Genomic DNA, 121896 nt, shown 5'->3' on the forward strand with positions numbered 1-121896 from the left:
AAAAAAGGATACAAGAAAATGTTAAGCTTCTTTTTTTTTTTAATTAAAATGTTAGATCAAAGTTCGGAATAACTTACTTTATAGCTGATTAGCCAGCTTACTTAACTATATAACATTGACAATAAAGTTGATAGGTATAACCTACCTCACATCATTTTGATTATCGAAAAATCAAAAATTTAACTGTACTTCGTAAGATTTACAGAAACACTTCATTTTCTATGCATGTAATACACAAGAATCTGAATATTATAACAGATTACAATGTTTTTATGGAAAAAAACTTTTGTACAGAAAATTCAAAGTGTTCTATTTATATTATCAGGAAGTTATGATGCATTAATTGAAATCTATATCAATAATTCGACTTAAAAAATATTTGTGAATTTCCAAATCTTCATTGAATAAAATTCAAAATGAATAGAAAAGTCTATCGCATATGTAAAAGTTGACAGTTGCTTATTTAACTTCATTAAAAGCCATCAAAGTCAACTAAGAGCTGCTCAATATTCTGGCTTAATGGATCATTTAGCAAGGAATGAAGATGGTTATTCTGGTGTACCAGTTATTCTACCATCTACATTTACAGGAAGTCCTAGGAATCTACAACAGCTTTATCAAGATGCAATGGCAGTTTTCTGTGACCTATTCATTACTCACACATGTAATCCAAAATGTCCTGAAATATTAAATAACTTGGGGTCATGAGAACTTGCACAAAATCGATGTCAGCAATGTCACACAGTTTTTTAAATTCACAATCTGACTTCCAAGAACCTGCTGACTGACCACTATTCTCACTCCAAGCAGCTGATCGACGTCCCTGTCACCGCCTCAATCATCACCAGTACTTCCTGACAATATCAACAGCATCAGTTACGATCGCATTGACCTTCAATAAAAGTTTAAACTAAAGTTCTTTGTTTGTTCTACTTGCTTCCATACGTTCATTTTTATAAGGAATTCTTACTGATGTGTTTTAAAAGATTTTAACTACCGTGGAATTTCCACGGGTCCTGCTAGTTATTATTATTATTATCATTATTATTATTATTATTATTATTATTATTTACTCACTAGGAGTAGTCACACATGTCATTATCAAAGATTTCTTTTGGTGAACAACCTCTTGTGTTCCCTGAAGTCTGAGTGACAACAAATTTCCCCAGATTTCCAGTACTCACCACCTCTTTTGATAACTTTTGCAAATTAGTTTGTATTATTGCAACATCCATTTACCATTGATATGTTATTGATATGCGACCATTGGTCTTCACTGGAATTTGGGTGGTAATAAACCTCCCCATGGTCGCAGTCCTCTTCGCACTCATCCAGTGGAGGTCTGGTTAGTGCTTTCTCTCCTCTGTGTTTCCATCCTCCTTGACCCTTCTCGATTATTTGATGTGGTGTGACATAAGTGTTGTGGTGGCAACCACTTATTTGTATATGCGAATAACATAACACTATAAATGGCAAGCCTAGGTTGGCCTTGGCGTGTCTTACTCAAATGCCACCGGAAGTGACGCTGAAGAGCGTACATGTCCTCCCACCAAGACTCTCTGACTCGACACCTTCATTTGTACATATTGTAAATATACCTTTTCTTTAATACACTTATTATTGCGTTATCTTGTTGTTTGCGTCTTCATTGTATTTCCTTACTAATTATTGTTCAACCTTGCAACCACAACAGTTGGCGACGAGATATGAAGTGTCAAATATAACAGTTTGACGAAGAACTATTTAAAAAAAAAAAAAAAAAAGTACAACGTAAAGTTTGACCATTTTTTTTAAGGAATGCAAAGTGTTGACGAGCAAACGGATTTTACGCTAAAGAGAAGTTTCAACTCAAGTGAAAAAAAAAACAAAAAAACTCTAACGTGGCAAAAGCGACAATTTACGCCGTTTTCTGGGAATCCGACTTGCAAACGAATGTAAAAGTGAATTTTTGTTTTGTCGCTACACGACAAATCTTACTAAAGGACCAACTTGCAAACGAAAAGCGAACTTTGTTCTGTCGCAAAAACGACAGGTCAGACCCGTATTACGAAAAGCAAGGAAGTAACCTACGAAAAAAGTTCACCAGTGGATTCTAATTACTGTTCTCCGTAAACAAAACAACAACTAAAGGACTTTTTAATTAATGTTTTGGTTGACGTCGGTACTAAAAGGAAATACCACAGCTAAAACTAAAATTCAAGGAAAGGATTTTTTTTTCTTGAAGTTGTCACTGAATAACGGATAATACAGTAAAACGTCACGGAAAAAAAAAGGTAATCTCAATTTAAGAGGTATTTTAATTACTAAAATACTAGAGAAAAAAAAACCCAAACTTTTATTTTGTGGAAAGAGTTACTTATTAGTAAGTGCCTAAAAACGGAAAGGCAATTCCATTTCGTGATTCCAGATAAACCTGTTTTATTTTTTTTGTTAGCGTGACTCGCAAAAAGAATATATTATCGCAAGCAGCGATATTATTATTGAAAACAGGAGCTTACAGCAATTTGTTTTTTTGTTGTAACCCAAACCGGTGTATATTGTACATGGTACAATATTTTTTTTTAACTACACACTAAAAAAAAAAAAAAAAAAAAAAACATGGAAGACTTATCAAAAATGTTCATGCAATTTTTACAAGCACAGGCTGAGCGGGATGAACGCAGACAAGCTACACAAAACGAGTTTTTGCAAACACAAATACAGGCACAGGCTGACCGCGAGGAAAAGAGAGAGGACAGATTATTGAAATGGCAGCAGGAACAAGAAGAAAAGCAGAAAATGGCACAATTAAAGCAGAAAAAACTGCAATTGGAACAGGAAGAAAGGCATAAGAAACTACTATTGGAATATGAAGAAAGATAAGATGAATGTTTTGCTAAAACACTGGAACTACTAAAGAGTAATCGAGAAAATGTCGATAGTGTTAATTTCTCCCATACAACTATTTTTAATAGCATGGACACATTTCATTATGTGCCTGAGGAAGAGAAGAATTTTGAAGCATACTACACAAGATACGAGGATGTTTTTCAACTGGACTGTAAAAATTGGCCAAATAGTCAGAAAGTGAGCCTCTTACTCAGAAAATTGGGTACATCAGAACACAGCAAATTCGTAGATTACATATTACCTAAAAAAAACTGCGGAATTAGAGTTCATGGAAGCTGTAAAATTACTAAAAGAATTATTTAATCCAAATATATCTCTTTTTCATAAAAGATGGCTGTGCATGAATCTAAGAAAGATGGACAACCAAGATTATTTGACATACGCATCAGTTGTCAATAAAAACTACGATAATTTTAAGCTTGCAGAACTAACGGTAGAAGATTTTAAATGTCTAATCTTCGCTCAAGGGTTAGTTTCCACGAAAAATGCAGAAATACGCAGACGAGTGTTGTCTAAGCTGGAATCTGAGCAAGATTTAACCCTCCAGAAACTAGCAGAGGACTGTGAAAGGGCCATTACACTAAAAAAGGATTAAAAAAATATAGAAGAATCCGGAGTGGCATATGTAAGAAAAGTTAGAAAACCATATGCACCAACCAAGAACTTTACAAAGAAAAGCAATGGAACGGGATAAAGTTGGGAAAACCGGCCATGATGAAAACTATTAAAGCAGCCCGGACGGTAACTGGTGATGGTATAAAATTTGAAGGAGAAGTTGTCCTCCCGATAAAATTGAAAGGGATTTCGAAGAAATTAAAAATATTCGTACTAAAAAATAGTGAAAATCTGTTTGGAATAGATTTAATTGAGAAATTCGGACTATGGGATAAGCCAATCAATACATTCTGTAAAAAATTAGAATGTTCTTCTCCAACAACAGTAAATATAAAAGACGATTTAAAAGAATTATTTCCTGAGGCATTCACGACTAACTTAGGTCGCTGCAATAAATTCAAGGCCTCGTTTGAACTTAAAGAAAACACCAGCCCAATTCTTAGAAAAAAGCGAAATGTTCCGTTCGCTGGGTTGGAAAAGATTGATAAAGAATTAAATAGATTGGAACAGACAGGAATACTATCAAAAATAGAACACAACGAGTGGGCAGCCCCCACCTTATACATAAAGAAAAAGAATGACAAAGTTAGAGTGTGCGCAGACTTTTCGACCGGGCTCAACTCCCTATTAAAAGATCACCATTACCCCCTACCAAGCCCAGAGGAAATATTCACAAAGTTGAATGGGGGTAATATCTTCTCCAAGATAGACTTGAGCGACGCATATTTGCAAATACCGGTCGAGGAGAATTGCTCAAAAATACTATGCATCAATACGCATAAGGGATTATACAAATACAACCGATTGCCTTTTGGCATCAAAGTAGCGCCTACCATCTTTCAGCAAGCGATGGACACCATGCTAAGTGGTATTGAGTGCGCATGTGCATACCTGGACGACATTGTTGTCAGGAGCAAATCCCTAGAAGAACATAAGGAACATTTGAAACAAGTATTTACTCGAATACAAGAATTCGGCTTTAAAGTAAAAGAAAGTAAATGTGACTTTTGTATGAGCGAGATTAAGTATCTTGGACACATAATAAACAAACATGGACGACGTCCAGACCCAGACAGATCTGTGGCAATAAAAAATATGCCAGCACCCGATAATGTAACAACCTTGCAGAGTTTCTTAGGACTCGCAAGTTATTACCAATCTTTTATTGAAGGAATGCATAACTTGCGAGCCCCCTTAAATAATCTGCTTAAAAAGGATACACTGTGGAACTGGACGCAAGAATGTCAAACCGCTTTTGACAAAATAAAGAGCGCACTAACATCCGAATTATTCTTAACGCACTTTGACACAAACTTAAAAATAGTCGTCGCTAGTGACGCTAGCTCCTACGGCTTAGGAGCATGCATTCAACATATTATGCCGGATGGGTCTAGAAAACCAATAGCGCACGCTTCGAGAACGCTGATACCAGCCGAAAGGGCATATTCACAAATCAAAAAAGAAGCGTTGAGCATAATCTTTGCCGTGACTAAATTTCACCGATATTTATATGGTAGACAATTCATACTTGAAACCGACCATAAACCGTTAATCACAATCTATGGATCAAAAAAAGGATTGCCGGTATACACCGCAAATAGATTGCTGCGCTGGGGTACAATACTACTTAATTACGATTTCCAGCTACAACATCTAGCATCAAAAAAGATTTGCCATGCGGATGGACTGTCAAGACTGATATCACAGAAACACAATCTGGAAGAATCAGTCATTGCAGCAATTCGGACAAATGTTGAAGTAAAAAATATGGTAACAAACATCATTAAGGAACTACCCATAACTTTGTCAGACATTAAAAGGGAAGCCGAGAAAGACGAATATATAAAGGACATAAAAGAGAAAATTATAACGGACACAAAGGTGCAGGAAGTTTTCTCCATATGTGACGATGTGTTACTGTACAGCGAGAGAGTGGTAATACCCAAAATATTGCAGAATAGGATGTTAAGAGATTTCCACACAGGACATCCAGGGAAAAATCGAATGAAGTCGTTAATGAGAAGCTACGTGTACTGGCGTAACATGGACACTGACATAGCGACAACAATTGATAAATGTAAAGGATGCCAGTTAGCGGCAAAATTTCCACCTATAGTACACAAACCTTGGCCGAAAACCGACCAACCATGGTCGAGAATCCACATGGACTTCGCTGGTCTAGTAGGTGAAAACTATTATTTAATTGTAGTGGATAGTTTCACAAAATGGCCGGAGGTAATGCGTTGCAGGAATCCAACAACAAACAACTCAATAGGGTTCCTACACGAATTGTTTGCAAGATTCGGTGTACCAGACACACTGGTCACTGACAACGGAACGCAGTTCACATCCGCAGAGTTTAAGGAATTTTGCAACACGTTCCGAGTGAAGCACATCACGACTCCGCCATATCATTCAAGGTCGAACGGCCTCGCGGAAAGGTTCGTGGACATGCTAAAACGAGCATTAAAGAAATCCATTGGAACACCAACAGAAAAAGCTTTGCAACAATTCTTGTAAGTATATAGGATTACATCACATCCTAGTACACCATCAAACATATCACCATGATCTAATGTTTGCCAGAAAGGTAAAATCAGCGTTTGACAAACTATTGCCAAGGCAGGCAATTATCCGAAACACTACACACACGAGAAGAAAGAAATATAACTCGGGAGATTGAGTATATTTTAAGTGCTACAGAAATAACACATCTTACTGGGAATGTGGAGTAGTGGATAAACGCATTGGTGATTGTACATACATGATTAAAGGTCCACAGAATATACATAAAAGGCGCCTAAATCAGATAAAAAAACGTCATATACAAGATGATGATGTTACGACAACAGTCGAAGAGGATGACACCATAGATATCATATACGAATCTTTTAATTTGGAACCGCCTCAAAATGCACCTGAACCCCGAAGATCAGGTAGGAAAAGAAAAGTGAATGAACCATTAATGGTAAACCCAAAAAGAAAAAGATATTGAAATCTGTGTGACTTCAAATCTTGGGAGGGGGGTGTTGTGGTGGCAACCACTTATTTGCATATGCGAATAACATAACACTATAAATGGCAAGCCTAGGTTGGCCTTGGCGTGTCTTACTCAAATGCCACCGGAAGTGACGCTGAAGAGCGTACATGTCCTCCCACCAAGACTCTCTGACTCGACACCTTCATTTGTACATATTGTAAATATACCTTTTCTTTAATACACTTATTATTGCGTTATCTTGTTGTTTGCGTCTTCATTGTATTTCCTTACTAATTATTGTTCAACCTTGCAACCACAACAATAAGTCACTACAATTTTATGGGGGGAGGCAACTTACTATTATACACTTTCAGTTTTCATAATTTCATGTGTCGTTTCTTTGTGTTTTACATCTGTAGCAATTCCTATATGTCTGTTATGGACAGATTTCCAATACTTTCTACCTTTTTTGATAACATTCATAAATGATTTTGCATTATTGCAACAGCTACTTACAATTTATTTCTAGCTGGCAACGAGCATTGGTCTTCACATCATCATCATCATCATCATCATCATCATCATCATCATCATCAAACAGATACCCAATTTCCATTAGTAACAGAACTAATAGTATAGTTACAATTTCAAATATAGAAGTATAGTTTGGACTTTAGACAGACAGATATCAAATCTCCATTTGTAATACTACTAATAATATTGTCCTTCCACTCGCATATTTTTGCTCATATATATAAGTGTTGAGTTTCCTACTGAACAGCCGATTGTGACAATTTCTTACTGACGTACTCTACCCTCTACTACAAGAAGAAAATACTTGGGAAGATGGTCTTATGTCAACAAAATAGATTCTACGCTACCATCAACTCCCAAGAAATAAGTAAGTAATGCCTGGCCGTATGGTATTATGACAACAGAACATATACTACTGCCTCTCTGAATTGAGCAGTAAAAGCTAGTACAATAGTTAAATTAAGAAATAATTGTACAATTCGGTTTCAAACAGAGAGATACTTGAAATTGCTTCATTGTTTGATCGATTATTATAGCGTCTCAAATTATCTCTTGCACAAAAAATTATTATTTTTGCTTAGTTGATGCTAGTTATCTCCCTTACATAATCGTCTCGAATTCTGTAAACGGCACGAAATCTCCATTATTAGTATAATAGGTATTGGCAATTATACAGAATATATACCGAATAAAAGCAAGGGAGATAACTGTGAATTTTTCCACAACTATAATCGCAATATAAAAGAACATAAAATGTACATGCAGATCAGTTGCCCATGCATGAAAATTAGTTCCAATTATAAAAATCCTCAATCCTAAATATGTTTTTTTTTTCTTCTTCTTTTTGGTGTAAAATGTCTGCCCGACATGCAAAACAGCTAGCATGTTTTTAAGCTGGTCAGGAATTCTCATTATCTCTGTTGGCAATTATATACCTGCATTTCACTACCCTGTATGAAAGAACACACACACACACATTATCTATATACTAGAAGATATACCTGGCGTTGCCTGGTATTAAACGTAACGTTAAATTCCTTTAAAAAAATGAAGTAAAAAAAAAAAAATGGAAAGAAACTGAGACGATGTGCGTGCTAGTATTATGTTTTTTTTCCTCTAAACATTTCATTTCTTGTAAGTAAAAAGAAAAATACTGGAGTTAAGATCGAAGCCAAAATGTAAAGACAGTGAGTCAAGTATGATAACCATTAGACCAGCTTACGACAATCTTTAAAAAATGTTTTCAAACCTTGTGAAACAGTTGACAAGCAGATAAAAATCCGATGACCCCATGTACCAATTTTTCAATTTCTTACCCTTTAGCAGCTTCTTTTTCCAGATGAAAACCGATTAAAATGTTTTTTACATCTCTGAATACTCTGTCACGGTTTACACCAAAAGAAACCGCTTACCAAAAAAAGAATCCCAATTCAAAACATAAAAACCACAGCCGACGGCCCTTCCGACAAGTACTTTGATGTGAATGATTATTCTGTGGAACTCTGAATAGCACAATTCTCGCTAGAATAATATTCACAACTTTCCCAGCTTCAATTTGGTATGACACACGAATATAAACCTCTACCAGATGATTCCCAACAGCACTTTGAAGACACAAAAACAAACACAAATCAAGAACAAAAAATGACGACCAGTGCTGCAAAGCCATGGTGTATACAACTATGTCCACCAGACGAGTATAAATACAGCATTTTTTTCAACAAGCAGTCAGTCATGGCTAGATTGCTGCATGGCGAGGCTGGGTCCGTCAGCAGACCAACCTAATTCAGCAGCAGCAGTCATGTCCACACATAGACAACCTTCCCGACAACAGCGGAACCCAGTAGTAGCAGCAGCCTCTTGCTGTCCACCCACTTGATAGCTGAACCCAGCAGCAGCAGCAGCGACCACTCTCCGTCGATGCGCTTGATTCCCAGCAGTACAACTTCTCAAGCCAGCATGTGTTTCCCATAGTCACTAGCGACAACCTCGTAGCTGTGCCAGTTCAAACATCAAGCTGGATTCCAACCCTGAACTTGAGACCTCCTACCACCATTTAGTTTCTTTATGAAAAATAAACCTGGATGGATTCATATTCGTTCATGACGGAACCCACTGCGTTTGTCATCTCTTCTTTGCTATTGTCGTTTTTAATCTTCTTCTTGTTGTCTTTTAGTTGTAGGGTTGATTGTCATTGACATTCGGCCCTGCAACAACTCTATATACAAGATTTCAAGTCTGTAGATCAAATATTCGTTGAGTGTCTAGATTGAGAAGTATCCTCACAAACACATATTTTCACTTTTATCGATATATAGATAATATAATATATGCTCTGAAAAACTGCAAGCACTTGTGACCCCTCGATATAAATACCCCCGACAAACCCGATAAGCAGATAAATCCCACCCCTTTGCAGTAGAGATCCCTAGATGTAAGAAAGCCTTCTACTCCAGTAGTTTCTTCCCCAAAACAGCTAGACTTTGGAATTCCCTTCCGGGTCCCTGCTTCCCCAACTGTACTGACATGCAGAAGTTCAAGTGCAACGTGAACCGACATCTTGCTGCCCAACTCCCTACACAGTACCCCTGATGCCTATGTCCCTGATAGTAGCCCCCTACAACAAAGTGGCAATGTGCCTTGTTTGGGGTGAAAATGTAATATATATATATATATATATATATATATATATATATATATATATATATATATATATATATAAATTGGAAGAGGAAATTGAACTTGATGCAATTTTACACATTTATTAAAAATGCTATGTTCAAATGTAACACAATCTAGAAGAACATAAAATATGCATTATTGTTACTCACGATTTATGGAGGAACTCTACCAGGCATGATCGGTCACAAATCTCTGCTTCTTCATATAAAGAACCATATAGAATTACATCCAGCCGTGATGAACTCGACTTAAATGTAATTATGTTTAGAAAAATTCTACTTCCTTTTCTGTTGTATGCAAGTAATGTCCTTTTAACGAAATAATTTAATATTTCAACAAACTATATTTTAAAGAACACTAACAGTTCAGCCCGGCTTTGCCCGGGACCTATGTACTGTTCATAAATTTATGTGCATATTTATATATTAAGTGTTAAATCTTGCTCAGATTCCAGTTTAGACAACACTCATTTGCGTATTTCTGCATTTTTCATGGAGACTAACCCTTGTGCGAAGATTAGGCATTTGAAATCTTCTATTGTTAGTTCTGCTAGCTTAAAATTATCACAGTTTTTATTGACGACTGATGCGTATGTCAAATAATCTTGGTTGTCCATCTTCCTTAGATTCATACACAACCATCTCTTATGAAAAAGAGATATATTCGGATTAAATAATTCTTTTAGTAATTTTACAGCTTCCATGAAATCTAATTCCGTAGTTTTTTTAGGTAGTATATAATCTACGAACTTGCTGTGTTCTCTTACACCCAACTTCCTGAGTAAAAGGCTCAGTTTCTGGCTATTTGGCCAACTTTTGCAGTCCAGTTAAAAGACATCCTCGTATCTTGTATAGTATGCTTCAAAAGTCTTTTCTTCCTCCGGCACATAATTAAATGTGTCCATGCTATTAAATATAGTTGTATGCGAGAAATTAGTATGGTCGACATTTTCTCGATTAGTCTTTAATAGTTTCAGTGTTTTAGCAAAACATTCATTTTGCCTTTCTTCATATTCAAATTGTAATTTCTTCTGCCTTTTTTCTTGTTCAAGTTGTAATTTCTTCTGCCTTTCTTCTTGTTCTATTTGCCATTTCAATAATTTCTTCTCTCTACGTGCATCTAGCTCGGATTGCGCCTTTTGTTGTGTCTGCAAAAATTGCATTAACATTCTAGATAGATCGTCCATTTTTTTTTCTGTATCCTTCAGTAGCAGTAATGCAGTTACAAAGAAAAATTGTACAATTTCACATGCAACACAATATCTATACCATATAAAATGGCTTGTGTTACAAAAAAAATTGTTCATAGTTCCTGTTTTCAATAGTAATATCCCTGCTCGAATAATATTTTCTCACTTCGCTAGCGAGTCAAGCTCATCCAACCACAACATAAAACTGAGGCTTTTGCTGAAACCACAAAATACGTTTTACTTTTCCGTTTTAGGCATTTCTTAATAAATAACAGCCGAACTTAAGTACAACTCTTTCCATAGAAAAAAAAAGAAGTTTTTCAACTCGAGTCACAATTGAAAAAAATAAAATGTATGGACTACATTTAAATTTTTTTTTTTTTTTTTTGCGTGACGTTTTACTGTCTTATATTCGTTATCCAGTGACAACTTTAGTTTAAAAAAAATCTTTCCTTGATTTTAGTTTAACTGGTATTGTTTTTTTAAATATTGAAGAGAAAAATTTGGTTTACCAAAAAGTATTTAGTTGGTATTTACAGCAATTTAGGAAATCCATTGGGAACATTTTTTTTCCTCGTATGTTACTTCCTTGCAATTTAGTAATACGAATCTGTTCTTCGTAATTTAGTAATACGAATCTGTTTGTCGTTTTACAAAAATTCACTTTTACAGTTTGTTATTTTTTTTTTTACGATGGATTCCACGGGAAACGGCGTAAATCGTCATTTTTTTTTTTTTTGTTTTTTCTTTTGACACGTTTGAGTTTTGTTTTTTTCTTTGAGACTGCAATTAAAGGTTTTGCTTTATCTCTTTTTTTTTCGACTAGTATTTTAGTAAATAAAATACTATTAATCGAGGTTACTTTTTTTTTTAACCTGAATGTAGTTTTTATTCTTGGAATTTGGGAAACAACCGTTTCTTTCTTTTAGTGTTGTACTTCGCGAGGAAAATATTTTACAGTTTTCCAATATTCGCTAAATTAATCATTTTTTGCACTTGAGTCGAACTTCTCTTTAGCGTAAAATCCGTTTTTACGACTATTTCGTTCGTCAAAACTTGTATTCCTTAGAAAGGTCAACCGTTGCGTTATTCTTTTTTTTTTTTAGTGAGTTCTTTCCATTTCTTTGTCAAACTGTTATATTTGACGTTTATCCTCATCGTCACTGTTAAGTTTGCAGGTTGAAACAAGTAATGTAGAAAGCAATACAAATGACGACTCAACAAACAAGTATAGATCAAATAAGAAGTGTATTAGGAAAAGGTATATTTACAGGATATTTACATAATGGTGTCAAATAAGAGAGTCTTTGCTGGAGAAACATATCTGCTCTCGGCGGCCTTCGGTGGCTTCTGGTGAACACACACTCAGACTAACTGAGTCTTCCTATTTATGTGTAATTACTATCCACATATGCAAATGAATGTGTGCCACCACAACAATATGTATATATTAAAAAGTGTGAATATGTACGGTAATGCCTTTCTATATAATAGGCTTCCTTAACTACTATAGAGAAAAGTTGGTAGAGACCGCAGACATCAATTTTTTTTAAATTTTGACCCCAATTTTGATCCCTTATAATTTAGTTTTTTGAGGCTCAAATCAAATTAAAATGTTTGACCCATGTCCAAGTAACCTATATCTAAAATTTCAAGTCTTTAGACCCAAAATTGGCAGAGGAGTTTGGTAGAGTCTGCAAAGATCAACTCTTTCAACTTTGACCTCTTCGCAGTCAAATTTTCGCCCAAAAACTGATTAAAAATCTGGCTGCATGTCTGAATACTCTTTGTGTAAAATTTCAAATGTTTAGACCCAAAACTGGCTTAATACTTTGCTAGAGACCGCAAAGGTCAAAGCTTTTGAACTTTGACCCCTTGGAAGCTAAATTTTCAGCAAAAATATGATTAAAAAGCTTTCCCTACATCTGAATACACTTTACGTAAAATTTCAAATGTTTAGACTAAAAATTAGCTCAGTAATTTGGTAGAGACCGCAGAGATCAAATTTTTTTAAATTTTGACCCCAATTATAACCTCTTAGCATTCATTATTTTGGGCACAAATGAAATTATAAAATTTGATCCATGTCCAAGTAACCTATATCTAAAATTTCAAGTGTTTAGACCCCAAATTAGTGGAGGAGTTTGTTAGAATTTTCAAAGGTCAAATCGTTGAACTTTGATCCCTTAACAACCAAAATTCTGGCCGAAAATCGATTAAAAAGATTTTCCCAAATCTCAATACCTTTTATGTCAAATCTCGAGTCTGTAAACTGAAAATTGACAGAGTTATTAAGTAGGGAAATGTACACACACAGACAGACAGACACACACACACACAGACATTTTCACTTTTTATAGATATATAGATTCCTTATGCATGTGTACTACGATATCTGCTAACAAGAAAATAAAAATGCAAGGTAATAAATGAATGAGATGTATAATGAAACATAAAATAAAAGACAAATAAACTCGTGTGTGCAACAAAATGGCGGTATTTATTTCTTTGAAATAAATACCGCCATTTTTAGGAACGGTTCATGATTGAGTGAATCGACAGAAAAGGATAAGTCTTTATTGTAGGGTGATGCCGAAATGTACTCTGGTCTTTCACTTAGAGATGTTAATTTTTATTTTATATGCTGCTGCGGTTGTTTCTGTTGCCACTGCGATGATTATGGCTGTTATAAGACAGCTGTAGGCGATGATGATGAAATGCAAGTAGACAGGAAACCTTTATCATCTCCTTCGTTGTTTTTATTATTGTAGACAAGAGCGTTAGCAGTCTGGTTAATTGTCATGGTGAATGACACAAAAAGATCCAACAGGGATGGCAAGGGCTGCTTGCAGAGATACGACCTTATAAACAGATGTGGCTAGGGACAGAGCCCCAAATGCGCCTTTTTTTTTTTTTTTTTTTTTTTGAAAGAGTAAAGTGAAAGGAGTAGTGGAAACCACAAAACAGCAATTTAAAAAAAGAACAAGATTTAAACCCCCACCCACCCAAAAAAAGATGCTAAAGAGAAGCGCCCTAAAATCGAAATCGAGGCTTATCCACGCTTTCAGAGAGAAGACACCAGCCATCTTGCTTGGAAAATTTTAAATACTCGTAAAACCAATTAATGCCTGAGATGAAATAAGCATTTAAAACGACTGCAATTATTAGCAGGAAACAATTAAAAGTGGAAGAGAGAAATGAAATAAATTTGAAAATTTTTTTTTTTATAAGACTCTATTTTTAAGAGTTGCCTGTGTGAAAATTTATGTTTTCTTTTTAATCGGTGGGCACAAATGGACCATAATACTTGACAGTTGTCTTTAAACTTGAAATCAAACCAGAAATTAGTTTTGTACAAGTGACATAGTTATGATCTAATTTCTTTTGCACTTGCATATTCTCACTCGCGGAGTGTTTGGTGCGTGATTCATAAGAGCACACTAGAAAGTTCTGAGATATTTATAGGTTGAGCAAGAAGAACACTGTCCATGTGGAAGGCAATCTCCACTTTTGCCTAAGCCTGTATAGGTTTTTGGCCTTCGGGACAAGATCACAGTGTAGTATCTGTTCCGGCAGATACTTCACTTAAGATAATTTGTACCAGTCAATGGAGGGGAAACCCTCTATACTGGGACAATTATTTTTGGTAACCAGAGTGACCCCTTTTAGGGGAGCTGGTTTTTACCTCACATTAAAAACGGCCTTGTGCCTAATTTGCTCAGTGGGGGAGCAAATAAATACCATCTGTTCCGGCAGATACTGCAAGCTATGACTAGCTAGGACTAGCTATGACTAGCAAGGACCAGATGTGGGGGCAACCCCACATGCCTGACCTTTAACCAGCTCCCATTTCCCACCTCTCGGGAGCTGGTCCCCTTTTTCCCTTCCCCCTCCCTTCACTCCTCACATTAAAAATCGGCCTTGTGCCTAATTTGCTCGGTGGGGGAGCAAATAAATACCATCTGTTCTTCAGATGCTGCACTTAAGATAATTTGTACCAGTCAATGGAGGGGAAACCCTCTATACTGGGACAATTATTATTTTTGGTAACCAGAGTGCCCCCTTTTTGCCTACTTTTAGGGGAGCTGGTTTTTACCTCACATTAAAAACGGCCTTGTGCCTAATTTGCTCAGTGGGGGAGCAAATAAATACCATCTGTTCTTCAGATGCTGCACTTCAATTTCTTGTTCTCTATCAGTGGAGGAGAAATCTTTCACGACTGAGACAATTTTTATTTTTGTTTCTTTTCTCCATATTAAAAAACGACCCTGGTGTCTAACTTTTTCCCGTGGGGAGACATTGTAATTAGGAACCGTTCCTGGCCCTCCGTGGGCCAGGTGACAATATCACAGTGTAGTATCTGTTCCAGCAGATGCTGCAAGCAAAGACCATTGCCCTTGTGGTCCATGTAGAGGCAACCCTACATGGGTCAGCTGGCAAATCACTATCCAGCTCCCATTTCCCACCTCTCGGGAGCTGGTCCCCTTTTCCCTTCCCCCTCCCCCTCTCTCTCCACATTAAAAACGGCCTTGTGCCTAATTTGCTCAGTGGGGAAGCAAATAAATATACCCCCCCCCCGTGGCTCAGGTAACAAGATCACAGTGTAGTATCTGACCAGCAGATACTGCAAGCAAAGACCATATGTGGGGGCAACCCCACATATAAGACCTTGGTCAATGTAGGGGCAACCCTTCATACCAATTGTCACTATCCAGCTCCCCTACTCCCTGGGGAGTTGGTCCCCATTTCCCCTTCACTACTCACATTGAAAAATCGGCCTTGTGCCTAATTTGCTCGGTGGGGGAGCAAATAAGCACACACCCTCCATGGCCCGGGTGACAAGATCCCAGTGTAGTATCTGTTCCGGCAGATGCTGCAAGCAACGACCATTGCCCTTGTGGCAATCTTCTGGTCCATGTAGGGGCAACCCTACATGGGTCAGCTGGTAAATCACTATCCAGCTCCCATTTCCCACCTCTCGGGAGGTGGTCTCCTTTTCCCTTCCCCCTCCCCCTCTCTCCACATTAAAAAACGGCCTTGTGCCTAATTTGCTCAGTGGGGGAGCAAATAAATACCCTGTTCTGGCAGATACTGCAAGCAAAGACCATTTGTGGGGGCAACCGCATATATAAGACCTTAGTCAATTAGGGGAAACCCTTCATACCAATTGTCACTATCCAGCTCCCCCACACCCCAGGGAGTTGGTCCCCATTTCCCCTTCACTCATCACATTAAAAATCGGCCTTGTACCTAATTTGGTCGGTGGGGGAGCAAATAAATACACACTTTTCTCGGCAATCGCGCCGGGAACGTCCAGAAGCAATCAGCTTTAATGTGAGGAAAATTCCTTATATCAGACGATTGCTATTCAGTTTGGACAATCCCCTTTTTATGGGGAGCTGGTTTCTCTCCAACATCTTGGGGAAACAAATTCAGCCAAAGTTGAGTATAAAAACCAAAAAGTTGAGTAAACAACCCCCCCCTCAAAAAAAAAAAAACCTGCCCTGCAGTAAATGCTAACTTCGTTACTTTTATTTGACCTCATTAATGAGGTCAAATCGAAAGTTAACTTTATTGTGGGCACCTGTCAATTCAAACATCTTTCTGCTACTATTTCTTGGTCGGTGAGCGGTTAACGTTGCACTTTTTTTTTTTTTTTCACACTTTATTATTTTCCAACTGCGCCTCAAGGTTTCGACTTCGATTCTTCCTACTTACCTATCAAAACTTTTTTTTTTAAACAAACACCTGGCCAACTCTTTCGTTTTGATTTACCCAAAACCACACACACCTCCAAACACTCGGAAAACGCCAGTTAATTATAAGGGCCAAATAGTTTACTACTGCCAACTAGGGCCAAATAGTTTACTACTGCCAACAATTATAAGGGCCAAATAGTTTACTACTGCCAACTACTATTAACGCTAGTTAATTATAAGGGCCAAATAGTTTACTACTGCCAACCAGGTCCATTTTGACATTGGGGGCTACTATGATAATCCTATGTCAACCTGTATGGTACACTTATAACATGTTTTATATTTCCCAGCGGCATAATCACATGGACACACAGGCTCTTGTCATATCACCGAAGTTAAGCAACGTTCAGCCTGATTAGTACCAGATGGGTACAGAATTCTAGGCTCTGTTTGTGTTCTCCGTTTATCTCGGCATTTGTTTCCAGTCGTCCTGTACATACACTTCACTAGCCACTGGTATTTAACAATGTCGACTCAGGAGAGGTGTGGTTGGAGATTGCGCACCTTCTGCCACAAAAATTTCACATGCAGGCACCCCTACAATGAATATCCATAGTATGTCAAAAAACCGAAGGAGCCTATAACAATTTCCCACCAGTGCTAAGCTAGTGGAAGAAATCCTTCGATATGTGGTTACCAGTATAATTAAGGACTATATTTCGCCAATGAGGAAAACATCACAAAAACGTGGACCAAAATTAACTTCAAGAACATCCATTTCATTGTGTAATCTTGCTGATTCACGTTTACTTATTTCTGATGTGAGAAAAGACAAAATTTACAATCATACATTGATAGTGAAACATTGAATATGTAATATTGTTGTCATATTTGGGCTCGTGAATCTCTGTCTCATTTAAGGGTTCACGAGAAGGTGCAGAAACGTATCAGCAATTTGATTGCCCCCTCCATCTTTCTATGCAACCTCTCTCTCACAGATGTGATGTTAATAGTCTCAGTCTTTTTTTATAAATACAACTGTCTTATTTATTCCCTGTTTTCTTTGTTCCAACTCGTTTGACTCGTTGGTCTAGTTGTCTCCATCAATTCTCTGTTTTACCTCATTGTAATACAACTTATTCCGGTAGCTTTTTTCCAAGAATTGCAAGATTGTGGAATTGACTTCCTGCTGACTGTTTTCCTCCTACTTTGGTCTTTTCAAGACTAATTTCAATAGGCATCGCTAGTCTTTCCAATAATCATCTTTTTTTTTTTTTTTTAATTCAATTTTCACCCCAAACAAGGCACAGTGCCACTTTGAAGCAGGAGGCTACTATCAAGGACTTAATTAGCGGGGTCATTATGAAGGGAGATGAGTAGAAAGATGTTTGTTAACATTACACTTGAACTTCTGCATATCAGTGCAGTTGGGAAAGCAGAATCCCGGAAGGGAGTTCCAAAGACCCGCAGTTCTGGGGAAGAAACTATTGGAGTAAAAGGCTTTCTTGCACCTAGGGATCTCTACTGTAAAGGGATGAGACTTAGTAGCTTGTCGGGTTTGTCGGGGGTAGTTACGTCGGGGAGGTACAAGTGTTTGCAGTTCGTCAGAGCATTCACCATTAAAGTATTTGTAGAATAGGCAGAGGGATGCAATATCTCGTCGATGGGACAGAGGCTGAAGCCTAGATGACAGTTCAGGACCTATCAGGTTGGCAACTCTCTTTTGAACCCTGTCCAGGAGCGAGAGACAAGCAGCAGATGCACCAGCCCAGATGTGACAACAGTACTCCATACATGGGCGAATGGTGGCCTCATAGAGGTATAGGATACTGTCAGGCATAAGTAGTTTTCTAGCACAGTAGAAGGAGCCAACCTTCCTTGCAGCAGCCTTAGCAATGCTCTCAATGTATCTATTCCAGTTTTTGTTCTTGTTAGCTTCTTACATCAAGTGATTTCATGCTTTGTCTGGAGCGATTTCCATAAAATTAAAAAAAAAAGAAATGTGAATTGTTACAAAGTGGATGTAGATAATGAGTAACGAGGCGAACGTCATAATGGCAGACGCAGAAATGGCACTGCACATGCACAACTGGATGGAAAGTGAGACCTGTACTCATTTGCATATGTGTGAGCCTTGTGGGGGCATAAAAGATGGTGAATTTCTGATTGTGGGTAGTCTTGGTTTCTGAGTCAGGCATATCCCTGCATGTCATTCGTTTCAGGATCAACTGCCTTTGTAGAAGAAGTAGAGGAAGAGAAGTAGAAGACGACGAACCAGAAAAAGCCATCACGATGGATTATAATGATATTTCATGACGGTGCAGCTTTCATAATTAAAGATGCACTTCTATTTGTAAGTAGTATTTAACAAAAACCTTTATCTATAAGAAAAAACAAAAGGATTTATTCAATTATGTACATCGTTTAATATTGGCGGAAAAAAGTGGGAGAATGCCCAAGTGAAGAAAGGAAAACTAGAAAGTTCTTTGGGTCCCAGAAAATCTATCATCAGTTATTTTCAGCCGAAGTTAGTGGATGCTTGAACATCCAGTCGATAGATACAGAAGACGTCTTTCCTCGTTGCCTCCAGGGTTCTCTCTGTGAATCCAAAAGGGGCAGAAGTAGTTCTTCTGGTGAAAGAAGCAATCAATGCACCCAGCAAGTTAATTAGTCAGTGTGTAACCAAATCGTCTAGCAGGGACATTTTTCTGCAAGAAAAAATAAGTCTTTACAGTTGGGTTTCTCTGAAAGTACATTATGAACTGCATTATCATAATTGCTATTTGACATTTTTTTTAATGAATCATCCTAGTAGTTCTTTGACATTTAAAAAATGTATAATAAATTATTTTCTCTGCTTTTTTCGAGATGATCAAACCCTAAATGCTAATCTTTCAGCAATCCCCCCCCCCCGTAACGAAAGTGACATAGTAGAAATTCACGCTCCAGAACTATTCTAATATCCTGCTTAACAGTGTAAGTTAATGTGACTGTTTAAAATCTGAATATGATTTTGAAATCTTTAAGCTGAGAACTTAGTTTCTGGACTGAATTAAAGTTCAAAGGTTAAAAAAAAAGTCCACTGTTAAGGTTCATCTGTTTGTTTGCTCCAAAGGAAAGTACATATTTTGGTGCCTGTGTTGATTGGTGTCGTTTTGAACAAACGTATTTCAGGTGAAAACACTATTATGTACTTACATGTCATGTCGAAATTAATATAAGTTCCAAAAATTACGAACAATCATCTAATAAAACACGTGCTAGATATATATTTAACAAAAATATCATCAACAATTCTGTCTAAGATTGTGTTTAAAAATGGCGAACCCTTAATTCTTTTTTTTTTAATTACATTTGCACCCCGAACAAGGCACATTGCTACTTTGGTGTAAGGGGCTACTATCAGGGATATAAGCTACTGTGATACTATGTAGGGAGTTGGGCAGCAACATGTCGGTTCACGTTACACTTGAACTTCTGCATGTCAGTACAGTTGGGGAAGCAGGGACCCAGGATGGAATTCCAAAGTCTCTGGGGAAGAAACTACTGGAGTAGAAAGCTCTCTTATATCTGGGGATCTTTACTGTGTAGGGGTGGGATTTAGCTGCTTGTCGGGTTTGTCAAGGGTATTTACATTATGGGGGCACAAGTTCTTGTAGTTCATCAGAGCATTCACCATTAAAATACTTGTAGAACAGGCGATGCAACATTTCGTCGGTGGGACAGAAGCTGAAGCTTAGATGACAGTTCAGGACCTGTCAAGTTGGAGACTCTCTTTTGGACCTTGTCTAGGACCGAGAGACTAGTAGCAGATGCACCAGCCCAAATATGACAATAATACTCCATAAATGGACGAATAGTGGCCTTATAGAGATACATGATACTTTCAAGCATTAGTAGCTTTCTAGCACGGTAGAGAGAGCCTACCTTCCTTACAGCGGTCCTGGCAATGATCTCAATGTAATTGTTCCAACTCATGTTTCCTGTGAACGTTAGGCCGAGGAATTTAAAAGAAGTACTTTCAGATAATGAATCTTTGCTATTGGTGGTAGAGTGGTTTCTTGTAATTATTGAAGGAAACAAGTTTAGTCCTGGTAACATTGAATGTAACCATCCATTTTTGTTCCCATTCCACTACAGATTGAGGTTATCCTCTAGTGTTTCTGCCATTTCTTTAGATATGTGTGCATTTGTTTTCTTGTCGTGCCTGTTAGAGAGTAATTTAAGTAAGAGAGGTATCTAATCTCAGTTTGTTATACTGAATTTGTCTCAAACCCTTCCATATTAAAAACATTTGATAAAACTTGCTATTTCGATAAATTCTGTTTTTACTTGTAATCATTTTTCTACGGATCATTTTTCATAATTTTTAAAATTTATACTAATTTCGATATAACACGTAAGTGCGTGATAATGTTTTCACCTAAAATCCATTGGTTTAAAACAGAGGTCTCCAAAGTTTACAAACTGGGGGTGGGGCAATATTGCTAACTTTTTAGAGCTACGCTGACCCCCCCCCCCCACCACCACACACAAAAAAAATGCTCTAGACGTGATTTATAGTTTTGCTAATTAGATTTGCTTTTTAATGAAACTGGTTCCCTAAAAACCCATTCTTTTAATAATTTTCTGAACAAAAAGAAAAACTGCCACACTATTTTCACACATTTCCATATATATATATATATATATATATATATATATATATATATATATATATATATATATATATATAAATTAAAAAAAAAAAATTAATTAAAAAGAAAAAATCCTGAATGTTTCCCAGAGCTTCGACGGCAGGGGGAGGGCTGATTAAATACTTTGGTGGGCCGGATTTGGCCCACAGGCCGTAGTTTGGATACTTTTACTTTAAAAGATCACCAATGTAAACAAGCACCGAGTTTTGCATGCGATCTAGTTGTATGCAAAAAAAAAAAACTGCTATTATTTGAAATTAACTTTTTGTTTCTGATAAAATAGTTAAAAATCACTAAAAAAAAAAAAATTTAAAGAATCAAGGGAAGTAACTCTTGAAGGAATTAGAGTTATCTACCTTGGATTTGTAAAAATAAAAACTCTTCGAGAGAAAAAACAAAGACCAAGTAAAGAGTAAGTTTATGTCCTTTTATTTCTATTTGTTTTGTTTTTGTGAATTGAAATTAAAAAAAAAAAAACATTATTTAACCTCACTTACATCTATAGATTTTAACACAACTTTGATTAAAAGGGAACTATTTTCAAAATTATTGTCTTTTGGTAGTTTTTCGTCTGAAAATAAAATCCTATTATATAACTAATTTTGAACTTTTATTCTTGAAGAACTTCAATGTTTTGAAGGTGGCAACGAACTTTTTAATCAATCACAAGGATTAAATCATGTTTTAAATTCATAAAATAAATGAATTTTATTGTTTTACCAAAATTCTTTATTTAGATAAGACAATAGTTAACATATATAAAACTAAATTCTAAATATAAAATAACTACTCGCGTGTTGGTGTGTGTGTTTTTCGCCTCTACTTTTTCTTTTAATTTTATTTTGGTGCTTCTACGGAATTTGAAGCGGACCAAATTTGATTTTTGCCGAATTGAACCGAAAACTTTGGATTTGTAAAAAAGTAAACAATAAAATAAAATAAATAAATAAAAAATTTAATGAAAAGTTCAGTTTGAATTCTGTAGAAGTACCATAATTTTAATCTAATATTTGTTAAAATAAAATGAAATCTTAGAAATCCTATTTAAAAAAGTAATCAAAATACGAAATTAAATCCTCCAGAATGCATTCCATTGTTTTCTTTTTGTTTATTTGTTGGTTTTTTTTTTCGTAAACAAGTCAGACATTTTGTATTAACAAAAAATTTTGAAAAAAATACTTTATAACCTTTGAAAATTTTAAAGGAATTTGGCAGTATTTAAACTGTTGAGTTGAAAATTATTAAAAATTGCTGAGCAAATTCACATGTATTAAAAAATTGCACGTTTTCGGAGTTTAGTTTTTGCTTTTATAATATTTTTTCTTATCAGCTTTCTTGTGCTAAATTTTTTTTTTAATTATATAATTTCCATATTCATCACGGACGTTTTCGATTCTTCATCGAATCATCATCAGGTAAAAAAGCAAAGTTTAAATGCCCTTTGAGATAACGTACCTCCCATAATAATATTAAAGTTAATAGCTACACTGATTTTACAGCAACTACCCTATTCTGCTGCTTCACCATGCATTTTGTAAATTCTAGCTCAAGTTACCAACATCTGCAGAAACATAACTCTTCCCCGTTCCGATTTAAGACAAATCCTAATTAATAACATTAAACTAATACATTCTGAAACTAAATTTTAAAAATTAAAAATATCTGAAGCTATCTACATCAAAACTCAACAACCTATGATGAATAATAGTGCCTATGAAACCAGTAATAACATTTTAAAATGCTTAATGTAATACAATTTTATCTTGGCATCACGAAATTTAAATTGTTAACGTCTCTCCTGGAACAGTGTGAAAACATTCTCCTGGCATCTGACTTCACGAACCCGTTTAACAGCTACGTTTTGAAATTTTCTTTTTTCCAGCGCTTTTGTTCATTTGCTTTTTCGTTTATTGATGATTCGAAGAAGTTTAGAAAGCATTTGAACTTTAGTATTTTTTTTATTTCAACACCAAAAAAAGTTTTTAAAAAAAAAGGGGTGCTAGTGCAGAGAGTGATCTGCGCTATTTTTTAAATCGTATTTCAAAGTTTAATTAAAGTTTTATGATATATTTTTTTATTCAATTGTAAGGTTGAAGTATAGAATGGGTACGAAACACACTCCCCTCCCCATGTTAAGAATGGCTTTTTAAATAATAACGTTATTATTTACGTCCTGATCACTCTCTGCACTTGTACCAAAAAAAGATATACTTAAGCAGAAGTTCTCTGTTGTTTTTAACAATGTTTGCTTAAATTTATTCTCACATAAAGAATGTGTCAAAGACAAATGTAAAAAAAGAAAATGAAAAATACGTGATAATTAATATATGATATACAAACGAGAACCGTAGACATTAGTACAAAAGACAGAGTGCATTATAGTCCCAATATGATTGATAAAGAAACCTGTATTCAAGTCATATTATTTGGATTCATCGGACTACTGTTCTCATCTTGAGTGTCATTTTCACAATGTTTCGGTTAATGTAACTGTAATGAAAACAGGACGATAAGTTTCTGTCTAGTAATCTTTGTTATTCAATAAAGAATTCGTCGATTGTCATTATTTGTTTCCCCATGAAACAAAATGTGACACAAAGTCGTTTTTAATGTGGGAGAAAACCAGCTCCCCTCAAAAGGGTCATTCTGGTAGTTTGCAAAAATAAAATTGCTTTAGTATAAAAGGGTTTCCCCTCCATTGACTAAGGACAATTAATTTGAGTGCGGCATCTGAGCAGACACCACACTTCAGCCACCAGTCCAGTACGAGTACCGAATGTCAACCGACAAGAATTCGACTACTTGTCTACTTGACAAGCGGAAATACATAGCTTATATAGTCTTGGATTTTCAAGGGAGATAATCCATATTCACAACATTCTCCCCCCCCCACCAAATTTCTCTCTCATAAGGGAGAAAGTACCTTAAATGTCCAGGCTCCCTAGGAGCTCGCAGTGACCGCCTTGGCAATCCATGATTCAAGGTCGAAGTACTCAAACAGTTAGGCTCCTCAGTGTGAGCCTGTCTGTGGGCCCTAAAATATCTTACTCCGAAATGTTTCCTTCTCAGAGGAGCAGACCATGCCGCATCAGAGTCAGTACCTGGGTGAACATGTTTTTCCCGTACTAGTCTTTCATCTATCAGGGATCCAGGTGTTGGCCCATCCAAAGTATCTGATGGAGCCCCAACGGAGACAGTGCCATTAGATGCTGTGTCTGGAGCATTCGTGGCGGTACACAATAGGGTTCGTATGGTGTATAATGCAACAGGAAGGAGATTTTCCCAATTATCAATCGAACATCTGTTATTAGATGTGGCCAATTGAACTGTCTTCCGAATAATGCCGTTATTGGGCAGAAGCTGCAATCTTTGCCCGGTGTCCGAACGCTCTTAAGGAAATGGTCCAGTGTTTCACCTGCTTCTTGTCGGCAAGTTGCAAGTAGGTGTCTAGAAACTATCTCATTTTTGGATTTTATCTATGTCCAGTACATCGATTGCTTCTTCATAAGTAACGCAATCTGAGATAATGTCATTGACTGTGTGAGGTTAGGAATGCATGCTTATTGATGGGAAGTACCGGTCTTTCTGAATGTAGAACCTCGATAAAATTTGTAAACGTCTCCCACGAATGTTTCAAGCACTTGTCGGTTGAATTGCTTTCTGAATCTGTTGTAAATCGCTCTGGTGCCATAAAATATTCCATTCTTTAATTTAATAAATTGTAATGAGAACAGGACGATAAGTTTATTATTTAATTAAGAACTCGACTACTTGTCTACTCGACAAGTGGAAATATATAGCTTATATAGTCTTGGATTATCAAGGGAGATAATCCACATTCATAACAGTAACCTCCAACCTTCTCCAAGTGTATCTTGTCAAACTCTGAAATGTTTCTGTCGAACCCGGGAATTTGGACGGAATTTTGAGCAGAACCTTTCATTTACTTCGTGGGAGTAGTGCACACCGTGGCACACTGGTTAGAGTACTTGGAAAAATCAATTGTAAAAAGTAATATTCTCCTAAAGGTTGATGGTTCAATCCTCAGTGTGAGCGACCGAAAAAAATACAGTTGTGAATTACTTAGGACCTCTATCCAGTCAAAGCTGACGGAACAAGAACACACAACTCCTATGAAATAAATAAAGTGTTCCGCTCGAAATTCCGTCCAAATTCTTGAGTTCGACAAGATACACCTGAAGAAGGTCGGAGGTTACATCGACCAAAACGTTGTGAAAATCACACTCAAGATGAGAACAGTAGTCCAATAAATCCAAATAATATGAATAACCAATCCTCATCTCAAAAATCCAGAAACAATATGTTGTCTAGGTCTGAAGATAATAAGTAAATAAAACTGCCATTTCTGTTAGGTTGTGAAGTTCTGAGAGTCCAGATGACTGCTACCAGAAAAGGCATCCGATGGATACAGCATCAAGGTTTGTTACAGTTACAGAAATGGTATGTCAATCGAACCATGTTTTGGAAGGCTGGCCAGAAAAAATGATAGAACCTGGTTTTGAATTTCTATACGTGCATGGAATAAGTTTTCTGAATTTCTGGGCAGGAGAGTGCATTCCACTAATGTTTGTCAGAATAAATCAAGGGAGATAACTCTAATATAATCCAAAAGAGATAACTATGATAATTCTGAGTCACCAGAAGCAACTGCGATAATTGAGACTGCTAAATAGTGGTCGCACCAGTTACACTGCTGACCATGCCACAATTATTAATGACAGTTAGTCCACGGCCTTCAAAAGATAAAATAAATTAAATATAATGGTTGAAGATGGGAGTTTGTCTGCTTTAGTTAATCAATTGGATACTGGTGCAGCAACAAAAATATAACCATTTGATCTGTGGCTTCCATAGGGATCTTTTTTTTCTTTTTTTTTTTATGGAGTCTGAAGGATATTCATAAAGTCCCATGCTGTTCATTGTGTCATCAAAATACTTAATTTTATTTTAATTAAAAGCCTGATTTCATTTGAATTGAGATTAGCTAATCTTGTTGGACATGTTCTGAAGTCAACCTTGCTTTTATGTACTATTTTTTTTTTTTTTTAATCCTTTGAGATGAGGCTTCACAATTTTTGTATTCAGTCTTTTGCGGACTGTTAACCTCATCTTCATAGTTCTTGTTGTTTAGGCCGACTCATCCCATCATTGAGTCGCTACAGTTTCAGCATTGTCTGAAGATAGCAGTTTCAATCCTAGCCAAGCAGGCCAGAGGATTAATTGGCCAAAACGTAGTGAGACAACAACAACTATGGAAGGCAGTAATTACTGAGTATACAGTTACAGAACTTCGCATTTTTATCCCGTCCCAGTTAATCACCTGAAGAAGGCCAGAGGATGAGTCGGCTAAAACATGATGGAATAACAATTATGAAGAGGAGGATAACAGTCCGCAAAAAATGAATAAGCCCTTACTTTTGTTGTGGTCATTCGTAACTTTTTTTTTTAAAAAGGAATCACCATTTATCAAGGCCCAGAGGCCACTCGAGGATAAGGGTTAAAGAGTATACAGTGGTCAAAAGGACAATATCATAGTAATCATTAGAAGTGTAAATTTGATAAATCATATTAAGGGGAACGGCTCATCAAGAACTTGTTTACATTGGACTTGAAGACGGCCATATTGTAGTCAGCTGGAAAGCAGATAAACGGAAGAGAGTTCCACAGGTGTGCAGTTCTTAGGAAGAAGCTTTGTTCATGGAATCTATGTTTATAGGTTTAGGCACAGATAAAGAGTAGGGGAAATTATTGATAGTGTTTACAGCCAAACGAGTGTTTCTCGTGAATGTTTGGCAAGGGGAGGGGACCATGGATTGGAACTCAGAGGAGCACTTGCCATGAAAATAATGATAAAACAGAGACAGGCTCGCAACGTCTCTTCTGTGAGAAAGAGGTTGCAGGGAAGTGAAAAGGACATCCTCCACTAGGCTACGAAGTCTATTCTGAACTCTGTCAAGGTAGGATGAGTTATTCCTAGCAACTCCTGCCCAGATGTGACAGCAATACTCCATCCTTAGACGTACCTGGCTCTTATATAGGTAGAGAATTGCATCAGCAGATAGATATTTACTGGATCGATAGAAGGATCCCATCATTTTTCCAGCGACCTTGGCAACGGATTTGATGTATGCATTCCATTTTAGATCAGGAGTAAAGGTCAAGCCCAGAAGCTTGTCAAAACATGGAGCCTCCCCAAGACGAGAGCTATTCATTTCAGTTGATGCCAGATGGGAATCAGAACGTTGATGATGCAAAGATAGAAGCTTGGTTTTAGATGCATTAAAAGTAACCAGCCACTTTTTACCCCAATGTACCACATGCTCAAGGAGAGAGAATCAGAGAGAACTTGGTCGTTTATGGTCTTCGATGTGGTGCCATAGATAGTAGTGTCGTCAGTAAAAATGTCTATGAAAGATCTAAGGATGTGATTTGGAAGATCATTAATATAGATCAGGAAGAGAGTTGGACACAGGATGGACTCCTGAGGGATTCCAGTATTAATACTATGAGCTTCTGACTTCTGGCCATCAACCACTACTCTTATGAACCTATCAGAGCGAAATGATTTAATAATTGAAAAGACATTTCCAGCTGTACCATACGTGAGAGTTAGCCATATTTTATCTCTTACCACATGCTTTCGTTGGCCGAGTTTATTTTTATATCATTTGTTTGTATACATTTGAATGCAAGCTCAAACTGGCCGGAAGCCAGCCATAATTGAAAAACATACATATGTATTGTTATCCCCAGACAACTGTTTTGTTGTATCACGACTCTTCAGGTTGACATGGCAAATGCTTTTATGCTGATATTCAAAACCTAATTGTTGTGGGGTACAAATCATTCCTATTCAAGAACTAAGTGGAATCAGCCAGTCCTATGAATACCACTGGTTTCAGAGACTAAATGGAGACATTCATACCATGTTTAAAAACATGCTACGAACACGTTCCTCTCATACCACTTTAGTGGTTCCTGTATTCCTTATGATAAATACATATTATATTTTATGCACTTTACACTACTTGTGGTTTCTTTCATTTGTGACCCCTAGCACGGGTCTACAACAACTGGCTGACGAGGATGATTCAAGAACTTCCTGGATCAACCTACAGCAAATGCTTACAACAACTGAATAATGAATATTTGGACAAGGACTTACTCTAAAAAACAAAACAAAAAAAACCCAGCTATTTGAAAACATTTGACGACCAAAAGGATTCAAGAAAAAAGAACACACACGGATATTCAAAATAATTTTTTCCTACACTCAGGGGAAACTCGAAACTTTAAAAGTATTATTTTTCAAAAGTTTGAAGTATGGGAAAAACTACTTGTTTTCAAAATGCTATAAACTCTCTTTCACAGATAAGTAACTAATTCTCTTTAAGGAAAAAAGAGGAATAAAAAGGTGTAGGATCAACAAGGAATTGAATCCAGTACCTACACATTACAAAAACTGAAAAATGGCAAACGAAATCTACTGCTTTCTGTATACATGCAAACACCAAATTATTTTCTCAGGAAAATTGCCACATGAGGAAATAAATATATGAAAGAAATATTTGTTAAATAACCAGGTACGAATTTTGTAAAAGTTTCTTTTCTATCGAGTTGGTACTATAGGAAAAGTAAATCAACGAATTGTGATGTTTCTGAAAAAACTCATTTTGTCATATTAAGTAATTCTAAGCCTTTCAAAAAAAAAAAAAAAAAAAAAAAAAATGGACGATTTTGGAAATGGTGAAATTCCAACAAAGTAGAACCTGAAAAAAGGTTCAGAGAGAAACAATGGGCAATGCAGAAACAAAACGATGAAATGCAACTGACAATAAAAAACTGAACAAAAAGAGGTAATGGACCAGATATATGACACGTTCAACCTGGTAATGCCACAATCAGCCAGACAATTCTGGTCCTCCAGAAAAAGGAAAATGACCGACCCAATAGAGAGCAACCCCAGAAAAAAAAGCTATACGATAATCCCAGGGAATGAAAAGCTTGGGAGGGGGTGTTGTGGAGTACAAATCACCCCTATTTGAGAACGAAGTGGAATCAACCAGTCCTATGAATAACACTGGTTTCAGAGACTAAATGGAGACATTCATACCATGTTTAACTGCATGCTACAAACACGTTCCTCTAATACCACTTTAATGGCTCCTGTATTCTTTATGATAAATACATATTATGTTTTATACACTTTATACTGCTTGTGGTTTCTTTCATTTGTGACCCCTAGCACGGGTCTACAACAAAACTCACCAGATGATTGGTAACTATGGTCACGAGTCAAGACACTTGACTATTGAATTTTCCCCGATTGTAAAAAACATAGGATTATGTCTATCTTTTTATATTTTCACTGCTGCTTAAAACTCTCTTCACTGTAGAAGAGTAATGCTTTGCACTAAGTGGAAACTGTTATTTCTGCGACCAGAGAGCTCAATTTTTAGATGGGGAGAATATAAATTTTAGGAGAGTAAAATGTGGACAGTTACTTTTAGCCGTCTTGTAATTCTCACGTTCCTTATTTTGTCCTTTAGTTCTCACATTCTATGAGCAATGTTTCTGACAAATGGGAAAAAATTGCTGTTTTGGGTTTTTTTAGCTCCTCATATGAAGTGGCCTTATGTTTTGTTTGGAGTAATTCAAATTAAAAAGGAATTATATATATATATCATAATTTTATGCAGGATACAAAATTTAATTATTGCAATCATGACAGGAAGACCCGTTTTGATGATTTTGTTTATGATTAAAAGTGGGAAATGAGAGTAAAAAAAACAAAACGATTTAATGGGGGACGCCAGCTAACCGGTTTTACCCTCACTTTTCATAAGCTGGATCAAGGGATTTACTTTTTTTTTCCTCTTTCTTTTTAAATTTTATTAATAAAATCGAATGAAATGGGAAATGATACATTTAAAATAAAATAAGAGACAATATGTTTTTAAAAAATTAGCAATATAGTGTATTAAAAAAGAAAACAGGATACACTATATATCTAAAATACCGAAACGTATGATATCCCCTAGAGACTGATCACATTCAAACCTAAGAGATATTCCCTCTGCTTGCAGAGAGAAGGTTTCTTCAAGTGAATGTAAATAGTCTCCAAATTCTTCAGGTGATAGGTCGAATGAACATGATTCAGAATAGAGAATGAGTCAGGGCTAAGGTTTGTAGAAAGTGCCATTCTCATTCGACCTATCACCTGAAGATCTTTTTCTCTAAGCAAAGAATTTCTATATTTGCTGAGGAGTATATGCACGAGATTTGATATTGACATAATAATAACTGATTGTTTCAGCATGACGAAACAGATCTGTAAAAAATAGTGTACTGAAATTTTAACATGCTGGAGGAGCTGTTTTGGATAAAAAAAAATAAATATTTGGATCTTGGAATACTGTTATTTTAATATAATCTAAGATAAAACAAATATAGTTAAATTTATTCGTTAGTTCAATAAGTAAAACAAATAGTGATTAAAATATTATAAGAACTCTTGATACCATAGCATGTCAAAGCCCAATGCTTTTCATCAGAAGAGGAGAAAGGATGGTTGGTTGTTTTTGTTTTACAGCATTTTTCGTGTTATTCAATGCCGAATCCAAAGATTTTTAAGAAAAATTTTTTAATAGAATATATTTTTTTTTTTCAAATCGGTTTCTATTTAACCCATAGTTGGGACCCTAACAGGTACTACCACTCCGGGTCAGAGTGGATCTGGGAGCAATGGTAATTAAAAGGTGGTTCCACACTTCCCAAAGCCCGCAAGCTGGGGCCTCACCACTGGATATAGTTTAAGGTCATATCCAAGACCAGAGGAGAAAGGAGCTAGGTATATGAGCTTTACTTACATTAATAGGTCCCTATGTTAAGATTTATCCAATTTCTTTATATTCCCACTAGAAAAACTTACGATAAAGTAAAATTATAGAGTTAAAAATAATCTATTGATAAAATAGCGCAAAGTAATTTCAGACACGGGTATATTTTTTTTAGCTTGTTCTTCAGATGCTGCACTTCCATTTTTTGTTCTCTTTCGGTGGAGGAGAAATCCTTCACGACTGCGACAATTTTTATTTTTGTACCTTTTCTCCACGTTAAAAAACGACCCTAGTGTCTAACTCTGTCCCGTGGGGAGGCATAGTAAATAGGTACATCATTAAAAGAAAGAAGAAAAATGTCACTTGACCTAAATTTTCTGAAGCCACAAATTTGGTACTGCTCAAATCCATCAGAACCGAATTATTTTTTGTTACTTTTCTCTCTCTGTGTGTGTGTGTGTGTGTGTGTGCGTGTGTGTGTGTGTGCGTGTGCGTGCGTGCGTGCGTGCGTGCGCCCGGAATTATAAATTTCATTGTTACTTTTCATAAGCAACAGTTTTTTTTTGGGGGGGGGACTATTATCCTCACTTTCTAGTTTTATTTTGTTTTTTTTTTCTACGACGTTTCGGCCAATTATTCCTCTGGCCTTCGTCAGGTTAACTGCAACAGGATAGGAATGTCGAATCCTCCAACTACATCCACAGCAATTATTGCTTTCAGTAGTTGTTGTTATCTCACAACGGTTTGGTCAATTAATCCTCTGACCGACTTTGGGTGGGATTGAAACCGCTACCTCCAGACAATACTCTTAGCAACAGCTTTGTGTATATATTTCATGAGAAAAAATTAGCATTATAAAAACACTATTTTATAGACTCTCTTCGGTTTATTTTCATTACTTGTCAATTAATTTAACCTAAGGTCATATATAAAAAAAAAAAGTTGCAAACACCTCAAGAGTACTTTTCTGCTTCAGTAATTTCCGAAATATGAAGCCATTTCTGATAAGTAGGGCATCAGACTATGCTCTAATTCTCAAATTCATAATTGGCTGATTGTGAAGATGAATGGAATTTCGAAACAACAATCACTACATGTTGATTACAAGTATTATTATTATTATTATAATTATTATTATTTTATTGTTTTGATAGCAAAATCAGTGCAAATATGACAACAATATATTTTACTAATAAATGAAGTGTACAGTTTGTAAATGTTTGAATATCAAATCTGAATTAATTGTTAAGTTCCTTTAGGTTATATAATTATGACTCGTTGACTTTAGAGAAGGCATTCTCAGACAACAGTGGTGTGATGCCTGGGGCATTGATCAGAACAGCTAGAGCTTAAAAACCCATGTTTGCAAAGAGATTGTTTTTTTTTTTAATGTGTTTGGCAATAGGAATTTAGTGGTGGCATTAGCGCCAGTGACAGTTGTAAGCACTATGCATCTGACCAAGAGTGACAATTCAGCATATGGTTATTATTAACTGGAAGTTGCTAACAGATTGTGTTTGTGTCTGCAAGCTTCTGCTGATACCAGTATTTTGTGAATATGTTTCCCACAACTGCATCAATAATTCAGCTATAATAATATGAGCGGTGTTTGTTAGTTTGTATGTTTATCTGTGAAATTAAAAAAAAAATTTTTTTACAAGGGAGCCACCACTTATCAAGGCCCAAAAGCAACTTAAGATTAAGGGTTAATGAGTACACAGTGGTCAATGAGATTGCAACATAATGATTATTAGTGTTGGAATTTGGATAGAATTCAATTATTTAAGGATACAGCTCAACAAGAACTTGTTTACATTTGACTTAAAGATGACCATGTTGTAATCAGTTGGGAAGCAAACCAGCAAAACAGAATTCCACAGGCAGACAGTTCAAGGAAAGAAGCTTAGATTTAGGTACAGATAGAGAGTAGTTGAAATTGTTGATAGTGGTTGTAGCTAGATGAATATGTTTTGTGAATTATGCAAGGAGGCGGGGCATAGATTGAAGCTCAGCCGAGTACCTGCCATGAAAAATAACAATAGAGCAGAGTCAAGCTTGCAACGTATTATGTGAGAAAGAGGTTGCAGGGAAGATAAAAGGGGCATTATTTACTAGGTTTTAAAGCCTGTTTTGAACTCTGCCAAGGCAGAATAGAGTGCTCTGAGTGGCACCTCCTTAAATGTGGTAGCAGTAATCCATTTTTGGACACATTTGGCTCTTGTACAGGTAGAGCATTGCGTCAGAAGTGAGATACCTTCTGGAGAAGTAGAATGACATAACCATTTTTTCGGTGACCTTGGCAACTGATTTGACGCAAGTCTTCTATTTCAGATCAGGGTTGAAAGTCAGATCCAGAAGTTTGTTGAAACAGGCAACCAATATGTGACAGATGGTGCCGAAATCAATTTAAACCTGGCAGGGTCGAAATATGATATATCCTGATCATAGGGAATCAATATGTGACACTATCAGCTGGTTACTGCTGTGTGACCGACCCATGTGTTACACTATCTTAGAAACGGTCCCAGGATGATGGGACGATGGGTCAGTCGTTAGGGTCCGAGTATCAAGGGGAAACGCATACCTGAGATGTTGGCTGTGGGTGTGTGGCTCCTTTTTCTCCCAGGAAGACGTCTTGATTCTGGTGCCATGCTGGTTTGGACCTTTCTTGTCCTCAGGGCCGCTTCATTCGACTTAAGACATTTATGGAAGACACAAAAAACGACACGCGACACAATGGTAATATATGAGAATTTTTTTTATTTTTTTTTTATTTTTACATGGAGTTCACCACTTATCAAGGCCCAATGGCCACTCAGGGATAAGAGTTATTGTGTGTACAGTAATCAAAGGGATAGTGTAGCAATAGTATTGGAGAATTGGTAAGATGTCATTACTTAGGGGGCGGTTCATCAGGAATTTGTTTGTGTTGGACTTGAATACATCCAGGTTGGAGTCGGGAGGGAAACAGGCAAGCGGAACAGAGTTCCACAGGCGTGCAGTTCTAAGAAAGAAGCTTTGTTCATCGTATCTACGTTTTGATTTAGGCATAGATAGGGAGTGGGGAAAATTATTGACAGTGGTTTTAGCTAGTCGGGTGTTTTTTGAAAAAGATTGGCAAGGGGGGACCAGAGAATGGAGCTCAGACGAGCACCTGCCATGGAAATCACGATAGAACAATGACAGGCTCGCTACGTCTCTTCTGTGGGAAAGAGGTTGCAGAGTAGAGAAAAGGGCATCCCCTACCAAGCCACAAAGTCTATTTTGTACTCTGTCAAGGCAGGATAGGCTATTTTTAGCAGCTCCCGCCCAGATGTGGCAGCAGTACTCCATCTTTGGACGTACTTGGCTCTTATATAGATAGAGAATTGCATCATTAGTGAGATAACGCTGAGGAAGGGGTGCCCCCCTCCTTATTTATGGAGAGTCAAAAATAGATGTCTACCCCATGGCTGTCCGGACAAAAAAGAGGTCGGTAAAAGGAAGGGAATCATGGGATTGCATTTTTTCTGTGTATCCCTCCGCTTACGGCCAAATTACCACCTGGCCATTCTGAAGGGTGTGTTAACAACTACCAAAACCGGGGCACTAAGAAATAGTGCCACAAATTGGGGTCAAGTGTGGGTCAGCAGGAATGATACCCTTTCTCTGCAGAATCAAATAAGGAAAGGAGCATATGTAGTTTTTTTGCTGAGACCACTGCAAAGAGCTTTCTTTTTTTCCTCTGTGTACTTTGTATCTACATAGTACTTGATGCGACATTTATCCTGATCAAGTTGAGCTACCTTTCTCTGAAGGAGGAAGTTTCAAGGAAATTAAATTCACAAGCAATTCCCAATCACATATGTATCTCAGTCAAAGGACATAACAAAGTTGTTTTTATTTATTTACTAGCAGGTTACCCGGCGCGTTGCCCATTCGTAAAATACACATGAATATTATATTTTAATTAATGCAGATTTTTTATTTAGTATGAACAGAAATACTGTAGTTATTAAACGTAACGTTAAATTCTTTCAAAAAAATAAAGTTAAAAAAAAAAACGGAAAGAAACTGAAACATGTGCATGCAAGTATTATGTTTTTTTTCTAAACAGTCCACTTCCTGTAAGTAAAAAAGTTTAAAATACTCGAGCTGAGATCGAAACCAAAACCTAATGACAGTGAGTCAAGTACGATAACCATTAGGCCAGCTCGACAAAATCTTTAAAAAGTGTTTTTTAAACCTTCTTATTCTTAACATAAGGAATATGTCATGTGAACGATTCATGCATGCGCATTCGTAAAACAGTTGACAAACACATAAAAATCTGATGACCCCCCCCCACATACCAATTTTTCAATTTTGTCCCCTTAGCAGCCCTTTTTTCCCCTATGAAAACTGATTAATGTTTTACACGTGTTTGAATACCCTATATACCAAATTGCAAGTCTGTAGATTATAAATTCGTTGAGTATATAGGTTGAGAAGTGTCCTCATTCTCACTTTTATAGATATGGAGATTTATTTATTTATTATTTTTATTTTTATTTTTGTGCAAAGAGGTGTTACTTTACTCCACCAATTTAAATTCTGTTAAACCTATATTCTATATTCCGGAATGTCAAGAATGGTAAAGTTATTCCTTTGCATTTAAGTGAAATACTTCGCTTCACCCAAATATTTGTAAGCCGTAGGAAATCAATAGTTGATATTTAGTTTTCTTCCACTGTAAGAACTGTGACACCAGGGTCAGAAAGTGGGATTTCCCGGTGAGGGCGCCTCTGGCGATCAATAAAACTAACCCCTTCTCTAAACGAACCCCTTCTCAAAGAGTGAAGGCAAGGCCTGGGAGGGTGGATCTCCTAGAACTGCACGGAACTTTACTCCGACTGCAAAATCAACAGGGTCATGATCATTACAGGAATGGTCTAATCTCTGTTGATTTTGGGGGTCGAGGATAAGAATCCGTAAATAAAAATAATTAAGTAGCTTAAGTTAACGAAAGTTGTCTATCAATAAAAATATTGTTATTGTTATAATATTATAATGTCATAAAAAAATAAAGATAAAGAAAACACGATTGTTTATTTATATTTTACCTCTCATTTTAGTAAGATTTAAACTATTTATAAAAGACATAAATTATTTAAATAAAACATTCAAGATTAATTTTTCATCTATGATATTTATTTGAATAAAATTAAAGCCAATTCTATATTCTACTAGCTATGGGGGACTTTGCCTGTTCGTAAAATATGCTTAAATATGATATTTTAATTTGTCCAGATTTTCTATATATTATTATAGAGTCATGATTTCAAAATTAAAAAAAAAAAAAAAAAATTGGGGGGAGCGATCAGCTAGAATCGAAACTCAAAGCAAAACTGTAGCATTCAAAGCTGGTGACGTTACCACTGTACCAATGTGACACTCATATTAACTGTTTAAAAATAAAGTAAGATGAATGTATAAAAGGTATAACAATTTTTTTCAATTTTGACCCATTAAAAACTATTTTAACCGGTAAAAGAATGGTCGATAAAAAAGCCAATCATTTGAGGCCAGCAGCACCCCTCTGCGACTTTTAGTTTCAGAAGAGTTTGAAAAAATGGAGACAGACAGACAGGCATAGTTAGTTTTATAAATTAGACTAAAACGCCTGATGCTTACTTACTGTGATGTACGATTTTTAAACTTAATTTTTCATTGAACTAATGATAATAAAATGCTGAATAGTTTTTTGTTTTTTTTATTTTAAACTGTCGTAAAACTTAAATCTATAGATCAAAAGTATATACTTTAAGAATGTATTTGTGGGATAAAAATCCAGAGAATATTCACTGGGTTTATATAATAGTGCTCAATAATAGAGTTTTGGGTGCTGAGAGGAATGGAGAATAAGGTACATAAAGAACGAACGATTAATAAAAAAAAAAGTTGTGAGCGGAATGAAATAACGTAAATTATTAAGATAAGGATAAAGAAGAGAGGGAGAAAATCTATTATGACATCACAATGTATTCTGCATTTCTGAAATCCTTTTGTAGTGAAATGATATAAATAATTAAAAGAAAGGAGGCATGATAGAGGGAGATGGTTTATTATGACATCACAATGTATTCAGAATTTCTTAAATCCTTTTGTAATGAAATGATATAAATAATTAAAAGAGAGGAGGCATGATAGAGGGAGATGGTTTATTATGACATCACAATGTATTCAGAATTTCTGAAATCCTTTTGTAGTGAAATGATATAAATAATTAAAAGAGAGGAGGCATGATAGAGGGAGATGGTTTATTATGACATCACAATGTATTCAGAATTTCTTAAATCCTTTTGTAATGAAATGATATAAATAATTAAAAGAGAGGAGGCATGATAGAGGGAGATGGTTTATTATGACATCACAATGTATTCAGAATTTCTGAAATCCTTTTGTAGTGAAATGATATAAATAATTAAAAGAGAGGAGGCATGATAGAGGGAGATGCTTTATTATGACATCACAATGTATTCAGAATTTCTGAAATCCTTTTGTAATGAAATGATATAAATAATTAAAAGAGAGGAGGCATGATAGAGGGAGATGGTTTATTATGACGTCACAATGTATTCAGAATTTCTGAAATCCTTTTGTAATGAAATGATATAAATAATTAAAAGAGAGGAGTCATGATAGAGGGAGATGGTTTATTATGACATCACAATGTATTCAGAATTTCTGAAATCCTTTTGTAGTGAAATGATATAAACAATTAAAAGAGAGGAGTCATGATAGAGGGAGATGGTTTATTATGACATCACAATGTATTCAGAATTTCTGAAATCCTTTTGTAGTGAAATGATATAAACAATTAAAAGAGAGGAGTCATGATAGAGGGAGATGGTTTATTATGACATCACAATGTATTCAGAATTTCTGAAATCCTTTTGTAGTGAAATGATATAAATAATTAAAAGAGAGGAGGCATGATAGAGGGAGATGCTTTATTATGACATCACAATGTATTCAGAATTTCTGAAATCCTTTTGTAATGAAATGATATAAATAATTAAAAGAGAGGAGGCATGATAGAGGGAGATGGTTTATTATGACGTCACAATATATTCAGAATTTCTGAAATCCTTTTGTAATGAAATGGTATAAACAATTAAAAGAGAGGAGTCATGATAGAGGGAGATGGTTTATTATGACGTCACAATGTATTCAGAATTTCTGAAATCCTTTTGTAATGAAATGATATAAATAATTAAAAGAGAGGAGGCATGATAGAGGGAGATGGTTTATTATGACGTCACAATATATTCAGAATTTCTGAAATCCTTTTGTAATGAAATGATATAAACAATTAAAAGAGAGGAGTCATGATAGAGGGAGATGGTTTATTATGACATCACAATGTTTTCTGATTTTGGATGAAATGATGTAAATGAGAGAGAGGATGAGAGGGAAAAGAGACTGAGGCAAAGTTTATCTTGACATCACAATGTATTCTACATTTCTGAAATCCTTTTGACTTTGCAATTTTTTTAAAAAATATAATTATCAACCAATGTCAGAGTGAAAAAAATATACATTTAATAATATATAATAGAAATACTGACCCAACGTGTAGTCTAGTAAAAAAAATAAAATAAAATTATAAGAGTTATAGGTTGTCAGTGTAAACAGTAAGTATATATATAACACATAATGTATGTGTATATATTAGTGTTGGGACGATTAATCGGAATCTATTCTTTTAATTGATTATCGGAAATGATTCTTTTAATTGTCTTTTTTTATTCGATTTTGTTTCAAACAAAATTATCCATTGTTGGTAGTAATGTTAAAAACTAATTATTTATTGATTTTAAACAACCAGTAAAACTAAAAATATATAGATTATCACCCACAAGTTTGTTTTTACGTTTGAGAAAATATCTGCACATTTAACATGTGTTTTTATGGTAATCGGGGGGAAAATAACCACTCTATAGTTAAATACTAGCAGCGGAGGGGGCTTTGCCTGGGCATTACTACAATTGAAACCACCCAACTAAAACTAAATCTAAATGAATGATGAATACTATTGATAGGATTGGAAACGATCGGCAGAGTTTGATTACTTAAGAGGAATACAGCTTGACAAGTATTTGTTTACATTGGACTTGAACATGACTATGTTGAAGTAAGCGGTCCTGTTGTATTGTGTTCCGTAGAGATGAAGTTCTGGGAAAGAAAGTCTGTTCATGGAAGTTCCGTTTGGTTTTAGACTCACAGTAAAAGAATGGAAGTTCTTTCGAGTTCTTGCTGTGAATGCTTCACAGAGGAGACCCCCCCCCCCAAAAAAAAAAAAATTTATACTTAATAATATATACAGCAAATACTGAGCCAACGTATCACGGGTGATCTAGTATTTTCTAATGATAATAATAATTCCCTTTTCAGATGGTCAGGGCCATACATGTTGATGATGATATCATAACAAAAATTAGGATTCTAAGGTATGTTTCATCCTTTAATCCATTGATTCTTAAATTTAGTTTGAAAAAAAAAAAAGGTATCAGTTTTGTTCCTTCATAAAATGAAACAAAATTAGAGTTTTCAAAAAGTTTGGAGCATCAGAATCGAAATCTGAAAAATTGCTGCTTATTTATTATATACCAAAATTGATTACTTTAATTTTTTTTTTGTTTTTTTTTAAACTTAATTTTCCATTTCACTACTAATAATAAAATGATGAATATTTTTTTTTTATTTTAAACTTAATTTTCCATTTCACTACTAATAATAAAATGATGAATAGTTTTTTTTTTATTTTAAACTTAATTTTCCATTTCACTACTAATAATAAAATGATGAATATTTTTTTTTTATTTTAAACTTAATTTTCCATTTCACTACTAATAATAAAATGATGAATAGTTTTTTTTTTATTATTTTAAACTTAATTTTCCATTTCACTACTAATAATAAAATGATGAATAGTTTTTTTTTTTTTTTAAACTTAATTTTCCATTTCACTACTAATAATAAAATGATGAATAGTTTTTTTTTTTTTTTTAAACTTAATTTTCCATTTCACTACTAATAATAAAATGATGAATAGTTTGTTTTTTTTTATTTTAAACTTAATTTTCCATTTCACTACTAATAATAAAATGATGAATATTTTTTTTTTTTTTTAAACTTAATTTTCCATTTCACTACTAATAATAAAATGATGAATAGTTTTTTTTTATTTTAAACTTAATTTTCCATTTCACTACTAATAATAAAATGATTAATAGTTTTTTTTTTTTTAAACTTAATTTTCCATTTCACTACTAATAATAAAATGATTAATATTTTTTTTTTATTTTAAACTTAATTTTCCATTTCACTACTAATAATAAAATGATGAATAGTTTGTTTTTTTTTTAAACTTAATTTTCCATTTCACTACTAATAATAAAATGATGAATATTTTTTTTTTTTTAAACTTAATTTTCCATTTCACTACTAATAATAAAATGATGAATAGTTTTGTTTTTTTTTTAAACTTAATTTTCCATTTCACTACTAATAATAAAATGATGAATATTTTTTTTTTATTTTAAACTTAATTTTCCATTTCACTACTAATAATAAAATGATGATTAGTTTTTTGTTTTTTTTAAACTTAATTTTCCATTTCACTACTAATAATAAAATGATGAATAGTTTGTTTTTATTTTAAACTTAATTTTCCATTTCACTACTAATAATAAAATGATGAATAGTTTTTTTTTTTTTTAAAACTTAATTTTCCATTTCACTACTAATAATAAAATGATGAATAGTTTTTTTTTTTTTTTTTTTAACTTAATTTTCCATTTCACTACTAATAATAAAATGATGAATAGTTTTTTTTTTTTTATTTTAAACTTAATTTTCCATTTCACTACTAATAATAAAATGATGAATAGTTTTTTTTTTTTTTTAAACTTAATTTTCCATTTCACTACTAATAATAAAATGATGAATAGTTTTTTTTTTTTTTTTAAACTTAATTTTCCATTTCACTACTAATAATAAAATGATGAATAGTTTGTTTTTTATTTTAAACTTAATTTTCCATTTCACTACTAATAATAAAATGATGAATAGTTTTTTTTTTTTTTTAAACTTAATTTTCCATTTCACTACTAATAATAAAATGATGAATATTTTTTTTTTATTTTAAACTTAATTTTCCATTTCACTACTAATAATAAAATGATGAATAGTTTTTGTTTTTTTTAAACTTAATTTTCCATTTCACTACTAATAATAAAATGATGAATAGTTTTTTTTTTTTTTTTTTAAACTTAATTTTCCATTTCACTACTAATAATAAAATGATGAATAGTTTTTTTTTATTTTAAACTTAATTTTCCATTTCACTACTAATAATAAAATGATGAATATTTTTTTTTTATTTTAAACTTAATTTTCCATTTCACTACTAATAATAAAATGATGAATAGTTTTTTTTTTATTTTAAACTTAATTTTCCATTTCACTACTAATAATAAAATGATGAATATTTTTTTTTTTTTAAACTTAATTTTCCATTTCACTACTAATAATAAAATGATGAATATTTTTTTTTTTTTTAAACTTAATTTTCCATTTCACTACTAATAATAAAATGATGAATAGTTTTTTTTTTTTTTAAACTTAATTTTCCATTTCACTACTAATAATAAAATGATGAATATTTTTTTTTATTTTAAACTTAATTTTCCATTTCACTACTAATAATAAAATGATTAATATTTTTTTTTTATTTTAAACTTAATTTTCCATTTCACTACTAATAATAAAATGATGAATAGTTTGTTTTTATTTTAAACTTAATTTTCCATTTCACTACTAATAATAAAATGATGAATAGTTTTTTTTTTTTTAAACTTAATTTTCCATTTCACTACTAATAATAAAATGATGAATAGTTTTTTTTTTTTTTTTTTAAACTTAATTTTCCATTTCACTACTAATAATAAAATGATGAATAGTTTTTTTTTTATTTTAAACTTAATTTTCCATTTCACTACTAATAATAAAATGATGAATAGTTTTTTTTTTTTTTTTAAACTTAATTTTCCATTTCACTACTAATAATAAAATGATGAATAGTTTTTTTTTTTTTTTAAACTTAATTTTCCATTTCACTACTAATAATAAAATGATGAATAGTTTGTTTTTTATTTTAAACTTAATTTTCCATTTCACTACTAATAATAAAATGATGAATAGTTTTTTTTTTTTTTTAAACTTAATTTTCCATTTCACTACTAATAATAAAATGATGAATATTTTTTTTTTATTTTAAACTTAATTTTCCATTTCACTACTAATAATAAAATGATGAATAGTTTTTTTTTTTTTTTAAACTTAATTTTCCATTTCACTACTAATAATAAAATGATGAATAGTTTTTTTTTTTTTTTTTTAAACTTAATTTTCCATTTCACTACTAATAATAAAATGATGAATAGTTTTTTTTTATTTTAAACTTAATTTTCCATTTCACTACTAATAATAAAATGATGAATATTTTTTTTTTATTTTAAACTTAATTTTCCATTTCACTACTAATAATAAAATGATGAATAGTTTTTTTTTTTATTTTAAACTTAATTTTCCATTTCACTACTAATAATAAAATGATGAATATTTTTTTTTTTTTTTAAACTTAATTTTCCATTTCACTACTAATAATAAAATGATGAATATTTTTTTTTTATTTTAAACTTAATTTTCCATTTCACTACTAATAATAAAATGATGAATAGTTTTTTTTTTTTTTTAAACTTAATTTTCCATTTCACTACTAATAATAAAATGATGAATAGTTTTTTTTTATTTTAAACTTAATTTTCCATTTCACTACTAATAATAAAATGATGAATATTTTTTTTTTATTTTAAACTTAATTTTCCATTTCACTACTAATAATAAAATGATGAATAGTTTTTTTTATTTTAAACTTAATTTTCCATTTCACTACTAATAATAAAATGATGAATATTTTTTTTTTATTTTAAACTTAATTTTCCATTTCACTACTAATAATAAAATGATGAATAGTTTTTTTTTATTTTAAACTTAATTTTCCATTTCACTACTAATAATAAAATGATGAATAGTTTTTTTTTATTTTAAACTTAATTTTCCATTTCACTACTAATAATAAAATGATGAATATTTTTTTTTTTTTTAAACTTAATTTTCCATTTCACTACTAATAATAAAATGATGAATAGTTTTTTTTTATTTTAAACTTAATTTTCCATTTCACTACTAATAATAAAATGATGAATAGTTTTTTTTTATTTTAAACTTAATTTTCCATTTCACTACTAATAATAAAATGATGAATAGTTTTTTTTTATTTTAAACTTAATTTTCCATTTCACTACTAATAATAAAATGATGAATAGTTTTTTTTTATTTTAAACTTAATTTTCCATTTCACTACTAATAATAAAATGATGAATATTTTTTTTTTATTTTAAACTTAATTTTCCATTTCACTACTAATAATAAAATGATGAATAGTTTGTTTTTTTTATTTTAAACTTAATTTTCCATTTCACTACTAATAATAAAATGATGAATAGTTTTTTTTTATTTTAAACTTAATTTTCCATTTCACTACTAATAATAAAATGATGAATAGTTTTTATTTTTTTTATTTTAAACTTAATTTTCCATTTCACTACTAATAATAAAATGATGAATATTTTTTTTTTTTTAAACTTAATTTTCCATTTCACTACTAATAATAAAATGATGAATAGTTTTTTTTTATTTTAAACTTAATTTTCCATTTCACTACTAATAATAAAATGATGAATAGTTTTTATTTTTTTTATTTTAAACTTAATTTTCCATTTCACTACTAATAATAAAATGATGAATATTTTTTTTTTTTTTTAAACTTAATTTTCCATTTCACTACTAATAATAAAATGATGAATAGTTTTTTTTTTATTTTAAACTTAATTTTCCATTTCACTACTAATAATAAAATGATGAATATTTTTTTTTTATTTTAAACTTAATTTTCCATTTCACTACTAATAATAAAATGATGAATAGTTTTTTTTTTATTTTAAACTTAATTTTCCATTTCACTACTAATAATAAAATGATGAATAGTTTTTTTTTATTTTAAACTTAATTTTCCATTTCACTACTAATAATAAAATGATGAATATTTTTTTTTTATTTTAAACTTAATTTTCCATTTCACTACTAATAATAAAATGATGAATAGTTTTTTTTTATTTTAAACTTAATTTTCCATTTCACTACTAATAATAAAATGATGAATAGTTTTTTTTTATTTTAAACTTAATTTTCCATTTCACTACTAATAATAAAATGATGAATAGTTTGTTTTTTTTTATTTTAAACTTAATTTTCCATTTCACTACTAATAATAAAATGATGAATAGTTTTTTTTTTTATTTTAAACTTAATTTTCCATTTCACTACTAATAATAAAATGATGAATAGTTTTTTTTTTATTTTAAACTTAATTTTCCATTTCACTACTAATAATAAAATGATGAATAGTTTTTTTTTTATTTTAAACTTAATTTTCCATTTCACTACTAATAATAAAATGATGAATAGTTTGTTTTTTTTATTTTAAACTTAATTTTCCATTTCACTACTAATAATAAAATGATGAATAGTTTTTTTTTATTTTAAACTTAATTTTCCATTTCACTACTAATAATAAAATGATGAATAGTTTTTTTTTTTTATTTTAAACTTAATTTTCCATTTCACTACTAATAATAAAATGATGAATAGTTTTTTTTTTATTTTAAACTTAATTTTCCATTTCACTACTAATAATAAAATAATGAATAGTTTTTTTTTTATTTTAAACTGTCTGTAATACTTAAATCTATAGATCATCCCTCACAAGTGTTTATTTTAAGAATGTATTCGTGGGATAAAAATCCAGAGAATATTCACTGGGTTTAATGCTCAATAACAGAGCTATTTTTATTGATACATATACAGGGTGGAATGATAAAATTGTCGCCATAAAAAAGAAGACTTGATTCCATTGCCGTTTGATGAAAACCAGTTTTCTTTTTTTTTTTTTTGTTGCAGACCATCTACTAGTTGGCCAGTTGTTTACAAATCACAAGAGTGATAGAAGCCTTCTATCATGTCTGAAAGTGATACAATGTTCAACAAGCGAGATCGGAGATAAGCCGCTATACAACTCATGCTTTCTACCAATCCAAGTTATGACTACAGGACCATTGCCAGCACACTCAAAATGCAAATCCGGATAGTTTAACACTTGAGGGCTCAGCTCACCATATTGGATGACCCACGGTTATGGTCTTTGATGTGGTTTCAAGTGAGGGCGACGCCACCTCACAGCTTCAAAGTCAGCTTGAAAGTCAACACCAAAGTGTTGGATGTGCTGAGGAGTGTGATGATCCCCTGGTGCCATCAGATGGCCGCTGGCAGACCCTGGGTATGGCAGCAGAACTTGGCAGCAGCAAACAATTCCAAAGAGAATCAAGCATAGCTTCAAAAGGAGTGCTACGACTTTGTACCCTTCGCTCACTGGTCCCCCTCCTCCTCCGACTTGAACCCACTGGACTACTTTTCATTTGGTTATACATCGAGAACATCACCAACATGACCTCCCACAACACCAAAGACAGCCTGATCACCACCAACCGCTGAGTATTCGCTGAGCTTCTCTCAACACTTGTGGAAAAGACATGCTCCCAGTTCCAGACCCATATCAAGGTTGTAATTGAGGCTGAAAGCGGCTATGTTGAATAGATGACAGCTCTATTACATAATTAAGTTACCTGAATTGATTTTTTCAATAAAAGTTTTAAAATAAAGCTGTTGTGTATTTTTCTTTAGGGCTACACTTTTATCGTTCTACCCTGTATATATATGGCGGCATAAGGCAGCTTCCCAGCGTGTGCTTTGAATTCAGTTGTTTTTTGGGAGGAGGCGGGGTACTATGAACATTGCAATAAGTAAGTGTTTTTTATTATGCTTTTGAAAACTTGAAATATCTCAATTTCCTTTTATCAACATTTTTTTCTTACCAAATCCTTTTGTATTCCAAAGAAAAAAAAGAACTTCTTAACTGCCCATACCCAGAAGTTGTTACATGCATTTGTCAATACTGACAACATCCAGACGGAAAGCATGCTCAACTGAGCAAGGGCCATTGTTAGCAATGAAAGGGTGGCTGCCACCGTTGACTAATCAGTCAGAGAAAAAAATGCCTCTACCCAAGCCCACAGAGAGAACTCACTGCATTGTTTTAATTGGTCCAAACCCAATCATCTAGTTAAACACTGCTAGTTTGAATGGCTGCGGCAGTTCCGTAAGCCAGCCATCTGATGTTAAAAATGCTGGAGTGAGGGCCATATCACATCATAATGCTCAGAAAACAGATACGAGGATGAGATGTGAGCATGACTCGACCTGAGTAAAATAATAAACAACTTGCCAGAGGTGCATGTGTGGGTCAACGGAGTGACACATGACACATTGATTGACTCAGAGTGCACATATCTTCATGTGAGGAGTTTAATTTGTGGTCCACTGAATGGATGCAAGACAGAGGTGCTCACCATTGCCAGAAAGAGCATGACCAGTAGGGGAGCAATCAAGGTCAATCTACAGATGGATAAGAGAATCCCTCTAGTGGTGGAGATGCTGGCTATGGGTAGGGATCTATTGAGGTTTTATCTCGTGCTCGGGCTTGTTGTCATCCACCTGTTGGGTGGTGTTCATATCAATAAGCATGATGAGCCCCATTTCCTGTCAGTGCTGCTGTCACAGTGAAAATAGAATGACCCAACTTTCAAGAACTTGGCAGACCACATGACCCGGGTACCACAAAGGTGGCTCAAGAGGATGAACGTCATGATTGAGCCTGTACGTCTGACTTGTGCTGAGAAGAGTGCTGGAATGGCAAGTAGTCAAATCATGAAAGTATGTAAACATAGTGGACATCCAGTACATCCGATGTACCATGTATTTCATTTGGCAGGTTTGCCTAACAATTACCAAAGCAGCTGTTAGGTCAGCTATTAGAACATGTGAAGAATGTCAGACGATTGATCCAGCCCCAGTTCATTGGACAAAAAGTGGATTAACAGTAAAAGCTAATTGGCAAAGGTTGAGTATGGATCCATTATAACGGTAAACACTTCCTGACGGTAACTGATTGCGGTCCAGCATGTTTTCCCATTTGGCAGCTGTTCTTGCGGCAGAACTTTAGAAACATCATCCAGCATCTTAACTCAATATACTTTGAGTGCTGCCTACCGCAGAAACTGCTTACGGACAACAATAGTGGGGAATGCAAAGAGTTTTCCTTTAGCTGGAGTGTGTAATTGTGGTTTTGGTGTGCCTACATGCCAGCAGGCAACAGTATCATAGAAATATACCACTGAAGTATTAATAAACGGATTACAGCTATGAAGAGGTGCCTCGTTATGGATGTGTCCAAATTCCAAGAAGGAATGATAACAGATGCGATCAGCCCACAAGCCATTATTGCCAACAGCCTCCCATGTCATGTGAAAGACGTGTGCCCCTGGAAAATGTCATCTCGTCTGGCAGAGCAGATAATGAGATTTCAGATGACACTGGATATATTACATTGTCTGGCCAACAGACAACACAAAATGGAGAACCCTGAGAATCACCCTTGCGATAAAACACACACTGAAGATTACTTGCCTGTGCTGTGATCCGAGATTAGGGGGGAGTATAGACAGTGCATGACGAAGCGAGCATCATAACGGTGGACACAAAAATGGCACTGCGCATGCGTGACTGGACTGAAACTGAGGTCTGTATTCATATGCAAAAGGATGAGCCTTGAGGGCATAAAATTCAGTGAATTTCTGAGTGTAAGGAGTATTGATTTCTGAGTTATGCAGATCCTGCATGTCGTTCGTCTTGATGTTGATTGCCGTTGTAGAAGTATAGGAGGGAGAAGTAGAAGACGAAGAAACTCAGTCATAACATAGGGAGGGAGCTTTGAAATATTTTGTTTCTACACAATCTTGTTTTGTATACTAATCGTCGACTATTTTTGATTGTTTATAAAAAATTCAAGTATTATTTTGTCAACTAATGGCAAACTAATGCAAATCGGCCCTGGTTTTAAAGAATAAATCTTCAGTTGCCTCATTATTTTCAATCTATTACAAGGAAACATTTGAGGAAAAATATTTAGAAAGATCTACTCGTGTAAAAGATGCCCCATCCTGAATATTCTTTTTACACTTTAAAAAATTATATGTAAACATTACAAGAGGGGTTTGCAGATATTCAAAAACAAAAAAGTAACGCATCTATAATTAAATATTTAGAAATTTAAAAAGAATCAGAGTTGATAATTGTAGCAGAATCGAGAATTTAAAACAGAATCGGTAATGGTCTCAGAATTTAAAAAAAATGTTGAAATCGTCCCATCACTCACATGATGGACTCTCTCATCGAGTGCGACATATGAGCTCTGCTACAACAACTTAAGCTACTCAAAAGACAACACAGATACTTTGTTTATAGTGGTGAAGGTTTTGTCCAGAACCAACCACATTTTTGATAGGTTCATAAGTGTAGTGGTTGATAGGCAGAAATCAGAAGCTCACAGTATTAATGCTGGAGTCCCTCAGGGGTCCATCCTGGGCCCAACTCTCTTCCTGATCTACATTAATGATCTCCCAAATCACATCCTTCGTAGACATTTATGCTGATGACACTACTATTTATGGTAGCACATCTAAGACTGTAAACAACCAAGTTCTCTCTGATTCTCTCTCCTCTGATCTTGAGCAAGTGGTACAATGGGGAAAGAGGTGGCTGGTTACTTTTAATGCATCTAAAACCAAGCTTTTATCTTTACATCATCAACGCTCTGATCCCCATCTGGCATTAATTAAAATGAATGGCTCTCGTCTCGGGGAGGCCTGATTTTTTGACAAGCTTTTGGGCTTACTTTTACTCCTGATCTTAAATGGAACACATACATTAAATCCGTTGCCAAGGCCGCTGAAAAAATGATGGGTCCTTCTATCGATCCAGTAGATATCTCACTGCTGATGCAATTCTCTATCTATATAAGAACCAGGTACGTCCAGGAATGGAGTACTGTTGCCACATCTGGGTAAGAGCTGCTAGAAAGGACTTATCCTGCCTTGATAGAGTTCAAAATAGACTTCGTAGCCTCGTAGGGGATGTCATTTTCTCTTCCCTGCAACCTTTTTCTCATAGAAGAGATGTTGCGAGTTTGTCTCTGCTTTATCGTTATTTTCATGGCAAGTGCTCGGCTGAGTTCCAATCTATGCCCCTCCCACTCACCAGACTTTCACATGAAACCCCCGTCTAGCAGAAGACACTATCACTAATTTCCCCCACTCTTTATCTGTGCCTAAACCTAAACGTAGATTCCATGATCTACTGTACACTGTTTAACTCTTGTCCTCGAGTGGCCTCTTGGCCTTGATAAAATGTAAAAAAAAAATGCTAATGTTTGTCGGTGCAATGGGACTAGACTTCAGATTTTACATCCTCCTAGATGCATGTCTTAAAGACTGAGTGTGCATCTCTTCCAGTGAATTAAATGTGCCTCCAGATACGAACCTGGAATTTTCACTCATATATATATATATATATATATATATATATATATATTGTCATCCACATACAGTACTGTTTCGTTGTATCACAACTCATCAGTGCGGCTAGACATACACCTTTCCCCAGCCGCAGATCGAACCTACAACCTTATATATATACTAGCTGTACCTGACCACGCGTTGCTGTGCCTCAGTTTGTTTCAATGGAAATCAAACAGAAAAAACAAAATGTATGCTTCTTATGTTTATGTTCTCAATATTTGTTGATACACAATATTTTGAGGGGTTCCTTTTTCTGTGCAGATGTAAAGATTGTCTGATTTTCTGACTGTAGAATATGCACCATGTACTTGTCCATGTGAGAAGCAATCAGAGTGTAGATGTAAGTCACACAAATGTAACAATTGTCCCTGAGCTTTGTTAATGGTTATTGCAAACGCCAAGCGAATTGTAAAGTGCAATATCTTAAATTAAAATGGTATATCTATTGAAATCATTCAATGCACGCTTGCTGTCCATTCTTCATGAGGTTGACAGATGCGAAAACGTGAGGGTTTAATTTTACTATGGACATGTATGTGAGCGTGCATTGGAAAATCTCGTAAATTAAAAAAATTACTCAATTTTTTTTTGTATGAAAGTATAGTGTTTTATCAAAATAAATCGATGGAAAAATTGAAAAGAAAACTGTTTAAAAAATAAACCAACAAAGTAAGTGGGAGACCGACAACTCAGAAGGAAGAAAGAAAGAAACAAGAAAAGAATGTAAAAATGTAGGATAAGTTTTAAAAAAAGGAAATAGTTCCGCAAACAGTTGCTTTTTTTATGCAAATAAGTATCCTTATTTTCATATTTTTTTTTTTTAGAGAAAAATATTGTTTTCAAATATAATTAATGAGAATATTCGTAAACATTTTGGTTCTTCTTTGTTATTGTAGCGAAATTCGGAAATCGAAATATTGATTTTCAAGTGAAACCAATGGTATCTACTGAATTGTCATGTCACAGTAATGAAAATATCCAAAACATGAAAAACGATTAGGCAGAAATTAATTATTAGAGAAAATAGTTTTCAAAGAAATTAGAAATTTTAGTTTGTGTTTACATCACAAAAAAACATAGCCGAAATCATTTTTTCTTTGAAGCATGGAAGACTTAACTAATTGTGACATGACAATTAGATAGATAACATTGCTTATTGTTGAAATTGACAAAAAAATGTTAGTAGTTATCATTGATTTTTTATTAAAAATCAACTTTTTGGCTGTCGGATTTCGCTACACTAACAAAGAAGCACCCTTTTTATCAGCTGAACATCCTGCATATAATTTTTTGGTATTCTTGCAGAATTTTCTGTCAATTATGGTTTGGACTCGACTGGTAGTCACCGGATTAAGCAAAAGCAATGGTAACAGACACAGACGAATTTCAAAACAAACGAAATAGAAAAAAAATAGGAATACAATAAATAACAAATGCCTACTATAAATTTACTCAATATATGTATTTATTTGTTTTTCTCAAGAAAAATTGCATTTTGTATTGTTTATTTACTCTTATTATTATTATTTTTTTTTTTTGCAATTTTTTTATCAACAAAAGTTGGGGGGGGGTTCAAAAAAACTTCTTTTTTTTTTCTTTTTTTTTTTAAAACAAAATTGCCAGTAAATCTGTTTTTGTGAACAGGAGTTTGTTTTTTTTATAAGAAAAGATGAATGCTTTTTATGAAAACCGTAAATTGTTAGATGAAAGCGCAGAATAGTTGGGGGGTTTTTTCAAGAAAATTTACAAATTACTTTTTCAACAAATGTTAAAAAAAATAAACAGAAAAAATACTCCCAGCACCCAAAAAATAATTTTAAAAATTATATTTTTTTATACAAAAAATTAAAAAAAAAATATCGATTTTAGCGTTTCAAAATTTGAACAATATTCAGTTTAATCTGGTGATTATCAATCAAGCCTGAGCCATAAATAACAGAAAATCCCGAAGATCCGGGACAAATTCTGCAAGAGTATCATTTTTTAATGTCGTCTTTTTTTTTCAATATTTGGAGCGGATTATTAGCGATTGCAAACGAACAAATTAAGCCAAAATGTAAAAAATTCTATACTTTAAGATTTTTAGGGAGTACTCAGTTTTAAATACAAAGTTCTAGTAAATCAGTCCGTCTTATTTGGAGCACTCAAAAGAAACATGAAACCAAATTATTGTGCGTATGGTTGGGAGAGGTTCTTTTTGTTTTCTTTGTTTGTTTTCCTTTTTGTTCGGTTTTTTTTTTTTTTTTTTTTTTTTTCAATATTTTCAGCAGATTATTATCGACCAGATTCTGCAAAAACTTTTTTTTAAAAGCCAAAATTTTAATATTTAAAGATTTTTAGGGGTCGGTCAGTTTTTAATACAACGTAAGTAGAAGTTTGTGGTGGTTTCGCAATGAAACTTGTTATAAGTTAGTATCTTTATGAAGTTTTTTTTAAGTAAAAATAAAATTTATGTTTGGATATAAATTCCAAAACTCATTTCACTCTAAATAATTTCGGTGACTGAAATAGGAAATAACTACAATTAGTAAAATTGTCCTCAAACAATGAAAAACAATTAAACAGACTCTTCAATAAATTGGTTTCATGTATCCGTCGATTGGTTCTTTTTTTTTTCTTTTTTTTTTTTTTTTTTTTTTGGTTCCAATATAGGGGATAGATTTCTTGTCTCATCGCTGCAATGTTGCACCACTGTGCCTATTTTACAAATATTTTAATGGAATGTATTCTGATGAACTCGTTTCACTTGTACCTCTTCGACGTACATAACTCTGACAAACCCGCTTAGCAATAAGATCTCACCCCTTTACTGTTGTCCCTAAATGCCAGAAAGCTTTCTATTCTAATAGTTTCTTCCCTCGAGCAGCTAGATTTTGGAATTCCCTTCCTGCTGCCTGCTTCCCTGGCTGTATTGATATGCAGAAGTTTAAATGTAACATAAACAAATATCTTGTTAATCTTTCCTAGACGTGGCCCCAAATTGGAGCCCCTTATATCCAAGTGGCGATATGCTTTGTAAGGTGTGAACATAAGTAAAAAAAAAAAAACACTCCTTAAAAGTTATTAAATATTGATTTTTTTTACTTTTTTTATTTATTTATTTTTTTTTTACATTTTCTTTCAGTAGATTAAAATTTGAAAGAAGACGAAAAAATACAATGGGCGTATGCATTTTACAGGTATAATTGGTATCACGTGACTGATGATAATTCCCCATTTAAAAAGATGGCAATATCATTACACAGAAAACCATCTAATTTATTAAATAAAAAATAAGTAGAATGTTATAGTTATAAAGAGACATATAAAAACACACATGGGTACAATGAAAATGCTATTTCAAAATTTCTAAGCAATCGATTCTGTAAGTAACAAACATACATTGCCATTTTTATTTCTATAGATATAGAAAATGAAAACTGAAATTTGTTTATATGTTCATCAACGTTTCGTCTTTATTTGTTAAAGACTTTCTCAAGATGACTGATTTGAAAGTAAAACATGAAACTTAAAATATGAAATCAGATGTAGTGAGATTTTTTTTTATTCTTTTTGTATTTGTATGAGAGAAAAAGCATAAACCTGAAAATTCAAAATATATGGTGCGTCTATGAAGTTGAATGCACGCTTTATTTTATTTTATTTTTTAATATCGATTCTGACAAGGTTTTGTCAGAAATATGGCATAAAAGTAGCTGGCTTGGTTTTAAATTTAATTTTAAGTTTGCTTGTTAATATTATTTTACTGATTAAATGAGATAAACAATATAATGACTTTTATAATCTAATTGTATCAGAGATTTTAATGAATGCTAATTCAAGAAGACTCAAGCAAAATTTATTTCAGATGAATTTAACGCATCTAGCTTGTCGGAAGTTGAAGGAATGATTATGTTGTAATATATGAGAGAATAGTGCATTTATAGAATTGTTATTTTTTATGTCTCTTTTATGGTAATCAAGCCTTTTCTTAAGCTTGGGTTAAGGCTTTTTTTCCAAAGTATTATTTTTTATTCCAATAGAAGTGAAATAATTTTGTATAGATAAATACAGAGTTATGCCCTTTTTTAATATAGTAGCCATTTTACAATTCCAACCTAAACAAAATATTTTATGGAGAAAATTAAATCAAATTTATTCTTTTTGTTTATTTTTTAAACTCTTTCTTCACCCCAAATAAGGCATATTGTTACTTGGATCGGAAGGGGCTACTATTTGGGATTGTGTTTAACAGAAGACTGTGAGGAGTTGAACAGTGAGATGTCTGTTCACATTACATTTAAACTTCTGCAGGTTAATATAGTCAAGAAAGCAGAAAACAAGGATGGAATTACAAACTTAAGCAGTCCTGGGGAATAAATTATTAGAATAGAAGGGATGCAACATTGCAGTGATAATGTGGATCAGAGAGAATTGCAAATTGCATTGTTACGATGATTGAACTTATGCATTCATGACCTGAAAGTTTCAACTCTCTGTTGCAGATATTGACGATGTGAGACTGTAAGAAAGCAACTCCTGTTACGGACATATGTCAGAAGCAGAGATCCGTCATTGAATTTCTGGCAAAAGTGCATTGAGAATAATGGTGGTGAATCTGGAAAAATAAATTCTGAAGCACAAAAAGTTGTTCGTTTCAATGGTACCACTCTCGTCTTCATAGCTCTTCAACTTTTTAAGTTAAAAAAAAAAAAGGAGGCTTTACTTTTGGAATTACCCTCGTATTTTATGAGAAAAAAATAGTCGCAAAAACAACTTATAAATAAGCATTTAAAATTGAGACCATATAAAAACAACCACTTCTAAACACCTCGACAATGCCTCTAGAGTTCAAAGCCACCAAAATATTTATTTCTGATAAGTAGAGCATTAAAACACGCTCTATAGCATAAATACATAACTGTTTACATGTATCTGTATCCAGTTATAATCACGTTGACTGCCAGTTCTCATAATGTCACCTAAGTTAAGTGACATTGCAACTGGCTAGTACTAAATGAGTGAACACTTAGAAAGACTAGAAACCTTTCTAACTACCGATTGAAAAGCTGATAACACCCTTCCTGAGAATCCAACGTTCAGACTTCTCGTCCTAACATTGACAGGCAACATGAATTGGAAATACATAGATGATACTGTCAAGTCTGCTGTGAAGAAGGTAAGCTTCTTCTACCAGGCTAGAAAACTTCTGACACTTGCCAGTCAGCCAGCCAGTTATAGCAGCACATAAGACCATTGTTCTTGTAGCAATCAATTATTGGCCAATGTAGGGGAAACCCTTCATACCAATTGTCACTATCCAGCTCCCCTACTCCTCGGGGAGCTGGTCCCCATTTCCCCAATCTCTCCACATTAAAAAACGGCCTTGTGCCTAATTTGCTCAGTGGGGAAGCAAATAAATACACAGCCAGTTCCAGCAGCATTCACCTTAGGTGGGTTGAACTGCTTTCTTCTGAAGGACGAAGTGTCAAGGGAATATTAAATTCACAAGTGGCCTCTAGTCGCATGTATATCCTGGTCAGGGGAAATGACAACATTAGGTTTTTGCAGTCATTGCAGAAGGGTGTCAACGTCCTCTTACATACAGCACCTGGTATTCTTAAATGATCACCCATCTGGTACTGACCAGGCGCAACATTGCTTAAGTTCAGTGATCTAAAGAGAACCTATGTGTCAACATGATAATGTCGTATCCTATTATTATTGTCAGTGTCCTATCAGGTTGACAAGAAAGTTCTTGCAGTTTTTAACTTTTAAATTCAGATGAACATATTTCGGCTAAACAAAAACATTTATTGATCGAAATAAGCACCATCAGAATCAACACACTTTTGGCAACGCAAAACAAGTATATTTATGACAGTAACGTAAAAATCTTGCATTCTGGTGGTAATGAAATCGTTGGAGACGTTTTTGATATCACTTAGATTTTTTAAGTATTTCTCATGCAAAAAGTTGTCGAGATGCTTGAAAAAGTGGTAGTCAGTAGGTGAGAGGCCTGGAGAGTATGGTGGATGAGGCAGAGTTTCTTGACCCAATTTGTTCGATTTCTGCAGGGTCGGTTTAGCAATGTGCATTCGGGGATTGTTGTGGAGGAGAATTGGGCCTTTTCTGTTGACTAATGCTGGGTGTTGTTGTCGAGGTTTCTGATACGTTTCATCCATTTGTTGACAGTACTTCACCGCCGTAATGGTTTCACCTGCATTCAAATAACTGTAACGGATGAGACTGGTCGCAGACCACCAAACAGTCAGCATGACCTTCTTTTGGTGCAGCTCTGGCTTCGGGAAATATCATGGAGCTTTGTCGGCGTCTAACCAATGAGTTGAGCATCGCTGGTTGTCTTAAAGAACCCATTTTTCATCGCAAGCCACAACCCGGTCGAGAAACGGGTCGTTCTTGTTGCGTAAAAGCAGGGAATATGACACTTCATGATGGCGTTTCTTTTGGTTATCGTTCAATTCGTGAGGCATCCATTTATCAAGTTTTTTTTTTGTCTTTCCAATGGAGTCATGTCGTTTTTTCTAAGGCGATAATTTTATTTAGATTAATTATAGAAACCAACCAATTCACTTAAGATAAATGAAGGCATGACGTAAGAAAGACGTAATCATTGGGAATTGACAAAAATACTAACACGAAGAAAACTATGAAAATTAATCCAAGTTAAATTTCCAATAAAAATATGCTTGCAAACCTTTTCTGGCAAGTCTTAACTTATTTAGAAATGTTGTATGAAGCATTACTGGCATTTGACTCTTCCTGCACAGCAAGAAATTGTTTGTAGTTGTTGATTGTTCTTTCAGAAGGAAGGAATTTTTTATACATTGAATAATCTTCTTTTTATTTAGAAGTTTTCATTTTTTTTTTTTTTTCTGTGGGTTGCTGAATCAGGATTTTTTTGGTTGAGGTCTTTGAACTTCTGCTAGTAACATGTGGTGAAAATCAGACTCATTAGCAATGGCATTCTCTTTGGAGAATGTGTTTGTAGAAATGTTCACATGCAAGTTTGAAGGCTAGAATAGCCATTTTAGTCGACATGCTAACAGCAACAATTGCGTTTTTCATGGAAGGCAGGCAATCACATGACTTTCTGATATCTGGTGGCAACATCATATCCAATATCTGTTTGGGTGGCCACATCATCCACCCAGACTCTAAAAAAAACCTGAGCCATTAATGGATAAGTCCTGAGTGACATCACCATCCTCAGCATCACAGTTGTCATTTAGTGGTATTGACAGATCATTAATTTATTTATTTATCCTCATCTTTCTTAATTGTTGTTTCACAACGTTTCGGACAACTATTTCTCTGGCCTTCGTCAGGTGGTAACCGCGATGGGATAGGAACACCGAATCTTCTAACTGCATTCTCAGCTATTGCTACCATCTATTGTTGTCGTCTCACCACGTTTTGGCCAAGTAAGCCTCTGACCGACTTTGGGTAGGATTGAAATCACTGTCTTCAGACAATTCTCATCTGGAACCATAGAGATTTAATGTCTCTATCAACTGCACCACAGGCTCCGAAGGGCGATCAAGGTTGGATTTTTTGGTCTTATGAATCCACGTTTATTCAAAATCTGATCTTCCATGGTCGGGTCTGTACTGAATGGTATATATCTTATTTAATTGGAATTCATTATTGAGATGAGTATTATTTATTAATTTATTTATTGTGGACATCTTTCTTAATTATTGTTTCACGACAAAGGCCAGAGGAATAGTTGGCCAAAACGTTGTGAAACAATTTAGAAAGATGAGGATAATAGTCTGCAATAAATAATACTCATCTCAATAATGAATTCCAATTGAATAATATATATAAGAAAATTAATGTTATTCAAAATTAAAATTATATATAAGAAAATTAATGTTATTCAAAATTAAAATTATATATAAGAAAATTAATGTTATTCAAAATTAAAATTATATATAAGAAAATTAATGTTATTCAAAATTAAAATTATATATAAGAAAATTAATGTTATTCAAAATTAAAATTATATATAAGAAAATTAATGTTATTCAAAAGTAAAATTATATATAAGAAAATTAATGTTATTCGTTTCATGACCAAACATTCAAAATAACATAGTATTCAAAGGTCAACGTTTGAGGGGCAAAAAAGAACTTTAACAGAATATAAAAAAAAATGTATGTATCTCATATAGAAATCAAGTGATAGTCGCAAGAAGGGGCCCCTTGATTTCTGAAAATTACTTATAAGACCATTTTAAAGATGATTCTACAGAATTTGAATGTCTCCTAGATACTATCAACGTGTGTCTCAGGTCTCTCTTTACAAAGTTTTACCATGACAACTGCATGAGGATGCTTAACCCTTACAAGTAAACTCTGACCAAACATTCAAAATAACATAGTATTCAAAGGTAAAATAATATCTCATCGGTGTGGCTACCCTACACTGGCTTATACAAGGATAGTTTACTTTCTTCAAGTGATATTGCCTTTAGTAAGAACACAAAACTGGATACTACACCAAACTAGATGAATTCTTATCCTAGAATCTAGTAAAACTAAGAAATATATACTTTAAGTAAATTGGTCACTTGAAGAGAATAAAATTAATGCTTTCCACTTCTTTATTAACTAAATGTTTAAGCGACTAAGTGTTAGCTCCAGGTAGGGGCCACTTGATTTCTGATAAATTACACTGTAGTAAAATTATATCATAAAGAAAGATAGGTTCAATATATTCAGTTAAGAGGGTTCAAGATCAGTCAGTCAGGTCAGAGAGAGCAGTAGAGACAGATCAGTCAGGATCAAGTCGTGAAGGAGGAGAGTTAGCTAAGCCCCTTTCGGAAGCAAAGGAAAGGAAAGAAAGACAATGTAGAAATCAGCAAGGCATATTAGTAAAAGGACTTTATATGAAACACCCTTCTTCCATAAAGTGTAACTGAATCCTTCTTCATAAATAATGAATCTTCCCCCCCCCCCAGCGTTAAAAGAATTGTCTTTGTCTCTCTTTATATCAAGCTCCTATCCTAAATAACGAACTGTGTGTAATCTAAAGAATTGTCATCACAGTCATCGTTGTATTATAATTGTCTCATCGTCGTCCACATTATATGAATGTCTTGTCCTCGCTATGCAACAGTACCTACCTGGCTTATGTTTTTGTGTGTTAAAGTAGTTTTAAATGCTTCTTCTTTTTTTTAATATCAAATTCACGTTGCGGTTTGCTTGATCTATGATGGTTAATAAGACTTTTTTTGTGTGCAGCGCGTTTGTTCAGTTGTAAGAGTGCTTGCCTTGCATGCAAGAGGCTCGGGTTTTGAATCCTGAGTTCGGATGTGTCTAACTGATGAGCCCAAATGAGAGCAAAACTCGAGTCTTAGACTTCCGGTTTGTTGGCTTTCATGGCTTTTGTGAGCTGCGACGTTGTCTTGCTGTGGAAATAATTATATATTCTCTCACACATTCTGAAATACTTATTTGCTCATTAGGATAGGCTTGTTGTGATAACATCCCTAGCGAGTATAAAAATCCTACTAGTGAGACATTGGCTTCGGTTATGATCACATCCCTTGTTCGAGACGAAAATATATATCTATACTCCTACAAATTCGTTTTTCTTTTGTGTGCACTGATATTCATATTAAAAACCCGCTTTTCTATTTATTTAAAAAGAAAATACAATTTTCTTATATATGGGTTGTGGAATTGCATTCACTAGCAAAAGATCTAGCTAATTTGCATATTCCTTTAAACATTCATTTTAATTAATTCCCTATCAGTTTTTTTGGTTTTCTTATGGGATGATCATCTAGAGTTAACTATTACATATAATTATATTCATGCAGATATTCTACATGATTTATACTTGCATAATATTTGCGTAAAATCTTTATAGTAAACAAAGAATTGTTTCGATATATATTTATGTATACGTATATTTTTGTTTAATCTGTTAGTCTATCTATCTATATATCTATAAAAGTGAAAGTGCCTGTGTGTCTGTATACATTTCCCTACGCAATAACTCTGTCAATTTTAAGTCTACAAACTCGAAATTTGATATACAGGGTACTGAAATTTGGGAAAATCTTTGTGATCGATTTTCGGCCAGAAATTTGGCTGTTAAGGGGTCAAAGTTCAACGATTTGACCTTTGAGAACTCTACCAAACTCCTCCGACAATTTTGGGTCTAAACACTTGAAATTTTAGATATAGATTCCTTGGACATGGATCTAACTTAATAACTTGATTTGATCTCAAAACAATAAATGTTAAGGGGTCATAATAGGGGTCAAAGTTAAAAAAATATTTGACCTCTGTGGTCTCTACTAAATTACTCAGACAATTTATGGTCTAAACATTTGAAATTTTACATAAAGGGTATTCAGAGATAGGGCAAGCTTTTTAATCGGTTTGGGTCAAAACATTTTTAGTTACCAATATATAAATGTATGTATGTATGTATGTTTGCAACAAATACTGAAAAATTGGCTGAAAACATTAATTTCTTCACCCTCAACTAGGCACTTTTCTACAGAGAGGGGTTGCTTTTTTTACCGATATTTTCGAAAGTCATCCTCTCTTTTCGATTGTCTAGCCTTAATTAAAACCTACATCACTTTTGGTTTGGCGGTGGTCATAACAGCAAAGATGTCACATTTTTCCCCCGTTCTTTTCCTCCTTCGCGGTACGGGTTCAAGCCTGCCTTCCTACTACCACTTTTTTCTTTTTTTTTTTTTTTTTGCTCAACACACACCTCCAAACGTACAGGCAACGCCGGGCACCCATGCTAGTATATCATAATTTAGCAGTTTAAAATTTGTGATTTGAAAAAGTTAAATTTCAAATATAGAAATTTTATTGTATGCAAGACAAAGAATACAGTATAGTAAAATATATTTCCTTAACCCATGAGTTTTCGATGTTTATACATCTCCTCAGAGGAAAATATTAGCAAATATTATAAAAGGTTTGCGCCTGATTTGCTATAGGTAATAAACATAGAAAATTAAATTAAATGTTTTTAAAGTTTTTAAATCATTTTAGCTACACAGAATAAAGGAAATTGAATATTGATGCAGCTAAAAAAAGGATATTGAACTTCAAATCGAAAGTGAATGCTAAATCCTGTAATGGAAGTTCTTGGTATTCGGCAGGTAAAAAGATCCAACGCGTATTGTAATAAATCCAAGGAAGCTGGTAACAATCCAATCTATACATATTTCCACAGTTTTTCTTTAGTTTGATTGGATATCCGGCAAATCTTTGATTATATCAATCCAGTAAAAATGTTTTTTCATATATCAATTTCAAAATTCAGTTCAAGTTTTCAATCAATTTGTAAATAAAAACAAAAAGATGTCTGTAGACAGACGAATAAAATTAAATGGAAATGGAAATAATTAAATAAAATGGAAATAATTAAAAGAATTGTTTATCAAACCAAAGCAAAACAGTTTTTAAAAATCAGATGTAGTTTTTGTTATCAAGATTATATTTGTAAGTGAGCACAAATGAAAATGTAACATTTTCTCTTGTGCTGACTTACTCCTAGAAGTAATTATAACATTACTTTTTTTTTTTTTTTTTGGCATACACAAATTGAAATCAGGAATACCTACATCATTAATCAAGGACCAACATATTTCACTCTGAGTATGAGAAACTTGAAATCAAAAACTACAACCTGAAATTAATTGCTGTTTTTCTCCTGAAAAAGTGAGGTAATACTCATTCATTATATTCTTGTCCCAACTAAAATATCCTAAAAAATTGCAAAATTTACGCCACCAACAGTACGTTTCCTTCGATGACCTTTTAAACTGGATGGAGACTGTATTTCTCACAGCGGAACTTCGATTTATCTATTAATGTTTTTTAAAAATATTAAGATACTGCTTTGCACTCGACAAGGACCTAGAAAACTTTGCAAAACATGTTCACTCCTCTGCCTTCAAGAACTTTCTCTTACTGTTTATTTTCTTTGTTGTCGTATTTTCATTTTATTATTTTTATTTTTCCCCCACTTGGCTTTTTATATCGTTATATTTTTGTACTTATTGTTTTATACTTTTTTTATATCCGTTTTATTCTAGTTTTGTTCTCTTATAGTTAATAAATTTATATTTCTTATACCTTTATTATTTATGATTACTTTATAATTCTTATATTTTTATATTTATTTATCTCTTTTGTATTTTTTATCCCCTTATTTTACCAGTTGTTTATCCTCTATCACTTAAAGAAATATTTCTATACTAGCATTTAAGCCCGGCGTTGCCCGGGTGTTTGGTGGGTGTATGTTGAGCAAAAAAAAAAAAAAAGCGGTCAATTTTTTAAACTTTGACCCCTTATTATGACACCTTTAACATTTTTTGGGGCTCAAATCAAGTTATTAAGTTAGATCCATGTCCAAGTAACATGTATCTAAAATTTCAAGTGTTTAGACTCCAAATTAGCGGAGGAGTTCTCGAAGGTCAAATCACTGAACTTTGACCCCTTAACAGCCAAATTTCTGGCCGAAAACGGATTACAAAGATTTTCCTAAATTTCAGTACCCTGTATATCAAATTTCGAGTTTGTAGACTTAAAATTGACAGAGTTACTGCGTAGAGAAATGTACACAGACACACACACAGACAGGTTCACTTTTATATATAGATTGTATCCTTTATAATTTATCCCCTCACATTGTTTATCTTACTATTATTCCTAATAATTTATATTTCTTTGTAGTACTATTATAATTATTATAATATTTAAGTACTGTTATAATTTCAGATATCCTCTCTAAAATATACAGACATAGGATAACTCCTATTTCAAGTAAACCTCTTCCATAGCTATAACCCATTAATACATAAATGATTAAATAAGCATTTGGCTCATTCCATGTCAAATCGACAGGCGGTAAAACCATATCCGACTCGGATTTTTTTCAAATTAGCTACGCTTATAAATCTCCATGAAAGGAATTGAATGGCACGTGTTAAACATCTCAAATTCAAGGGGTTCCTGGGATATGACCTTGACCTTTTACAAAATGAAGACGTGACCAACTTTAAAAGACGATATCTCTATTGTTTTGGGGCCTACAAAGTTCATTTATATATCATTTTAAAGTACTTGGATAGATCTATAATTTTATCTGGGAATATTTTTTTCAAGGTCAAATTAAAAAAGTTGACCTCGACCTGAATTATCTCAAAAACTGTTCTTTCAATTTTTTTTAAATTTTCACAGAAGATTTGTCTATCTTATGACAGTATATATTCCAAGTTTCGTGATGGGCCTTTCAGTAGAACTATTATTACAAGCGTTTTAAAGAAGTGGGCTAATTCAAAATGGCGGAACATAGTACCTGCGACTTCATATAAAACATTTTGATATTTCCCAATATGGTCAAGTTTGATATCTTTGTAAAGCTATTTCGATGCTGATTAATATTTACATAAAGACCATGGTCAAAAAGTTAAAAAAAAAAAAAAAAAATTTGTTGATGAAACTGAATTTTCTTCATTTGTTTTATTTTTTGTTTTTGTTTTTTTAATGCAACACAGATTTTGTTATGGAAAATATTGATATAATTAGTGCTGAGGCAGTTAATCAAAATCTAGAACATCTAGAACGTTTTTAGGTATTGGAATCAGAAAACTTATATGTGAATGAAAAGTAGTATTTCGAAGTTATGTGACAAAACGATTCCAAAAAATGTTAAACATTTCTTTTGTTTGTATTAGAAGATAATATGTAGGACATTTATTTTTAAGCTACTAGTGAAAATAAAAGCTAAGAACATAAAAATATGATGTCATTCAATTCCTTTCATGGAGATCTATAAGCGCGGCTAATTTGAAAAAGATCCGTGTCGGACATGGTTTGTGCACCCCCCCCCCAAAAAAAAAATTGTCGATTTGACATGGAATGAGCCATTTTCTTTAAATTAACTTACCCTATATCCTCCCCGGGAGTTTAATCACACTTATTGTACACATATATTAAACCCCCATGACAAATATGATATAGACCTACCTTCATTATATAATAAAAGCTATACCGCTCCTATATCACAGAGATCAATTTAGTTCCTCCAAACAGCTTCCATATTTTATATCACTCCTAATGTAACTATTGCTAGACGTTGCACCCTATTATGTTAGCTAGCATCTTCTCTCTTCTTCTGATGAAAAGCATTAAGTTTTGAAAGACCATGGTATAAAGAGTTCTCACTTACCCTACACCTCTAATTGATGTATACCTATATTGAATAAATGAATAAATTTATATATATTAATATATATTTTTATATCGTCATTTTCTTTATTGATTTTTATATAAGCTCCAAAACAATTTGTTGAGCTTTGCATTATTTCGATACGTCTCCACCTAAAAAATTAATCTTATTCTTTTCCTTTAACTCGCCATATATATATATATTTGCCCAGTTCAAAATAAATGTCTAACAAAAAGCGTAGTTTATCAAGCAACAATATTTGCAAAAGAAAACCCGAATAACAAGAAATATTACGTAGACATGACTTCCTTAGATTTCAAAACCCGATACTATGACCACAAAAGTACATCCAACAATAAAAAAACACCATATAAAGACAACACTAGCGAATAAATACTGGGAACTCAAAGAAAGTGGACATTCGCTGGTAGTCGAATGAAAAATAATAAGACAAGCTACCACGTGTAGACATTTAGACGACCCATGTAAATTATGCCTTCATGAAAAATTTGCTATCCTGTACTTTAAAGAACCCCAAAATCTATTAAACTGTAGAAGAGAAATAGCAAACAACTGTGTTCACAAAATAAAACTTACTCTAGGATAGCGATACAAAATAGCTTTAAAACTAACAAAAACAATAGAAAATAAACAAATAAATAAATTAAATAAACATGAATATACATAAACGATCACATATATATATATATATATATATATATATATAAATAAAATGAAGTCATTTTTTCCCGTGGGATTTGGACCTTAATAGGATTAAAAATCAAGATATTTCATGCAAATATAATATGCACAAACGGCAGAACAATATCTGAGGTGTGTTATAGGCTTATTATTTCTCAAATTCCTCGATAATCTTAGATTTCTATACTTTTTCTGCTGAGAAGTCACGGCCAAAATCGGTTAAGATCAATGGAAGTGGTAAAATATTTTCTCTCTTATAAATTCCTCCTCCCCCTACCACCACTTAACACCGTTTGGGGATCGTTCACAAGGAACAGTTGAGAAGAGAACACCGGTTTGGCTTCGTAGTTCTTTCATGTGAAGTTATTTAAAATCACTAAACTAAGCTGCAGTGCTCTGTGGCGTAGTGGTTAGCGTGCTGGACAATTCACATTATATTTTCATGTTCGCGCCGACCTACTGTAGTCGTTTTTTTTTTTGTTTTTTTTTTCCAAAACAACTGGAATGGACTTTTCTTGGTGGCCGAACTGTTAACGTTGCAGATGTTTTTTTTTGTTTTTTTTCACACTTTATTTTCCTACTTTTACTCATGACTCCGGGTTTGATCCTTCCTACTTACCTACCATAACATTTTTTAAAACTCCCCCCCCCGTCCCGGAAACAAACACTCGGGCAACGCCGGGTACCCCCGCTAGTATATATATATATGTATATATGTGTGCATGTATGTATGTACACATATGTATATTTATATATAAAAAAAAAAAGGAGGAAAACGTCTGCCTTAAACCACTAACCTAGTTCTAAAACAGATCCTTTGTTCGATAAAATACATGCCCATTGGCTGATAGGAAGGGACGCGGTGGATACTAGAAAGCTGATTGGCTAACTAAAATCCTCAACAGAAGAGGACCATATAAAAATGAGAAACAACCACAGAATTCGCGCATAAGCCTGACGAATCCTAGAGTCGATGAAACGCCGAATATTCAGTGTAACTTAATCGCCATATATATTTTATATATATATATATATATATATATATATATATATATATATATATATATTCTGAGTAGCTTAAATTGCCATAGTTATTTTCATAACTTACTACTTAGCTCTACCTATGTATTGAGCACTGGTGAAGTAAATGCTGAAAATTTATGTATAAAATTATATCTTGTATTAATTTATGTGATTAAATGAAATAGTCATATATATACATATACATATATATATATATACATATATATACATATATACATATATAAATATAAGAAAAAGAAAAGGACAATTTTACAGAATAAGAGACAATGAAATGGAGTTTCATTCTATATTAATAAACAAACTTTATTTGTCATTTTCGTTAGTAGCATGTACAAGAGAGAAACGGGTTAGTAGGTGGAAGTGTTCTCGTGTGAAGATAGAATTAATATCATGCCGGTTGGTTGAAGAAGAGAACAGTTCAGTTCCGTTTACACGTGTTTATAGGTAATAGCCGTCGGTATGAAGGAAACCAATTACAGGAGAAAGAAAGGGCAAAGGTATTAAGTGTGTTGACGTGTTGGCGTGCATGAGTGTGAGGTGTATGTTCTTTAGCATGACAAAGAATGTTCGGTTGGGTAGTCCTGTAGAATGATAAAGTTTGTGTGGGTACAGCACGCGGAAACAAATGGTAGCTAGAAGAGAGCCTGGGGCCTAAGCCCTAAGTGAAGTTTGCTCCCAGACAGGGTCAGGTTGAAAGAAGATTAAAGGTTCGTGATTTCACCTTTTATATACTAGGTCACTTGATAGAGAACTGGTATGTGATTGGACAAGCCAGGGAGAAAATGGATTTCAAATCTCGAAGTCGTGAGAAGTGGTCTCTTCCTGTGATGTAAATTAAAAATATTTATATAATATTACGAGGTGAGGATATAAATATTTTATTATTTATTACTTGAGAAAAAAAAGAAGAAACGCATGATATCCAGATTTGAAGTAACACTTTCAATTAAGAACTGTTTTCTTGAATTTGTTCTCAGTTGTGCGAGATTTCCATAAAAGTTCCATTAAAATTTTGTCCCCAGTCGTGCATATCGTCTGCTAATGAGAAATTTTGAACAAATTTTATATATAAAAAATTACGCACATATGGCAATTTTCTCTTGAAAAATTATTGTAAAGTTTTAACTGTGCGTATTATGTTACCTTTTTTCTTTTCTTTTTTTTTTACACGGTGGTCACCACTTATCAAGGCCCGGAAGCCACTCAGGGATAAGGGTTATTGCAAGTACAGTATGTTAGTGTGGAGATTTATTGAAGTGTTTACTTGAGGTGGCGGTTCATTAGAAATTTTTTTACGTTGGACTTGAAGACATCCAGGTTGTAGTCAGGTGGGAAGCAAGCAGACGGAACAGAGTTCCACAGGCATGCAGTTCTAAGAAAGAAGCTTTCTTCATGGAATCTACATTTTGATTTAAGCACAGATAAAGAGTGGGGGAAATTTTTGACAGTGGATTCAGCTAGATGGGTGTTTTTTGTGAAAGATTGGCGAGGGGGGACCAGAAATTGGAGTTTAGACGAGCACCTGCCATGGAAATAATGATAAAACAAGGATAGGCTCACAACGTCTCTTCTTGCAGAGAAGAGAAAAGGGCATCCCCCACTAAGCCACAAAGTCTATTTTGTACTCTGTTAAGGCAGGATAGGCTGTTTTTAGCAGCTCCTGCCCAGATATGGCAGCAGTATTCCATTCTTGGACGTACTTGGCTTTTATATAGATAGAGAATTGCATCAGTAGTGAGATATCTTCTGGAGCGGTAGAAGGATCCCACCATCCTTCCAGCGACCTTGGCAACAGACTTGATGTACGTGTTCCATTTCAGATCAAGAGTAAAGGACAAATCCAGAAGCTTGTCAAAACATGGGGCTTCTCCTAGACGAGAGCCATCCATTTCAATTGATGCCAGATGAGGATCAGAGCGTTGATGATGTAAAGATAGGAGTTTGGTTTTAGATTCATTAAAGGTAACCAGCCACGTCTTCCCCCACTGAACTACGCGCTCGAGATCAGAGGAGAGAGAATCAGAGAGAACTTTGTCATTTACAGCCTTTGATGTGTTGCTGTAGATAGTCGTGTCATCAGCATAGATGTCAACGAATGATTTAAGTATGTGTTTAGGGAGATCATTGATGTAGATCAGAAAGAGAGTTGGGCCCAGGATGGACCCCTGAAGGACTCCAGCATTAATACTGCAGGCCTCTGATTTTTGTCCATCGACCACTACTCTTATGAGCCTATCGGAGAGAAATGATTTAATGATTGAGAAAACATTTCCAGTTATACCGTAGCTGGAAATTTTGTGAAGTAGGCCCTTATGCCATACCTTGTTGAAGGCCTTTGATATGTCAAGAGCAATTGCCCTAGAAAGGAAGCGTTTGTCAAGAGATTCACTAATCCTGTGAGATATAACCGTTAGCACATCTGCTGTAGATCTTGCAGAACGGAAACCATATTGTGTGTCACTAAGAAGGTTATTTCTGCTGAGGTGGTTAACTATTTCTCTATTTAATATGGATTCCAGCAACTTACTCATAACACACAGGAGACTTATTGGTCTGTACTGAGAGGGAGATGACTTATCTCCTGAATTCTTAAATACAGGGCATACTGATGAGGTTTTCCAGGGAGTTGGAAAGCACTTCTCCTTAAGGCAACGCTTAAACAGTTTTCTTTTTACAAATGACATATGAACAAGTATGCATTGTCAAATTGTCAATCCTTTTTTTTTTTTTTTTTTTAATTTTAATAAATTTATAATTATGTGATTGTACAAGCTATTTTGTCATTTGTTTTATTTTAAAATTATGGAGAAAAGAGCGTACAGACGGACACGTTTTATGGTTGAGCATTCATTTTCTTTTGTCACTATGAAGTATATATATATATATATATATATATATAATATGGCAAATGTGTATTTCAGCGGCGTAAATTATTTGACAGACAAAAATTTATAAAAATTATTTATTTTTATATAAAACACATAATTAGACGCTAAGACGAAAAAAAAAAAAAAGCGAAAAAATTTACTTTTCATTATTTTTGCAACATTTTTTTTATTAGACTAAATGTACAAGAATCGAGACTGGCAACTTGTTTTGAAAATCTGGCCTTTCTAAGGCTTGCCAGATTGGCCTTTTTACACTCCTGCATGAAACATGGTTCCACAGAAGAGCGTAAAAAAAGGCCAATCTGACAAGCCTTAAAGGCCAAATTTTCAAAACAAGATGGCGGCCTCAGTTGTTGTACATTTTGTCTAATAAAAAATGTTGAAAAAATAAAAAATAAATTTTTTTTTTTTTTTTTTTTTTTCAGCCTTAGGGTCTAATAATGTGTTTTATGTAAAAATAAATAATTTTTATAAATGTTTGTCTGTCAAATAATTTACGCCGCTGAAATACACATTTGCCATATATATAAATATATATATATATATATATATATATATAAGTGAACGTGTCTGTGTACATTTCCCTACGCAATAACTCTGTCAATTTTTAATCTACAGACTCGAAATTTGATATACAGGGTACTGGGATTTGGGAAAATCTTTGTGATCGGTTTTCGGACATAAATTTCGCTGTAAGAGGTCAAAGTTAAACGATTTGACCTTTGAGAACTCTATCAAACTCCTCCGACAATTTGGGGTCTAAACACTTGAAATTTTAGATATAGGTTCCTTGAGCACAGATCTAACTTAATAACTTGACTTGAGCCTCAAACAATAAATTTTAAGGAGTCATAATAGGGATCAAATTTTAAAAAATTAAACTTTTTTTTTTTTTTTTTTTTGCTCAGCATACACCTACATACACCCGGGCCACGCCGGGCACCTATGCTAGTGTATGTATATATATATATATATATATATATATATATATATATATATATATATATATATATAACAAAAAAGAAAGGCGTACTTGTCTACGCATAAATTACGCTAATTAGAACTGACTGTTTATTTATCCACATCTCACACTAGCAAAGTTAAACATGACGTCATTTTATATTGGGGAATCCAGCTTTCACTTTGGATTGTTGTAAAAGTTGCAGTGAACGAACTCAAAAGTATTGCCCCGATGTGTGTGTGTGAGTGGGGGGGGGCGTTATTAACCAATCGCCCCTCCCGAAGAAAGACGCAACGTCTGGGGGGGGGGGTCTCCCCGGAACATGATGACGATTTTTTCCGGGTCGGACCTTCTGCAACTGAAATACTAGAATAAGGCAGGCAAAAAACAGGTATTAGACTTGTTGCGATAAATACCGAGTAGGTTCCATCGCACTTGTACGGGCAGTCTTCATGTTTATGAATAAATTATGCCAATTTAGTACTGACGGGGTTAAAAATAGCAACAAGTGTGGAGAGAGGGTAGGGTGGGATTGGAAATGTGAGGGTTCCCCTCTTTTTAAAATAAAATATGATGTCATTAGTCACGAGGTCTGACGCGGACGCGCGCGACTGCGCGCGTCGCGTCATGCGATCAAATTTCCAACATGGAGGAGCCGGCTAAGGGGTAAGATAATGATCTCCGTTTATTTTATATGCCGCCTTTTTTTTTTTTTAAATGTTTCTTTCGGACTGTTTTAATTAAATTATAGAATGAAAGTGATGTTTGCTGGAGTTGTATTAATCGCAAATCGTGTTCTTTGTTGTTGTTTTATTTGTATGTATCTAACCTACGTCGAGTGTTTACTGTTTTTTATTATTGACAGTTATGCTATGTTTTTTTTAGTTATTTCCCCTTCTTGTCCTCTCTTTTCTTGTATACAAATAATAACTGCTAAGTGCTATATCATGTCTATATTAATTGCTAAAATTATAAAACCATTTCATATGTGTGTTTCTCGTGTCGACGGAACATGATAAACATTTTTTTTTTTAACTAAGTCGAATTAAAAAAAAAAAAATCCATTAACACTGTGCTTGTTTACATTGGCGTATTTCAGGTGAAAACATTTCCATGTACTTATGTGTCATGACGAAAATAGTTTAAATTACAAAAATGATCCAGCAGATTGTGTTAAAAGTATTTTAAATAAATAAATAAATACGACAAAATTGCGTTTCCAGATATCTCGCTTAAAGATGGTGGGCTCTTAATTCAAGTCAATTTAAGTTTAGGGTTATTACCCTTGTTTGTCATACAGAATTGGTCGCATAACTCTTCTGCATTAAAACATACATTAAAATTTAATAAATTCTATTCGTAATTATTTTTCGACTGGATCAGTTTTTTTTTTGTAATTTTGGGAGTTTATACTTATTTCTCCATGACATGTAAGTATGCAATGTTTTCACTTGTAATACGTTGGTTTATTGAATTTAACAATCTTATCTTAAAGAAAAAAAAAAGCACCGTCTATATTCTGCATAAGTACTTGGATTTTTAATTAATACATAAATCGGGTTTTACAATATTAGATTATCCCATTTTTAACAGTAGCCAGCAAAGCAAAAAGAGGTGAGAAAACCCAAAACAAAACAATATACAACAAATAAATGTTACCGAAGACAAGTTAGCTACTCTAATCTAAGATGTGTTTGTTTGTTTGTTTGTCTTAATTTATTTTAATTTTTTTTTAACTTCAAAACAAAGTATCAAGTAGTTGAGGACAAAATGAGTCTTTCATTAGAGTTATGTGCAGCCAGAGCCTAGCCTCGATATTCGTTCGAAAATTAAACAAACTGGTAGAATGACATTTTCATACGATTGTTGACATTTATTGGATGTGTTTTTTTTTTTTGTTTTTGTTTTTTTTTTTACCAGTATTTTAATTTTCGATTTTTTAGCGATTATTGAAAGTCGGCATAGCTGTAAATAAACCGCCGTTTGTTTTGCATTCTATCTCAACTGACTTGACATTAATTTTGTTTCTTAGTTAAAAAAAAAAAGAAAAAAAAAAGCTCTTTAAAATAAAACAAACAAACAAAAAAAACAGCTTATCTAGATAAGTTACTCGTTTAGTCGTTTCCATATCTTGCCTTCGGTAACATTTTTTGTTGTACATTTAATCCCCCCCCCCTTTTTTCTGCCCATTGAAAATGTTCTAAGATTACCTTTTTAAAAAAAATAGTAATTTATATAAAATAATGATCAAGCGATATTGTCACACCCACGCTGCCACGCTCCGCTCTGCTCACGTAGTTTTATTTTGTTTTTTACGTGGTTAGCGCGGTAGAACTAAGAAAATTAATGTTTTTATTCTTTCAACGTTCAATTTACATTGGGTCTTATCCAGAATTCAACCTAATTAAACAAAATAAATAAACACAACTATTTATGATGCACGTACCTGTCACGAACGAAAAATGTCATATTCCAAAAATTACGTAAATTGAATGGTTAAGTTGTTAAATATATATATATATGGATAATATTTTTTCTTTTTCTTTTTTTACGATTTAAATTCGTTTTTTATCTCGGTAGTTCGAAGTTAGTTATCTCCCCTTTATTTATTAAACATGGTTATGCAAAACACGATGTCTATTGTCTCGCTACGTAATAAAATTTGATTTTCTTAGTAAAAAAAAAAAAAAAAAAAAAAAAAAAACTGCAGTAAATGTTTACTTTAAACTACAACAGAACACCGACCAATGAAATAAAATTTGTTTTTTATTTTTATAGGTTTTCGGGGTCACTGACAACGAATCTGATATTCAAACCCGTCGCATGGTATTAACCCCTGAACCCTCGCACTATTTTGTGCCAACTCACCGACCGGCGCACCGCCATCGTTTATGCTATTCTTACGTGATGATGCGACGCGTTCGCGCATGGACACGTGTAGTAAGGTGACTTGTCACATTGCGGAATAATTTTTTAGCAGACATTTAAAATAACAAGAAGTTTTCAAAAACAAAAACAAATGTGGATCATTTTTCTGTGTTACGTAGTTTTTGATGCTTTTTTAATTGATCTAAAAAATTAAGTTTTCACGAGCGGTTTACAAAAGCTTTTTTTGGGGGGGGTATTCAACAGGTGCTTTTGCAGTTTAATTTACCGTTTTTCTGTAAGTAACGCCTCCCCCCTACCACCACCACCAATTGTCCGCAAGTAACGCGCCGGCATACACTGAGCAGCAGAACTGTTTAATTTTTCACAAAAATTCTGTTACATTGGGGAGTAGGGCACAGGGCAGGGCGGATGGGTGGTGTTTGGTGTTCCTATTTACAATGCCTCCCCACGGGACAGTTAGATACCAGGGTCGTTTTTTAATGTGGAGAAAAGGGACAAAAATAAAAATTGTCTCAGTCGTGAAGGATTTCTCCTCCACCGACAGAAAACAAGAAATTGAAGTGCAGCATCTGAAGAACAGATACTACACTTTGATCTTGTCCCGGATTGCCACCTATCTGCTCTGCCCCTGTCCCTCCTCCGACCTACTCCCCAATGTAAACAGAATTTTTGTGAAAAATTAAACAGTTCTTCTGCTCGGTGTATGTCGGCGCGTTACTTATGGAAAAACGGTAAATTAAACTACAGAAGAAGCACCTGTTAAATGTTGTACAAGTTTTATAATTGAATACCCCCCCCGCCTAAAAAAATGCTTTTATAAACCGCTCGTGAAAACTTAATTTTTTAGATCAATTAAAAAGCATCAAAAACTACGTAACACAGTAAAATGAACCACATTTTTTTGTTTTTGAAAACTTTCTTGTTATTTTAAATGTCTGCTAAAAAAAATTTCCGCAATGTGACAAGTCACCTTACTACGCGCATCCATGCGCAAACGCATCCGCATCATGTAAGAATATCATAAACGATGGCGGTGAGTTGGCACAAACTAGTGCGAGGGTTCAGGAGGGGTTAACACCATGCAAACGGTAAATTTGCGACGGGTTTGAATATCAGATTCGTTGTCAGCGACCCCGAAAACCGAGAGAAAAACAAATTTTATTGGTCGGTGTTCTGTTGTAGTTAAAATAAACATTTACTAAAACTGCTTCATCGATTTACGTGATTTTTGGAATGCCACATTTTCGTCCCGTGCTGACTACGTATATCAGAAAGAGTTTTTTTTTTTTTTTTTTTAATTAGGTTGAATTATGGACTTGCACCTTTTAAAATTTTATTCTTGTTTAAATTAAAAAAAAAAAAAAAAAAGATTTTAGTTCATGTTTATTATTGAAAGACCACGTAATTGACCTCAGTAGGATTTTATTTACAGTGGTCACTGGTCATCCCTAACTCAATGGCAGGGGAAAAATTGAAATTGTGTAATTTTGGCAGTAACCGAACCGACTGCTCGACGATGGTTCTGCCATATTCGGTCCTTAAATCGCAATCGGTAACATTATGTTCTGCTATAGAAGTACCAAAATGAAATAAATAAATAAATAGGTGCCTGTTAAGATATAGTCGACAAATCGTTTTATAAAATAGCAAAAACAATATTACGTACTTAATTGTAATGTCGAAAATAGTAATATATCCAAAAATTACGAAAATTCATCGAGTAGAACCAAAAACCACTGCTATTGTTTTTACTAAAAACCTTTTAGTAATAAAAAAAAAAAAAAAAAAAAATTATCACTATAGACAATAAATATTGCAGCCATGAACAAGTAATCTAAAATATTCGTTTCGGAGTTATGTCCCCTGCGTGTAAATTCCTACTGACTTTATGACGTCAAAAAAAAAAATGCGATTTTACCCAATTTTCCGTAAAAATTACTTTTATCTTAAGAAGCACCAATAAAATAAATAAAACTCTGTCTGTTGTCTTGAATGCTATAGTCAAGATTTTTTTTTATTGCGTTTCAACTGTCATTTAGGCAATTCTGAATTTTAACTCATTGTTCTAAGGGAGATAACTCTATTTTACTAAAGTAGTTGAAAAAAATATTGCTCATACAATTACGGTAATGTTTTGTTTAAGGAAATTACAATATCGTCGAATTTTACTCTTTTTTTTTTTTTTTTTTTGTTATTAATGTTATAAAACTTTGTTACATTAACTAAAGTAGTTGAAAAAAAATCATTTTTTTAACAATTCTTAGCAAAATAGTTACCTCCTTTTAGAACAATGAGTTTAGATTCCGAGTTGCCATTATTTATGTCTATATATGACGTTAATATGTGTTAAAAAGAAATGCGCTTGATGACAAATGTGACAACAAAATAAAGATCATTTATTTCAGATGTGCCATGGTTTCAGTGAAGTGGATTGACCTTTTACCATTTAAAAGACCGTTAAAATTTCGTTGAAATCCCAATTTGAACTCCATTCTTTGATTTGTTTTCATTTTGTGTGTCGCTGTTGATTTGAATGGATTTTTAATAGTATTTTAAATGGTAAAGGATCAATCTACGTCGATGAAACTACGGTACGTCTCTGAAATTTAAAACGGTTTTTAAATAATCTGTATTTTAACTCTCACATTCATGATCAAGCACTTTGATTTTTTTTTTCAACACTTCATGAGAAATGAAAAAAGAAACAAACCAAAATTTAAAATTAAATGTAAATAAATTGCTTTAAAATTAAATGTAAATAAATTGCTTTAAAATTTTAATGTAAATAAATTGCTTTAAAATTAAACTTAAGTAAAGGTAACTTTTAAAAAGTTTAAAATACAAAAAAATTGGATACTTGTGCATTTAAGGTTTTAAAGACAAGTTTTTTTGTTTTCATTTTTGAAGCCTTCCACTTGGAACAAGGGGAGACAAAACCTGAAATGCACTGTAACTTTTGTCTTTGGCAATAGTTATTTGTTGACTATTTTGTGTTGGCAGTTCGTGACAACCACCAAAAATAAAGATTTAAAAATTCGTAGTTAAAAAAATGACATCCTGGACCCAAATGAAAGTTTAAAAAAAAAATGCCAAGCAACATAGGTCAGGTACAGTTAGTTTATTAATAATATTAGCATCTATTATTCTTAAACAGTAATATACTAACAACTGCAACAAATATATATATATATTTTGTTTTTCATGCAACTACTACACTTCACTTTATTACAGCATAAAAAGTGAGAATAATGTTATATATAGCATTATGTTTGGCATGCTAGATCACTGAAGTTAAGCAACATTGAACCTGGTCAGTATCAAAATGGGTGATCATTTGGAAATACCAGGTGCTGTATGTGCTCTTCGCTTATCTCGGCATTGTTTCCAGCCATCCTAGATTTCTCCTTGCCACTGGAATCAAGCATGGCCAATTAAAAAGTGTGGTTAGAGATTGCACAACACTTGCTTCACAATTACATATGCAGCCACCTTTACAGGGAGTATCCATTGTCTCGAGACTGAATGGGGGGGGGATGAATGTTATGTCATGAAGATCAATTTATCATTTATTTATTCATTCCCCCCTCCCTCTAATGAATCCACATTTCTTCAAGTTGTTTTGTTGTGGAAACAGTCTAATTATTTTTGACTAAATAAAATATGAGATTCGGAAAAGAATTTAACATTTACCCTTAATGTAGTTTAGGCACCTCCCAAGTAAACCACAGAATTTACCCCCCCCCCAATTCTATATTTAACACGATGTAACTTTTAATACAGATTAATATTATAACTTTTGTATCGTTCACAAACTATGAATGAATTTGCATATATTATTGCAAGTATAGAAATATGTCGGCAAGTTGAAATGTACATTTTGCATTTCAACTTGCCGACATATTTCTGTACGCGTTATTCATCCAAATAAGTTATAAACGATGCTTGGTGTATGATTACTATTTCCTGCTAATTTCAGCGTTATATGACCAGTAGTTTAAGAGTTTATTGGTTAAATATTTACACATGCACATACATACATTTACTGTTTTATTTATATATAGATTGTTTTCTTCTTTTCCTGCTTCTGTCTCCTTTTATGTACATCTTGTTTTTAATATTTGCATGCCATATGAAAGATTGCATGATGCTAAACAATCTTTCCAGACCGAGTTACCGATATATCGGTAATTTCCGAAAATGCTATATACTGAGTTACCGCTGAACCAATATTTTTCTGATCACGTGTTTTTGTATTGTCAGGAAGCTAAAAATAATTACCTAATCACTGCTTAGCCTCGAATTAGCGCAAGCCTAACGTTCTGCAAATGGCTTTGTTTGTTTTGGCGGAGTTGTGAGTTGTTTTGTAGACTAAAGTAGCCCTAAGCGAGCTAGTGACGAACTAAGTACTTTAACAAGTAAGATCGAGACCAAGGAGTTTCATGATGTAACAAGTGTTGGATAAAATGACAATTCTGATTCAGATGGAGGTAATTTGATCGGGAGTATGTTTCTGAATCGAGTAACGCATATCGATGAAGGAGAAAGTGATAATAATTCTGATGATGCAAGCCTGTGCATCAAGGAGGGCTCCACCTGTTGGGCGGACTGGCACATGAAGGCTGAATACTGATGTTAGATGAAAGGCAAAAAATTATGCGTTTAAATTATTTTCACAATTTTGCCCAGGAGGCCAGACACAAGGGACCATTAGGTTCAGTTGCTCAGGTCTGGTAGGGTTAATTAAATTACGGTGGACCCTTCTCTTCTTGGAGGTGGTGATTACATTAGTTTAAATCAAAGAATGTGGGCTCCCTTTACTAGAAAATTATTCATACCAGAGAGTATCCTATATCTTTACAAAGCCACAATTCGCTCATGTATATTCTTTTAAACATTCGTTTTAATTAATTCCCTATTAGTTGCCACATCAGAGCTGGTGTACCTACGATTAGACAGGCTCCAAAAAAGAGTCTCAAAATCCCACACTGTCGGACAAGCTCTAACGTCTGTCTCATCGCTGCAATGTCGTATCATTGTGCTTGTTTTACAAGTACTTTAATGGAATATGCTCTGAACTTGTAGCACTTGTGCCCGTTGACGTATATACTCTTGACTAACCTGATAATTAGCAAAATCCCACTGCTTCACTGTTGAGGTCCCTAGATGATGGAAAGCTTTTTACTCTTTGCTTAACTTGAAATTCCCTTCCTGTTTCCTGCTTCCCTGATTGCACTGCAGAAGTTTAAATTCAATTCAAACAGATATCTTGCTGCTCAACTCCCCACGGTTGCCTGTTAGATACGATGCCAAACAATAGCTCCTTATGCTCTAAGTGGCAAAATGCCTTGTTTAGGGTGCATAAAATTAAAAAAAAAATAAAACTGATATTCTCAACCTTACTTTGCTTGTGGACTCCTTGAGAGCTATATTATCATCATCCATGGATTCTATATATGAAAAAAAAAAAATTTTTTAATCAAATATTTGATTTTAGATTATTGAACGCTAACAATGAATCAATTTTGGGTGTTTGTTTAGAATTCTTCCTATAGTAAAAAAAAACAAAACAATATATTAAGAAAATTATGATATTTAGGTGCTTGTAAAGATAGTCAACATCGATTTTTAAAAAATATATATTGTTTTAAGCATAAAACAATATTATGTATTTAATTATGCCGAAAATAGTAATGTATCCAAAAATTACAAAAAATCGAGTAGAAAGTTATAGTTAAAAGTAATTTTTACAGAAAATTGGGAAAAATTACATTTTTCTTAGACGTTATAAAGTAGACAGTAAGAGTCTACACGCAGGGGACATAACTCTGAAACGAATATTTTAGATTGCTTATTCATGGCTACAGTATTTGTTGTCTGTAGTGATACTTGTTTTTTTTTTAACTAAAAACACAATAGCAGTTGTTCTACGCAATGATTTTTCGTAATTTTGGGATATATTACCTATTTCGACATGACAATTAAGTGCGTGATTAAAACGATAGATTTAAAAAATCGATTTTTCGACTATAGCTTAACAAGCACCGAATGTATTCCTGATTGAAAGAAAAAATGTATTCATGATTGAAAGAAAAAATGTATTCATGATTGAAAGAAAAAAAAATGTATTCATGATTGAAAGAAAAAAAAAATGTATTCATGATTGAAAGAAAAAAAAAATGTATTCATGATTGAAAGAAAAAAAAAATGTATTCATGATTGAAAGAAAAAAAAATGTATTCATGATTGAAAGAAAAAAAAATGTATTCATGATTGAAAGAAAAAAAAATGTATTCATGATTGAAAGAAAAAAAAAATGTATTCATGATTGAAAGAAAAAAAAAATGTATTCATGATTGAAAGAAAAAAAAAAATGTATTCATGATTGAAAGAAAAAAAAATGTATTCATGATTGAAAGAAAAAAAAAATGTATTCATGATTGAAAGAAAAAAAAAATGTATTCATGATTGAAAGAAAAAAAAAATGTATTCATGATTGAAAGAAAAAAAATGTATTCATGATTGAAAGAAAAAAAAATGTATTCATGATTGAAAGAAAAAAAAAATGTATTCATGATTGAAAGAAAAAAAAAATGTATTCATGATTGAAAGAAAAAAAAAATGTATTCATGATTGAAAGAAAAAAAAAATGTATTCATGATTGAAAGAAAAAACAAATGTATTCATGATTGAAAGAAAAAAAAAATGTATTCATGATTGAAAGAAAAAAAAATGTATTCATGATTGAAAGAAAAAAAAATGTATTCATGATTGAAAGAAAAAAAAAATGTATTCATGATTGAAAGAAAAAAAAATGTATTCATGATTGAAAGAAAAAAAAAATGTATTCATGATTGAAAGAAAAAAAAATGTATTCATGATTGAAAGAAAAAAAAATGTATTCATGATTGAAAGAAAAAACAAATGTATTCATGATTGAAAGAAAAAAAAATGTATTCATGATTGAAAGAAAAAAAATGTATTCATGATTGAAAGAAAAAAAAAATGTATTCATGATTGAAAGAAAAAAAATGTATTCATGATTGAAAGAAAAAAAAATGTATTCATGATTGAAAGAAAAAAAAAATGTATTCATGATTGAAAGAAAAAAAAAATGTATTCATGATTGAAAGAAAAAAAAAATGTATTCATGATTGAAAGAAAAAAAAAATGTATTCATGATTGAAAGAAAAAAAAAATGTATTCATGATTGAAAGAAAAAAAAAATGTATTCATGATTGAAAGAAAAAACAAATGTATTCATGATTGAAAGAAAAAAAAATGTATTCATGATTGAAAGAAAAAAAAATGTATTCATGATTGAAAGAAAAAAAAATGTATTCATGATTGAAAGAAAAAAAAAATGTATTCATGATTGAAAGAAAAAAAAATGTATTCATGATTGAAAGAAAAAAAAAATGTATTCATGATTGAAAGAAAAAAAAATGTATTCATGATTGAAAGAAAAAACAAATGTATTCATGATTGAAAGAAAAAAAAATGTATTCATGATTGAAAGAAAAAAAAATGTATTCATGATTGAAAGAAAAATAAAATGTATTCATGATTGAAAGAAAAAAAAATGTATTCATGATTGAAAGAAAAAAAAATGTATTCATGATTGAAAGAAAAAAAAAATGTATTCATGATTGAAAGAAAAAAAAAATGTATTCATGATTGAAAGAAAAAAAAAATGTATTCATGATTGAAAGAAAAAAAAATGTATTCATGATTGAAAGAAAAAAAAATGTATTCATGATTGAAAGAAAAAAAAAATGTATTCATGATTGAAAGAAAAAAAAATGTATTCATGATTGAAAGAAAAAAAAATGTATTCATGATTGAAAGAAAAAAAAATGTATTCATGATTGAAAGAAAAAAAAAATGTATTCATGATTGAAAGAAAAAAAAAATGTATTCATGATTGAAAGAAAAAAAATGTAATTTCAAGGACGTTTGGCTCTGGAAATAAGTAGTCATCTCTCACATTCTGAAAATTCTCGCTAGGTTAGCTTGTCGGATGATATGGTCAGAGTGTAAAAATCCTACTTGTGAGACATTGGTTTGGGTTCTCAGCGATTGGATAACCGCATTCCTGGTTTTAAACAAAATAGGTACATTCCATAGTTGGATTTCTTTGCAGTTTGCTTGATCTGTATAAGCTAATAAACTTTTTTGTGTGTGGCGTGGTTGCTTAGGTGACAGGGTACTCACTTTGCATATAAGAGATCCGGGTTTCGAATCCAAAGCTCGGATGTGTTCAACTGACGAGCCCAAATGAGGGCAAAATTTAAGTTTTGAACTTCCGGTTTGGTGGTTGTCATTGCTTGTGTGAGCTACAATGCTGTTTAGCTGTGGAAATAATTTTATATACATATATACTAGCAGGGAAACCCGACGTTGAATGATGATCAACAAATGTTTCATTTTCCTCTATTTTTATTGTCATCAAAATCAGTGAAATCGACCGTTTTGCAATCAAATCGATTGTGTGCTCCAGTTGGGGACCCACCATGGTGCACCTGGACAACGCTTCACATGCCTTCCTGCAGTGACTTAGTCCACAATACATTGTAGTCTACATTGCACTGTAGAGAATCTACTGTTGATTTTATAAAAAATATTTTTTATATATATATATATATATATATATAATGGCTTGAATTTAAAGCTTAAAATGTCAATATTAAAAGTCGAGTATCATGGTTCAGTTGTACTCTAAACAGAAACATTCATTTCGAACGCGGCCATTATATAAAAGAAACTACTGTTGATTTTATACACTGGACACATTTGTTTGTGCGGTGCTAAAACTTCTCAAACGCACTTGTGATGTTAGACTGTGTAAAAGTGGTAACTTTGGTCAAAATCGGATTTTTTTTTTCGCTTATCAGATTATTATTTCAATAATTATCAGAGGTCTTCCAGTACAAAACCTATCTAAGCACACTCCCAGACACATAAGGTACATTTGTGCAAAACTTCAAAAGAAATAGGCCCAGCCGTTTGGCGTCCATAAGTAATGAACTCACAGACACACAGTTTCTTTTATATAATAAATATATATATATATATATATATATATATATATATATATATATATATTTGCCTCCTGTTCCCCTTACCTCACCCTTTTTTAACCAAGTAAGATCTTTGACTTACTTGTAGTTTCATTAAATACTTTTATATGCAAAATCCGATCCTGCATTTTGCTAATTTCTGCCCTCTGATGAGAAGGAGAGTATTTCTTTGAAACTCCGTGGATTAAGGACTATCCATTTATCTTGTGCTTCCTTTTTTAAAATTAAATATGTCTTTAACTCTTTTTCAAGATGTCTTTTAACATATTTTATTAATCATTTGTTCATATTATAAACTCTATTTCCTTTTCGGTTTTATTGAGCTTTTTATATCTGGCTGAGTTTATTTTACTTGTAAATATTAACTCTTTAATATTTATAATATATTTTAAGTTTACCATTTTGATTACCTTAGTAAACTTATTGTAACTTTTTTATTTTATTTTTATTATATATATATATATATATATATATATATACAGTAGCGTCCAAAAGTTAAGGGCTAGTAGTTTCAAGACAAGTTTAAGTACTTTTTAAGAAAAACCGTTCATTTAAAATACTTAATATGCATATATACTCATAGATATACTAATCACTCATGTCTCGCCTAAATTTCATAAGCATCCGTTTGATGTTTTTGAAGTTATGACCAATAACACAAAAGTGTGTCCAAATTCTCGTGGTCCAAAAGTTAAGGGCTACGCGGTAAAATCTTTTATTATTATAACAGTAATCGTCGTTTCGCTGTCAGACAGGTACTATGAATAATCCTACTTCAAATTTTTACTAAAGAACATTAAAATTATTGTAATTGGGTAAAAGAAATGAGTGTTTGTATCGCACTAGTAAAACATGGCAGCAAAACAACGTCGTCCCGTTTCTGTCGAAGAAAAACAGCTCATTATTCATCTTCATAGTAATGGCAAGAAAACTTCTGAGATTGTTGACACCGTAGGAAGGTCTCCTAGTGTAGTAAAGCGTATTGTGGCACATTTCAAGCAGTCAGGATCAGTGGCAACTGCCCCAAAATCTGGTAGACCTTGAATCACAACTGCTCGACAGGATCGTCTTATTGTCAAAATGTCACTTAAAGACAGATTTAACACTGCTGCTAAAATATCTCGAGAACTAAAGCAAAGGTCTATTGTTCAAGCGTCTCGGCAAACTGTTACACGCCGGTTGCACGCTTCTGGATTGCAATCTCGAGTGCCAGCAAGGAAGCCTCTTATCTCCAAAGAGAATCAGAAACTCCGCCTCGCTTTTGCCCAAGAACACGTTGTGTGGACAACCGAAAACTGGTCCCGTGTGCACTTTAGTGATGAATCGAAGTTTAACGTTATCGGATCTGATGGCAACACGTATGTCCGGCAAAGAACTGGTGAGATATTGGAGGTTAAGTGCGTGAAAAAAACTGAAATTTGGAGGAGGAAGTGTAATGGTTTGGGGCGTTATGTCAGCTGCAGGCTGTGGACCACTGATTCGTCTGCAAGGTGGAATAAATGCAGAAGTTTATAAGCAGATTCTACGGCAGCATGCAGTTCCTAGTCTTCAGTTGTCGCTCTATCAACCTGCAATTTTCATGCAGGATAACGCTCCTTGTCACACTGCTAAGAAAGTAAAAACATTTTTAGACGAGGAAGAAGTTTAAACGATGCGTTGGCCCCCTCAGAGTCCAGATCTTGATATTGAGAATATCTGGAAAATAGTTGGTGAACGTGCTCAACTTCAGTGCCCAAAAAATCAAGAAGAACTCTGGCAGTGCTTACATGCTGAATGGAGTGCGATAACGCCAGCGTTTTGCAAGAAGTTGGTGGATTCCTGTGCCAAGAGGTGTCAAGAAGTCATAAATAGCAAGGGTTTGTTTACCAAATACTAGTTAGTTTGTAATTTCAGCCATTCACAGCAAGGACAAAAGCCGCAATCGTGTTAGCCCTTAACTTTTGGGCACACAAATTTTGAACAATTTTATTTAAAATGATAGTTATTCAAAAAATACTTAGTGTAGGCTAACGAAATTACGACACATTGAAGATATATATGTTATCTATATAATTGTGAAGTAATTTTTTGTTGTTCGTGTGTATTTGTTTCAAGTATATGGTTAAACTTGCTGAGGTTTTATTAGCCCTTAACTTTTGGACGCTACTGTATATATATATATATATATATATATATACTAGCAGGCAGCCTAGCATTGCCCAGTTATAAAATACACTTAAATATGATTTTGATTAATGCAGATATTGTATTTATTATATTATTGGACCCAATATATAGTAATGATTTAAAAAGTTTAAAAAAAAATGACTCGTGCGCTACCATTGAGAATCGAAACCAAAACATTTAGCTTATGATTTACTTTATCCTTTGACGTTAATGCCTGAACTATGAAGACATGTTTGCTGCAAAGCTAAAAATGATAACCTGAACCAATACCTATTACGCTACGCATGCATATTCCTAATGCCGTCGTTTGACCATCATCTGGCAAATTTGATTTTTTTTTTTTTAATTTTCACACTTTTGCACAGATTTTCCCTGGCTAAAATCCAAATATAAAGTTTTGCATGGGCCCGAATACCCTACATATGTCTGTAGACCAAAAACTGACATAAGTTCGGTAAGCAAAATATTTTAAACAAAAATATATATGCATACATATACACATATATATATATATAGAAAGAGGTTTGTGTTTACTATAAGCTTTTACATAAATATTACGCAAGTATAAATCATGTAGAGTATATGCATGAAAGATGATAACCCCATAAGAAAACCGAAAAAAAAACTAATAGGGAATTAATTAAAACGAATGTTTAAAAGAATATGCAAATTAGCTAGATCTTTTGCAGATGAATACATGCCCACAACCCATGTATAACCAAGTTGTATTTTCTTTTTAAATAAATAGAAAAAAGGGTTTTTAATATGAATATCAATACACACAACAAAAAAAAATTATAGGAGTAATATATATATATATATATATATATATATATATTGGTTCATGAATGTATGCATAGCAAACGTTTATTTTTCCTGTTTACTTACCTCCCCACAAGGACAATTAAGGCATAAGGTTACTTTTTAATGTAGAGGAAAATTCAGATTCCTAAAAAGGGGGCACTCTGAATTCTGACAAAAATTTAAATTGCCTCAATTTTTCTTTTTACTGACCGAAGACAGAACATATGAAGTGTCATATCGGAACAGATACTACACTTTGCTGATAACGTAAAGACCAAGCAGACCAAACGGTCAGAAGTCAATCCATAACTGAATAGAAGACGTACATCAAATGTGTTGCTGGAGAAATAGTTGAACCATTCTAGCATTCCGGAAGTTCCTGATGCAAACCTCTACCTGTATAAGTCAGAAATGTCCTAAGATTGAGTACTGCGTTCACATATGGGGAAGTACCTTGCAATGCTTTTTTGCCATGGCCAAGTACAAAATCGACTATGCAATTGAATGGGTAGTACTGATTTCTTTTTTACAGTAGAAATATTGTAAGTCTTTCTCTATTCTATAGTTATTTTCATCGAAGGTGCTCAACTGACCACCAATCTCTGACTCCATGTCTCACCGTAAAACATTAACAGTGAGAACGCGTCTACCTACCACCACTGCATAGAACTTTCCTTCCACTGCATGCCTAAAACCAAATTGAACTTCCATAGGCAATTTCTTTCTAAGAACTTTCCACATGTGGAACACAATAATACAAGTCTGCTTTTATGCCGACTGCAACATGGTTATCTTCAAGTTGAATGTCAACAAATACTTATCAAGATGTCCTAATTACATAAGTAATCAAATCCTGCCCTTTTGATCAATAGTTTCTAATACTCTCGTTGCATTGTTTATCATTCAACTAACAATCTCATTAACCTTTATCCGTGAGTGGCTTTTAGCCTTGCTAAGTAGTGACTCATTAGTATTAAAAAAATATATTATAGTATATACTCAAGACTAGAAGGTACAAACGAAAGAGAAAAAAAAAATGAGAACCACAGAAAGATCACCCAGATGTATAATTCAGTCAAAATATCAAAGTATAAAAAAAAATAAAATAAATTTTTTTTTCCTTTTTTTTTATTTTATTTTATTTTATTTATTTATTTATTTTTTTTTTTTGTTAATGCTTGATAACAAATAAAAAGAAATCTTATCGCTGAGTATCGGATATTTTTAAGCAAAGTTGTGAGGTCAGATGTTAAAATGTCGTACTTTTAGGATTCTGAAAATTTTGACTTGACTAGTTCATTTAAAATCTTCCAGTATTCAGTAACAATCTAATACTCTCGTAGCATTGTTCATTATTCAACTGATAATCTCATTAACTCTTATCCGCTAGTGGCTTTTGGCCATGCTAAGTGATAATTCATTAGTACAAGAATATTTATAGTATACAGTCAAACCAAGAAGGTACAAAAAAAAAAATATGAGAAATGCTGAGACTACCTAGACATATATATCAATTAAAATGTCAAAATAATGTTTGATAACAAAAAAAAAAAAAAAAAAAAATGTTTCCTGGCTCAGTATCGAATACTTTTAAACAAAGTTTTGGGGGTCAGATGTTAAAAAAAAAAAAAATCATATTTCTAGGATTCTGAGAATTTTGACTTCCAACTCCTGGTATTCTGAAATATCCGACTCTTGACTACTTATTCAAAGGCTTCCAGTATTCAGGGTTTTACTAAAAATGTGCGACCAAAGTTATGCCCAATCAATGTACGACTGACTTCTGCTGTTTGTCATATAGAAACGTGTAAAGTTACTTGAATCAGCAGGAGCCGGTTAATTTTTTGGCAAAAATATATTTTTAGATTCATATAAAAAGTATTTACAAAAAATAAATTATTTTTTTAAATATTCTCTTTTCTAGTTGCGTTGACTAATTAAACCGTTGACTGAAAATTATTTTTTTCAATACAATGTGCCAAATAATTACCTCCGTCTTTTAGGATTTAATTAGGCATACATAAAATCATGTTTAATTTTTAGTCGTGCATAATTAGTAAAATCAAGGCACAGCTAATCTAAAAAAATAAACTTGTTTATTTTTTTACAAAGATTTTTAACGAAAAAAAAAAAAAAAGTGGTACACAAAATTGGAAAAAAATTGTTCCAGTTTTTAAGTTCATTATGTAAATAAATATTTATGTCTGCCTTAAGAGAGAATATTTTAAAAATTAATTAAATTTTTGTAAATACTTTTTATATGAATCTAAAAATATATTTGCAAAAAAAAAAAAAATAACCTCTCAACTGAAATTTGTGAGTAAATTTATTTTATTGTTTATTTTAATAATACTACAACAGATTTTTATTTCGTGCTGATAAACTCAGTAGTTTGTTCATGTCGAAGTTGCTTTAATAGCAAACCAGCATCAAGAGCAAATAATCATACATAATTTAGTCGTACAATTTTAGTAAACCACTTAATTTTCAGCTCCTACTGATTCAAGCAATTTTACACATTTCCATATGACAAACAGCAGGAGCAGTCAGTCATTAGGCTTAATTTAGTTGTACACTTTTTAGTAAAACCCTGTGTGAACCCTTCTGACCCATATTTAAATGATGAGTATTAAAATCTACATAGTAAATAATTTAGATGTTCGTATTATTTCAACTGAATAAGTTGTGCTGATTTGCTATCAAGAAATATTTTTATGCCTCATGTTGGTAGGTTCTCTGATGGAAACCGACCATCTTGAACGTTTGCAGGGAAAGCTCATAAATTTGAAGAAGTTTTTTTGTTTTTTTTAAACTATGGCAATTGATTCAGAAGCATGACAGTTGGTTAGAACCTATGCTTGAAGTCCTGCTTACCATTTCGTTTGACTCCCTTAGTTTTTTTGTTTTTTTTTGTTTCTTTTTTAGTTTTTTTTTTTTTTAAATTTTACAAACCACTTTCAACAGTGATTATAACTGCCTCCTTCTTTAAGTCATAGTCATAAAACTGTTAGCAATAGACAGGCACTACTAAGTTAATTTATAATATAAATCTCACCTGTCTGTTTAAATGTATGTATGTATGTTTGTATATTTGCCTAAAACTTTCGATAGAGGTGACGGATTTTCACGAGATCGGTATCATTTTGAAGCTCGACATCTCAGACAACAAATATTAAAAAAAAATTGGCCAAAAATAGTAATTCCTACAACTGGGCAGGAGGGGGTCTATTTTTTGCAAGCCATTTTTGCAAGTCATCGTATCAGTTGGACTGATTTTGCCTAATTTTAACATTCTGAACTTCCGGTCGTGTCATGGAGTAGGGGTAAGACGTCAGGTTTTCTTTTACTTTCTTTTCCGCCTTTGTATCACGGGTTCAAGCTTGTCTGTCTACTACCACTTTTTTTTTTTTTTTTTTCCTCAACACACCTCCAAACACCCGTGCAATGCCAGGCACCCAGGCTAGTTAATAAATACTTAAAACTTAGGAATATCACGATAGTTATACAATATGAAAATAACTGGTAATTTTTCATCATCTCTGTTGGACCCATCTCGAGGCGTTTGTGCTTTTGATCGACCTTTGCACTTCACAACATGGGGAAACTTTGTGTAATGTCTGGGAACAGTGTAACAAATTTTTTTTTTATTTGCATTATATCCTTTTACTTTCTATGTGAGTTATGTGTTGGATGAAGCTCTGTTGGGATAAACAGATGCATAGAGTACGGAATTGGAAGGAGAGTTGCAGATTTGGAATGACTCCAAACACTGGCACATTGAAACCGTAATGATGTGGCCAATGTTTAACCCACGTTTAATGTGTCTTTTCCACATCATTAAATGAAGAAGAACTGACTATGATAAAAAAGAAAAGTGTACTTAAGCAAGTCAAACCGATGCTCTTTTTTTTTTTTCTTAATATGGAAGTCACTGCTTATCAAGGCCCAATGACTACTCGAGGATAAAGGTTATTAAATGTCAGGTGGTTAATGAGACCGTAATGATTGGTAATGGTGGAAATTCGGTAGAATTTGATTATTTAAGAGAACGGCTTGACAAGAACTCGTTCACATTGGACTTGAAAATGACCATGTTGTAATTAGCTGGAAAGCAGTCCCACGATATAGTTCCACATGTGGACAGTTCTAGGAAAGAAACTTAGTTCATAGAATTTGCATTTAGTTTTTGGCACAGATAGATAGTAGGAAAAATTATTGACAGCTGTTGTAGTTAGACAAATGTTTGCTGTGAATGTTTTGTGGTGGGGAAGAAGGACGAGAGATTGAAAATCCTAGCAAGGAAACATTTATTGAATGAAAGGGAAAACTGATCGGGAGAGATTGTAGAGAAGAGGAAGGTGATAGAAGGAAACCAACATACATAAAATAAACCAATACCACTGACTTTCTTAGGATTTATCTGTTTTCTCATTTCACTTTAATTAGAATGCTTAAAGCAATAGTAATTCCAGTGTAGTCGCCATACTGGTTGGTTAATTGCTCTAGAAGCTATTTTAAGCTACATTATCGTCTTAATATATTCCTCTGTATTTTGATACTGCCTCATCAGAATAATGACATGTTAAGTTAACCATCTCTTGTGTGCCAGAATTGGCAGATTCTATGTTTTTTTTTTTTTTTTTTTTTTTTTTTTTTTTTTTTACAGCCTGAATCCAAGCTTATATCTGTTTAATCATTTCCCCATAAATGCTAGGATTCTTGATCCGTTTGAACTGATAATGATTCATATTCCAGTTTAAGTACAGAAACATTAAAAAAAATATATATGCCAGCATTAATCTGGATAAACAAGACAGAAAAAGAAATTCCATCTTTCTGCAAGCCAATTTCTTTGAGGATGCATGTCCTTGACAATCAGACAGACAATGACCTTGCTTCTGTCGGGCTGAGATATAGTTCTTCTGTTTAATCCTAGGATGTTTATCTTCCCAGGCTTTATCTTTTTTTGAGAAGGGATTAGTTTATTGTTAACTACCTTAGGTGCCACTATCAAGGAATGCAAACGGGGCTGTTCAGGCATGTTTTGTAGGCCAGAGTGCACTTCTAGAGCAGTGGCTTTTCAAAACCTCATCTGACCTTCTGTCTAATTTCCTAAAGAGGAGGTAAATAAACTGGTTTATATATATAACTAGCCTGGGGTGCCCGGCGTTGCCCGGGTGTTTGGAGGTGTGTTGAGCAAAAACAAAAAAAGAAAAAGAAAAGTTGTAGTAGGCATGTAGGCTCGAACCCGTGATACAAAGGCGTAAAAGGAAGTGGAGGTGTGTGTAAGGGTGTTGGTTGAGCCAAAAAAAAAAAAGAAAAAAAAAAGGAAAATTGCAAGCACAAAAAAAAAAAAAAAAGTGGTAGTAGGCAAGCAGGCTCGAACCCGTACTGCAAAGGAGGAGAAGAAAGTGAAAAACAAAAGTGACGAGTTAGCTGTTGCACCAAACCGAAAGTGACGCAGAGTTAAATTAAGGCTAGACAATTAAAGAGGCAATGACTTTCGAAAATATTGGCGAAAAAAGCGACCCTCTCCTGTAAAAAAGTGTCCAGTTGAAGGTGAAAGAATTAATGTTTTTGGCCAATTTTTCGATATTTCTCGTTCAAAGGGTCGAGCTTCAAAATGATACCAATCTCATGAAAATCCGTCGCCTCTATCGAAAGTTTTTGTGATACATACATACATACATACACACATACATACATATATATACATTTAAACAGACAGGTGAGATTTATATTATAGAAGGAACAAACTAACAAAATAAAATATGAGTACAATATTTGAAAATATATTTTTAAGGTAATCAAATGTATGACTTTGTTCTATTTCAGAGACAAAAATGTTGTTGGAAATTCAAAGGGGGGAGCATAGCGTTGTGAAAGAGTAAATATTGGTATTTTATTTTCTTAATTTCATTGATCTAGAAGTCTAACAATAAAGATGAAACATTAATAAACACATAATTTGGTTTTTTTTTTTTTATCTCTATCTTGTAGAAATACTATTTCCATTATTCTCATCATTAGGTTTTTTAGCTCGAATTATCTGAAGAGATGGACAGGGTTTTTTTTTGTTGTTTTATTGTCCTGTCTAATGAAACAATTTATAATGATTTGAGTAAAAAAAAACAAAAAAACCCCGAGGTTGAAAGAATAAAAACATTTTTAGCTCTACTTGAGTATTGAGCACTTTTCCCTGTTTTTTACCAAATATACTTCCTAATATATATATATATATATATATATATACATATATATGTATACTAGCAAAAGTACCCGTCGTTGACTGGGTTCAAAAACAGCCTACAGAAAATGGACTCTGATTTATTAAAGTACTAGCGGGGGGTACCCGGCAATGCCCAAGTGTCTTGAGGTAAATCAAAACTCCGGCGGGGGGGGGGGGGGGGGGTTTAAATAATAAAATGTTTTGGTAGGTAAGTATGAGAATCGAACCCGTACCCTTGAGCTGGAAATTAATGTGTGAAAAAAAAAACGTGCGATGTTACCATCGGGCCACCGCGACATACAGCGTAGACGTGTTTGAATTTATTTATGTAACTATAATTATAAAAACAGGCGTGCGTAATAGAAGTTAACTTTGCTGCTTCCATTTGACCTAATTAAGAAGGTCAAATACAAGTCACGCAGCGTAAGCGTCTGTTCCCGGCGCATTGCCGCGAACACGTCTGTTTGAGTTTAGTTTCATTTTATTTATACTAAAAAGCCCAATCAACACGCGAGAAGCCAAAATAACAATAATTTTGTAAAAATCGACGTAAATAAATCTATACGCTACACGCTTTCCTAATTTCTAGATATTATGATATAGGACCTATATACACAGTTTTAAGCGATAGTAACGACCCCAGGAGCACATGCGAAAGAAGCCTTTTGAAGACATACACGAAATGATCACACACATTTTGCCTTTTATAGATATAGATGATAGGTTATGAAAAGGAAGGGTTGTAAAGAGATAGCTTCGAATTCGGGGGTATCAAAACCAAAGCAAAATATGATGAAAGTAAAAATAAAATAGATAAACCCCATAATTTATTATACCATACCTGTTCACACTGAAACACTTATCACAATATTCTGTGGATCTATATAAAAAACCTTGTTAAACTTTGCGACATATTTCCATTCTATGGAGGTCAGGCGCGAACAAACGCCCCATAATTTTATTATACCATATTTCTTCAAACTGAAACATAATTATCAAAGTATACTTACGCAGATAGATATGAAAAGTCTTAAAGTTTGTACCTATTTCCATTCTATGGAGCGAACGCAGACCCACAATTTTATTATACCATCCCTATTTAAGTTAAAACATACTTATCAAAGTATTATTATGTACATCTATATCAAAAACACTTGTAAATGTTATTTCTAAATTTTTTTATTTCCATACTTTGTGGATCAGGCGCGAATGCAGACCCCACAATTTTAATGAACCACCGTTCTGCAGAATCAAACATACCCATTCCTGTGTCTCAATACATCTGTCATTATATGGAATCAGTTTTTTAAAATAGTCACCCATATAGGAGCCTATTCGTGACCAGACACACACACACACAGCTTTATATTATATTATATATATATATATATGAGCGTTATGTCCGAGTTTTGGAGAATAGCTCACGTTACTTTAAAAATTAATAGTCTCTAGCTTAGTTATAAGAATGATAAAGCAAGGTGGTGATTAAAATGAAATATTTAAACAGTTAAATAAAGCATTTGTTTGATATCCTGATGCTTTTAAATCATATCAAACTAATCAAAGTAGATTAATGAAGAAAATTCAAAACTATATTAGTAATGTATAAAAAAAATTTTTTTTTTTAATTTTTGTTCATATTTAAAATATTTTTAACTCTTTATATATTTTTCAATAAACTAAAATATAAAGAGATGAATACATGAAAATGTAAACAGACAAATAGAACATTAATAATAAAGAAAAGGGGTGATTAATGTGTATAATGGATTCATCCGAACCAAATAAATATCGTAGATTTGTCATAGTAAAATAATATCCTTTCTTTTTTGGAGCTAAGGACAAATGACACAGGTAAGAAAAAAATTGTTTTGATAACATCAATAAGTTAGTCTAAATAATCTGGAGCAAAAAACTGGATCCAATATCGGGGACATTTTTTTCATTCTTTTGTTCAAGGGAGGTAGTGTTTGATCAACACTGCTGGGGAGCTATGATTTAATATACTGTTTTCTTTTTTAATCCCCTAAACAATGTTTCATGGTAAACAACTGATGATCCATTAAAACTTATTAGCTTATTGTGAGTCCAGTGATTGCATGAGATTAAATGACTTACTGGCAAAATAAATTTTATAACAAATGACTAAAAATTGAATTAAAATTTTTTTATATAGTTTGTAAGATTAAAAGAGCTTTAATACACACATATATATTGTGTTGGATATGGTGGATTCTGTTTTTGTGATGAGGCTAGATTGAGTATCATTAATCATCAGCTGTGCAACTTTTTTCACCCTTTTGTATAGAAACTTGGTAACTGAGAAAGAAAAAATGTGAAACTCGGCTAGAAATTTGTTTTATCAGGCATTTTTATTCTAAAAAGATTGAAGGTATTCTTTCCATTAGTTTGCTGCCACAGATTCACTAAATTGTGGAACCATCATTACACTGAAATTGTTGCAATCAGAAGCATTGGAGGTCCAGGTCTCACTGCTATGCAAGATATCGGAGTGAGTACGGGCCAAAAAGGCCTATCCCGGAGTCAGGAAAGAAACATAGTGATATGTAGGGTTGGAAGTAGTTTTCCTGAACTTTCCCCAATCAACACAACATCAAGCAGTGATAGCACTAGCATTTAACGTCATTCCGATAGCAAAAGGTAGTTTCAGCATCAAGTGAGATGCCATCCACATCTAAAAGTGCCACTATTCGACCATTTAATGGATAAGCAACACCCAGACATTTGTAAGAATCATAATTCGGGTCAATTACCAACACTTCCTGTGAATCCATAGTTTGTATTGGAGACATTCAATAGAGTTTATGCTGACCCCTCTCTGATCAACAGCTGAAGGAAACCTGCTAGCATCCTACAGGTCTACTATGAGAAATTGCAATACTAATTGATTCCAAAAATTAATTTTCTACAGTTCACACAATGCCAACTCCTAAATGTAAGAGATATTTATGCCATATCTTTTATCTGCATAAAAAGTCAATTTCATATAATCCTTTTTTTTTTTCTTTTGTTTATCACAAAACTAATAAAAGTTTAACATTACGTACTTTGGAAGATGTAAGGTAAGAATATACGTTTTTTTTTTTTATTTATTAAACAAAAACAACAATGATGGAATAGTAGCCACCCAAAACTCACCTTTTTACAGACTGCGCAGATACATATCCCTGAGTGTTGCTGCTGCCCTATTGCCGACGTATTTACCCTCAGTTGTTTGTGGCTTATTCAATTTGTTTGCTGTTTTTGCCGTCTCCTGCTTGAATGGAATCCACAGTTCACTCAGGTTGGTCCTTCTTTCTACTGATCTTTACAGGCGCTTCCTTTTTCTTTATTATCTTATTATAAAGTGCTTTTTTTTATTCTTCTGAGGTAATTCCTTTCTTTTTTTATAATGAACTGCATTTTTCTTTTTTCCTTTCTCTTCTCTCATACAGGTTATTGGTATTATATATATATAAACACGGTCTATATAAAATTTTAAATTCTCTTTGAATTTAAATATTTGAAAGAATTTTATTGCCAATAACAGAGTACATCACTAACAAATAAAAGTTGGTTAGTTAGAAGCAGCGTTTGATTGATTAGCCTAAATGCTATTTTGTTCTCACTTTAAAAATCCAACTCCTTTGACTGATTAGAGCATAAGGTGTTGACATGAGTTTTCAATTTCGGCCAGTCATGGTAGCTATTTTACAATGTGTCAGTATCGTCTGACCTTCTTCATATTATTTTTTGGTCTACCCTATTTCTAGAACTCTTTTATTTTTAGAAACGGGTATTCAATTTTTTTTTTCTTTTTTGTAAGACCGAAAGGTATAACTTCCTGTTCAAAATAATACAAATTATAATTATTTTTATAATTTACTAGCAGTATTTATTCAGTGTTGCTCAAGTACAACCCCCTCAGTTCTTTCAATTTTAAAATATATACTATTATTATATATAAAAAAAGAAAAATTTCTAATTGGCATTAATTAAACTCCATGAAACACTTTTACACTTTCAGAACATCAGCAATTTACATTCCAAAACCAAAAAATATAAATATATATATATATATTCTTTCGATTTGGAATGTAAACTACTACAAAAATGGAATGTAAACTAACACAAAAATATTTTTATACTATTTATAATAGCATAGAAATACTTTTGTGAAAAGAGCGTTATCATCCGTATGATAATATACATTGTTTAGATATAGAAAAAAAAAATTATACTGGAGATAGCATAAAAAATATGGGTTCATAATTTATTTTAGCTGACATGTGTGCTACGTTGTATCACTGCTGACAGTCAACTCTACTATAGTAGACAATTATATTACTAACTTAGCTACCATTGTAAATGTTATAGTCCCAAGTAATAAACTAATATCAGATATTGGGGAGGGGGGGATATGACAAATCAAATGATTAGTCATACGGCACAATTACGTTGACACACCGGTTCTCGCCAGATCACTAAAGTTAAGCAACGTTGAGCCTGGCCAGTACCAGATGGGTGACCATTTGGGAAGGTGAGGTGCTGTATGTACCACGAGGTAAAATACCAGGTTGAGAAACTGGCACAGTTCATCCTCCTCTCAAGGTTAGATGGGACTCTCTTAAGCTGTGGCAGTGATCACGTCAGAATAAAAAATACCCTTGAAAGCCCTGGTGAAGCATCAAGTATTCAGCTACCAACAAGATTCAAATTACACTACAAATTCGTGTAGTGAGTTCAATCTCTGCTGCGGCTGTGCTATTTGGGGGGGGGGGCACACTGACAAATTAGCTTTCACTTTTTATATAGAAGTTTGTATTTTAAAAATAACTTTTGGGGGCTTGTACATTATAATTTGATTTCAAATAAATACATTTTAGGTAAAAAAAAAAAAAAAAAACCCCAAAAAACACTTACATACTTACATGTCATGTCAAAATTATTTTTTAAAAATAATCAGAAAATTACAAAAAGAGTAGAAAAATAATTACAAATAAAATTTATCGAATTTGTTAATGTTCTGATATTGCGACAAATTCTGTATGACAAACGAAGTTATCTCCTTTGCTTTCAATTAAAATCCGCCATTTCAAAATGGTGGCTTGTTAAAACTGTTTTTTTTTACAAAAAAGTTTTAGCAGATTTTCTTCTTTATAATTTTTCAGAATTTTTGGAATTTTTTTTACTAATTTTGACATGACATGTAAGTACATAATACATGCAACTTGTGAATTTCGTAATCCCGTGAAACCGTTTAAACCCGAATAGGGCTAGTGCCATTTCACACAGTGCCACTTGGATGTAAGGGCTACTATTTGGAGTATATCTACAAGAGACCGGGAAGGAATTCCAAAGTCTAGTAGTTCGAGGGAAGAAACAATTAGAGTAGATGGCTTTCCAACATCTAGGCATTTCAACAATGAAGGGGTGTGATTTTGCTGCTTTCCAACTTTAAAAATAAACTTTTTCTTTACTTTTTACTTTTCACATTCCTTAAGCACTTAGTTTCTTCAACATAAATATCTGGATTTTAGCATATGATAAGCTATCCATATCTTCAGCCTTGACCTGTATTTTAAGCTGCAAAATGAATAGACTTGAGGCGATCATGGATATATTGTGTGTACATGGTGAGGAGGGGAGGCATGCATTTTAGTAAACAACTGTTACTTATCCTTTTTCTTACATATGTGCATCATATGCAAGACACATTCCAGTTTTTTTTATTTATTTATTTATTTATTTATTTTTTTTTTTTTTGGAGGCAACCCAGACATTTGGAGATCGGATTTCAAATGATTACGAAAGATAAGTCTTCAGAACCAATTCCTTTTGGATTATCTTAGGAATTCAGGGTTTTTTATTTTTTTTTTTTTATGCTAAACAAACTGTAAAGATTATTGATGTCTAATTCTTTTTAGCAATTACAAATTGTGCCAAGAGGACATTAATGATTCATGCCATTGACCGTTTTAAAATGTCAGTTACTGTTGCACAAATGAATAGACATAAGTTCATTAGTAAAACAATAGCACTTCTTCCAATTAACTGCCTGAAAACACTTTCAAATGACAAACTTTTAGTTTTCTGGAATTTCTTTAAATAATTACACTTTAGTGTCAAATCTGGTGCTTCTTAATTATAATAGTGAAATTTGAAAATCAAAATATTAAATTTCAAGTAAAACCAATTAATTGTCATGTTCACATATCCAAAAATTATGAAAAACGGTAAGGTAGAAAATTAATTATTAATGAAAAGTTCTTGAAGACCATTAGTGAAAATCGAGTTTTCCTTAAAAGAAACTGAAAAATTAAAATTGTAACAATGAAGGTAATTTTTTTCTAAAAACTTAAAAAATCTTAGGCTCATTTAGTAAAACTCATTTTTCGCTAATTGTCTTTAAAAACGGTTTTCATTAATAATTAATTTTATCTTTTTCATAAATTTTGGATATGAGCATTACTGCGACATGACAATTAAATAGATATCAGTGGTTATACTTGAAATTCAATATTTCGGTTTTCGAATTTTGCTCTTATAACTAAGAAGCTTCTAAAATCCTGCTTGTGAGACATCAGCCTGGGTTCTTAGTAATGAATGACTAGTACTCGTTTCACATGAAAGTGACTCAAGTTTCAAATCCTGAGTTCGCATATGTTCTACTCTGAGCCCAAAGGAGGATGAAACTTGAGTCTCTGACTTTCAGTCTGGCTTTCATGGTTTGTGTGAGCTGCAGTGTTGTCTGATTATGGAAATAATTATATATCATCTTGCATAGAAATCTAATATATATATATATATATATATATATATATATAAATATAATTTTTATTTTTTATTTTTATTTTTTTTTTTTTACTATAATAAAAAACTACAGACACTAGTGTTTCATCCTTTCGGAAATCTTCTGTTACGATTAACACCAGTCGACAGATTCAAGCTCGGCAACACAAGCCGTCCCTGGCTCGTAGCAAAGACCGCATCCAATCGGCTACCATTAACCGCTTGAAATAACATTGAATTTAAACATTTTAATTTTAAATGTTCTTTATGTCAGTCAGACAGTGATCTAATCGTTATATGATGATCTATGCATAAGAGCTAAATTGACAGACTTAATTCAACTGAAAGTGCTCAACGATAAGAAACAAGTTTCTTAAAGGGGCTGTCATAATACCTATAGACATTAGTGTTTCATCCTTTCGGGAATCTTCAGCGCAAGGTCTCCCTAATATATATATAAACGGCATAATCACATTGGCACACTGGTTCTTGCCAGATCACTAAAGTTAAGCAATATTGAGCCTGGCTAGTACCAGATGGGTGACCATTTGGGAATTCTAGGTGCTGTATGTGCTTTCTGCTTATCTCGGCGTTGTTTCCAGTCGTCCTGAACCTCCACTTGCCACTGGTATTCAACAATGTTGACTCAGGAGAAGTGTGGTTGGAAATTGCGCACCTCTTGCCACAAAAATTTCATGCGCAGGCACCCTTATAGTGGGTATCCATAGTCTGTCAAGACTGAAGGAAGCCTTTATTTACTTAGCCAAACATTATTGATTACATATGTGCATACATGTTTCTGCTGCAATTCTTTCAGAAAAGCAGTGTCATCAGGCCAGATCTTTACAATAAAACCAGATTTTAAATAGTCATTCTTTTATACAATGTCTGTTATTTGAAATTAAATTAAGATAAAGAAAGAATGAAAGAAAGACAGAAGGGGTAGATTAAAAGAGAGGGTAGAGAAAAGGGGTTCAGAGTTTGATGGAGTGGGAAAGGGGGCTTTAAACTTGAGACATATACTTTCTTATATAAAATTCTAACAACTTTCCCTTTTTATTATTTGCAGCAAGAGTTTTATATATGTTGGCAGTGTGAATTTTGGACTCTGTCTGAAATCAAGCATCAGTTTGCCTACCTACCCAAACTTTTGACCTCAATCTATTTACAATGCACCCTGCCCTTATTATACATATGACTGTACCTCTTATGAACCCCTCTTTATTTCATAATCTCTTTCTCTCTCTCTCTCTCTCTCTCTCTCTATATATATATATATATATATATATATATATATATGTCTAAAGAAGATTTGAATAAAAAAAATGCAAAAATAAAAAAATAAAGAATGCAGTTTAAATTCCCGGAAGGAAAAAAAAAAAAAGTAACCTATCCTTTAACCTATCGCAGACTGTGCTAAGTCTGCGATAGGTTAAAGTTACTTTTTTTTTTACATAATCCGACTTCTAAAAAGTTTATAATGACAAAGGAGAATTCATTTATATAAGGATGGGGAAAAAAAGGTATTAACTAAAGTTGTTAAATAGAAACAGACTTAACACACACACACACATATATATATAATGCCACCTAAGCAAATACCACATTTATTCTAGAACTTTTATTTTAAGTGTTAAAGTAAGTTTGGCCCATATTAGCTTCATTAGGAGAGGACTTAGAGATTTAAGACCACTTCCATTGTCTTCCCTGGAAAATTTTACATATAAATATACCTTAGTTTTTTTATGTAGGTTCTTTAACCTTTCTTTCTATATAGAGCACACCAAAATATTTTGATGTTCAAACGGGAGGTTGTTTCCATATTATGCACTGTAAAAAAAACTTGAAATACTCCATAGAAACTGATATTTGAGAACTGTTTGTTAATTGATGGCTAATCTCTATAGTTAGGATGCCATTCTTTTTATGGGAAAAAGAATGGCTAGCAACTTTGTAGTTTAACTTAGTTATTGCTAAATTACTCTGATCAATTTATATTTTTTGTTTAGGAAATCTTTTCTTTTCTATCCACAATGTTTATTGGCGTTGTGCTCTTATTTTCTTTTAACTCTGATGTCTCGGTTAGAATACTAAATATATAAAATTTATCAATAAAGATATTTTTAAATATTGGGTTAGAATACTAAATATATAAAATTTATCAATAAAGATATTTTTAAATATTGGGTTAGAATACTAAATATATAAAATTTATCAATAAAGATATTTTTAAATATTGGGTTAGAATACTAAATATATAAAATTTATCAATAAAGATATTTTTAAATATTGGGTTAGAATACTAAATATATAAAATTTATCAATAAAGATATTTTTAAATATTGGGTTAGAATACTAAATATATAAAATTTATCAATAAAGATATTTTTAAATATTGGGTTAGAATACTAAATATATAAAATTTATCAATAAAGATATTTTTAAATATTGGGTTAGAATACTAAATATATAAAATTTATCAATAAAGATATTTTTAAATATTGGGTTAGAATACTAAATATATAAAATTTATCAATAAAGATATTTTTAAATATTGGGTTAGAATACTAAATATATAAAATTTATCAATAAAGATATTTTTAAATATTGGGTTAGAATACTAAATATATAAAATTTATCAATAAAGATATTTTTAAATATTGGGTTAGAATACTAAATATATAAAATTTATCAATAAAGATATTTTTAAATATTGGGTTAGAATACTAAATATATAAAATTTATCAATAAAGATATTTTTAAATATTGGGTTAGAATACTAAATATATAAAATTTATCAATAAAGATATTTTTAAATATTGGGTTAGAATACTAAATATATAAAATTTATCAATAAAGATATTTTTAAATAAAAATTTTTCTGAAACCAAACAAAAATTGATTTTATTTTACCTTGCATTACTGACTGAGACAAAGAGTATATCGACAACAGAGATGCTGTTTATATATTTGACTTAACTTTTTTTTTTTTTCCAATAAAATAATATTGTCTTTCATACAATACTAGCCTTGGTGCCTGGTGCGGCCCGGGTGTTTGGAGGTGTGAGTTGAGCAACAAAAAAAAGTGGTAGTAGGCAGGCTCAAACCCGTACCGTGAAGGAGAAAAAACCATGGGAAAAAAAGTGACATTTTTGCCGTTGTGTCCATTGCCAAACCGGAGTGGCAAAGGTTTAAATTAAGGCTAGTCAATCGAAAAGAGGGGATGACTTTCGAAAACATAGGTGAAAAAAAAAAAGTGTCCAGTTGAGGGTGAAGGAATTAATGTTTTTAGCCAATTTTTCGGTATTTGTCGTCCAAAGATTCGAGCTTCAAAATGATACTGATCTCGTGAAAATCTGTCACCTTTGTCAAAAGTTTTAGGCTTACATATATACATACATACATTTAAACAGACGGGTGAGATTTATATTATAGATTATCATATACTAGACTTTTTAGCCTAATAAAAATGGACAAAAATTATAGTCTGTTTACTCAAAATGAGTGCTTTATGCCAAATTGATGGTTAAATTGTGGTTAACATTGTGCTAATTTTTTTTTTTTTTTTTTTTTTTTGCATTAATACGAATCCTTATTAACTGCATCGAACGGATACCATACTACATAGTTTGTTGCACCTTATATCAAAGGTCCATACAAAATCCGAGCCAGATTCGACCAGTAGTTTCTGAGAAAAATTGGAACAAACAGACGAAGGAAAATATAATATAGATTGAATTTTTATATAACCTTTTTTATATGTCTTTATATTAACTCGTTCCACTCATACACTGATGATCACACTCTTTGTGATGTTGGAAAGTTTTGCTTTCATTTCTCTTTGTTCATTCTTACCATATGATATTTTCTTAACATTGAGTCACATTGGATTCCACATAACCATGTTTCAGCATCGTTAACAATACTTGCCTTGTGATATTGTCTTTTAAACCTTTTGATCATATTGCTATTGTCAGTTATTGAATTTTAATATAGTCATATCTTCGCTTACCTAATACTCCTCTTGCCTTGTGATATTGTATTCTAGATGTGTTGGTAATGTTGCTGTTGCCACTTACTGGATTTTGTACAATCATATCAACCTGCATTGCCTGCCTTTGTTTTGCCTTGTAATTGTTTGGTGATGTTCTCTTAAAATGTGAGAATATTGGTGTTGTCGCTTCCTGAATTTTGTATAACTGTTGATTGAATGAATACAAACACATTCAGATTCCTCATCGCAAGAATATGATTGGCTGGTGGAAGTCATAAATAAGGATGGGTAGTGTAACCTAACATGGTGCAATGGGGAAAAAGGTGGCTGGTTAATTTTAATGCATGGAAAACCAAGCTGTGGGGGTTTGCCGCTGGAACTGTGATTGTCTAACATTTGTATCAGCTACTGTGGTGAACCATCATATCTGGTCAGTATTCGTTTGAGAAGCAGCAATTTCTCTTGATGGGGCCACCCCAACCGCTTCACCCTGAAACAAGTACTATAACTAGCAGTAATCACCCAACATCATTTCAATTGGGATGTGATGGGGGTCAGAACGATTATGATTAAAATTAACCAGCCACCTTTTTCCCCATTGCAGCATGTTATCAAGATTGGAAGAGAGAAACTCAGAAAGATCTTGATTATTGCTGGCCTTTGAAATGTTTCCATAGATTGTGTAGACATCAAAAGATATGCCAAAAGCCTAAAGCTTAAGAATATTATCAGCTATGACTATGTAGAACTGTTCATTAAGGTGACTTACTAGATTGTATTACTCCAATTGCTATACCACCTTTGAACCATTGGGTTAGTATTTATTATACTAAATAGTATAAGCTGTGAAAGCTGGCCGATAAGAGCAAGCAACCTACAAAAGTTTGAAGTGTTCGATCGCTACTGTTTGCATTGCATCCTTCGTGTTCATTGGTTGCAGTCCATCTCAAATGCCGCTGTTCATTCTTGCTACAACATATCCTCTTAGCAGCAAGTTCTCCTCCCTAAGCATCTTTGCTAGTTCGGTCACGTTCTTTGTCGTCACCTAGATGATTTTATCCACAAATTTATTCAATTTGTATCTTGGAAAAAAACAGTGAAACATGATAGAGTTAATCCTAAGCCCTTACCTGTGTGGGGTTTGCCGCTGGAACTGTGATTGTCTAACATTTGTATCAGCTACTGTGGTGAACCATCATATCTGGTCAGTATTCGTTTGGGAAGCAGCAATTTCTCTTAATGGGGCCACCCCCAACCGCTTCACCATGAATGCAGAAACAAGTACAAGTACTATAACTAGCAGTAATCACCCAACATCATTTCAATTGGGATGTGATGGGGGTCCGAGCGATTATGATGAAAGCAAAGAAGCTTGGTTTTCCATGCATTAAAATTAACCAGCCACCTTTTTCCCCATTGCGCCATGTTATCAAAATCGGAAGAGAGAGACTCAGAAAGATCTTGATCATTGCTGGCCTTTGAAATGTTTCCACAGATTGTGGTGTCATCTGCAGAAATGTCTACAAATGATCTAAGAATATGATTTGGGAGATCAGGGAGAGAGTTGGTCAGAAGGTTTCTTAGAAAAAATATTTCAAATATCGTCATGTTTACAATTTTTGAAAGAAAAGTTAAAAAAAACAAACATTTCCAATATGAGGTCAACTAATAAACAAGCCTGTTCTAAAAAAACAACAAAAAATACATGTTGCAATATTTTGAGCATATCAAGAGGGTATGACCACAAAAAGAAAAAAAAAACAAAAAAACAACATACTGAAGATGGAGTTTAGCTCTGAAATATTTATGTTATAAATTTTAAAGAAGTAAAATATTTGTTTATTTTCCTAATATTACATTGTGATTTGGCTTTCAAGCGCACTTGATGCATATTATTTTTTTTATTCAAATTAGTTAATGTATTTTTTTTGTAGATTTTCATAAAATGTTTTTGCAATACAAATCTTAACTTTCAGAATTAATAATTAATCTTCCTGTAAATATTTAATTTACCTTTTCTGTTTTCTCCTAACTTGGTATATGTGATGGAAATAATATATCCATTGTTTATCATCATTACTATATTATACTATTGTTTTTTGTATGTTTACAGGGATCACTGGGATGGATCTTCCTGGTTTCGTTGGCGGCCAACTTCCATCATGCAGCTTTCAGCGATAGAACACAAAATTTTCCAATGTAAGGTTTGTTTCGGTGTTTGTTCAGAATTTCCCCTATATTACATATTATTAATTCCTAACTGTGCATCAAACGGATACCATACTACATAGTTTGTTGCACCTTATATCAAAGGTCCATACAAAATTCCAGCCAGATTGGACCAGTAGTTTGAGAAAAATTGGAACAGACAGACAAACAAAGAGAAATATAATATAGATTTAATTTTTATATAACCTTTTTTATACATCTTTATATTAACTCACTCTATCCATATACTGATGATAACGCTCTTCATGATGTTGAAAAGTTTTGCTTACATTTCTCTTTGCTTAAGATTTGTTTTGGTGCTTGTCCAGAATTTCCCCTAAAAAAAGAAATATCTGTATGATGTACGTACCCTTGACAGAAAGAAAATATTGTCCACCAAAAATCGTGTGAATTGATTTAGTAGTTTTATTTTTTTTCAATAAGAAAACAAAATTTTGTGAGTGACTCTGCAAACAATGGTGATAGTGCAACGTCATATTGAAAACTGACTGAAAGCAAGAGAGAACTCTAAATAATTAAAATTTAGAGATTTTAGAAAAACGTTTTTTTTTAACATGGGAACATTGGAAAAACTCAAATCCATTTAAAAATAATTTTCTTTTATAAAAATAAAACTAATTACTTGGAGATTTTTGGTGTACGATATTTTTTTTTTCGTTGTATATATTTGCATTCATTTTCAGTGTTCTTGTTAAGTCAGATTGAACTTTTCCGAATTAAGGGATACAAAAAAAATTCTGATGATATTGTTTCATAAACATTTCAGATTATTGTTGTATTTTTGTTTTATTTATTAAATATTTTAAAATTGATTTTCTTATACCAAATATCTAATTTTCTCTTTTTTAATCCCTTTTTCTTCTAGGTATAAAAAGCAGGCTAGAATCTATGTTTGTTCCAATCCGTAGCAATGAGTGCCAGATTCGAACAATCATAGTAAACCGGAATGAGACACAAGTCCCACTTGTGTTGGTTCATGGCATGGGTGGAGGAGTCGGCCTTTGGACTCTTAACATTGACTCTTTGGCAAGCAAACGGACAGTCTATGCATTTGACGTTCTTGGTTTTGGCCGAAGCTCTCGGCCAACGTTTAGCAGTAATGCCAGTGAGGCTGAGAACCAGTTTGTCAATGCCATTGAAGAATGGCGCCAACAGATGCAACTCGACAAGTTTATTCTCCTCGGTCACAGTCTTGGATCTTACCTAGCTACTTCCTACGCTATCCAACATCCAGACAGAGTGCACCACTTGATTGCTGTAGAACCATGGGGATTTCCTGAGAAGCCCGTCCAAGCAACAAACCAACCTAAATTATCCTATTGGGCACGTGCAATCATTACAATGGCCAGACCATTCAATCCTCTTGCTGTTGTCCGTGCTGCAGGTCCATGGGGTAAGGTTTTGTCTTTCGATATTCCTACGTGTTTATTATGCACACATTATGTTTCATCATTAAATTAAACAGAACGTTTTTTTTTTTTTTTAAGAGCAATTTTTAGTCCTTGTCCAGATTTCCACTATTGTATTAAAAAAATTCTGTAAAATGAAAGTAGTTTTATTCTTTATAAACAAAATCATTTTTAAGTGTATCTTAGTTTTTCCAATGCTTTCCCCTACCCCATATTATGAATGGCTTTTTTAAAAATCTCACAAGTTTTAAGTATTTTGAGTTATCTCCACTCTTTTTTCAAAATATTTTCAAGATTGCGTCACTAGATAGGTTCTTGTAGCTTAGCCATAAAATTTGCTTCTCTTATTCAAAAATAAAACTTTGATCAATTTACACGACTTTTGGTGCAAGATACTTTTTTTCAGTCACATGCATCATACAGATGTTTTCATTATTTTTGTTTTTAATATTGGTGAAATTCTGGAAAAGCACCTAATTTTTAAATTGAGATGTGGATACATATCATACTCCTCCCACTCTCAAGAAAAAAAAAACACTAAAATATAAGACTTATGCTATATTTATTGCTTATATCCATCCTGGGACGGGTATTCTATTTCTCCTTATGTTTGAAATGTTTTAATAAGTTCGTAGTAATAAAAGAAAAATTTTAATGATCATGCTATTTACTTTGCTATTAATAGTACGGCTGTTAAAATGTTTCTTTATTATTACTAACTTTTAAAAGTAGAATACTCGTTCCAGGACAGATATAAATTATAAATAATATACATTTTTTATTTTATTTTAATATTGAAAAAGAGAGCTGATTTCCCTGCAAAAAACTTGGTTTTTCTTTATTATTATAGCAAAATTCAAAAATCCAAACAATGAATATCAAGTAAAACAAATGTTATTTACTTGCCATGTTGCAAGAATAAAAATATCAAAAAATTACGAAAAATGATAGGGTATTAATTAACTATGCAAACAGTTTTTGAAAACAATTAGTGAAAATTGAGGGGGGGGGTTGTTTGTTTGTTTTTTTTGTTTGTTTTTTTTTCAAAACTCAATTTTCGCTAATGGTCTCTGAAAACTATTTTCATTTATAACTTATTTTCTACCTTAAATTTTTAGCTGTGTTCGTTACTGTGACATGAGAATTAAGTAAATACCATTAATTTAATTGAAATTCAACATTTCAAATTTCGCTATTATACTAAAGAAGAACCCCAAACTAATATGCCTCACAAGTATATCTTTCTTTCTAATTGTTTCATGTAAATTATCTCCCTTGAAAATTAATTTTCCGTTGGTTATTTATTCGGTCAATGAGAATTTACTTGTTCCTAGGCTACAGACAACCACTCTCAGTTCTATATTTTATTTATAAATTACTATGACCCATAACTGTAAAAAGAAAAACAAATAAATGTAAAAAAAATGTAAAATAGAAGAAAGAAAAAAAAAAAGAAGTTAAACAAATTTATATTTGAAAATCATATAAGCATCCACTTATTTTTGTGTGTTTTGTTTCTGCTTTGCAAGAATGTTGATTGTTTTTTAGTAAAGTTTTGTTGTTGGAAAAGACAGTATGTTTTTGAATATGTGCTTAGTTTTTACAAAACAACGTGAAATTAGAAAATAATGTTTAATGAAGAAAACAATCACAAAGGTTTTTCAGTTTGCAGAAAAGATGTTAAAACCATTACACATTGAGGATCGTTATTACATCTGTCGTAGAGCCACTCTTGACTGCAAGTTGTGCATTTTGGTGATAGTAACATCTTTGAAAAGTACTAAGAACAGCGCTAACAATTTATATACATGTATTTAAATTAGCCTCCTTCTTGGATTACCACCTTGTTGCGGTGAAGGAGCTAGAACATTTCAATGATCCCTAGAGCTATGCTAGCGAGAGCAAAAGCTCCTGGCAGGGCCTCCCTTGCCAGAAAGGTCAATGGATGGAAACCAGACAAAGAGTGATCCTTAGTCTTCCAGGTTGGGGTTGAGTATAGGGCTAACGACCCTTTCTTATGAAACAAGTATGTTATGGAAACAAAGAGAACCGCTACTTCAGCGTGTGTGTGTGTGAATGCTGGTGGCCAAAGCTGAGAGGCAAAAGGAAGAGAGGAACGCCGAGAGCAACTTGAAGAAGAACAGTGGAAAGGGAGAGGGAAGCTATGCAGCATTCTTGGGGTTCACTGGCTAGGATGGCTCAGGATAGGCGGAGGTAGAGGGGATTTGTTGCTGCCCAACACACCACTGGGTGTAATGGTGATGATTTAAATTAGCAAATAAAAAAGATGGATAAAGCAATGAACATTATGAATGAGTTACCAGTTAGCAAGAGTTAACTTAAGAACAGGAGTTTTGGAATGAAATGAGAAAACATGAATTAACAAAATATATTTGCACCAAAAATTTTACAGACATGTAAAACATAATTTTGAAGACTATTGTGAAGTTTTAAAGTTCTTGATTGAGAAATAGACAAAAGTGTCAGAAAGTTTGTTTAAATCTTATTTTATTTTTTTATTAAAAGTGGAAATAAAAACTAATTGTTATTTTTGTCTGTATAATTTTGTTAATGTTTATTGCATACTTTTCAATAATGTCCTTTTCTTATATTTTATTTCAAAAAATCACTTCACTATAGAAATACTGAAGAACAATAAAAGTGAAGGAACTGGTTTGTCTTGTCACCGCTTTCGGTAGCACTATGCCGGAAGTTAGGAAGTACATTAGCTGACTATAACCATAAAATTCAACTATATTCAATACACTAATGAACCAAACACAATAGACCACTTGAAAGACAACATTTGAAGCGTTACTGCTGAAATACAGCCTAATTTAATGTGTGTTCTGAAAATTTGATCTGGATTATGTCATATACCCAAAATTGTATTTAAATTATAAATGCCAAAAATTAAACTTTGAAATAAACCACATTTTTGTATAATAAAAATATTTTTCTGTGATTTACCTTTTAATTTAAAGTTTGCTGTCTCCCTAAAAATAAAAAAAATTCTGTTTTTATTTTCTTTAGGTCCTGGAATAGTGAAGAAGTTTCGCCCGGATTTGAAGCAACGATTCTCACCTTTATTTGAAGATGATACGATACTCAATTATATTTATCATTGCAATGCACAGACGCCCAGGTATATAATATTAGATTTTATGCTATTTTTCTAAAATGTACCTGTTCTACAATGTTACTAATAATTAGGGCAATGATACAGCATATTCTTTTCATTGTTTTGACTCTTCAGTATATATCCGACACAGTTAATCAACCAAGAATCACATCATTCTATATAAAAGCATATAAGATATCAAGAGATACACACTCGAGAGTCAAAACAATGAAAAGAATACACTGTTGTCCTAGCCCTAATAATAATAGAAAGAGTGGAACATGGACCATTAGTCTTAATTTCAGCAGCTTCATAACTCTTTACCTCTCCTATTTATCCTTTAGTCCTCGCACTCCATGAATAATGTTTCTGACAAATAGGGAAGAATTGTTTTCGGAGTCTGAATCTATCCATCTAACAACAACAAAAACGATTTTTTTTTTCATGGAAACAACTGATTGAAAACATTTTTTTATATTCAATAATAATGAGAGAAGTGGGGTTTTTTTTTTTTCCTTTTTTTTATTTTATTAGCGAAAACATTGTCTGCTAACGGTTGATTGACTAAGTGTATCAGATTTTTCTGGATGCTTTTCAGGCAGCTAACCATAAACTACGAGAAGATACTGATGCACTTTGGGTTAGGTTCTGGATTAGTACCATTTATTTATATTATTTACATGTTTTAAAATGTTATCCTCATCATTGTTATATTTAACATCTGTTTTACATGCTAACATTGGTTCGACAGCTTTCAGAAATTGACTTCCAAATCAACTTGTCTCTGACCAAGTCTTTATTTATCCCTCTTTCTCTCAAATCACTTCTTCCTATGCCTTTCCCTGCCAATTTGACTGTTCTACATTTAATAATTCTATGTGACCAGACTAACAAAGTCTCCACACATCGGGATGTTTTACTAAAAATCAAATCTATATTGTTCAGATTTTATTTTCCTTTGAAGTCATCGGATCAGAATCTGTTTTTAAAAACCACATCATGGATCATTCTCATATTATTTCTCTCCATGCAATGCATATGCTCAGGGATCAGTATAATACAACTCTGTACACATGCCTGATCGACTCTTTCCTTGGTCAACAACAACACTCAAGATGAGTATAAATAATATGAAAAAAAACATATCAATATAACACAAAACCAAGTATAGATAGAAATGGCTGAAGTATTTTGTGGACTGAAGATTCATGAAAATGATGTATTATTTATACATTACACAAAAAGTATTTTATTAATTATATAATTATACAGACATGAATGGAGTATAATTATATACAAACGAAACGTGTATAATTAATTATATACACACAAAGGACGTATGATTAATTATATACATACAAATGGTGTATAATTCTATACACACACACACATGAATGGTGTATAATTATATATACGCATGATGGGTGTATAATTATATACACGCACAAAGGATGTATGATTAATGATATACAAACAAATGGTGTATAATTCTATACGCACACAAATGGTGTATAATTAAAGTGTGTAAGAATACGTTTAGAATAATTGTGATGAAATACAAAAAAAAAAAAAATGAAATTTTACATATACTCAATAGTTATGTCTACACTAGACTTTTTGCCTGTTGACTTAGAATGAGTGCTTTTATGCCAAATTGATGGATGATTATGGTTAAATTTGTGCTCATTTTTGCATTAAATATTAATCTCTAATTAATACATTAAAGGAATATTGTAATACATAGTTTTCTGCACCTTATCATAAAGGTCCATACAAGATTTCAGCCAAATCAGATCACTAGTTTTTGATAAAGTGGAACAAATAGAAACATTATATATATATATATATATATTATTTATTATATGTTAATATATAACATTTTTAAACAGACGAAATATCTTGTGAATGAAATGATGATGATTGCACTTATTGTTTCAGGAAAGGCAGTAAAATATTCTGGATCTCATTAGAAAAGATTTGTTATATATTGTGGCCCTAAACAAGTTGGTTGAAATTAGGTTAACTAGTATAAATTTGGAGTGTCATTTTAGTACATCTTTCAATATAGCACAGCTGCGAGCCAAAACTATCCTAGGAGCCATTTGCATGCCAGCCTTTTTGTCTTGAAAGAGTCAAGCTTTTCAGTCAGCTCTGAGAACAGTTTGAGGATAAGGGTGGTTCTATAACATCAAACAAAACTGGATTACCACAAGTTTTACTATTTAGATATACTTTATCCACATCAGAGTTTTTATTTGTTTCTCTTGTCTTGCATGCAAACGAGTTATCATCTCACAACATACCTGTAATTCAACTGCACGTAGTTATCATCTCACAACATACCTGTAATTCAACTGCACGTAGTTATCATCTCACAACATACCTGTAATTCAACTGCACGTAGTTATCATCTCACAACATACCTGTAATTCAACTGCACGTAGTTATCATCTCACAACATACCTGTAATTCAACTGCACGTAGTTATCATCTCACAACATACCTGTAATTCAACTGCACGTAGTTATCATCTCACAACATACATACCTGTAATTCAACTGCACGTAGTTATCATCTCACAACATACCTGTAATTCAACTGCACGTAGTTATCACCTCACAACATACCTGTAATTCAACTGCACGTGTATGCCAAATTTGTACAAGTACCATGAAAGATTGAATTGCACTCAACTCCCTTCTCACAAACTTAACTGGATAGATTTCAATGCTGCAACCGCTGGTCATCACTTTGTCCTTGGTAAAATTCACTTTAACAAATAGACTTTCCTTGTTTGTATAGGCAATGACCAAATTATCAAAATGCAGCTTTAAAGAGGAGCCGAAATCTACCCTTAAGGCAACCAAAATTGACACAAACAACTGAGAAGTCAGTGCTGCCAACAGGGAAAGCTGGAGAAGCAAAATATATGGAAACAACCAAATTCTTAAAAAACAACAGAACACAAAAAAATAAACAGAGCCTTAAAAAAAAGTTGGGGTCAACAACCTGTGAACCCTCCTGCTATCCTCTGTCGTGGCTGCAGCCGCCTCTTCCATGCACAAATAGGACTTGTTTCACATCGTAGGAAGTGTATACTTGTATCGGAGACAATGGCAACTAAATTATCAGCATACCATATCTCTCCCAGACAACCTGTGCAGAACTTCCTGGCTAATGTTTCTACGGCAGAAATGAACAGCAATATGTATTCGTAAAAAATGTTATCCAAAAACATTTTATAAGCATCCGACCATTCTTATGAGAAACTGTCACATATATAAATTTGAAATATCATTTTTTTTCTCTCTTTTTCTCCTACTGAATTTCAAATATCATTTTTTTTTAATTTTTTTTTATTTTTTTTTTAGATTTGTATATTTGTATATCTGCATGCCGATGCTATTAAGGTTGGCGAGAAGTTTTGTTACCTTGGTGATAGTATTGGAATACACGGTAAAACTGGTGCTAGTGTGATTACAAGAGTTAGTAATAGATCTTCACCTAACTTCACGACAATCCTGCCTTTGCTAACCAGCAGTGTTATCACTAGGGCTATGACAACAGAGCATTCTTTTCATTGATATCTTATATGCTTTTATATAGAGTGATGTCGTTCTCGGTTGATTAACTGTGTCAGATATATGCTCAAGTGTCAAACCAATGATAAGAATATTCTGTGTCATAGCCCTAGTTATCACTGTCAACCAATAGAAGAGGCTATGCATGTTGATGATGTCTGGAAGTGAAATCTGGCCAATAAGGGTTGAAGACATGCGTAGCATGGTGAGAAGTGATATGAGAATAATATGTTGGATAAATATGATTTTTAAAGGCAGGTTTAGATCTGATGTTAACATCAGAAAAATTAAATTTGGACTGTACAGAGACATGCAGAAAAAATGAGACTCCAATGGTATGGCCGTGATGAAAGAATGGATGAAAGTTTAGTGGTTAGTAGGTGCAGAACAATTGTGGTAACATGTTCAGTTCTGAGGAGAAGGCTAAGGAAAACATGGGAGGAAGTAATAAAAATGAACCTGAGAGAAAGAGGGTTAAATAAAAACCTGGCCAGAGATAGATTAGTTTGGAAATCAATTTCTTAAAGCTGTCCAAGGCATGGTGACATATAAAACAGATTTTAAATCGAATATGATGTTTACATCTCTATAGCTCTGTGTCTGATTTTCATTTTGTACATACAGTGCCTAGCCTTCCCAAATGGTCACCCATTTGGCACTGGCCAGGCTCATCATTGCTTAACTTCAGTAATCTGGCAAGAACTGGTGTGTCAACATGATTGTACCGTATTGAATAGACACATTTTAAAAATATTTTTATTTTTTTTATCCATTCTTCAATGTTTGAATGAGTTTTTTTTTTTTTTTTGTTTACTTAGTGGTGAATCAGCCTTCCGAACGATGTCAATCCCATTTGGTTGGGCTAAACATCCGATGATTCTACGGATTACAGATCTCGATAAATCCATCCCAATTACACTTGTCTATGGTTCACGATCTTGGATCGACTCTGGCACCGGACACAATGTAAAATATCTTCGACCAGAGAGTTATGTTGATGTACAGGTGAGGAATATTTCTTGGTCTTTCTCGTATCTGGTAAGAAAAAGATTAAAAATCTGACGGTATGAATTTAAAATAGAAAGGAAGAAACCATGCTTGACGATTTGTCTGTTCCGTGGGTTTTATTCAAGAAATTGTAGGTTTGAATATAATTAGTTTTTCAAAAAATTTTTATTGATTTAAACAGTCTGTTTATTTGCAGTTCAGATAATAGGGCCTCATATCAATGTGGAAAGGGAACCAATATACATAAAAGGCTGTTGAGGGATTGGCTCTGAAACGATGCATATTCTCTCCTGATGGCCCAACATTATTTGGAAACCAAAGTATAATACTCTACAATTAAAACCAGCCTACAAACTAATTTATGAATGAAATAACTACAAAAAGGTGACAAAACGATTCATATTTCTATCCTGATTACCCGACACTAATTGTAAGTTGAAAGAAAATACTTCACATTTGAGAACAGTTAAAAAAACAATTATATTCAAACTTAGAATTTCTTGAATAAAGCGAACAGAACAGATGAATCATCAAGCAGTTTTTCTTCCTTTTCATTTTAAATTCATATTATAGAATGCCATACAATGCAGACGTGTAATCTCGCAAAAAATTTTGACACAGGCGATGAATCCCAATGAGATTGGTATCGTTTTTAAGCTCTACGTCTCAGACGACAAATATCGAAAAATTGGCCAAAATCATGGAGTAAAAAACTGCCATTTTTTTTTTTTTTTTTTACAAGGAGGGGGTCGCTTTTTTGGTTGACATTTTTACAAGTCATTATCTCCTTTCGATTGATTACCCTTAATTCCAATGCTCGTGACTTCCAGTTGCGCGATGGACGCATCAGCTTAGAAATTATGTTTTTTTTTTTTTTTCACCTTTCCTCCTTCGCATTACGGGTTCAAGCCTGTCTGCCTACTACCACTTTTAAAAAAAAAATTTTTTATTTTATTTTTTTAACACCTCTCCACTCAAACTGTTGTTTTGATCCCCCTCCCCCCAACTACTTTTTAATTTTTAAGACCTCTCTTCTCACCCCGATAGGGTTACTTACTACACCACCTCTACACACCCAGGCAACTCCGGGTACTCTCACGAGTCTATTATATGAAAGGCAAAATGTTTGTGTGTGTTTGTATGTCTGCCAAAAACTTTCAACAGATGCATCGGATCGTGACAAAATTGGTATTGTTTTAAAGCTCGATGTGTCAGACGACAAATATTAAAAAATTGGCCAAAAACATTAATTCTTTCATAGTCAACTGGGACACTTTTACGAGGAGTGATCACTTTTTTCGTCAACAATGTTGCATAAAAGACATTATTTAAAAAAAAAAAAAAAAAAAAAAAAAAAAATCTTGGCCGAGTGTTTGGAGGTGTAAAAGAAAAGTTTTAGTAGGAAAGTGAGCTTGAACCCCGAACCTTTGATGTGGAGGTAGAAACGAAATGGAATAAAATCCTGGGACCTAACCATCTCGGCCGCGAGAGAAGAGGAATGAAAAGCATCTTAATTTAACATTTATAAAATGAAATTAACAGGTGCAAGAAACTTAAGTTACGTGATGTTTGACCTTGAAACATGACGCGGTTGCAAGCCAGTTTTCGCTTGTTTTATACCGAAAAGCGAAAGATACACGGGACGCTCTAAAAATCTGGAAAAAATAGCACGTGAAAATCGGGCAAATTAAATAGACAGCCGACCCCCGTTCATAACTCTTAGATATTATCATTTAGATGTGATATAAAAAGTTTTAAGAAGGAATGAGCCGACCGAGAAGTCCAGCGAAAAAAGCCTTTTACAGACATATACAAAAAGCGAACATACATACATACATTTTCGCTTTTATATTTATAGAAGAAATGTAGGGAGAGAATTGCATAAAATGGAAATAGGCTTTTCCTGATGCTGTTAATTTATTTTTAAAAGAAGTTTAAAAAAAACATTTTATTAATTGACTATTATTTGTTGTTGGATAAATTTTTTTCTTTTTTTTTTTTCCAGGTAATTCAAGGAGCGGGCCATCATGTTTTTGCTGATCGATGTGAAGAATTCAATTCCTTAATCAATGAAGTCTGTGATTTGGTTGACAATAAAGTGTTGCATACTGAAAACGAAGACAGTGACACTTACTAAACTATTTTTCTTCTTTTTTTTTCCTTTTACATGGAATTACCCGGTTAAAGCAAATACATGACTTCTCTATGCGTCTATGCTGACAACAAAGAAATTTTTGACAAATTTCTGTGTTTATAAATCTAAAAGCACAAATAAAAATGGCATTTCAAATAAAATTCCTTCAAAATATGTATCATACAAAAGTAAGTATCGTCACCAAGAATTAGAAAATGTTATTGAGTAGAATTTTAATTAAAGCGAAAAATAAGCTTTCATGTTTATCGATCTGCCATTCATTATTACTTGGTGAAATGACAGACTGAATTATCTCCCCCTACTTTACATGATTTCTACTCCTATCAATGGCCGAGAAAAACTAATTTTTGTTTTTATTTTCCCTGATTTTTGGTGAGAATGCTTACTTTTTTTTTATTTCACTTGAAGTGCAATTTTTATTTGTGCTCCATACTGCATAAATTCCCAAATTTCTCTGTCCTTTTGCAGAATTTTTTCAAATCAATGAGGACATTTATTTTATTTTTTTTTTTAATATATATAATATATATATATATAAATAAAAATGCTATTTGTATTGAATATTATTTTTAGTTGTAAAAGTTATTTTTCTAATGTTGAAAGAATTTTTTTAATCATAAAAGTAAGACTTTTTTGTTTATTTATCGAAAATAAATTGTTTTAATAAAAATGTTTATAATTTTTATTTTATTAACTAATTTTTTTTGTTTGGTTTTAATGAATATGAAATCTAAATTTTTCTTTTTTTAAATTTTTCTAAATCTCAACTTAACGTTTTTTTGTTTTTTTTGAATAAAATTTTTCTAAATCTCAAATACTATTTCTAAGCGATTAGGCTGTCTGAAGATCCCGGCTTCCTGACCCAAAATGCAACAAATAGTTTTTTTCCAAAATCCAATCATGTTCTGCAAAGCTAAAAACAAAAATTTTCCCTCTATAAAACAAACCAAGCATCATGAATAAAATTGTAAGATATAAAGAATTTGAATCATAATATTTTTCTCAAATTACTGGACTGTTTGGCATTAAATGACCTGTAAAATGTAAAACAACCAAACCAATTGTAAAAAATTACTAATCTTAGTTATTTTTATGACATTTGGTTAATGTAACCTGACCTACTTCAGATGCATCTTTTGGAATTTGTACAGAATCTCAAACTGAATTGAATCCTATATTTAATGCACCAGGGTAGATTGTTCAACCGGATAGAAGTGTTAAGTAATTTTTTTTTATTCTTAGTATTGTATGTAGCAAGGATTGAACCTCCAACGAATAGAAGAATGTAATTCAACTCTCCCATTTCATCTCAAGTCCATGGCACAACGAATAAAGATGTTGAGTGTCAATCTTCTGAAGATTGAGGGTTCAATCCTCATTTCATGCAATACTAAAAATAAAAATTTACTTAGAATAAAAAATTTTTTTGACTTAATACTTGACATGAGGCTTTCATAATTTTTGTGGATCGTTATCCTCATCTTCATAGTTATTGTTCCAGCCAACTCATCCTCTGGCCTTCTTCAGGTAGTTAATCACAACGAGATAGGAATGCTAAGTTTTGTAACTGTATCCCCAGTAATTTTAGCCTTCCATAGTTGTCTCGCCACATGTTGACCAACTAATCTTCTGGCCTGCTTTGAGTAGAATTGAAACCACTACCTTTAGACAATACTCACCTGGAACTGTGGAAACTCAACATCTCTATCCACTGCACCATGGGCCCCAAAGGGGGCGATCAAGATTGAATTTTATGGTCTTATAAATTCAATTATGTGGTCTTCCATTGCCGTTTTTAACTTAAATTCAGATGAACATATCTCGGCCCAAACAAAAATTTATTGATCGAAATAAGCACTATCAACACTTTTGCCAACGCAAAACAAGTGTATTTTTATGCCAGTAACATAAAAAATCATGCATTCTGGTGGTGAAGGCGTTTTTTGATATTGCTTAGGTTTTTGAAGCATTTCTCATGTAGAAAGTTGTAAAGTTGCTTGAAAAAGTGGTAGTCGGTAGGTAAAAAGTCTGGAGAGTATGGTGAATGAGGCAGAGTTTTGTAGTTCAATTCATTCAACTTCTGTAGGGTCAGTTTAGCAATGTGCGGTCGGGCATTGTCATGGAAGAGAATTGGGCCTTTTCTGTTGACTAATGCTGGGTGTTGTTGTTGAAGTTTCTGATGCATTTCATCTGTTTGTTGACAGTACTTTTCCACCATAATGATTTTGTCTGTATTCAAAAAACTAATGTCTGAAACCAGTCACAGACCACCTTCAGCATGACCTTCTTGTTGTGCATCGAGAAGTGTTGTGGAGCCTCGTCAATGTCTAACCACTGAACTGAGCATCACCGGTTGTGTCTCAAGTGGTTGGAAATAGTATACACTATGTCTAATTCAGAAGCAAGTGCTCGAACGGTTGTGCATGGATGTGTTTCGACTAAGGCTCTTAATTGATCGTTGTCAACACCTGACGCACTGACCACTACACATGATCTAGAGTCTTGTCGCCACTACAAAATTTCTTCAACCACCATTGTGCTGTGCGTTTTAGTAGTGGTTCTTGAGTCAAATGCTTCATTGATATCACAAGTTGTTTCAGCAGCTTTTTGGTCTAGCCGGAATTGAAATAAAAAAATTTTGTGAATTTGTTGTTGTTTTTTTCCATCTTGTATTCAATGTTCTGGAAAGAAGACAATTGTTTTGAAACAATTGTAATTCAAACAATTAGATAAAGTGAAAAACGCTCTTTAAAATGATTTATAATGTAGAGGTACTATAATGAAAACTTGTTTAAAAATGCATTTGAAATCGAAATTAAATATTCTGCAAGCACTTTCTTGCCAGCAATAAAATATTTTATTTTTTTACTTAATACTTCTACTCAATTGTGGATGGGTTAAATAATGGGTTAAGTTCAACATGAAAATTCCTAAGTTTGAAAAGATGCACCTGGAGAAAGTTGGAGGTTACATCGGCTGAAATGTGAAAATAACTAAGATGAGAATGTTGATACATTATACAAATTAACAATCCTCATTTCAAAAATTTATTAATAAAAACAAAACGATCCATTGTTGATAAGCATGAAATTTCTATTTCAAACGTGATAAAACGATCGACTAACCGTCTTAATTTGTGTATTTTTTTTTTGCAGACTGTTATCCTCATCTTTATAGTTGTTGTTTCAGTATTTAAAAAAAAAAAAATACACAAATTATGAAGCCAATTCTAAAAAAAATAAAATAATATATAATATCCCTCTTAAGTTTGGCAGACCAACGAAAATGCTATTTCAAACTGAAGTGATACACAAACAGTGATACACAAACTTTTTGGATACATCTACAAATCTTTCTTATTTGTGTTTAATGAAAATATTTGTAAAAAAATTAAACATTTTTCTTCTTTAATTTTGAATTAAGTTTTTGTTTAATTTTATTTTCATATAAAAAAAGTATTGTGTTTTTTTTATGTTATTCTTGTTCACTACGAAAAAGAAAACGAGTATTTGATATTATCTTTTAGTTTGAGGACATTTTTGACAATACTGGGTCAAATATATAAATGTTATATGTACATATATATCTAAACAAATAATTGTGAAAGTTTTTTTTGTTCACCCATCACAAGTATATTATCATTAAAATGTGTTAATTTCAAACCATATCACACAATACTTGTTCAAAATAATGTACATACAGTTACAAGCAAAAGTATTTATTTAGTCATTTTAAAGCTCTACTCGTATATTTATATACCAGCATGTAAAATGGGTGTTAAGTTGAATAATGCCAAGGAGAAATAATCTCATTGTCATTATTCAGGTTAATGCAAATTAGCAATCTTTGTCTATATCTAAAAAAAATGTGTGTATGTCTGTGTGAAAATATTTAACTGATAAACTCTTAAACAAATAACACTGAAATTAACAGGAAAGAGGAGATGATTTACAACAAGTTAAATCTTTGAATGGATGAATAACATGTACAGAAATATATCAGCAAGTTTAAATGCAAAATGTCTGCTACAACTTGCCCACCACTTGACTAAAGCTTTCTTGGTGAGGCAACTTTTTGCTTTTTGATTGAGAGGGAGGAGGATAACTAATTTTAATTAAATTATAAGCTGTAAGAGAGTTCTCTATTTATACTTTAAAAAAAAATTAATTATATATACAACATTTATTTTCATGGTATATCAGTTTGAAAAATAGTCATTAAAACATTTATAGAAGAGAACTTTTTTTGTCAAAATGAAAAAGAAATTTGTTTGATTTTTATTTTTTTTTTTTTTTTACACAAACATGTTTTGTAAAAGATTTTAAAAAACATTTTGGAATTTGTTACATCGCTGTGTTAAAAAAAAAAAAAAAAAAAAAAAAAAAAGATATTTACATTTTTTTAAAAATTTTCTTTGAAAATAAATTATTCAAAGAAAACATGCTTTGTTTAAAAAAAAAAAAATCACATTCAGTAAGTTTTAAAAATCTTAACTAAAAAAAAAAAAAAAAAAAAAAAAAATCGATAATTTCTTAAAAATTTGAAAAATATTTTATAAGAAATATTGTTTTATAAAACTTTTTTAAAAAGAATAAATATTTTAGAATAATTTGTTTGTCAAATTAAAAGTTAACATTATTTTGTAAAACAATGTGAACACGGTCACTAAAAAAAAATGTTTTATTATTGTGAAAATTAAACAATTGTGATAATATATAGAAAAGCATTATAAGACAATTACAGTGCAAGAAATTTGCTGTTGAGAAAGGAAGACAAAAACAAGTGAGTTTCTATACATTTTTTTCAATAATCTTGTTTAATTAAAAATCGTATACAGTGATCTAATGTGTATGACTATTCCATAATATATTTGGAGGAAAACACCCTTTATCAAATGGAAGGTGTTTCAAATCCCTTGAAATCCATGTGGGCCTGTATTGTTTGACTAACAAGTAAGATTTACTATTGGGGGAATAAAATAGATAAATATAAAGAAAATCACATGTTTTTGTCTTTTCTTCTGAAGAGCAGAAAATTTCCTTTCCTTGCATTCTAATATTCCCCTATGTACATATTACACGCAATGCTTCAAGCAAACTACATCAACTTATTAATTGTGATAACATTTAAAGCAGTAATCTTTAAGAATCATATTTTTAAACTACTTTAAAAAAATCCAATGATTTATAAATTGGAAAAAAAAAAAATTTCTGTAGAAAACATTGCTTTAAATATAATCAATATTTTAGAATAATTTGATTGTTAAATTAAAAGTAACCATTTTTTGTAAAACAATTTGAACATGGTCTCTAAAAAATGTTTCCATCATTATAAACCGTGAAAATCAAACAATTGTGATAACATTTATAACAAACTGATAACGTTTTGTTTGTTTTTTTTTTTGTTTTTGGTACATCAACTGCTCTATGAGGGTCACGTGACCTTTCATAGAATTATGAATTTTATGTCTAACTTTTAAGAACCTTTAAATCAAGGTTTATTGATGTACAAACATTTTTAAATAATCATATTTCCACAGACAAGTTGTTAACATTTTGATTAAATTTATAATTAACATTTTTTTGCTACAATTTTTTTTTTTTTTTTTTACCTATTTTACATTTCGAAAGAAATGTCACCATTGTTTTGTTTGTAGAGTAAAAATAGATTTGTTATGAACTAATTGTATTCAAACGATCAAAAGTCCTTTCTCTGCTCTTCTACTTCAACCGTTAATCCCTTTCCTCAGATCCATCATTTTTTCTGTTTTGTATTATTTCAACTACTATTCTCATGTTTTTGAATTTTTGAGATGTGGATTGATAATTTGGATTATTCAGATTTATTTTCATAATGTTTCGGCTGATGTAACCTCTGACCTTCTTTAGGTATTAAACCCAGGAATCTTTTGGTCAAACTTGGAAATATGCATGGAATTTCTAACAGAAGTTTGAATTTTAAACAAAATTAAATTTACAAACAGAAGTTTGTAAATTTAATTTACAGAGATAGCATGCTCTCAATCTGTCAGTCATGACTTGGTAGAAATTTTAAGTAATTCACAATTCTTAGTATTGGGTCCTTGCATGGCCTGAGGGATAATGTACTCAATGAGATTCATTTCTAAGCGAAACTTGGAAGGTTGAAGGTTCAATCCATAGTGCAGATGATACTAAGAATTGCGAATTACTTATATCCGGTCATGGTTAATAGAATGGATAAAATAAAGAGTTCTGTTGAAAATTCAGTACAGATTTCCCAAGTTCAACAGCATACACCTGAAGAAACAGTTTACATCAACTAAACATTTGGAAAATAGCACTCAAGATGACAACAGTAGTCCAAATAATTTAAAAAAAAAAAAAAAAAAAAAAAATACTATTCTTATTTTGGTTATTTTCATAATTTTTTTTGGCCAATGAAAACTCTGATCTTACATCGATTGAAACCTTTTGAAAATAACACGAGAATAGTAGTCTGAACAATACAAATCAATCGTCATCTAAAAAAAAAAAAAAAAAAAAAAAAAAAAAAATTAAACTGATTTTTGTTATTGTTTGGAATAACTAAAATTTAGAAATACAAGCATTTGTTTTGTGTTTTTATTTCATTCGTCAGATATTTAAACATGAAAGTATTTTGGAAAATTTATTTGGGTCTTATTCAATGTTTGTTTATTGTGTTTGAAAAGTTTGTTTTTAAATCTTATCTTTTTGCTGTGGATTGGACATCTTACCATATCCCAGACATTTACCCACTAATACAGAGATTCCAATCAAGCGATCCTTTTAAGATTCTAATCATCTCC

General features: G+C 32.7%; 1 protein-coding gene across 5 annotated transcripts; it reads left to right on the forward strand.

Annotated features, from left to right (window-relative positions):
- The first annotated feature begins 21623 nt into the window (after nucleotides 1-21623).
- LOC145254848 ((Lyso)-N-acylphosphatidylethanolamine lipase-like) lies at nucleotides 21624-121673 on the forward strand. 5 transcript variants are annotated; one of them, XM_080113691.1, is made up of 7 exons: nucleotides 39561-39616; nucleotides 93969-94103; nucleotides 103699-103784; nucleotides 104680-105207; nucleotides 108257-108368; nucleotides 112744-112930; nucleotides 114939-121673. In XM_080113691.1, exons 1-7 carry the CDS (start codon nucleotides 39561-39563, stop codon nucleotides 115068-115070), a joined length of 1236 nt encoding a protein of 411 aa, XP_079969817.1. In that variant the 3' UTR covers nucleotides 115071-121673. The 5 variants fall into 5 exon arrangements, with proteins under 5 accessions (XP_079969822.1, XP_079969817.1, XP_079969819.1 ...); XM_080113692.1 differs by lacking the exon at nucleotides 39561-39616 and adding an exon at nucleotides 70228-70300; XM_080113696.1 differs by lacking the exons at nucleotides 39561-39616; nucleotides 93969-94103 and adding an exon at nucleotides 21624-21697.
- Nucleotides 121674-121896: the final 223 nt, after the last annotated feature.

Source organism: Euprymna scolopes, chromosome 30 (assembly GCF_053919585.1).
Source record: "Euprymna scolopes isolate OS-2025 chromosome 30, ASM5391958v1, whole genome shotgun sequence".
NCBI classification, from domain to species: domain Eukaryota; kingdom Metazoa; phylum Mollusca; class Cephalopoda; order Sepiida; family Sepiolidae; genus Euprymna; species Euprymna scolopes.

Bases quoted from the DNA above. Each gene is read 5' to 3' on its own strand.
- LOC145254848 (XM_080113691.1), top strand. From the start codon at position 39,561: ATGGTCAGGGCCATACATGTTGATGATGATATCATAACAAAAATTAGG. The intron at 105,208-108,256 runs GTAAGGTTTTGT...TATTTTCTTTAG, and splicing joins CCGTGCTGCAGGTCCATGGG to GTCCTGGAATAGTGAAGAAG. The intron at 112,931-114,938 runs GTGAGGAATATT...TTTTTTTTCCAG, and splicing joins AGAGTTATGTTGATGTACAG to GTAATTCAAGGAGCGGGCCA.